A 144,179-nucleotide genomic window follows, 5' to 3' on the forward strand; every position below is an offset into this window, starting at 1 on the left:
TACTGGTAGTGGTACTGAGAAACTTGGTGCAACACTTGTTGCTAAGAGAATTGGAGGTGATGGAACCGTTGCATTTGGGCTTGCATGGCCTGCATGCATTGCACCATGTCCTCGAGCTGGTTCTGGTTGGTCGTCAGAGGGACAACAGAGAGTTCGGCGATGGTTGTTCTGACTGAGAGAGGAAGTGGAGCATTCACGGGTGCCACTTTCAAGGGCACGTTGAGGGTGGGAATTCCGTCCATGGAGAGGGGGACGGTGAATTGTCTAATACATACCACGGGGACCTGGAGTTGCTCCCCAGTGGTGTTCATTTCAGCACTGCGTGCGGCGTTGCTAGAGGAAGCCATGAGAAACTAAGTTTGTAAGTCTGTAAGTTTGGTGTAAGAAGGCTTTTGGAAGTGTTTCCCACAGATGGCACCAAATGATGTAGCGTGATCCGGTCACTCCTAGCTGGCAAAGGCTTCGCTCCTGGCTGGCAACAACGACACCTGAGAAGGAGAAGAAGGCAAAGGATTCCCGGGGAGCTCGCCCGGTGGGAATACTCTGATGCTTAAGTTAGAACTTTGTGAGAGCTATAGAGAATGCAAAGAACTAAGAGTGTAGATGGCGCTTGATCAGAAAGTTACCCCTTAACCCTTAGAGATCGGGGCCTTTAAATACTGGTGTTCTTGCCAAATCGGGCGTAACCACCTCTGACCCTCTATCGTAGCCATTTATTGCCAGGGCTACGCAGGTAACCATTGCAAAGTACTACAATCAGATGGAAGACACGACCCTGAGAAGACAAACACGTCGCCACCTGTCGAGAGACGTGGGTTCAGTCTGCTGGACTGGCAGGGGCTATGCCGTCGGTCAGGAGACGTAGTGCAGTCTGACGGGTATGGTCTTGTTGGATAAGAAGCTTCCTGAAAACACTTTGTCGCTCAATAGCGAGTTGCCTCATAGCAAGCTGCTTTATAGCGAGCTCTTAGAGGTATCCCGAGGTGATTCCGCCTGAGGTTGCCTTTGAGGCGGTCCTCTTGCCTAAGTATTGAAGCGAGCTAATTATCCGAGCTCACGAGCTAGGATAGACTTGGAGTGTTCCCTTTCAGCATACTGGGGTCCTCGAGCCCCCGTTGTAGCGAGCTCGTTCCGTGGCGAGCTGTCATGTAGCGAGCTAACCTGCGAAGGCTTCAACGAGCTCATTACTTAGTTGTATCCAAGTTGTCATGGCTGAGCTGTTACTTATGTTGAATCAAGTCCACGTGTTGTCTTCTTAGGAGGTTGGGTCAAATCGCCTTTCATCAATAATAATAATAATAATAATAATAATAATAATAATAATAATAATAATAATAATGGATTGTTATTTAAAAAATTATGAAACAATTTTTGATAGATTAGTTTCTTAATTTAATTTTCCTAAATTTTTAATAATGATTAAGTTGAATAATAATATTAATAATAATAATAGTTTAATTTCTTAAATTTTTAATTATTTATTTAAAAAATAATAATGTTAAAATTTTGAACATTTATTAACCACTACTTTTTCCTTCAAACCAAACATAGCATTAGGGATGACAATTTCTACCAAAACTGGTTGGTATCCACCCCTTGTTGGGGGTAGGGTTTTCGCTTGGAGGATGGATTTCGGGATTCTACAATCCATACGGGTATAGTATTAGGCTAAGTTTGAACCCCCCCTACCCTCATATTGTTGGAAAGCATATGAACTTTATGCACTAGCTGTTGAATTTAATAATATTTTAAATTTAATGTAAATGATAGTTGATATTTTTTCTGTTTTTTATGTCATTTTACTTATTTATTAGTTATATATAACAAGAAATAATAGGAAATTAGATGTTGATTCTAAGCCCAACTCGCCCTGCCCTTGAATTCAAGAAAAATAGGTTCAGAGATGATTTTATATTTTTATGTGTAGGGAGAGTATAGATTTTCAAAACCAACCCACTATGGGTTTTGAGGTAAATAGTAGTTGGAAGGTTTAGGAAGGTAGAGATTTGGTCTAGGATTCAACTCTCCCTGAAGCTGCCCCGTTTCCATCCCTAATCACCATGGGCCCAACCCAACACAAGTAATGAATGAAAACAATTATCAGCTAGTAAGTTCCACCAAAGAAATCTTCATGAAATAACTACCAGCAAAATGAGATCAGTCAACCACTTCATCTACTTTCACTTTTTTCTATCTACTGATAAGAATTTGGTAAGAGAGATAGTATGTTTGTAGCATTGATTATTATTTGGTGGAATGGCAGAATCTTAGGCTGACGATAAATATTAGAATGATTGAACAAGAGTAGCCACTACTACAAAAAGACAAGTATACGAGTGTCCGCTTGGCGCGCTTGAAAATATTAACCCCTTAAAATCAATACCCAACCCACCTCTCTCAACCTAAATTAGGAGACAAGCATTGGGTAATAGCTTTTTTATAAGGATAAGTTGCAGTAACACCTCCCATAGGCCAATCTGATAAGCATTGGGTATTGGGCATTATCCTTGACTATTTTGGATCCCTAAATCCATTCCAACGAGATTGTCCACATTTTTTAAGATGGGAAAAATCATTTAAAAGGGAAATTTGATCATTTAAAATATCCAATACACCAGATGATGCATAAACGGGCATTTTCTGTCCATATTCCTGATGGAATGCCAGGGAAGGTGTTTAATTGTTTAACTGGTGATAGTTCAATGTAGAATTGGACACAAAATGAAGTTTAACTAGTTAGGTGAAACATCCTCATAATATAGGGGGTATGAGTATGTAATCGAACCAAATTGAATTGAGTTGGGTTGAGTTGAGTATTGGGTAACTCAATCTCAATTGATCAAAATCTCAAAGCTCACACTCTAGTTTCTTACTCAAAGTCAACTTGAGTATTGACTCAACTTGACTTTGGATGATTATAAATAAATTAATATTAAAAATTATAAATAAAAATATATTAAAAACTCGATTACAAATATATTTATTTATGTTATAAATGAATATATTAAAGAATATGGTTAGGTTTACAAACAACTTGGGTAGACACTGTAAAAAGTTTGAATTTAGTTTGACTATTTGACTCAAACTCAATTATCTTTGTATCGAATTTGAGTATTTAGTGAGCTGACCTTGAATAACTCATTAATAGCTCGGCTCGCTTACACCTTGGAGGGGTATATAGAATTTATGGTGTTTAATTTAGATAGCAGGGCTAGCATTAGTAATAATTCCTCAAGTTGGCTTATTTGTAAAAAATGTCTTTTAGTAAAAATACCTGTACATGCCACATGAATTGCAGAATCCACCTAACAAACATATCAAATACTCTTCTTAGAAAAAAAAATACCCTTAATGGATTACTCTATCTGAATTTTCCTTCAAGTTTGAAAATTCAAATATGTACAGTATAAATACAAACCAAATACAAGGTTTTACACTCTACATACTTGTATTTATAATCCTTCCAAACTGAGCTTCAGCTATTATATTTGAGTCTTATACTTTCATGCAAGGATTTCGTACTATATATATATATATATGAAGAGTAAATATGTATCCCAATTATATACATCACAATCTATTCCAAAGTTGAACAAGTTACTTATTTAGTTTTTCTTTCTTTTTTATTAGATTTCATTAATGTATATAAAACATTGGAGATGTGCCCAATTTTTGAATTACTTATTCACCACTATGATGGAAAAACAGTTCCATTTTTGAGTAAATATTAAAAAACATGTATTTTATACCATTAAAATTTAAAAGTATTGGATGCATGTATAGATATAATTGATAGAACTTATTTATTTTTATTTTGCGAAAATAATATCTTAAATACAAGATTCATTAAAAAACAAAAGTTAATACTCTAAAATAAAATTTAATGAAATGGAATTGAATAAGGAGAAATGTAGTAATTTAAATTATATTTTGTATCCCCATAATTAGAGAGGGACCAAATTCAAAAATAAGAGTATTCTAGTCAAGAATAGGATTCAATGATTGTTTGTGAAAGTTAATACTTTAAATATGAGACTTAATGAGAGGGATTTGAATGAGTAGAAAATTACCTTTTCAAATTATATTTCTGTTCTTAAAATTAGACAATGACCAAATTAAAAAAAAAAATTAGGGTAATTTAGACAAATAAAAGTTCTACACCATTATTCAGAATTTTAATAATAATATAAATATAAAAAAGCATTAAATGAATAGTGTAAAATGACATTTTCGCTATATCTTATTTTCCAATTATTGAAGAAAAGTAGTTTTGTGTCCTTTTATCAATTAATTAATAAATGAAGATATAAAATAACAATTTTGCCTTTATTTATTTTTCAATTCAAACTTTAGAGAAGAGGTTTTTGTTGTCCAATGAAAAATTCAGAAGTCATAAATTTACACTTTTATAGGTAGTATAGACAGATACTTTTAAATTTGAATGAAATCTCATTCATGGGGTTCATATTGAATTCAATAAGTAGGCCCCATATTAAATGCCGATAGTTTACAGTGACTCTCATCCTGTCATTCTACAACAAACGAAACCTCAATTATTCAATATCCAATTATACAGTTAGTTTCCTGGAGCCCAATCCCTAATAAAGATAATGGCTTGGCATATGTGCGTATACAACAATTGATTTCTGCTGTACCTATAAATGGAGATAGACTGCTAGCTAGAGGGGTCTTCTCTCACCTGTTCACTGCTCCCTCTTCCTTTTTTCTAGTCTGCAAATCCCAGTATGGACATTAGATATTGGCTTCGCTGCAACAAGGGAACGTTATACGTGGGCCTTGTTATCTACTATTATTATTTGTGTTTGTGCATTTGGGGGTGCCAAGTTCAAGGGTGTATGGAGGAGGAAAGATTAGCTCTCTTACAGTTCAAAGATTCACTCAACCTCAACAATCATGCAAATAATTGGGTTGGAGACAATTGCTGTGAATGGAAAGGGGTGGATTGTGATGACTCATCTTCTTCAACATCCCGAGTGGTTGGAATTGATATTTCTGATGAACGAGGAGATGCAGGAGTAGAAAAATGGTACCCAAATGCTACCATTTTTACTCACTTACAACACTTGCAATCCCTAAATTTAGCTGACAACAACATTGGAGGTTGGATCATGCCACAAGGAAATTACTAATTAATTAGTTACATGCCTCTATCATCTAATACTTGTATAATGTTTTTGAATCGTTGTCGTCTAAATCGTTCAGCCTGTAAACCATTCAAGCAATTGGTTCTGTTTCACCCCTAACCTGTTCTTGGATCAAAAACCATTAATTTTATTAGAAAACCGCTGACTCGGACAGTTGAACCGTCGACTCGTTTGACCTAAACAGCGGTTCATAATATAAAGTTACACAGAGGAGAACTGAGATCTTAGATCCAGCACAAAGAGAGAAGAAGAAGAGGACTACATGTGTTTTAGAGAAATTGATGCCAGATCTGAGATCCGAGAACTCAGAGCTCAGATCTGCATCTGTTGCCACCACCTTCTTGTCACCGTCACTGGTGAGTGTTGAATCATCCTCTCCTCTTCCTTCTTCTTCCCTCCTCTCCTTCCTTTCTCTTCTCTTCTTTTCTTTTTTTCCTTTCTCCTTCCTTTCTTTCTTTCTTCCTTTTTTCTTTCTGAGCGGACAATATCTCTTCTCCAATTCTTTTTCTTTTCTCAGCCCACATCTCTTTTTTTCTTTCTTCTCAAATCTCATATAAATATTTACCCTAATATGTAAACTCTCCAAACCGTTCAACCCGAATGGCTGAATCACTGACCCGAAAACTGATAGCTAGAACGGTTCCATTTCTAGATCAATTTTTAAAACCTTGTATTTACATGCATTAATTATTTCTTTTCTTTTAGTTATTTATTCACATCAAGACCTCTGTGCATGGATTAGATTTAGACAGAAGTTCCAGAATAAATAACACTAGGTGGTTCACAAATCACAATCAAATAGTTGAATTTAATTAATTTTGCCAGCATATGAAATAACGTTTTGGAAGAGAATTCATGATTTATTGACGAAAATATTATTTATTTATCAATTTATTGTATTCCACAGCATTATGTGAATTTCACAATCTCAAGTATCTAGATGTGAGTGGGAACAATCTTAGCAACGATGGACTCCCTGGGTGCCGAGGACGTGCTCTTCCCTACTTGGAAACAGCGTACTTGACTCGGAATCAACGCAATATCTCCTCTTCGCTATTAACAGGTAATCGTTTATTAAACAACAGGAATTATGATATGATGCAGACACGTGGCAAAAAATAAGCTCTAATTAATTACCACTGAATTAATTTATATAAAAGGAGCAAGTAAGTTAATTTGGAATATTAAGTGCATGCATGTGCAAAGAGCCAAAGAGTATAATTTTATACTCTGCAGGGTTCCCCGGGTGTCCTCAACGGTATGTCCATAAACAGGTTATGAGGCTAAAGGGAAGCACCACATGCAGTGAATTAGTGATAATTCATATGATATGTTATTTAATTACTAATAACATATAAAAAAGATCAACGTTTTACTTGTACCAAGTACCAACTAAATAAAAGTTAAAATGATCATCTATTGTTTATCAAACTTTAATAAAATATTTGGTATTAACGCGTGCAGATCTATGCAAAGCCACCAATGTAAAAGAATTGGAACTTGGTAACATTGAAAGTGTACCACCTTTACCAGCAGGATGCCAAATATTTCGTAATCTGGAATCATTTTATTTATCAGGAAACATTTTCAATGCCTCATCGGCTGTTCTTGTCAAGGGTATGGTATAAAAATGTTTATATTTATATAAAGAATATAGGGTTTCTAGCAGATAAAAGTAATTTTTTACCCTTAATATTAATAAAAAATAATGTTTTGGTATAATAACTAAAAGATGATAGTTTTTTTTTGGGGAAAATATTAAAGAAGGGCAGTGGTACTTGATGCGGCATGATTTGGGCATTCTTAGCTGGCTGCTGATTGGTTCATGCAGGGAAAAGAGAAAAGGAGTGTGCGGTAGCTAAGAGTGTAGATCACGCTTTGTCACTATGCTTGAGAGATTAGAAGTCTGAAGGAGTTTCTCTTCTACCCTGAGGGCAATTATAGGGGCGTTCTTGTCAGATCGGGGATAACCGCCACTGGGCCCCTGCCACAACCGTTACCTGCGCAGGTTGCCGTTGTAACGTATTCCTTGCCCGGGTGAGTGACACGTCTCCAAAGGGCAGGCGCGCCTTCGCCTGCTGAGAGACGTGGGTGTAGACTGTCGAAAGGACAGGGACTGCGTTGTCGGTTAAGGGATGTGGCGCAGTCTGATCGTTACAGCCTGTCAGATGAAAGCTTCTTGAGGAACGCTCGTACTGCTCGTTCATGAGCTACTTTGTAGCGAGCTTGGAATGCTCCAAGGTTACCCTTAGTAGAGTTGGTCCCTGGGATGACTTATTTGCCTGGGGGCACGCGCGAGCTGGTTTCCCTAGCTCGCGTGCTAAAGTTGCCTCGAAGTATCTCTTTCGGGGTAGCTCGGGAAACCCAGAGCTCGCATTGTGGTGAGCTCCTTCTTTTGTGAGCTACAATGTAGCGAGCGGCTTTATGGGCTCGTTACTTAGTAGTACTAGGCCACGATGTTGAGCTATTGCTCGTGCTGAGTCAGATCCATGTGTCACCATTTCGTACATCGGGCCAAATCATCCTCATCATTAATGTTGCTTTTCTTCCTCTTCTGCCTCTGTGAGAAAAAACAAGAATCTCGGTTGAATGGAATTCTTCTCTCTTTCAACAGTTATTTTTAGACCCATCTCCAACCAGCCATTGGATTAAAATCAATCATCTATACCATTCTGAATAGCTGATCTCTGTTTGTCATAAACACAAATCTGGGCTTCTACAATTATTCACTGTAAGAGACAAATCTGCCTGGCTGAATGGTCGGTGGTTCAATCAAATGGCTTCTGCAGTGTATCAAGCATTCAAGCCCTCCTCTTTTAATGTGAAACACACAAGTTTCTGTTTCTAGTAGTTTTTAAAAGCTAGGATCGTACCAGAAATCAATATCTCTTTACTCTATCTTGGGGAAAATTTGCTTCATTGCAACCCAGTGTTCTTAATCCTCAGTCTCTGAACTCAAAAACGTAAAAACCAGAGGAAAAAGATTTATGAAAAAAGCTACCGATCAATTCTTCTCATCACAAATTTACATTCCCAGAACAATTCAATAAAAGAAAAATAAAATGAAAATTTACGACTCTGATCTCTCCTCCTCTTCCTCCAAGGAGAGCTCACATCCATTTAAGCACTCCGCTCATACTCAGAAACCAACCCAAAACTTGAAATACGAGCTCTCCACATCAAGCATCGACATTTTTTTTTCTTTGTGATAAAAAAGAAAAATTAGAACAAGGCTCACCGGCTCTGCTCTTGGGTCTCTCTATTTCCTGTCTGGTTCTCGTCATGGTTACTCGCCTTGGCTTTCCCAGTATTCTCTGATTTCTCTTTGGGGCGATTCTGCTGTCATCATTCTTGTTTTGTCTATCATCTATGAATGCAGAAGCCTTGCTCGAGATGGGTGAAACCAAGAAATTGGAATTTTGATGGCTTCACGGGCCTTCTCGTCCCCGTTCTCTGCTTCCCTCTCACCGCCTTCTCCCCCTTCTAACTCCCCAGAGAGCTTCTAGTAGGAACAGGCGAGGATCAGTAGAGCAAAAGCTATAAGACCCAACATGGCCACCAAGCCCCCAAAGAGGTACGGCACCGGAGAGTGCCATGGTGAGTGCTGGCCCGCACCGGCTGCCACCGACTTCGGTGTTGACGCTGTCGTGGCTGTGAATCCAGTGGCCACTCTGGTTGTGGTGTCGAAGGTATCACCTGCCCTCATTTTTTGGAGTGTGTGAAGGAAGGCAAAGAAAGCTGAGGTTTATCGCGTTGGATCGACAGAGATATGTGATTGGTTAATGAGAATTTATAAGGGAAAAAGGTTGGGTGAGGAATGAGGATGTCCTCACTTAGGAGAAGGCTGTTTCTTGAGAGTGGGTTAAGCTAAAAAATACTCCACCACTAGAGTTTTTTTTGGTGAAAGCTCTGTTCTCATGAATACAACAGAGGAGGACGACGAGCAATAGCTCTATTTGATATTTTTTCAAAAAAACTATCTCATTTAAGTTATTATATAAAAAATGCTATTTTTTTAATATTAGGGCAAAAAGTTGCCTTTATCCACTAAAAACCCATAAAAAAATACAAAGGATCGTCCTCCATTTAAATCTATTTTTATAAATTAAATTTATTTATAATGTGGATCCTAGATAGGATGACACACCCGAATGCGGCCCAATTAAATTACCCCATTACTTTAATATTTGTGTTCTTAATGCATGCATGTAGCTCTATGTGAAACCACCAATCTCAAGGTATTGGACCTAAGTTACAACAATTATCTTGATAATATTGAGAGTGTGCTACCAGAAGGATGCCTGCTATTCCGTAATCTAAAAAGGCTTGATTTATCGGGAAACAATCTGAATGCCTCATCGCCTGTTCTAACTAAGGGTATGTTATAAATGATATTTATACATCCCTCATCCAAATTAAATTTTATATATTCCATCTTAATTGTTAATGAAATATATAACACTACTTATTGTCTTTTACTGCAAGTAGCACTATGCCAAGCAACAAATCTTAAAGAGTTAGTCCTATCTGGAAACAATTTGGGTACAAATCTTAAAGAGTTAGTCCTATCTGGAAACAATTTGGGTGATGGTGATATTGGAAGTAGTACAGAAGCATTACTATGCTTTCGTAATTTGATTTCATTGGAAATGTTTGATGTATCATACAACAATAATAAAAATATTGGAGTTATGTGTTAGACATTAATTCTTTATTTTTCTTCTAATTTTTATTTCATTTTTATCAATAATAAAAATAATTCTCATTTATCACATTTTTATATGATGAATATATAATATTATAGAATGTACCCAAATTTATCTATAATTTTCTATAATTTAATGTATTTTATTATTTAATTATAACATCATGTGTTGATCCATTTTATATGAAAAATTGAATCACTAATCAACCACTTGAATAGAAAAACCAGTTTGCTTTTCTGGTTGATTTTAAATCTTGTTTTCCATTTTCATCATTAATAAATGTAATTCTTACTTTGATATTTATTTTAGTTTAATATTATGAATATATAACATTAAAACTGTATCAAAATGTTTCTTTATACAAAACCAAACCGAATCGAACTGAACATATAATTCACTAATGTAGATTGTTTCCATCCTTGGCTATTGGCTTATTGCTTCTTACTTTCTTATTCCTAGTTCTTTCCTATCTTAGTTAGTTTTAAGTTTAAGTAACATTAGCTAAATGGGAAATTGCTTTTATCTTGGGATTGCTATTTTAATTCCTTTTTCTAATATTTCATCCACTTTTTTTATTCACTTTGTTTTTTGGGTTGAAAAGTTTACACCGAAAAGGAAACATGGAAATGAGATATGGGGGAAAGTTTGAGTCAATTTCAAAGTCTTTTTATTTATTACCATCCCTAAGGCTTTAAACATGCCAAATTTGGGGAGAAATTTGGAATTTCTATCACACACACTAAACACTACACAACTTCTTGATTTTTCCCATTGCCATTGCCCAAACCAACCGGCTAAACTGACAAACCGGCCCTTCATGTTTGGGTCAATTTTACTTCAGTGTGGGTTAGATTCAGTTGGTGAATAAGTAACCCGACCTATCTTTGAAACCGACCCAACCCGACTAATGAACACCCCTAGTTTATATGATTAATATATAATATTATAGACGCAAGGATGAACATTCGGTTTATTAGTTAAAAATCAAATTAAAAGAATAAAAACCAAACCAAAACCAAAATTTTCGGTTTGGCTTTTGGTTATTTTGGTTAACACTGAATTTTAATAATGTATATACTATATTATATACATTATAACATATAATATATAATATATCTTATGAAATCAAATTTCATTATATTATATATTAATATAAAAATAATATACTATATTATATATTATATATTGCATTATATACCCAAGTTTAGTTTATTCAGTTAGCCAAATTTCTAATTCTAAAAATCAACACAAAAAACTGAATTAAACAAAGTCTAAAAAAATAAACAGAAATTTTTGGTTTTAACCGAATTATGCTCACCCCTATATAGACGTCTCCAAAATTGTTTCGTATTTTTTGTATTATTTTATTTTAAAAATGTTATTTTTAATTATACATCATTAGTTAACCCATTTGACCTGAAAGGTTGAATCGCTAACCCACCCTCTAAATAGGAAAAATGTTTCATTTCCTATCGGTTTTAAGTTGTATATTCAGTGTCCATCATTGATAAATTTATGTCTATTTTATCATACTTATTTGTTTAATATGATAAATATGTAATAATAGAAATGTGTACTCCAATTTTTTTTCAAAATTTCTTTATGTTCTATATTTTTGAATTTTTTATATTTTAAATTTTTATTATTTATTTATGAGATCATGAAATTTATCCATTTGACCCAATTGGTTGAACTACATACCCACTATTCATCAAAATTTCAAAATAAAATCCAATTGATAAAAAATATACAGAATACCAACTTTTAATCCACTCCGTTTCCGACTCCATCCTAGTGGTTACTTCACTGATTAGAGCTTCCCCTGACAAGGCCATCCACCGTAGACTCTCCCATCCGCTTGGCAACGTAGTTTGCCGCGTTGGCACCCGCACTGTTGCGTCGCTGAATTATGTTGAAAAAACTGAAAAGAAAATATTTAATGAAAAATCTGAAAACAGCATGAAGAGAAACCACCACTACCGCCACTGCCACCATTCCTACCTACACCTCTGGAAAGAAAAGTGTTTAATGCCTTGTCTCTCTCTAAAAACATTTTCAAAATTTCTTTGGGTATTCCATTTTCCCGTTTTCTATTAACATCAGCCAAAACTCAGAAATGATGGCATCTGGATCCTTGAACATTGCGGCATCTGGATCCTTGAGCATTACAAAATTGTATCCCTGCTTTAATTTTCAGATGTTCTTATTGGTGATCACCACAGCTTTTTGGATCTCTCCAAAGTGCTCAAAATAGTATTTCATCGTTTCTCAGTGAGTCTCCCAGGCTAACCCACCCACGAAGATCTTTGCATTTGTTGAATCTCCGAACTGTCCAGCATATGAACGGAATGTGCCCACCACTATTCCATTATTGTTTAACGAGATCAGTCGTCCTTGTTGTTTATTCACATTATGGTACTATCATGATAAGATTCACTAACCAACACTGGCAGAGCGGAAGGTGGTGCTCCCATGCATCAATAACTCTGCCTCTCCCTGTGATAATTGTGTTTATCCTCCGTCTCCCACCAGGCCACCATCACTATATCCGTCTTCTCCTTCGGTACATTCACAACTCTTTATAAACTCCCACCATTATCCATATTATATAGGTATACCTCTTATGGCTCTTCTTCGGTGCCGCTACCACCGCTCCCATCTGCCGGCAATGTCACATCCGGCATCACCATCTATAAACTCCCACTTTTTTTTTTTCCTTGAAAGGGAATGACAAGTGTTGTATTAATTGCAAAAAAGATAGGATTTACATCTGACGAGGAGAGTGCCAAAAACATAATCAGGGCACTCTATTCCTGCTATAGAATTCATTTCAAACTAAATACGCCTGATTTCTCTATATTATCTGCAACTGTGTTTAATTCTCTAGGAAATCCAGCTAAGTATTCAGAAGAGTGGCCAGATCTCTAGCCTCCATGAGATAATATATGATCAAGCCTCCAAGGTACTCCCCTTTCTTGTGCTCAGCCATCTGTGGGTTACTGCTGAATCACCCTCTAATAAAAAAAGTCCCAGTTGTTTGGCTAAACACAAACCTGTAGGTCGAAACCACTTCTCCCATGTTTGAGTGTAGGGGTGTCAATGGATCAGTTTTTGGTTGGAACCAGTCCAAATCAAAATCAATTTAGACGGATTGGAGGACCAACAAAACATTGAGTTGGACCAATTTAGACTTAATGGACCAAAATATTTATTGAATTGGATTGGATATGGTCCATCTATGACCGTCGGAAAATGGTTCATTTGGGTTGTTTTGGAGTTGTCACCCATCGGTTAAGAAATGGAGGTGATTACACCTCTGGATATTGTATCAAAAGCCATTTTGTGTTTATAGTGACTCTAAAGAGTAAGACACTGGCTAAACTAATTTGGGTAAGACTCAGATGGAAGAACCCAACAGGGAAGGGGTTAGGCACTCCAGTCCTGGTCCAATAGGTGGGGGTCCGCAAGGTATTATGAAGGTGCTCAATCTCAAACAAGTAAGCCAATCCAAAGCATAAATGCCAATGATAGAGAAAGTAACAAGCTGAGCACAAACCAACAAAAGAGAATCTACCCTACTTTTATTTATTTATTATTTTATATTTTATATTTTTATTTTCTATTTTTTATGTATGTTTTTATTATTTACATATCATTTTTGTCGTTATTTTTATTTTTTGTTGTTTTTGCTTTTTTTTTAACTTTTATATCTTTTCATCCTTTCATTTTCCTTTTCCTTCTTTTTTTTCTTTGATTTTATCATTTACTTATTATTACCCCTTCTTTTTATATTTCAATTTATTTTATTTTTAAATTTCTATTGCCTTTTATGGATTTTTTATTTCCTTCTAATTTTCTTATGCGATCCTACTTGTTTATTTGTTTTAGGGGGTTTATATTTTTTGATTTTTTTACATTTTACATCGTATACTTTTTCTACTTTTTTTATTTTTGATTTTTATACCTTTTTTATTCTTTATTGGTAACTTATTCTCCCTGCAAAGACATCCTAATCCATAGTCCCAGCTCAACTGATTCAAGCCCATTGTTATAGATTTTAATTTTTTACGTTCTTCATCATCTTCTTCTTCTTTTTTTTTTTTTATTTTGCTTGTTTTTATTGAGGTATTATTTAATTGCATATTTCCTAGCCTAACCGCTACATACATGGAATTTATGGAAGTATTAAGGTCCGTCTGCTTCTCCTACTTTGTTTTCAGCGAAACTAAACGATCAGAAATAGCAAACGACAGTTTCGTTAACATGGAAATTACTAGTAAAAGAAAATAGATTACAGAGAAGAAAAGCAATAATACACAGATCCATTCTATATAAAACTACCAGTCTACCATAAATTTTTCATTCAAATCAATATGCAAAGGTCAGAGTATTTAGGGAAGATTACGACGCTGTGATTGGATCGCCTAGATGGGGATTTCGCTTGAGATTGGGAAAGGAACAAATCCAAGTAATGTCCGATGCATTCTCCGACTACTGCGGAAGAAAGATGATAGAAGCTGAGCGATGTTGCGGAAGTGGACCGCTTCCATGATTGATAATAGGCGATGCAATAGATGCAATAGAGCTGCTGCCGCTGTTAATGGCGCTACCCAACTGGAGACAGGGATCGAACCATAGGGGATGTAGTTGGGTCTGAGAAGGTGACGGAGAGCTTAAAACCGATGAGGTAACAACCAAAACAGAGGGAGAATGAGAGGTGGTAGTTCGGTTACTTGATTGCTTTCAAACGGATCTCCCCGGAAACCAACGATTTCACTGGCCACAATAGATTTCGGCGACAATAGGATGGCTTCCTCTGTTGGTATTTCTCATTTTTTTTTCACATGTAGGCTATGGCACCGATGACCATAATAGATATCGGAAACCAACGATTTCATTTTTTTCATTTTTGGTAGGTCACTGGCGTGTCGACATGTGACCAAGTTAACAAGTGTTCTCTTTCAAGTGCCAATCACCATGCTTACAGCCGCCACTCCAGCGTCCAAGTGTGTGCCATGGGTGGTCTATGAATGTACTTTTGTATGGGGGATTGCCAATGGCACTATTGTAATATTGTAGTATTCTTTTTCACCCTTTTTATGTTTCTTATTGTCACTCTCCCAAAAGCTTAACGTACTCTTTGAGGGGAGGTAGGTAGTTGAGTGAGTTCATAAGCGTGTAAAGGTTAAGCACGAGATCCCCTCGACACTGTAATGTGTGCTTGTGCTTGCCACTGATTAATGCAATACAAATAGCCTTTTGCTAATTCGTGTTCCATCTTGTTGCCTTTTTGTGTGTGTTTGCTTTGTTGCGTAGGCTTACTCACCCCTTTCGAGTGCCGCACGGGACCCCAACAATTATCCCCGTGACAGTTGGTATCAGAGCCGAAGCTCCTCTTAAGCCATTCGGCCCGCGACGTGAGTGATAGCATGAAGCATAACAAGGACATCGTGGTGGAGATCGAGCATGGACTCTCCACAGCACATGAGGCCGATGATGTGCCCACCGATGACATCGGCAAGGACAAGGAACCGAAGCCCAGCAAACGTGAGAAATCTTCCAACAAGCATGCAGCCGTTGAGTTGCGCATGCTACGTTGTGAAGCCACCGTATGTGAGATGCAAGACTCAATAGACGAGCTGCATCAAAACATGGAAGCCATGGACAACACATTGGTCGAGATTGAAGGTCGCTTGAATAGAGTCATGGACGAGGTCCGAGACATAATCAATGGCACACTCAAGCAAATTTGCAGCACTGCACGCCAACAAGAAGCAAGCTCCTCCAACTCGCAGGTCCAAGACAGGCTTGATAGTTTTCAAACCCAGCTCGATGAGATGAAGAACGAGTGGGCAACGTGGAGAAGAAGCACCTCCACATCAATGGCCATCCAAGCCCAGCTAGATGAGATGAAAGCGGAGTGGGCCTCAATGAAGTCCGCCGCATGTTCCTCCTCCGACACCCAAGCTCAATTAGAGGAGCTTAAAGCATAATGTGCAATCCTGAAGTGGGCCATCACTAATCCAACCAGCACTTCCTTTACACATACTCCCTCCCACATCAAGATTAGGGAGCCAACCCCCTATTCGGGAACCCGCAATGCAAGAGAGCTTGACAACTTTCTGTGGAAAATGGAATAGTACCTCGCTGCCGCCAATGTGACTGATGAAATGACTCAGGTACGTACCGCTACTTTGTATTTGACTGATGTCGCTATGTTGTGGTGGTGCAGAAGGTGTGTTGATATAGAACGTGGTACGTGTGTTATCCATACCTGGGCTGACTTTAAAAGAGAGCTGAAGAGACAATTCTACCCAGAGAATGTGGAATACCTCGCTCGTCGCAAGATGAAGACTCTCAAGCACGGTGACTCCCTCCATGACTATGTCAAAGAGTTTTCAGCCCTCACATTAGAAGTCACCGATATGTCAGACAAGGGCTTATTGTTCAACTTCATGGATGGTCTAAAGCCCTGAGCTGAGCTCGAGCTCCAACGACGCAATGTTCAGGACCTTGCCTCCACCATGGCCATGGCCGAACAACTTAGTGAACAAAGATTATCGGATGACGAAGGAAGCAGACCAGCCAGCCCACGTACCATACATTTGAGTGGGGGAGATAGACAACCCAGCCCCCCGAAAGAGAAGCCACCCTTCAACCACAAACCAGTCGAGCACCACAAGGGGAAGCAGCCACAAGGAAGTCAAAGCTACTACAACAACAAATATCAAGGGAGACCAAGCCGTCCTCCCATTTGCTACATTTGTGGGGAGGAGCACTTCACCAGGAATTGCCCAAAGCGAACAAAGCTGAATGCCCTCATTGCCAAGCTAAGTGATGATGAGCAGAGTGATGGGGAACGGAGTACCCAAGCGCCAAGAGTGGGCGCCCTCCAACTTTTCAATGCCATGAAGAAGAAAGGGGCTACCTCTAAACAGCCTTCCTCAGTCAAAAGAGGACTGAGGTATGTTGAAGTAACCATTGGCGGGAGGCCAACCAGGGCTCTAGTTGACACAGGGGCCACTCACAACTTCATATCCATTGCAAAGGCCAAGAGACTAAACTTGGCCATTTCCAAAGAGCCTGGCTGGCTCAAAGCAGTTAACACAGGTGTCAAACCTATTGAAGGCATGGCCCGCCGAATAAGACTACAACTCGGTACCTGGGATGGAGAGATTGACCTCTCTGTCGTCCACATAGATGATTTCAATATTGTCCTTGGAATGGACTTCATGATACAGGCCAAAGCTGCACCGGCGCCTCACCTCGACACCCTAATGATCTTGGACAAGCAGTCACCTTGCATGGTTAACATGATCGGCACTGCCAGCACCAAGAAGAAGCATGTTTATGCCTTACAACTCCAACACCACCCTCCACCATTGTTGGCCGAGAGATCTACAACTACCACCATTGCAACAGGAAGCAATCGCAGCAACTCTGGGAAGAAGTTAGTGTCAGTGCTAGTGCCGCCACAACAACAGCAGTGGAAGCCACCGTTGTAGCCGAAGCCGCACACACCCACAACTGGTGGACCCAACAGAAGACCCAAGGCCGCATCAAACTTTGCCCACGCCTACTACCACAACCATCAGAGAGAACGAGTGCCACCCGAGCCATCTAGGGACCTCATTCACATCATCCCTCAAGATAAATTCTGTAGTAGCCTTGTGAGTCACCCTTGGGGAAAAATGCATGGGAACCAATACCCTAACAATCCAAAATACCATTTTGACCCAGCCTTGGCCACCAACTTTCCTACCACCATCAGGAACAAGTCAAAATCATACCTTGAAGCAGCCAAGCAGGGACATAACTTAAAGACTGGCCATAGGTTTTCCCACCATCAAGAACATACACTAGCAATCTACCCGACCTACTATCAGGGCCTTGGAAGAAACCCAGTTCGTAGAGCAGTCGAAGAACCTTCTTTCACCAACAACAAGTTCAAGCCTCAAACAAAAGATAGTCTTCGAGGATGAAGACTGAATTGAGTGGGGGAGACTGTAACAAGTGTTCTCTTCGCTACGCCTTTAAGTGCCAATCACCATGCCTACAGCCGCCACTCCAGCGTCCAAGTGTGTGCCATGGGTGGTCTATGAATGTACTTTTGTATGGGGGATTGTCAATGGCACTATTGTAATATTGTAGTATTCTTTTTCACCTTTTTTATGTTTCTTATTGTCACTCTCCCAAAAGCTTAACGTACTCTTTGAGGGGAGGTAGGTAGTTGAGTGAGTTCATAAGTGTGTAAAGGTTAAGCACGAGATCCCCTCGACACTGTAATGTGTGATTGTGCTTGCCATTGATTAATGCAATACAAATAGCCTTTTGCTAATTCGTGTTCTATCTTGTTGCCTTTCTGTGTGTGTTTGCTTTGTTGCGTAGGCTTATTCGCCCCTTTCGAGTGCCGCACGGGGCCCCAACAATTATCCCCGTGACACAAGGGCATAGCCAATCAGCACAGGCGGAGATTGGCGCCTAGTGCGGGATTAATGGTGTATCCCACGCGGTGAGCTCAGATGACCGCCCTATCCGGGCCGAGTTGCATCTTGACTTGACCATCTGCATGCATCCACCTATGGGCGACCTCAAGTATAAATAGGGCATGCTTCCCGCAAGGTAAGGGATCTCTCTCTAGCCACCAGACTTTCATCTCTCCAAACTCTCTTGTTCCCTAGCTTTTTGACGACTTTGTCCGAACTCCTCAGACCTTGTCCGCCCTCTTTGCTATGCCCTCACTAACTTGACCGTTAAAGTCCCCACCTTGGGTTATCACTCGGGGCCTCTGGCGTTCCCTTCCTTGCAAGCACTCTTCCTCAACCTCAACCGACCTTAGCTAACCTCAATAGACCTTGGCCAACCTCAGTCAACCTTCGCCAACCTTCAACCACAGTGCACCTCCCCTAGTCCTCGGCCTCGGCCTCGGTAGGCCTTAGCTCTTTCAACTAACCAACTCGTCTAGGAAGTTAAGCAAATTTACTATATTGTCCTCGGCCAATCCGAGCCACCGGGAACCCTCCAACCTCCCGGCCAAAGGGAGAACAAATCCATACGATCTCGCAACCACCGTCGAAGTCAGGGACACCACTGCCAATAAGAAGCACCACCTTCACCTCGTGCCAAAGACCTCCGAAACTACCTCGAAGACCGACAAGACAAGAGGAATCGAGAAGCATTCACATCCACTAACCCGAGAAGCAAGGCCGCCCCGTCTCACTTCTAAGGAGATCTAGACGAGGCCGAGGTGCTTGTTGGCCAGAAGATCACCAACCTGTAGGCATAGTTCGATGCGGAAACAGACAAAATTCGACAAGTCGTCTCCACTACAATGGATGCCTTCACCGCCGCCATCACCTCGAAACATCTTCCACATCATTTCAAGGCTCCCACACTGGAAACCTATGACGGCAGCTTGGACCCAGACAAACACCTAGAAAGTTTCTAGGCACTCATGCTCCTATATGGGTATTCCAACGTATTGATGTGCCAAGCTTTCTAGGTGACCTTCAAGGGGGTAGCTCGTCGTTGGTTTTCTGGGCTCCCGCCTTTCTCCATCAGCTACTGGGACTAGTTCACAACCCTCTTCCTTGCCCACTTCATCAGCAGCCTACAATGCTAGAAGAGTGTTGTCTCGCTTATGACAATCCAATAGTGACACGGAGAGAGCCTATGGTCCTACATCGACCGCTTCAAGAAAGAAGAACTCGATGTCAACAACCTCGACCCCATGGTCTCCATGCACACAACGATCCAAGGCCTCCTCCCTAGGTCGGCCCTCAAGTGCTTTGTCGCCAAGACACAGCCTAGTACCAAGATAAAATTCTTGAAAAGGGCACAAAAGTACATCGCTGCAGAGAAAGCCTCGACCGGAAAGCACCGAGGTAGAGAGGCCGACTACGGCCATGGTGACCACTGACATGAAGACGGCCACAATGACAACAAGAAGTTGTTGACCTCATCTTATGACCAGTACATGCCACTCAACTCCACCTGAGCACAAATCCTCATGCAAGTAAGAGGGGAGTATATGAAATGGTCTGAGAAGAGGAAGAGGAACCCCAAGAAGGGTGACCCAGCAAAATACTGCATGTTTCATCGCGACGTCAGCCACGACACCAAGAACTATTAGGACCTCTAGGACGAGATCGAGTCTCTCATCTGCCACGGATATATGAAGCAGTACTTTGACATTGACTTCATCACCTCGCCCTAGCAGCTGCGGCTGTAGTCATTCATCAGCACCTCGGCCTCGTGCTTGCTCGCAAGATGGTCCATGTAACCACAAGAGCTCGGCCTCGACCAACCATGTAAACACCTTGTAATAAAGCAAGTTTCTCTCACCTTGCCTCAAACCCTCAGCGTATGTGCCAAGTAACCTTCTGCAACATACAACCTTTACCAAGGTTACACTCTCGGACTGGACCTCGGTCAAAGGCACACAACCCTCCGGTTGGCCACGGTTGACTGGCTGGCCACGACATACAACCCTTTAGCAGCCACACGCCTTCGGACAACTGGCTGGCTGCAACATACAACCTTTACCAAGGTTACACGCCTGGACCAAATGTAAGCCCCAAGGCATACAACGTGCTGGAGATCATACGCCTACTCACCCCATTTGACCGGGGACCTATTGGACCTCGGCCAAAGTTGATCTATCGGCCCTTGGTTTTGGCTTTGGCCTCGGAGAGATCCTCCAAGCGAGCAAGTCCACATCCAGGCTCGAGAGCTGGCATCGGCCCTTCGCTCAGCTCATATCATGGCAGAATAGATATGCTGAAGGGAACAACTCCACCTCGTTGAGACCAAGGCGGTTCACGGTGTCGGTCGGGCTCCATGCAGCCTTAGTTGTGCATAGGTTCACGCACCTTGTCCTCCATGGGAAGGGCAGCCAGGAGAGCTATGGCATGTGCCTCCTTTTCCTTCTCGCTAAGGAAGAGGGCTCTATATTTTAGGCGACGAAACTCGGCCCTAGCCTTACCCACATGGGTGTATGAACAAATGGGTTGTTGAGTGATGGAATTTCTACAACTTGTGATCTCTCCAAAGGGGGCACCAACCCCTACACGAAAGAAATGCAACTGCGACAAAGTCACAAGATATGTAAAAACTTCCATGTTGGGCAACTTAGAAAGGGCCTCAGACCTCGACGACCTCTTTGGCAACTTGGCTCGCCGAGGACCATCAAAGCTCACCTCATTCCATCACCATGGATAGCGCCTGCCTCCACCTCGGGCACCGCCTGCACCTCGGTGGCCCCTCCTCGCCTTAAAGCATCATCACCTCGGGCGACGGGTGTCCATTCCTCAACTCGAGGCAACGTCAGCCGGGGTGCCTACAACTTTATGTCTACCGCCCTCCTCGCATAGAAGCTGCAAACCGACGACATGACAAACAACCCACAGTAGCTGAGGTACCCTCCTGGCCGAGGTACGCTCTAGGCTAAGGTACACTCCTAGCCAAGGCATCCTTTTGACCTGTCCACTGAATGGGCTCTCGCCAAACACCTACTTAAGTAGTAAGCCCTTGGTGTTCAATGACATCCTTACAAATGCACGAGTTAGCCAATGCTTATCAATGGGAAAGTGAGCCGACATGTCGACCAATGATAGGAATTCTCCTACCTAGGCGAGCAAAGCTGAGGCCAGCCCGCGTCAAAGCTTCCTCCGCCACTAGGGGCTAAGCTCGACTCCCCACCCAAATTGACTTGAATGACCAGTCCTCTGCACCAAATGCAAAAGAACATCATCGTCGTCTCGTGTACGATTGCGACCTGATGCCCACCTCGGGCATGACCTAGACCTTCAATGCTATGACCTGCCACGCACCTGGACAAAACTCGATGCCGAAATTTGTTTGGTGTGCTGTTATGGCACATTCACTCGTTGTGTACACCTCACACGGTGGTGATCAGCTAGAAGCTGACACCTGGCCCGCGCACGAACTCATCAACTCATTGGAAGTACATGACTAGGGGCAGGCATGTCTCGTACCCATAGGAAACACAGTACCGAGCTCTTTGGATTCTAGGCCAATGCCTCCGCGCTCTTCAGCCCTCTACAACCTCCTCAAGGAGCGGAATCAGCACAACAGCTAATGGAATCCCCTCGAAGCCGAGGATGATGTTTGCACACTCATGGGCCGAACTACCACCGATAAGGCCCCAGCCGCAGCCGACGTCTCCACACTCCCGAACCGAGCTATCCTCGGCAACTACAAAGTTGGCACCAGCACCTCTATGCTTGAAGACCACTCTTTCCAACCTGGCTACAGCAAAGGTCCTCACCGTATAAGGCCACTCAACACCTCCCAACAAGAATGACACTCTCTTTGGCTGAAGCCGAGGTCCTCAGCTAAGACCTCCACCATGGCCTCGAGAGTGGGGGGAAAATGATGTAGGCGCTTTTGGCAGGCCACTGGTGTGTCAACACGTGGCCAAGAGTGTAACCAATCAGCGTGTCCAGCAGGGCGGAGGTTGGCTCCCAACGTAGGACCAATGGCGCGACCCCATGCGACGAGCTTGGATGACCACCTTATCAGGGCCGAATCACATCCTGACCGTCTACATGCGTCTCCCTATGGGTGACCTCAACTAGGGCATGCCTCCCCCAAGGTAATGGGTCTCTATGTTGCCACCAGACTTTCACCTCTCCAAACCTGATTTGAAGACTTCAGTTATTTTATCATCCATATGGGAAGGTGCTTTTGCATGGTCAGCATTTCCAACAGCTAACCTTTCATGTTGCTTCAAATAATAGGCATGCTGCCCCTTTGACAGTCCCTGATTGGTAACTCCTGTAGTCCCAAATGCAGAGGCACTCGCTTTGGTTGAAACAACTATCTAGCATAGAAGATGGTGGATACACGGAATCTCCTCAAGTAACAGGTTGAGGATTCACATTTAATTCTTCTAGAGGTTCTATTCCCAATGTGAGAACTACTATCTCGACAAGAACGAGATTGGTAGGTTGTTGAATTCAGCATAGGCGCAGATACTGAATTAACTAATGTTGTAGTTGAATAGGGATGAGAGTTTTGGCATGAAAGGAGAAATAAGCAGAATTGCTGGAGTCTCGTTTCTTCAATGACCATAGGGTATTGTCATCGGAATCTATTCTCACCGGTGAGATCGCCAGCCACTTGAAAAAACACTACAATCGGTGGAGGGCATTAGGGTTTCATTCTTTCATTCCCAGAGAGAAAAAAGGAGAGGGAAGGGCTTTAAGCGAGAATTGAATAGTAATCTAGAAAATGCCCAATAAGACTTGGGTAGGGGGGTGGGGGTGAGAGGGTGACTAACGGAATAGAGGCCTAACAACTGTTAGGCTCCTCCACTCGTGTATAGAATTCACATGGGTTTGAGGACGTGTGGCATCCTCACATTTTGTGAGGATGTTTTGAGGCGCCAGACTGTGAGAAGTAGATCCGGGCTTGTGCAACATGTGCTTAGGGGTGGCAATGTCGAGGATGGGGCTACCCCTGAAACTCCGATTAGGTTTGGGGACGAGGATGGGGAATGCAATCCCTACCTTGATGAATAAATATATAATTATCTATAATATAATATATAATATTGATATTATTTATATAATACTTATATTATATTATTATATTATTATCCATTTATTTTCAAGATTAAAACTTAAAAAACACAAACACTCAGAGGTTAGAGTCTTCGACAGACACAAACAAAGAACTCTAAACCGTGAACCCTAGTTAGTCTTCTTCTTCCTTCGTCTTTGTCACCGAATTGTCGACCGTTGTCGCTATCACCACTTGCCCGTCGGACATCAGACATTGTCGAACATCTATCGTCGCCAACTACCAATCTACCACTCGAGTCTAGACAAAGGAAAGAGATACTCAAAGAAGAAAGAACCGCAACTCGATCTCAATCTCTCAGACTACCAGTCTATTATCATCGTTGCTCGTCGAACTCTCTCTTGTCGCCGGCCTCAACTCGCAATGGTCCTCTCTTTCTCTCTCTCAGTCTCAGTCTCTCTTTCTCTCAGTCTCTTAGACTCACAATGCCATTTTTGCTTTGTTAATGGCTAAATCCTCGAGGATTCGGATGTCTGACGGGGAATTCATCCCCGCCAGAGTCAAGGATGGAGGGGGGTTTCTTTCTCGTCGGGGATTGGGAACAGGGATGGGGGTGATTTGGGGGCTGGAGTCGGGGATGGGGAATGTAATCCCCGCCCTGAACCCGCCCCATTGCCATTACTACATGTGCTTGGACTTGAAGTATCTTCTTCATTTAAAATAAGATTTTATAGCGATTATTCTACTCTCAGAACTGTTAGATGGTAGATACCTCTGTTACTGCTGCAAAGAAAAGATTTATTAGAAATTAATTAATAATTATATTTAATTAACATAAGGATGATGATATTGTTTATTGATACTATTTTTTAGCAACTTGCCACTTAATTAGTTTTTGTCACTCCAATCTAACAACCATATACTTAAATTTTGTGCAAAAGCTATGCTGTGAGTATGGTAAACAAAAGTCTCTGTTTTTCAAATGAGAATAATTAAAATTTTTCAAATATAAGTATTCCATTACTGGCATCAGAACAAAAATATTTTATAAAATTTTATGATTAAATGTGATGTGATGTCACTATTTTTTGGATAAATGACATGATAGGCAATAACCGTTTCATGGTGGATCCAGATCATTTATATATATTCAACTTATAAAAATTAAAAATCAACGTTGAGGCCACAGTTGTCATCATAGAATGACTAAATACTTACTTCTGAGGGATTTGGGAATTACAGAACTTGACAGAGCTTCTCCGCCTTGCTGCAGGGATTTGGGAACTACGGAACTTGACAGAGCTGCATCTTTATGAAAATCATTTCGATGGAGTTTTGTCCTTCCACAATCTTGCTAATCTTTCTAAACTAAAAACTATTGACCTTGCAAACAATGTCCTACTGGAGATTGAGACTGAGCTACCAAATTGGGTTCCATCCTTCCAATTGAGAAATTTAAATCTAGGAAACTGCAAAACCATCAATAAAGGCAGCCGCTATATCATTCCCAGTTTCCTTTCTACCCAGCACAAACTAGAGACTGTAATACTGGACAATGCCTCTCTTAGAGGAATCATTCCTTTTCAATTGTTGTACAATAACACTCGACTTGATTTATTGTCATTGAGTGATAACTTTCTAAGTGACTTCTTTTGTACTATTATTATTTTGCATCAGTACAAATAAATTTGCACAAAAACCTTAGAAACCGGTACAAAAGAACCTAGTTGTACCATAGTGGATGAATGCAGTTTATTTTAAAGACAATGACCAAGTGGCACGATACAGCATAGTTTTCAGCTTGCAACTTCATTTAACAACTTAGATTTTGCATTTTGCTCATCCTGCAGTCCTCTACAGTGGTTTGATGTGCTTCAAATATTTAAGTTCAATTTCTTCATACATTTTTACAACTGTTACCTACATTTATCTATTGACCGGCCACATCCATTTATATAACTTGCCAAATTGAATCTCATTCATTGAATTATTAATAAAATGAATTAAAATCGACTTACAATCAAATCTGAAAATGAACTTAAACTAATTTGTATGAAACTTGAAAACATAGCCCTTTATTAAAAACATGTCATCCGGACCAATTTTAATGATAGATACAACATATAAACAATCTGATTATATACAATCAAATAAGAGAGTGTCCATATTCACTTTTTTTACCCCAAATTTATTCCCTTTTTTGAATAAATTCCAGATTAATACTTTCTACTTTGGGGGTATTCTCACTTTAGTATTCAAACTTATATCACATTTGATTTAAAGCATTTGAAAATTCCAAAATTATTCTTTGAGAAAAAAACATTGTTTGTTGACTTCTTACGTGAGAATAAACCAGAGCAGCAGTGATCTTTTCCAACTCTTTGACAATTTAGACGGTGAAGAAGGTGGATGATAAAACAGAATGGTGGGCGGTGAATCAGATGGCGAGATGCACTAAATCAGCCAAAGGCGTCCATCACCACCATACTCTGTAAACAAAATAAAAAACCACCAAAAAGGTACTCAACTGCTACCATGCATCTACCACTCTAATAATTTCCTCTACTCTCTCCACATCCCAAAAATATAAGAAAAGTTGACATACATTTAGCCAAGACCGTGTGATTGGCTTGAATTCTGCATTTATACAAAAACGACACAAATCCCAACAACCTTTAGAGAATCAATCAAAACTACAAAGATTTCCAGCAAATGAATTTTTGATAGAGATCTGATTGTCTCCGTTAGATATATGAGAAAATTTAGGTGGGATGGGAAAGGATGAAATGAAAAAGTGTGAAATTTCCACTTCTCATTTTTCGGTTATACAAGGAACAATTGTGAGAAGTTTCCTTTTCCTATGTTTGTTTTGTGCGAAAATAATTGAGAGAAAAATGTTTGATTTTCTTATGTTTCATTGCTATTGAAGTGTAGCAAAGCTTATCTAACCTTGAAATCTGACTCAAGTTCAGTTTTTTTTTTTTTTTTTCTTTTCTTATAATTAAAGAAGAACTTGATTAGCAACATTAAAAGAAAAATAGAGGTAGAGGAGTCAGATTTTAATCAAAATCTTTTAAGATTACAGATTTTAAGATTAATAATTATATTAATTTTTTAAATTAATAAAATCTTAATTTTGATTAATAAAAATTATTATAGATAAATCACCCAATGGTATTTCTTAGATTACAATGGAATCAACTTAACAAACATGATTTTATTTTGCAATCTGTTCCAAACACAAGGGAAAACAGGAATTAGGAAGGGTTAATATAAATCTTTTTATAACAAACGAATTTTAGTAGGAAAATCACTAAAGGAAATGTTTGAACCTTCAACCTTGTTGTTAACAACCACACACTTTAACCAACTAAACTAATCAAGCATAACATTTAATTTAGAAGTTGTAAACTTTCTATAGAGCTTGTTATTCTAGTATGGACGGGTTTAATTTTCATGCAAATAATTTCAATTCTTCTTATTCATAGTATATAATATTAAAGTCATTTTTATTGTATACTATAATATAATATATACAGATAAAATTTGAAAACTATTTACGAAGAATAAAAGCGTTATAACTAATTCATATAAAATAAATAATTAACTAAATGGGATTAAATCAAAGTAATTATAGATTTCATAATTGAAAATTAGTAATTATATAAATTTTAGATTTGAAGTTAATAAAATCTGAAATCTAATTACAAAATTAAAATTTTGAATAATAGAAATTATTATAGATAAATCACCCAAAATATTTCTTAAACATCAGTGGAACCAACTTGACCAAAATATCAAAAGAATCCTTTAAAATTTGAACCTTCCATCTTGTGGTTAACAGCCACACGCTCTAACCAATTGAACTACTCTGGCATGATATATTATTTTTGGTGTTCTAAACTTTGCATATAAATTCTTATTGTATTGTGGACCCCTCATAGATTCAAATTTCATTCAAGTAATTTTCAATTCATCTTGTTCATAAAATATAATATTAAAGTCATTTTTCGTTTATACTATTAATAATGTATACCATTAATTGATAAAATTCGAAAACTAATCACTAAGAATAAAAGCATTAGAAATAATTGATATAAAATAAATAATTCAATAAATATAATTTAATAAAAAACATTTAAGATTAATAATTATATTAATTTTTTTTATTTTAAAATTAATAAAATATTAATTTAATTACGAAATTAAAATTTTGATTAATAAAAATTATTATAGATAAGTCACCCAAAAGTATTGCTTAAATTGGAGTAGGACTATTGACCAATTCGAAATATCAAAAGACTCCTTTGGATTCATTTCTTTTAATTCCTACTGTCATCATATTTGCTATTGGATTTTCTTGTGCATCCCATGAGCATGCTTTGATTTCATGTTGGAATTTGTTCAGCCACAGGCTCTAACCAACTGAGCTACTCCAGCATGATAAATTTTTTTAAGTGTTTTAAGCTCTCCATACAACTTGTTATTCTAGTGTGGACCCTTCATAGGTTCAAGTTTCATGCAAGTAATTTTCAATTTATCTTGTTCATAAAATATAATATTAAAGTCATTCTTAGTTTATACTATTAATAATATATTATATAATGTACACCATTAATCGATAAAATTCTAATCAGTAAGAATAAAACTTTATATATAATTAATATACAATAAAAGAATTAATTAAATAGAATTTAATCAAAATATTTTTATATTTCAGATTTTAAGATTAACAATTATATTAATTTTAGATTTTGAAATTAATAAAATCTGAATTTTAAGTACAAAATTAAAATTTTGAATAATAAAAGTTATTATGATAAATCACCCATAAGTATTGCTTAGATTGGGGGAGGACCCACTTGATCAATTCGAAATATGAAAAGACTCTTTTGGGTTCATTTCTTTTAATCTTTCTATTGTCATATTGGCTATTAGGTTTTCTTGTGCATCCCATGGGCTATGTGGCTGATTTCATTTTGGAATCTGTTCTAAGCACAAACTAAATTTGGGAATTGAGAAAATGGGAAGTGCTTATATAAATCTTTTTATAGCAAAAGATTGAGAAAATGGAATCTGAATTTCATTTTGTAATTATTGCATTTTTATTAGTTATTTTTTGTTATACATTTATTTTCGATAATTATATATTTGCTTATAAATTTTTAATAATTATTGGACATTAAACTATTGTTATTAATTAGAGATTAGACTATTAATTTAACTAAAATTAATTATTAATATTATTAAATTATAAAAAAATATTAAAAATAGTAAATAAAATATATAATTATTAATTATTTTAAAAAAATGATATACCCCTTTGTGTTTTTATTATATCATTTTCAAACCCCGTGCATCGCATTGCTCCCAACTTGTATTTTATATGTAACGATTGAGTCAAATTACCCACTGCACATGCAGTGTACAAGCAGACCTCCGACACAATTGAAATGTTCAATATGGATATAAAGGCATAGAAATATGGAAAAGTGGAATAATTAATTTGAAATATCTGAATACGTAGGTCATGGAAAGACACGATTTTTTTTCAAAGTCTTGTTAGTTTCGGTCAAGTCTTTTGGCATTATTGGTGTTACATTTGTGGTCATCCGTTTGGTATATTATGTCCGGAAGAAATGACTGACTTGTATGCGCGCGTTTACCTGAATTGAATTTGTGGATTGGGCCGATCGGCCCTATTAGACCCTTAATAACACAACATTTGAGTTGGGCTACGAGTACTGAATTAAGGCAACTATAAAGATCCAGGATCCTTTCTCTTCTCTGCACTGCTCCCCTCTGCTTTTAGTAGTAGTTGTTTAATTTTCTGCTATCATATGTAAATCCGAGTATGGATGGTAGATCTTGGTATCGTTATAACAGGGTTTTAAGGTTATATGTAAGCTTTATTGTTTATTACTACTTGTATATTTGTATTGGGGGCTGTCGAGGGTGTGTGGAGGAGGAAAAATTAGCTCTCTCACAACACAAAGACTCACAACCACCTTGTACGATTGGGTCGGAGACAATTGTTGTGAATGGGATGGGGTGGAGTGCGACGAGTTCTACACTTCAATGTCCCGAGTGGTTGGTATAGTTATTAATGGTGAAAGGGAAAAGGCAGGAGTAGGAAAGTGGTACCCAAATGCTACCATTTATACTCACTTCAAGAACCTGCAGCACCTACATTTACCTCACAACAACATTAGAGGATGGATTATGGCACAAGGTAATTAATTAGATTGAATGCATTATCTGGAAGAAAACTCTTGATTAACACTAATGTATATATGTTTGGCTTGCAGCATTATGTCAACTGCGCAATCTCACGACATTTGTTCCTACAAGGCAACAATCTGGGTAACATTGAAAATGTACTACCAACAAGGTGTCTTTTATTCGGTCATCTGGAAAGACTTGAGTTATCATTCAACAATCTCAACGCTTCATCACCTTTTATAAAGGGTATGGTATAAAGAATATTTATTTTTATCTTTAATTAACATATGGTTGCCTTGGCATCATCTTTAATTAACATATTTATTTTCTTGTTTAGAGGGATTTGGTTGTTGTCAGCTTTCTAGCTAACTGGTTTTTTATTTTTTATTTTTTTTTTTTGCGTTATATTTTGAGCATTTCTTGATGAATTTGGCCTTTTCCAAACTTAAAGACTATACAAATAAAAACGGACTATTCACTTTTTAAATCTATGTCCATAATTATAATTTGATCTATACTTTTACCTATTTAGGTATTAATTATTTGTTTAAGCATGGCAGCACCATCGCAGGCAAATAATCTCAAAGAATTGGACCTGAGGGGAAACAATTTGGGTGATGATATTGGAAGTAACGAAGCATTAGTATACCGGCTAAATTATCCTCTGATTTCATTAGAAATGCTTGATATATCATTCAACAATCTCAAAGGCTCGTCAGCATTTCTTCAAGGTAAACATGGAAGAATATATACCATATCTATCCATCTCTTCATAATTAATTTTGTAACCACAAAAGTTCTTGATCTTCAATTGCAAATGAATTCACACAATACTATAAATTCACCATGCATGTCGAATGAGCAATCTTAAGGTATTGTACATTTGTACCTTAACGACAACAGCCTCGGCAATGAAGGATAAATACCGGGGTGCATACTGCATAATCTCCCTTCATTCGAATTACTTTATTTGTATTCAAATAATCTTAAAGTCTTTCTATTGGACGAAGATAAGAAGAGTCTTGGCTTGAAAGTTTTTATGCGAATCTGTACATGTACTAATCTGTATAGAAATCTCTTTCCTGGATTAGGAATTTTGTTTTAAAAAGTATTGGGGAGCACACTGTATGTGTATAAATACCATAAGGATCAATGGAATGAGCAGGGGTTTTGAGGCTTCCGAAATTTTTCATGGTATCAGAGCCAGGTTGCTTCAGGATAAAAAGAGGAGGGTCTGTCGTTGTTACTCTGTTGTGTCGGCAAGCGGAAATAGAGCAGTAGACAACGTAACTTTGTGATAGCCTGCTGCACCCGAAGCTATCATGGCACTGCACCCGTAACTTTGAGAGAGCATCGTCGATCTCTGAAGCGACATCCCAGTACTTGACGAGAGCATCGTCGCCACCTGAGAACAGGTGGAGTTTATCCAGTCCTGGGTACCGAACGAGTCGAACCGAGCGAGAGGTGCCGCGCAGCTGACGCAGGGGAATCCGTTTCTTGAGATCGAAGACTTGGACGAGTCCAGACTCGCCTCCCGCGGCCAGGAGCTTTCCATCGGAACGATAAGTAGCAGAGTAAGCGACATCGGTGAAATCGGAGATTTTCGCTTTTGGTTTGAAGGTTTGGGAATCGTAGATGGTTAAGGAGGAAGAATAGGTAGCGATGAAATCGTGTGGGGGTTCCGGGGAGAAATCAATGAAGGTGATAGCCGAGATGAGGCCGGAAATTTGCTGAGTCTTGAACAATCTCCAGTATTTGGATTCAGGAGATGACGAGGGATTTTTTGGAGTAGATTTTAGCCGTGGTTTTACAGGGGTTGGCACACTTATGGCAGCGGGGCCGGTCATGGTGATTGCGGCAACATTTGCCACCGCAACATTCGAGTGGCTGCCACTTGACAAAGAGGAAGAAGCTGGTAGCGGAGGCCAGGGCAGCTCCCCTGAAATTTTTCGGGTACTTAGCAATCCTAGCGACCAAGTAGTGACTGTAGAGATGATCTCGGGTGCCCTCGTTGAAGGATCGGATGATGACGGCTTTCCTTCCGGCGTAACGCCCCTGCAAGATTATTAGCAGGGACTTTACCCTACTTTTCTCGGTCCTTCCGCTTCGCCTGGTTCTAGATTGACGTTACGGGATCGGAGGAAACCAGGCAGGAGCTCGGGTTTGACTCGGAATCGGCAGGCTCGCTTGTTCTGATTTCTTCGTGAGCCTCGTCTGTCTTCCTCTTAGAATCAAACTCAACGTGTTTTAATCAGCTCAGACGAATCTTGCTGATGGGTCACCATGGCTGCCAATAATGATAGGAACGGTTAGAGCTCGAATAAGTATATTGGACCATCTGACGGACGTGGCCAAGGTACGGCAAAGGCTCATACTGCCCAGTCATCAGCGGGGCGTGAGGTGGCTTCTAATGCAGTTGTAATTGACGAAAACAGGGTTACGGGCTTAATGACGAGCAATGGTAGACTCTTACAAGCATGCTTAGTGCTTACAAAACTAGAACTAATAAAAAACTCTTCTAAGAATTACTCCACTGAATGGATTGTTGACTATGGGGTGTCACATCACATGACAGGGACTTTGAATGTGCTCGTCAACACCTATGATGTTGCACCTTGTCCTATTAGCTTACCCAACCGTGCGCACTCCGAGGCTATGAAAAATGGCACTATTGAACTTGGAAATAATTTTAAATTGTTGCACATATTATATGTCCGAAAACTCAGTTGTAATTTATTGTTAGTAGGCTGGTTATTTCGTGACACTGATTGTATTGTGACGTTTACTAATAAGTTGTGTGTGATACAAGACCACATCTTGAGAACTCTTATTGGTGCAGGTGAACAGCTTGATGGGGTTTACGTCTTCAAGGGTGTGGCACTGGTTCGTGCTTACAAGATAGATGGAATTGGATCATGTGATTTGTGGCATCGGAGATTGGGACACCTTTATTATCAAACGGTTAGTTTGCTTCTTAATATCAGTAATAGTAAGAACAAAACCTATGATGTTTGTTTGAAGGCAAAGCAAACTATAGATGTTTTTATTCAATGTGGCAATAAAGTAATTGATTGTTTTGCATTGATTCATTATGACTTATGGGGTGCTTATAGAGTACCTGCATCTTGCGGTGCTATATATTTTTTTTACAATTGTTGATGATCATTCTCGAGCGGTTTGGATTTATTTGCTAGCTGAAAAAATTGAAGTTGGTAGAACACTCAAAAATTTTTGTGTCATGATTGAATGACAATTTAATAAGAAGGTTAAGGTGGTAAAAAGTGATAATGGAACAGAGTTTAAATCCTTGAAGACATATTTTGACGAGCAAGGAATTTTATTTCAAACTTCCTGCGTTGGGACACCACAACAAAATGGTCATGTGGAGAGAAAGCATCGTCACATTTTGAGTGTAGCCAGAGCACTTAGGTTTCAAGCACATCTTCCGATCGATTTCTGGGGTGAGTGTGTTTTGACTGCAGGATACTTGATTAACCGGACACCTTCGACCCTTCTTGGTGGTAAAACACCTTACAAGATGCTATTTGGACAAAGTCCTTCTTATAAATATCTCAGAGTTTTTGGGTGCTTATGTTTCTCGCATACTAGGGACCGTGACAAGTTTGTCGCTAGGAGTAGGAAATGTGTCTTTGTTGGGTACCATTTTAGGAAAAATGAGTGGAAATTGTACGACCTTGAGTCTGGTGATTACTTCGTCTCACGAGACGTGGTGTTTAGTGAGGCCGAATTTCCCTTTGCCACTCCAGAACATCAACCATCTGTAACCAGTCCTCCCGTAGTCAAAGAAAATATTGGGTTGCCTTGGGCCACTCCTCCTAACATGGTATCTGAGTCACCTCATATAGAAGTCAAGGGGAGCGATATGATCAACGAAGAAGGACATCCGAGCATGGGTAATGATGAGGAGACAAGTCCCCTTGATCAGACAGGGAGCCATACAGATTACAGAGATAATGAAACTCCAGCTGCTTCTCAGCCCACCACGGAGTTATTAGGCCGCTGACATCGAGAAGAGCGGCCCCCCAGCTATTTACAGGACTTTGTCACACACTCTACCCGTCGTTTAGACCCCTCCGATGTTTCTCCCGCATCATCCCAGTCCTTAGATACTCCTTATCCCATAACTAATTACGTGACGTATGATAACTTTTCTATAAAACACAAATATTTCTTGGCAACTGTTACTGTAGGGCGAGAACCTACTCGTTTCTCTGAAGCAATGATTGATGCCCGGTGGCGCGAGGCTATGCACCAAGAGATACAGGCTTTGGAAGACAATGGGACATGGACCTTGGAAGACCTCCCACCTGAAAAAAAGGCAATCGGGTGTAAATGGGTCTACAAAATCAAGTACAACTCTGATGGATCCATCGAAAGATTTAAAGCACGGTTGGTAGCCCTAGGCAACACTCAAGTTGAAGGTCGTGATTACAACGAGACCTTTGCCCCTGTGGCTAAAATGGTCACAGTTTGAACCATCCTAGCAGTTGTTGCGGCCCAACTTTGGGAATTGCATCAAATGGATGTCCACAATGTTTTTCTGCATGGTGATCTCCATGAGGAGGCCTATATGAAACCTCATCCAGGTTTTTCGGCCTTCGGGACAGGAAAGGTATGCAAACTCCGAAAATCTTTGTATGGTTTGCAACAAGCCCCCCGGAACTGGTTCTCTAAGTTAAGTGATGCCTGGAAAACTTTTGGGTTTGAACAGTCCTGTTCCGATTATTCCTTATTTACATATAGCAAGAATGGGCTTGTCTCGCACGTCTTGGTTTATGCTGATGACTTAATCATTGGTGGGAATGACCCGACATTCATCCACAAATTTAAGCAATATATGAACCGGTGCTTTCACATGAAGGACTTGGGTGCTCTTAAATACTTTATAGGCATCGAAGTAACTCGCGGATCCTCGGGGATATTCCTTTGCCAAAGAAAGTATGCCATTGACATTATTGCCGAAGTTGGCTTGTTAGGGTCCAAACCTGCTCACTTTCCTATTACTCAGAATCATAAACTTGCCCATGCTGATGGCAAGCTCCTGGATGACCCGGAATGGTATCGACGTCTTGTGGGCCGTTTGATTTATTTAACCATTACATGGCCGGAGCTCAGTTATTGCATCCATGTCCTAGCTCAATTTATGCAGAGTCCTCAAGTTGATCATTGGGATGCGGCCTTACGTGTGGTTCGTTATCTGAAAGGACGTCCTGGTCAAGGAATATTTTTGCGCTCTGATAGTGATATGCAATTATATGCCTATTGTGATTCCGACTGGGCGATTTTCCCTCTCACTCGTCACTCTCTTACTAGGTATTTTATCATGTTCGGACATTCCCCCATCTCCTAGAAAACCAAGAAACAACATACCGTCTCCCGTTCCTCTGTCGAGGCTAAATACTGGTCAATGGCTACTGCCAGTTGTGAGTTGAAGTGACTAAAAGGTCTGCTATCATCTTTGGGTATCTCTTATCCTCAACCTATACGCCTGTTTTGTGACAATCAGGCTGCTCTGCACATTGTCGCGAATTCTGTTTTCCATGAGCGAACCAAACATATTGAAGTTGATTGTCATTTCATTCGCAATGAGCTCCAAGACCGCACTATTGCACTTGCCTATGTCCGTACCGGTGAACAACTTGCTGACATTTTCACCAAGTTCCTCGGACAATAACAGTTTAATTCCTTCCTTCCCAAGTTGGGCATTCACAATCCTTATGCACCACCTTGAGGAGGAGTATTGGACGAAGATAAGAAGACTCGCGAGAGTCCACTCGTGAGAGTCCCGACTTAAAAGTCTTTATCCGAATCTGTACTTGTACTAATCTGTATAGAAATATCTTTCATTTCTGGATTAGTAACTTTGTTTTAGAAAATATTGGAGAGCAAGAAACTCCTCCACCGTATGTATATAAATACCATAACGATCAATGGAACGAGCAGGGAGAAAATTTTCACTTCCACCAGCTATTCCCAAGGGTAACAGCATGACAAATTCATTTGTGGACTCTCAACTTACTTTGCTTATGTTGTACATTGCAGGATTCGGTGGACAAATGAGAAAACTCTATAAATTGTATCAAAATCAACCTCAAAAGTTTCCCAACAAGTACCAATTTTATCTCTATCCCTTCTTTATAGGTTATCAACAAGAAAAAAGCTTTAGTGGATTGTACACAAAGCCTCTCACTTTATAATATTCAACAAATAAAAGAAAATGTTTGAAAAGGGATAATGTTAGGGCTTGGGTAAAATCGGATTAGAAAATTGTTAAACCTTTAATGTTCTCAAACCCTAACTCAATCGGGCAATCTAACTTATAGATAGCCCAATGAATCCTAACCCTATTTATTCGATCAGACTACGTCTGAACAACATATGTATTAGTTATTCACACTGCCATTATAGCTGATAAAGGCAGCTTTTGGGCCCTAATATCAATAAAAACAAATTTTTTAATATAATTTATAAAATATACCAATTTTAAAAAAAATATATGGGCAAAACACTGTTAATCTTCTTTATCCTCCAAACCACTTCCGCGCAGACCCTTGAAGTGGACGGAGATGGGTGGCATTGGTGTTGATGGGCGGCAGATTGATTTCGTCGGAGGTGGCGGCGGATTGGCATTGCAAGAGGTATTCATCTTCTTCTTTTTCTCTCTCTTCCTCTCACATAGCACTAAAGACTACCAATCATCATGAAACACCCTCTGCGCCCAGCACTCCCAGAAAGCACTTCTCCTCTCAAAACCTCTCCTCCCTTAAATCCACCCTCTTTAAACCCTTTCACACCTCACCTCCACCCCAAAAAAAAACCATGAAAACCAGCTTCCATCCTCTGTTCTTCTTCCTCTTCTTCTCTTTGTTTTTCTTTGAAACGAATCTTGTAGTCTCTACAGCTATCCCTCTCCAATTCTTCTCTCTCCTATCTCTCAAAACCTCCCTCAAAGTCCCTCTCTCCTCTCTGAATCCCACCACCATTTCTAGCTCTCCTTCTTTGACACCGCCCTGGTGTTCTTGGACAAGGGTTACGTGTGGCCGAGATGCCTCCCAATTACTTCACTTGATCTCTCCTACAAGAATCTCTCTGGGTTCATCCCTCCAGAAATGCGGTTCTTAAACCACCTCAACCTCAACGACAATTCCTTTGAAGGGCCTTTTCCCAATTCCATTTTTGAATTGTCACAGGTCAGGACTCTGGACATCAGCCACAACAATGTATCTCCAAGCTCAAGTTATTGACAATTTTTAACGCTTACAACAACTGTTTCATCGGTCTGCTGCCACATGGGATTACTCGACTTCAGTTTCTTGATCTGCTCAACCTCAGCGGGAGCTTCTTCAAAGGTGGTATTACTGGAGGGTTTTGCAGTTTATTGAGATTAAAGTATTTATATAGGTAAATTACAAAGACCCCTGTACTATGGGGTCTGTGACAAAGACCCCCTATATTTTGTTTTGCAATAAAACCTCCCTTATATTATGACTGTGAGACAAAACCTCCTTGCGTTAGCCTTCCGTCTAAAACGCCGTTCTAATATTTTTTAATCCCCATCTACCGTTCTAATTACTATTAGGACGAGAAAAATACTGTTCATCTCCCCAACTTCACTCTCCCTCTCTCTGACATCGGCATTGAACCCATTGAACTCATTTTCACGAGTTTGGTGCAATTGCACTAGACGAGTGAGAGGTGATATAAAGCTAGTGTCGAATCGTGTCTACCCCGCTTGCTCTCGGACCCAAGCAGGTGCAGAAGCGGTGGCAACGGCCCTATCGCCGTTTTGCTTTTTTAATTCCATTCCCTCTATGGGTCTTATTCCTCGGTACCAGCACAACAAGACTCGGAACCAACCTCCCACATTTCTCTCGTTTCTCCCCCCTGTTTTTCTCTTAAGTCATTAAGAGAGTAGGAAACAATTAACTACTTCAAACAACCGAACTAGAGGAAGGAAGACGTGAGAGAGCTCGCTCTACTAAAGTACAGAGAGGAGCAAACACTGGTTCGGCGGTGACAGAGGTCGCGACAAACTGTGGGAAGGAGCTAAGATAGAAAAAGAAAACGAATTTGCCGCCGTGGAAATCGATGACCGGTATGAAGGCGGAGGCGGCGGTGGAAGTGGAGGAGGACATCTTCAAAAGAGGGACGCCGCTGCAATTCATGTTGAACGTTGAGGAAGTCGAAAGCTCACTGCTCACATGCTCTAGCCTCGGAGCTCAGAACTGCATATCTCTCTTTGTCACAGTGTTGTTTTTTCCTTTCTTCTTGTTTGGGAACCCTTCTTTTCCAAATCTTCTATGATCCTGACGTTTTTGGTACACTCGTGGTTCTGAAACCAGCTTTCTTCGAATGGCGGATCGTTCTGTGAGATTCCTCTTCCTGTCTCTATGGAAGAAATGCTAAGAACTATATGTGAGCAACAGTCAGTGCCACCTGTTGAAATGAGCGCAAGGAGAGAGCTGGCTTTACTTGGAGAAGAGGCGTCTCTGCAGCTTCTTTGGCGAATTTCGGGTCAAAGAATCCGATCCTTGACAAGATTTATCATTTATATGGCGATAAGTGTGTGTGCAACCGTGTCTAGTCGGGAAAGCGTGTGCTTCTCCGGGCCACGTAGTTCTGAAAGTTCAGCTTCTGTTTTTATGCGAGGTAACTTCATATGTGCATAATCCTCCATTTTTGGTTCCTCATGAATACTGTCGTCGTCGTCGTTTTCATTTCAACATTTCTTTATGCCCATTTTAGGTAATTATGCACTAACAGATTTCATTTGTTGTGCTATGGTCTTAGTAAAGCTGTAATTGCAACTTATAAATTCTCTCCCTTTAAAATGTCATTGGTTTCGTTCAGCATTTGGCAAACGCCCTCATCCACCTTTCCGATTTAGGTATTCTGTGAATCATGCCTTAGACAGTTTCCGAACTTCTAGGAAAATATAGGAGCCGTATAAGATGTCTTTGCAATCTTCATTGAATTTGTAGTTTCTGATTTGGATTCCCCTTAACTCATCGTTTCTTGTAGGCTATGATGATGCTACCTCTCACTCTCCAAGGTTAGAGCGTCTCTGTAGGCAGAAGAGCGGCTTGGGTTTGGAGGGGATGACCAGAAAATCCCTTTTCATGGCATTGGGTGAGAGTTGGGAGAGAGAAAGAATGAGAGAGGGCGGTGAGGGAGGGGAAAAGAAGAGAAAAGAAGAGAAGAAAGAGAAAATAATAGGTTAAATATGTTTTAAGAAAAAAAAAGGACAAAAACGAAAATAGAAAAAGTTTAATAGGACATTTTGATAATTTAATGCATTTTTTCATTTAATTTAACGGTCAAAGGGGGTTTTTGTCTCAAAGTCATAATACAGTGGGATCCTTGTCATAAAACAAAATATTGGGGGATTTTTATCACAAATCCCATAATATAGGAGGGTCTTTATAATTTACCCTATTTACATTTAGTTGGAAATTTCTTGGATGGACCGATTCCGCTAGGCTTTGTGACTCAACTCGAGCATTTGGAAATTGGATACAATGAGTTCTATGGAGGGATACCAGTGGAGTTCGGGCAGTTATCGAAACTCCGATATTTCCACATTGCCATTGCAAATTTAATTGGTCTTCTACCGCTAGAGATTGGTAATTTAATGATGCTTGAATTACTTCTTCTATTCAAGAACCGATTTTACGGCCCAATTTCAGTTGGTGGATGGTGGTCATTGGGAGTTTCTGGGCTGGGGCGGATATGGTTTGGAGGAGAAGAAGATGAACAGTGTTATGCCATATTTGTTAAAAATTTTACCTATTTTAAAAATTATATTTTTATTGATATTAGGGCCCAAAGGTTGCCCTTATCAGTTATAATTTCTTTCATAATTCTTATTGCAAGGGAAAAGAAAAATAAATCCAATCATCTCATATCTTCTAGATAAATTGTTCAATACTCTTTATTTTGTGAATCAAAATATCATAACCCCTTTCTTCAATTTTATGAAAAGAAAGAAAGAAGAAGTTATAAAAAGGAAATTTCAATATCCCTTGTATATATATTCAATTCTTTGTTTTCTTGAAAGCATACCAACCAAGCAAGGACTCTCCCTCTAATATGACCTAAGCTAACTGTCAGGTTGGTCATTGTTACCATGCAAAATAAATCATTACATAGATATACAAAGACAAAAAACCAATTTCTAAAAAAACAAAAAAAAAATGATTTAAATCTCATCAACAACTAATCATGCTCCATGGGAACCATTTTTTGCTTGTCTATTCATGTCAGCCTCTCTATTTCATTGAAGGGATTTGTGAATTACAGTATCTAAAGCAGTTGAATCTTGGGGAAAACTTGATTGAAGGTCCAATATGGTCATGTCTGAGTGAAATAGACTCCTTAAAGGATTTAGATCTTTCTAAAAACCATTTGGATGGAACTTTCTCCTTCCTCATTTTTGCTAATCACTCTAATCTAAATTCCATTGACCTTTCAAACAATGTCCTGTTAGAGGTTGAGACTGAGCTTACAAATTGGGTCCCATCATTTCAACTCGGGAATTTAAATCTACAGAATTACAAGATCAACAGACAAAGCCGCAATATCATTCTCAGTTTCCTTTCTACCCAACACAAACTAAAGAGTGTAATATTGGACAATGCCTCTCTTCAAGGAACCATTCCTTCCAAGTTGTTGTACAATAACACTCACACTCTATTTGGTTTGTTGTCACCGAGTGGTAACCATTTAAGTGGACATTTTCCAATGCCTCTTGAAAATGAAACATCGTTACTCTCCGTTCTTGACACAACCATATTCAAGGGCAACTTCCTTTAAACATGAGAAATCTCTTTCCATTGTTGCTATGTCTTAATGTGTCCATGAATGAACTTGAAGGAAGAATTCCTCCACAAGTTGGCCTCTTGGCAATATATACGCTAGACCTATTTAACAATGCCTTCACAGGTGAAATTCCAATTGAAATAGGACACCTGAAAGTGCTTCATTCATACCTATCTAATAATTTTCTCACAGGTCACATTCCTACTTCCTTTCAAAGCTTGAACAGTTTGAGAGTTTGGATCTTTCTCATAACAGCTTAATAGGAAATATCCTCCTCAGATGATTCAACTTCATTCCTTATCTACATTCAACGTTGCCTTCAACCATCTATCTGGGAATTAAAGATCCCTTTTGAAGAAAACTTTCACACTTTCACCGGAAGTAGTTATATTGGGAATTGAGAGCTTTGTGGGCCACCATTGCAAGTCAATTGTTCAATGCCACCCAACCCCTCATCACAGGCCAATGAAGAAAGAGGTTCAAGATTGATGGATGGAGACCTATTTTTCTTCTCATGTGTTGCTATTTTTTATGCATTGGGATTTTGGAGTGTCATTATTCCTCTTCTTATCAGTAGAATCTGGCGGAAGATGTACTATGGAATTGTTGATCGATACATCATTCCTCTCAAAAATGTAGTTTGATGCAGCATAATGATAGGTAAGGCTTTTTAGCAGCAAGTGAGAAATTTCAAAAATTTTTACTTTTTGTTTTGATTTTTATCCACTATAACTTAGGTTTGTTTACTATAATGATATGTTTCTTTTCCTTATGTTTCCAACTTGCACACAGAACAGATGTTGTTTATTTATCCCTTTGCTTAGCCAATGCATTTGTCATTGCATTGGCTATTCTTGCTACCCAATTAAAACTAGATGTAAATCCCTTTACAGTCTTTATCTCCCTCATGATGCTTCAGTATAGTCATCTCAGATAATGACTTCTGCTATTCAACAGTTAATTGATTAAATTAACATAATAGCTTAGTTTAATTCTAACCATTAATAGTAATTATTTTCATAAGTTTTAAGTTATCACAAAACAGGACATCGGTTAAGAGTGGCATTTCCAATTCTTCATAAATTTTGTGTTTCATTGGGAAGAACTGTATGTATATATAATGTCATTGAATGTAATTTTATCATTGATTTGGTGTATTAATGTTTCAATCTAATGCATTTGCAACCAACATTTTATAATTATAAAATTCAGATCCTACATTTTGTAAGGATAGTCTTTTTTTATGCATTATCTAACTGTCTTAGGACTTGAAGAGTATGTGAACTTTCATCTATGCCTGAAATGTAAAAGCATAGTGAAACATCACCATTAATATCAAATACCCTGTGTATTGCACAAGCCATTCCACTAGTATTTAAAAAAAGATAAAACACAAAATGAAAAAGTAGAGAACTATGCTGAAAACATTTGGGAACATTTCTAAACTTTATACTCATCATATTAAATAAAAATAATTGTTAAAATAAAAATATTTTTGTTTATGATAGAAATGGAATATAAAGTATAACAATAATAATAGTAATAATTATTATTATTACTATTATTATTATTATTATTATTATAATGTTAAATTTCTACATGCAATGCATACACATATTTACTATAATAATAATAATTTTTATTATAATGTTAAATTTCCACATGCAATGCATACGCATATTTACTACAAGCCTTTAAGTTTACTTTTAATCATATTGTTATTTTTGTTTTCTATATTAACTATTATATATTTAAAATTAATTAATATAAAGAAATTTATCACTTGAAAAGCATGTGTTTAATTACTAGTGTAAAAATAAGTTTTCATCATATATTTCATAAAATTCAAGGCAAATATTAAATTAAACGTATATATTTGACCCAATAAACGGCAGAGATTATTCAGATCACATGTCAGAAAAAAGGTGTTTAATCTGACGCCCACGTCAACCCCGATGCTGGAGTGGATGTCATAAATCTGTTTAATCTGGCGCCCAAAAGTCTTCTTCTTTTTCTTTGTTTTATATTACAACTTACAAGTTCACAACATCCGACATCGTTTTTTTCCAGCTTCTTCTCGTGCCTCGTGGTCGTTCTGGGCCCCAAACATTCATTCTTAGCTCAACCAACTCCTGCGAGATCGAACCAAGTGGGTAGCCAGACCCAACAAATTAGAAATCTGGGATTTTCATGTTTTGAGTTCTGGTGATCTGTCGAGGTGGCTATGGAGTTCCGGAATTCAAAAGAGGTCCCTGTTTCCGCCTTGGAACTTCTGCTGCAAGCGGCGTCGCTGATACCGATTTTGTACTATGTACTGGGATCTCTATTCGTTTTGGTGGTATTTTTGTATAATTTCTTGGAGTTTCATTTTGTTAGAGATCTCCTGCATAGTTTTAGAGGGGATCCTGTGTCCTTGACGTTCAATTCGTTCTCGGAGATCTATGAAGGTGTTGTTTCCAAGTGCCGGATTCTTCACGGAAGGTAATTTTTTGTAATTGGATTGGTTTCTGTATTTGAGTTTTGGTTTTGGGGTTGAAACTCGGATTCGTCGAAATTGGTTGTTAGTTAAGTCTTTAATGTCTCAATTTGTACAGGTATTTGGCTACGCCATGGCTTTCAAGTCCACATTTTCAGACTGCTTTTCTGAACTTCTTTGGAAGGCCTCCCTTTTTCAGCTACAGAAGGTGAATGTCAATCCATCTATTTAACTGTCGTTACTGTTTTCGATATACCAACCATGTAGGAAGAGTTGATTTTATAGGTACATTTTTTTTTTTTTTTTTTTTTGTGTTCTATTCGATTATGGGATTATTGTTCTCAGAAATGTTGTTCCTGGAGATGGATAGGAGATGGTTTTGTACAATGTGTTTGATGGTCGACTTCAAAGTAGCTACTTTTTGTTCCATACCGAGTTATATTAGACTGAAATGGGATGCCTCAGCTATATGAGAGAAGAAGAATAGATGAAAGAAACTTTAGATAATATGGGTATTTTGTTCCATACCGAGTTCAAGCTTTTGAGATTGCAGGGAATCCTATATTCTTGTTGAAATAGCTACTTTTTGCTTTTTCACCTTTGCCTCTGATGAAAATCTCTCATTGGAATCGACAGTTGATGTCTACATAAAACTCTAAGCTTCATTGCACCTTATTCTATGTACGAATTATAGTGCTTCTCTTAAGGCATAAAGTGCAAAGACATTTTGTAGAGCGATGCTTCGAAGTGGTAAACCTTTCCTTCTAAAGGTCTGCCTTGAAGTAGCAGTAAGAATCTTGTTTTCTTATATGTAATAATTCACTTTTGTTGCGTGCTTTTGGTTGAAGCAGTCCACTCCCATTGTCAACATCTCCCACTTGTTTTACACTGGTTTTATATCAAGGCAAAATTGTCCTTGCTACTTTTGTCTCCATCTCTGCTTGTTCACAAGAAAAACAGGGATAACTGCACATGGGGTCATGAGGTGAACATGGTGGAAGAAGAGAGTTGTAATAATGGAGCTATGCCAATAATGTAGGCAAATTAAACAATCAAGAGACATCGACAGAGCAAAGAATTAGATTAATGCAGCTTTTACCATAACGAGGCATTGGAGTACCAGTGTCAACAAAGGTTTTCATGTTTTAGAATGGGACCATGATTCAGAATAAGTTCCCCTTCTCGAAATCAACTATACAGTGCATGATTGGTGGTTCTTATTGGAATTTGCACCCAAAATAATTTTATGGAATGACCAAAATAAGTAAAAGTGTGGAGAGACCAAACAAAAAAGAAATACACACCATGTCCTTGAAAGTCAAGATGGAAAGTTGTACCCTGTTCTGATGGAAAACCTTGCATGCAGGTAGAGTTGAAAATTTTGCTATGAGATAAGATCAAATTGATGGGGAAAAAATTCTGCCTACAAATTATGAGTAGGTCCTCTTCAAGCGTACTCACCATCTTCTGTAAGGGTTGTATTGTGTTTATGAGTAAATATGAGATGCTACTAATAAAGTTGCAGGGTTTGCTTTAAGCAAGTGACTGGTAGTTTATTGCAGCATATCTAAATTCAATACCAAATCTTGTTACAATCGATGTTGACTATTGACAATGTTTACTATTTAGCAATAAAGTTTCTTTCCGTCTTGGTAAATGACTTACTTGGGTAAATGGACTTATTTGGGCAAGTGTTTCTTGGGAAATACTTACCTGGATAAGAAGTGTTTTATTCCCCAGGCAAAGGTGTACAATGAGTCAATGACCAATTTATTCAAAAAAGTGGCATTATTGAAGGGACAATATTGTCCCATCATGTATTAGTGATTTTCGGTGCACATGGGTAAGTAATTTACCCAAGTTCGAGGAGAGTATTACTTCCCTAGGTAAATGAGCCACTTTGTTGTTCTTTTCCGCGGGACCCATTGATACTGAAATATGAATGTGGGTTTATTTCTTTTCCGTGGGACTTACCAACTTACCTGCTCCTACTTCCCGGAAAATGAACAAGGCCTAAAGGTAAAGAAAACATGAAAGAGAACTATCATTTTTAGTGTGTGTGTGTGTGTGCCAGGGGGAGGGTTAGTTTCTATCTTAGTCTTCTACTTCATTTGGACCCTAGATTAGGGAGTTTTCTTGGTAATAAATACAAAAGAAATTTATTAATAGAGGAAAAAAAGGTTCATCAAGTAGTGATGAGGTATCACCATTAGCTACAAAGCCATAGCAGAGAACAAAAACAAAAAAGGACATTGAATGGAAAAAAGAAAAAAGCACAAAATCCAACACCATGAGAAACATTAAGCCAAATCCAGAGTGTTTCAAAAACCAGAACCAAGGTCTTCTTTTTTGACTTCTTCAAACTCTGGGTGAATGAAACACCCAATCCATTATCCTTTTACTGCATAGTAAGGTGATACGTTCCCTTGCTTGATCCTTCTCTTAAAATATTTTCCTATTTCTTTCTTTCCATAATTCCCAACAAACAACAAAAGGAATGTAGCTCCAAACAATCTTTGCGTTGACATTTCCACTTACACTTGGCCACTTGGAAAATATCTCTTCTGTCAAACTGAGAACCCTTCAATTAGTCTTGAGTAGACTAAAGAAGAAACCCCATAAGAACTTTGAGTAGGGGCATTCGACAAACAAATGATAAACATTCTCACAAAGATAGCACTTGATGGCTAAGTGAAAACCTCTGTTTTAAAGATGATTTAATGTCAACCTGCTGTCTAATGCTACTAACCATGCAAAAGCTTCCACCCTTGGAGGAACAGGGTTTCCCTAAATTCCTCTTATCTCTGGGTTTCCTCCATTAGACCTTGACAAAGCCTTGTAAAAAGATTTGATTGAGAATAGACCATTTTGAGACTCTTTCCATCATATTGTGTCCTTCCTTTCCACCTGAGTTTCAGATGATTGAAGTCTTTCAAGTAGATACACACTCTTGAATTTCCCAATCAAAGAGAGATCTCCTGAACTTTGGGCACCACACAGCTCTACCTTGAATAATCTCAAAAGTTTCTGCAACAGAGCTATTTTTCATCCCCAATCTTTACAGTCTAGGACAAAGCTGACGAAGCTTTCCCATACCCAATCATTCATCTTCCCAGAATTTGATTGTTGAGCCATCACCAACCTTGAAGAAAAGCTGACTGGAAGCGCATAATTCCTTTACACACAATTATTCCATAGGATGTTTTCAGCTCTCTAGTTTGGAGTATGGTTTCTTTTTCTATTTTATGGGTAGGAGCCATTGCATTTTCAGATGGTAAAATCTCAAGCTGGCAAGTAGGAGAGTGTCTTTTTCTATTTTTTTTGTTTTTTTGTTTTTTTGTTTTTTTTTTCATATGAAATGGGCTGATTTTGGCAGAATAAGGTTATCTCATTTTGTAAGCCTGTGTCTCTGTTCTCTCCTTTTATGTCTTGTGAAGGGAGAAATTACACACTATTTTATTTGTACAATCTTTATGTGGTAATAATATATTCTGTTGTTTTTGATATAAAGAAAAACAACTTTAACTTCTTGATATGTATACGTCTCTTTACTGAATTGGCATCTCAAGTTGCTTGTTTGTATGCAATAATAGTTATGTGATGTCCTGTCATGTGTGATGTCTTCTTTTGCATATCATTCAAAAGTAGTGGAGGAATGCTAGTGAACTTCATGCAACTCTTTTAAGTCTTCTTTGCCCTACAGACCAAGGACTCCTGAAGGATATGTCCGATTGTTCTTGTAATGCTTTGTGTTTTTTCAATGGGTTCCACCATGTTTGTGGGTTCAAAAACACTAAAGTTGCAGAAGATACTGTTTATTAGCATTACTAAAGGAAGTGTCTTGAAATTCTAATTCATTATTCTTATATAAGTATGATTGTTATATTTTTTTCAGGCAGCTATTCCATACACCTGATGGTGGAACTGTAGCTTTGGATTGGTTGATGCATTCTGATGGTAAGTTAGGTATTTTTTATTTTCATCAAATATTTGCATGTATCTAACTGCCAAATGGATCTCAAGTGGCAGAGGCATTTTTTTTTTTGCATTTAAAAGTATGATTCTATTTGTTGTAATCTACATTTGTAAATTGACTTTTTGTTTTAATAACACGTTCCATGTATTATTTTCCTTCTTAGGTTGTTTTCTCCCCATATTTGGGTTTGAACATTTAATGTTTATGCTCAGAATCTTAGAAATATAAAGGATTTATTATCTGTTTTCAAGAACACATTTTCTTATCAATATACTTTCATTCAATGATCATCTGAGATCAACATATTTTTAGTATATCTGCATTAGATATGGAAAAAATATCAAGATATCAATTGGATTTTAAGCCATGACATTTACAATGTTTAGGGTCAGAAATGAAGTCTTTGAAGGAACCTTAGAGTACCTCCAATAGGTGATAAAATGAGAGAAGTAAACTAAGATGGTTTGGTACTTTGGTCATGTGCATGGAATTCCATCTACAGCAACTATAAGAAGAATTGATCTATTGCAAGTTGAAAGGGCTAGAAGGGATAGGCTGCTAGGGACAGACCAAAATACACATTGCCTGAAGTAGTAAGAAATGATTTAAGCACTCATAATTTAACAATGGATATGGAATTAAAAAGAACAATGTGGTGAAACAGGATTCATGTAACTGATTCCATATAGTTGGGATAAGGCTTAGATGATGATGATGATATCTACAAAGTTTAGTTACAGTTGAACCTCTTCTGCAAGAAAGATAGTCCTATGCATGTCTATGATCGTTAAATTTTATATTACTAAATTTGCTGGATACTTTTTTATTTTCTTTCGAAAACATTTTACTCAATATAAAATTTAATAATCATAGACATACATAGGAGTAACTTTCATGCGGAACAGGTTTATGTTTAACTAAACTTTGTAAATGCCATCAACTCATCATCATCATCATCTAAGCTTTATCCCAACTATATGGGGTCCCAATATTTATAATCTGGTAGAAGAATAATAACTTCACTGAGTCTACAATAACTATGGTAAACTGGTATTTTTTTTTTTTTTTCTAATTCCTGAATATGCTTACTCTACAGTTACGAGAGGGGCTTCCCACATGAATACCACCATTTCTAAAGATGATAAAACCCCTATTCTGGTAGTGATCCCTGGATTGACAAGTGATTCTGCTTCATCTGTAAGTCTCTTCTTTTACATCATATCTTCTTTGCAAGTGTGTTTCTAATTGTTTTTTGAATTAGCTCTATATGGTAACATACACTATATTGTAGCATACCATATTCAGTTTTTCCCTTTTATCTTGTTCTATATGTACGGCTGCCAACAAGGGCACTGTTGTTTCAATTTACGCTAAGTAGAGGGAGAGTCAACATTTTAGCACTGATCAACCCTTTTCTCTTTAATTGGATAGTTTTCTTCCTCATCACATGCTGTTCTATAAGGTGATGTGATATTTGGGGGGTGCCTCCTATACTTGCTAATTGCCAAGCCCTTTTCTAATCACCCATTCTGATGATGTATTTCTTGTTGCCAATCAAAAAGAAGTTAAAATCTTCCTAGGGTATAATGCAAAAATAGTTACTGGTGAAAACTAGTTTGTCCACTGAGTCACTATCTACTAACCATTTTTTTTGAAGGCTATCTACTAACCATTTGACAGAATATAGGTCAAATACTTTTTATTTTAGTCTTGTGCAAAGAAAGGACCTGGACTTTCTTTGCATAATAAATCAATCAGCAGCTGAGAGGAAAGTCAACATATGAAGAGGCGATGGGTTCTCAAGATCGCAGTTGTGTTCATGGACAGGACGACAGGTTGGTATTTCTTCAATTTAGATCCTCTCACCGACTGCAGAACTGCATGAGGAACCTGATTTTGTTGGCGGGGACAGAGTGTTGAGGAATGCAAGGAGGGAAGATAAGGATAAGGAGAAAGATAACACCAACCAGGTGAACTACTCAGTGATGATAAGAAGAAAGGAGATTGTTGAGTTGGGGTCAAGAACTTTAGACATTGCTGACTGTCTGAATAATGAGGAAGTTTGAATCCACTATTTGATTCAAAAACATTGGAAGAGGTTGACAGGATAAGGGAGGAGGTAATCAAAGCTGAAGAGGATGGTGAGAAGGGAAATAAAAGAAAGAGAAAGTTTAACAACCTGGAAGAAAGTGATGAACAGCAGGAAAGGGTCTACATTAGAAAAAGAAGAATAAACATTCAAGATTTTAAAGAAATTGGGGACAGGAGGGGGGTGAGTGAGTTGGAGGTATTAGGAAAAAGGATTCAGGAGGGAAGCGAGGCTGGTGTGGGCCTAGAGGGGAGGAGGTCTCAAAAGAGGGAGGTTTAGGGGAGAAGAACATAAAAATTGAGAAGCTTGTGGAGAGAAAGGTGGAGGGGGGTAAATCTCTTGGTTTATTTATTTATTTTTGTTTTTTGGGAGGGGAGAGTGTGTTTAGAAGGGAAATCGAGCAGTTTGAAAGGAACAGAAGGGAAGAAAAAAATAAAAAAAAAGTTATTAGAGAGGGGGGAGGTAAATGGAAGGAGAAGAAAGTGACAGGGACGAGGTTGGAGAGGAGTGAAGGGGTTTTTGGAAGAAATAGATAGGAAGGTACTGGAGGTTGAGCTGGAACAAGATTGCTATTCTGGAATGTTTTGATCTTTCCAGAGTTTTTTCAGGTCGAGTGAGATAATGTTGGGGAAAGCTTATGGGAGGGGGTGGGATTACAAATTGTAATATGGACATTTGAAGTTACGTAGTTTATTTTCTTGTTGTTGTTTGGTGTTGCCTTATCACCTCCCAGCTTATATTCCTTTTTTCCTTTTAATGATTTTTTTTCTTTTACTTGTCAAAAAAAAAAAGAAAATCTTGTCTCTAAAGATTGTTGGTAAATCTATGATATTACTATTTGGACTTTATGACAGTTTCGTTGCCTGAAGTTCTTAGTAGTGACTCAGCAAACCACTTGAATCATTGAAAGAAAAGATAATTTTAACTTTCAGGGATTTTAACTTGATAATTAAATGATGATATTTCATTTGGCTTTTCTATGCCATATTTCATTTAAAGGGGAAGAGGAAAGTTCCTATTTCTTGTGGTCATTATGCTGACATTCAGATCTTTCATTATGGGATGATTGGCAAATACTTCTGGTAAAAGTGAACCAATACTGAAAATTTCTTTAGGTGCCCCACTGCCCTACAAATTTTGAAGATTATGAATTTAAGTACTAGGGCGGTATTGGGAACTGTGGTGTTATGTTTTTGTTTTGGTTTCACATAAGCACCACATAGGTGATTTTACTTTAATGTTTAAAAAATGAATTTCGTTAGGCAGATTTAACTTGCTTGAAATGGCCATATCACATTTTGCATGGGGGTATTGGAAGATGTTTTTTGTATTAGGGGGTAGGCATTCCCACTTTGATTGTTCTATGTGGCACCTAATTGTTCCTATGTGGCACTTTGATTGTACCAAAACTTCTTGATTATGTCATGATTTATGTTGAGTTGGTCCAATTTCAAGTTATTGGGCCCAATCCTTTATTTTTATTTTTAAGTTGTTAAGTTAGGAAGTTATTGGGCTTTAGGCCCATTAGTTTATGTTTTCTAAGTTATGACTGTTCAGCTACTTAAAGTAGCCGCCCTACTAAGGGCATTCTTGTAATCTTCAATTCTTTTATTTTAAGTATATAAATCAATGAGGGGTTGGTGGCCAGAACTATATTCAATTCTGGCTTCATCCCACTCTGTCTTCTTATTCTCTCTCTCTTTTGCTCTCTTGCTGAAACCTTTCAGTGTCTTTTACTTTTCTTCACAAAGTCTACATTGGAATCAGTTATCAGCAACTTCTACTTGGTATCAGAGCAAGCCGAAGGTTTCTTGAGCTGCTCTATCATGCAGCCCTAGATCGGCCGACTGCATGGTGATATGAGAGGCTGATCGAAGACCTCAGGTAAGCCCAATTTTTGGATTTTTTGATGGATTTGTTTTACCTTGTGGCTGGTCTAGGGTTTCCCATCAAATTCAGGAAGAACTAGAGAAAGGGGGAGAGTCCTGCTTTTATTGGACTCTTCAGTTTTGACCTAGGAAGTGGCGCCCTAATTTTTAGGGTTCCTTGGAGTTTTCTGAAGAGGGCGGTTCAAGTCCTACCTCTTATGGAGGTCTCTGGAGAGAGCGACTACCACTTCTCTTTCTTCTCCCGTTCTGTAGAAAGGGAATCTTTTGTGGGAGTATCATCTGGGGTACCAGAAGGGTGTCTGTGGCACCTGAAGGGATTTATTTCATATTCTTTCATCTTAAAGTGATCTTTGGGAATTATAGAGGGTAACGAAGCTGAAAACAAACCCGGGACTGAAATGGGACTAGTGGGAGGAGGTGTCGGAGACCTTTTCGGGGCTGGGACCATCACTACAGTTAAGTTAGATGGTACAAACTATTTAGAATGGTCACAATCTGCAAAGATGGCCATTGGTGCTTGTGGGAAGTTGGGGTATATCACTGGTGAGGATGTGAAATCTGAGACTAACAGCTCTTGGTGGGTATAGGAGAATTATATGGTAATGACTTGGCTGTGCAATTCAATGCTGCCTCATATGAGTAAAAACTTTTTGTGGGAAAATACAGTTAAGGAAATATGGAATGGGGTTGCAGAAACCTACTCATAGAGTGAAAATGTTGCTAGGACCTATCAATTGAGGAATCGGATTATTGCTACCAAGCAGGGAGATAGACCTATTGCTGTTTATTTTTCAGCCCTTAAAACCCTGTGGCAGGAGATTGACCATCTGGAGACAGTTGTTTGGGAAATCACTAAGGATGCAGTTGCCTACCAGAAGGTCTTGGAAAAGTATAGGGTCTTTGAATTTCTTGCTGGTCTTAATCCCGAATATGATATTGCAAGGCAATATATCCTTTCCAGGGACAGTGTTACTCTCAGGCAATATGCCTTTGTATCAAGGGAAGAGAGTAGGAGGAATGTGATGATGAAGAAGAATTCTGGTTTTGAACAATCAGGTATGGTTAGACTGTGAAACCTAAACAGAGTGGAGACCGGGGTGGTAGTGAAATTAGGAAGGAAGATAAGAAGGATTTGATTTGTGACTATTGTAAGAAGCCTAAACACACAAGAGATACTTGCTGGAAGCTTCATCCTCATCTTGTGCCGAATAGACTTAAAAACAAGGAGGGAAATGCTAACATGGCAGCCACTAGTGACATACCTGGCCCCCCTTCTACAGCTACTTTGGAGTCTGTTGCAGTTGCTGCCCGAACTTGAGAGATACGGGCAGTTCCTAAATCAGCGAGATATAGTCAGCCCCAATCCAGTAATAGGTGGACAACTAGGTACAGGTGGTTCTGGTGGTGGACATTCTACTTCCTTTGCTCATATAGGTAGTTCACATGCCATTGCAAACTATGTTTCTATTACAGGTAAGGGGGGGGGGGGACCTCCTTGGATTATAGATTCTTGAGCCTTAGAGCACATGACCCATAGTTCCACTATTTTTTCTTCTTACCAACTCTGTTCTGGCAGAGACAGAGTCTCCACAGTCGATGGATCTCATGTTCCTATTGCTGGGAAGGGGTCTGTCAAGATTGTTGATTCCATTTCCCTACCCTCTGTCCTTCATGTTCCCAAATTGAGTACTAACTTGTTATCTGTTAGTAGTTTGACTAAGAACTCGAATTGCTCAGTGATTTTTTTTCATGGCTATTGTATTTTGCAAGATCTGGATTCAAAAAGGACGATTGGGAGTGGTTGTGAAGTGAGTGGAATCTTCCTACTGGATGCGCTTCCTCATCATCAGACTCATCATGTTAGCAGGAATATTGAGTCAGATTATGCTTTGGCATAATCGTTTGGGTCATTTGTCTTTTTCTTCTTTGCGTTTCTTATTTCCAAAGCTATTTGAATCTGTTAATTTGTCCAGTTTAGAGTGTGAAGGTTGTCAGCTTGGAAAACATTGTAGACATTCCTTTAAAGCTAGAATAAAAGGTGTTCATCTGTTTTTGATATTATTCATACTGATGTGTGGGGACCATACCATGTTCCTTCTATGGGTGGCTACCGATATTTCCTTTTATTTGTGGATGGTTTTCTCGGTATTCTTGGATTTACTTAATGAGATCCCGTGATGAGGTACCATCCTTAGTTCGGCAATTTCATAAGATGGTGTTAACACAGTGTGGGGTACGAGTGAAGGTGTTCAGATTAAACAATGCTAGGGAATATTTTGAAAATAACCTTGCTTTGTATCTGTTAGAGTATGGAGCTATCCATTAGAGCAGTTGTTCTTGCAGTCCACAGCAGAATGGTGTTGCAAAGAGGAAGAATAGACACATTGTTGAGATTGCAAGAAGCATGATGATCACATCTTCTGTTCCAGTTCGGTTTTGGGGTGATGCAATTTTCCTGATTAATAGGGTTCCCTCTCGTATACTTGGATTCAACACCCCATTCAGCTAATGGTTTAAAAGGTGTGCCTAGGCGCACAGGCGAGGCGCATTTTGGGGTATGTGCCTCGCCCAGGTCTTAGGCGCACCTCTTTCAAAAGGTGCGCGCCTAGTGTGCTTGATACGCCTCGCGCCTCAGCCCAGGCATGCGCCTTTTTAAAATTTTGCTCTTTTTGCTATTTTTTGAGTCTAACGGCTGGGCCGGGGGCTTCGTCCCCGGACCCCCGACCACGCCCTACGAGGCAAGGCCAAACAAGTCTATGTTAGGGTCTGAAATTCTTATTTCTCACATAAAAAATAATGATTTTACAGCTTTCATTGCCTTTTCAGAAGATATTTTATTGCAATGAATGAATGAACAACCGAAGTTGAGAACTCCTAATTTGCTTATGTTGTTCATTCATTCATTGCAATAAAATATCTTCTTTAAAGGCAATGAAAGTTGTACAATCATTATTTTTTATGTGAGAAATAAGAATTTCAGACCCTAACATAGACTTGTTCGTGCTTGCCTCGAGGGGCGTGCTACAAAGGCGACTCAGAGAATCAAGAATGCAATATGTTTTAGATCACATTAACTACTTGAAACAATGCAATTAAGGAAAAAAAGAGATTGCGGGTGTTTCTACTGTTGCTATAGTAGTCTGAACCAGTAAGGAGAAGAAGAAAGAGAAGGAGAAGAAGAAGAAGAGGAGGAGAAGAAGAAGATGAAAGAACTGTCGAACCTGAGAGCTAAACCCTATCAGTCGACCTCTTAATAGTGATTAGGCTCTAATTAAATGTATAAGGACTAAACTGCCCATACTTAAGTATGGGACAGAGAACCTCTAATAAGACTGCCACATAAGCTCATAACTTAACCAAGGTGAGTTGACTAATCTACCCTTACTCGGCTAACTCTAACACTCCCCCTCAAGCTGGAGAATATATGTCATATAATCCCAGCTTGTTACATATATAGTTCACTCTCCCTGAGCTTAAGGCTTTTGTAAACAAATATGCCCACTGATCACCTGAGCCTACATGTTCTGTGCTTATCTCTCCAGTAAGAACCTTCTCCCTCACAAAGTGGCAATCAATCTCTATGTGCTTTGTTCTCTCATGAAAAACAGGGTTGGATGAGATATGGAGCGCAGCTTGATTGTCACAGTACAACTTCATAGGTTTATCCATGTGGAACCCGATTTCTTGTAGGAGATTCCTCAACCACACTAATTCACATGTAGTGTGTGCCATGGCTCTGTACTCGGCTTCAGCACTGCTTCTAGCCACAACCATATGCTTTTTACTCTTCCACGTCACAAGATTTCCTCCAAGAAATGTGCAATAACCTGTAGTAGATATTCTATCAGACACAGAGCCCGCCCAATCTGCATCCGTGTACCCAACTACTTCAAGTTTTCCTCCTGGTTTATACAATAGCCCACTCGGAGCTCTCTTCAGATATCTTACAATTCTAAGAACTACATCCCAGTGAGATATACGAGGGTTCTGCATAAATTGGCTCACCACACTGACTGCAAAGGTGATGTTTGGTCTCGTGATAGTCAAATAGTTCAGCTTCCCTACTAGTTGTCTATACCTTCCAGGATCATCAAATATTTCCCCTGTATCACTGCTCAACTTAACATTTGGTTCCATAGGAGTCTCAGCCGGTTTTGCACCTAACAGTCCTGTTTCGTCCAATAGATCGAGAACATATTTTCTTTGGCACAGGTTTACACCTTGTCTTGATCTAGCAACTTCTATACCAAAGAAATACTTCAATGTCCCAAGGTCTTTTGTTTGAAAATGATTTTGCAGAAAGACCTTTAGTTTGTCGATCCCCAATTTGTCACTACCAGTTATGACAATATCATCCACATAGACTACTAACAAAATCTTTCCAGCTTCTGAGTCATAGCTGAACACTGAGTGATCAACCTGACATTGTTTCATTCCAAAATTCTTCACCACTTCACTAAACTTCCCGAACCAAGCACGAGGCGATTGTTTCAACCCATAAATTGCCTTTTTTAGTCTGCACACCTTACCAGCCTCCCCCCGAGCAACAAACCCAGGTGGTTGCTCCATATATACCTTCTCTATAAGGTCACCATGAAGGAAGACATTTTTTATGTCAAGTTGAAATAGGGGCCAATCATACATAACAGCTAGGGAAATTAACACATGGATAGAGCTAATCTTAGCCACTGGAGAGAAGGTCTCCATATAGTCCACTCCATACAACTGTGAATAACCTTTAGCAACAAGTCTGGCTTTCAGACGCTCCACACTACCATTTGGAAAGTATTTAACAGTATACACCCATTTACAACCCACAACATGCTTACCAGGAGGAAGGGTAGTGAGCTCCCACGTGTGAGTATGCTGAAGAGCAGAGAGTTCCTCCTCCATTGCCTGCCTCCACCCAGGTGAACTAAGAGCCTCTTGGACATTGTTAGGTATGGAAATAGATGACAATAGTGAAACAAATTGGCGATGTGAGGTGGAAAGGCGAGATACTGAAACAAAATTGGAAATGGGATGGAGAGTAGAACTACGTTTACCTTTCCGTAAGGCAATGGGTAGATCAAGTCCTGAGGGTTCAGCAACAGGAGCAACGACAGGATCCGCGAACAAGGTAGAAGCTGGAGGAGGGGCCGGTGTCGATCGACGTGTATACACTTGCCGAATTGGTGGTCGTTTAGTAGGAATCCGCACTGGATGAGGTGACGAATCAACTCCAACAGGAACACCCGGAACGGGATCACTAACCGGAAGAGGAAGAGGAAGTAAAGGTGGAGATGAAGATGCTTCAGTTCCTGAGAAGAAGGGAGCAGACTCAAAAAAGGTGACATCAGGACAGACATAGCACTTCCGAGTAATGGGATTGTAACACTTGTACCCCTTTTTGAGTCCGAGAGTATCCAAGAAAGACACCCTTAATGGAGCGTGAATCCAACTTGTCTATTCTAGGACTCGAATTGTGAACAAAGCACACACAACCAAAGATACGAGGTGTTAATGGAAAGGGAGACAAGGTGGGGAACAAGATAGAGAAGGGAGACCGACCATGAAGAATAAAGGAGGGCATCCGATTAATGAGGAAACACGCAGTAAGTACAACATCACTCCAAAACCGTTTAGGAACACTCATATGATGAAGAATAGACCGAGCCGTTTCAAGGAGATGACGGTTCTTCCATTCAGCCACCCCATTTTTTTGAGGAGTGGATGCACATGAAGTTTGATGAATGATGCCATGCTGTTCTAAATATTGTTGAAAGGAAATTAGAAAATATTCACGACCATTATCTGAATGAAGAACTTTGATTGGAACAGCAAATTGTGTACGTATTTCAGCATGGAATTTTTGAAAAATGGAAAATAACTCACTCCTTTCTTTCATTAAATAAATCCATGTCATTCTTGAACAATCATCAATAAAAGTGACAAAATACTTGTAACCATTATAAGACTCTATTTTGATCGGGCCCCAAACATCTGAATGAACCAAAGCAAAAGGACTCAACATACGACTTTCAACTCTAGGACTGAAGGAAACACGATGATGTTTCCCAAACTGACATGACTCACACTATAACACTGACAAATGACTCAAAGACGGAACTAGTATCTTGAGTGCCTTGAGGGAAGGATGTCCTAGTCGACAATGCCATTGTAGAGGAGTGAGTGAAGTTTGAAGTGCAACTGACGATCCACCACCGTCAAGATAATACAGTCCACCAGCTTCATGCCCCTCACCAATCTTCTTCCCCGTCCTGAGATCCTAAAAAACACAAGAGGAAGGGAAAAAAGTAACAGAGCAGTTAAGAGTCTTGGTTAATTTACTAATAGACATAAGATTGAATGGAAACTTAGGGACATATAGAACAGATGATAAAGAAAGAGAAGCCATGTCAACATTGCCAACACCATAGATGGGAGAGGAGAAACCATTGGCAAGGGTAACAGTTTGAGATGTGGAAGTTTCAGAGAGAGAAGAGAACACACCTGGAGTCCCGGTCATGTGATCAGAGGCTCCAGAGTCAATAATCCAAGGAAAGGTTTTAGATGACAGGCAAGCTATACCTGAGTGGGCAAGAGTAGCAGTAGTGTGCTGTGAAGTGGATTGAAGGAACTGCTCATACTCATCACGCGATACACTCACCATCTCCCTTCCAGAAACAGATGTAGATGTGGAAGGAGTTAGGTCTGCCTGTTGATTATCACTGACATCAACCCCACCAGCAACAACGTGATTGGCCCATTTAGAAGTAGGGCGGCCATGGAGATCATAACAGAAATTTACCAAATGTCCTTCCCTACCACAGTGGGTACACTTCCTTGTAGAGCTGCCTTTTTCTTTGCCACAGCCTCCCCCTGAGTCACGACCACCACCACGGCCAAATATGAAACCACCACGACCTCCTCGGGAGGCATGTCCTCCCCCTTTCGTACAACGTCCACCTCCTCTAGCTGTCACAAAAGCTGATCTATCAGACTGTGTGGGATTCTCTGTCTGTCCCAAAGAAATCCTGCGAAGCCTAGCAAACACTTACTCAAGTGTAGGAAGGGTAGAGCCCTCCAATATTTGGGCCCTAACTAGTTCATACTCTGATTTCAACCCCACTAAGAACCTTGTGACATTTAGTTGTTCCCTCTGTTCTTGCTGAACCTTAACATCTGGAGTGAGAGGATGATAGACATTGAGTTCATTTATGAGGTTTTTCATACTGGAATAGTATTCTTCTAGGGTTTTATTTCCTTGTTGCATACCAAAGTATTCTTGATAGAGCTGATATACCCTTGTAGTATTATCTTGCCCAGAATACAGCTTCTTGGCATGTTCCCATATGTCCTTAGCTGTATCTAAGAACATGAAGTTGGCACTTATTTTGGGTTCCATATTGTTCCATAGCCATGTCATGATTTGAGCATCCTCCTGTTCCCAATTATCAAACCCTGGAGAGTCAGCTGGTGGTTTATCTTCTTTCACATGCTTCACTTTTCTCTTTGCCTTGAGAAAAACTTCCACTGACTTGGCCCATGGAACATAATTCTCACCATTCAGTTTAATTGAGGTCATCTGTACACCTAGATAGTCAGAGGAAACCACCACACTAGGTTTCTGATCACTACAGCCATCTCCCATTGCTGCCATGATACTCTTTCAATGCTGCCTCTAATCTGAATTCCCAATCACCAAGTAAGTGCTGCTGTCAAGAGTTTGATGTTCTAGAACCTACAGCAATCCCTAAACACAATGATAGATACTCACGCCTTTGTTCTTATCTACACCACTACTGATTTCACAAAAAACACAGACTACACCGACATTAATTCAGCACTTACTAACCACATGCAAGCTCTCTTGCAACTACTCAATAGAGTTTGTGCATCACAAGCACCACCACATAGCCATAGCTGTCACACACAATACAGACCTGCTTTAACGCTTTTAAGAGGGCACAACAAGACCAACAAGAACTCAACTAGTACCATTGCATTACACCTTGCACCATTCAGCCATCTACAGTTGCCCCTACACCATTCGGCCACCAGCAACAGCCCTTACACCATTTGGTCACTGTAAACACAACCTGTTCTTGGAATTTTTCCAAGAACCAGGGCAACAACCAACCTAGTTCTCTAGGTTCTGATCAGTCCTCTCAAGTTCTTGAAGATTTTCAACCCAGAAATACCAACAACACAAAGAGAAGAGATAACCAACCTTCGTTTGAGAGCTTCAGCCAACCATTCACTGCTGAAGTTGTTTTCTTAGGAAAGGAGGTTCTGCGCACCAGAAAAAAAGAAGAGCTGAGATGTTTCAGGCCTGGGAAGAACCACTTTTCTCCATTGACAGCCTAGAGAAGAAAAGGAGAGAACTAAAGCACGAACTGAAGTTGTCACGAACCTTGCTTTGAAACCATGATCTTACTGTTGCTACAGTAGTCCGAACCAGTAAGGAGAAGAAGAAAGAGAAGGAGAAGAAGAAGAGGAGAAGAAGAAGAAGATGAAAGAACTGTTGAACCTGATAGCTAAACCCTATCAACCGACCTGTTAATAGTGATTAGGCTCTAATTAAATGTACAAGGACTAAACTGCCCCTACTTAAGTATGGGACATAGAACCTCTAATAAGACTGCCACATAAGCTCATAACTTAACCAAGGTGAGTTGACTAATCTACCCTTATTCGACTAACTCTAACAACGGGTTTTACATGCTTGAAAATGCTTTATATGTTTGCTTTTATTTTTAAATTTTCATTTGAATACACTTTACATGTTATGTTTATGTATTTTAATTTTAGATAATAGGTTTTTTAAATCATTTATTTTAAAATTTAAGTTTATAGTTTTATTAACATTATGTTTAATATTTTAAAATGTTTTTTCATTTTAAAAAATTTTTTGGCATTTTTTTGGAATTTTTTGACTTTTTTTTTTGATTTTTAGCTTTCTTTTTTGTAATTTTGCGCCTTTCTTAAAAAGATGCGTGCCTTGCCTTGTGCTTTGCACCTCAGGCGCAAATTGGCCCTTGCGCTTTTTTTGTGCCTTGCGCTTTTAAAACATTGCCTCCTTTTTCTTGAGGAGGAGATGTTCCACATTCCTCTCAGGGTTTTTGGGTGTGTTTGCTTTGCACATGTTCTTGGTCCTCATCGTTCGAAGTTCGATCCAAAGGCAAAGAAGTGTGTTTTTCTTGGGTATGCAGAAAGTTAGAAAGCGTACTACTGCTATGATCCAGTCTCTAGAAGTAGGTATGTTACTATGGATGTCACCTTTTTTGAGTCCACATCCTTTTTCTTGAAGGGTCCTTCTCAGGGGGAGTGTTTTGGGGAAGTGGGTAAGTAGTCTATTCCTCTTCCAGATCCAGTTCCTATGTCCACTCTTGTGTCTGATCCTCCTATGTCACTTATCTTACCACCTTCTTTGTGTCCTGTTTCTCAGTGTTACTCACGACAGCGACTTCATAGGAAGGTTTATTCCACTGTAGAAGAACTCACATCACTTTCTATTGGTTCCTTGGAGACTCCAGATTTAGCTAACATGGATTCAGGTATTCATCTTGATCCCTCTCATGTTTCAGTTCCTATTGATTCTACCAATCCCATTACAGATGACCTGGACCTTCCTATTGCACTCAAAAAAGGGAAGAGAAAGTGTATTGCTTATTGTATCTCACAATACCTATCCTACAGTGGACTTTCTCCTTCTTATCGTGCTTTCCTTTCTTCTCTTGACTCTATGTCTATACCCAAGGGTGTTAGTGAGGCTCTCTCCAAACCTGAGCGCAAGACAACTATGCAGGAAGAGATGGAAACCTTAATTAAGAATCAGACATGGGAGATTGTGGATCTACCAGAGGGCAAGGAGACTGTTGGATGCAGATGGGTTTATACAGTTAAATACAAGGCAGATGGAAGTATAGAAAGGTATAAATTTATCAAAAAAAAAGTATAGAAAGGTATAAGGCCAGGCTGGTTGCAAAAGGGTACACATAAACCTGTGGCATTGATTACTTAGAGACCTTTGCACTAGTTGCAAAGATGACTTCTGTTCGGGTCTTTCTCTCTCTTGCTACCACATACTCTTGGCCCCTGTTCCAACTTGATGTAAAAAATGCTTTTCTGAATGGGGATTTGCAAGAAGTATACATGGATCTTCCTGCTAGTTTCTACAGTGATGCTGAAAAGGGGAAGGTATGTAGACTGAAGAAGTCACTTTATGGTTTAAAACAGTCTCCTAGAGTATGGTTTGACAGGTTCAAGAAAACCCTGATTGCTTTTGGCTACACTTAGACTCAATTAGACCATACTTTGTTTGTGAAGCAAAGGGGGTCCTTGGTGTCAGTCCTGATTGTTTATGTGGATGATATTGTAGTCACAAGAAATGACCTAAGTGAGATTGACAATTTGAATAAGAACCTACATAGAGAATTTGAAATTAAGGATCTTGGGGAGCTTAGGTATTTCTTGGGCATTGAGATTGCAAGATCAAAACATGGAATTTTTATTTCTTAGAGGAAGTATGTTCTGGACCTTTTACAAGAAACATGGAAACTTGGAACAAAGGCAGTCAGTACTCCTATTGATCAGAATCACAGAATTAATGCATCTGAAGGTGAGCTAGCGAAGGACATTGGGAGATATTAGAGACTTGTGGGGCGGCTGCTATATTTATGTATGACAAGACAAGATATCTCCTATGCAATGAGTGTGGTGAGTTAATACATGCATGCCCCACGAGTCCAGCATTGGGAAGTTGTTGACAGGATTCTTATCTGAAGGGACACCCATGCAGAGGCATACTATTTGCTGACCATGGACAGTTGAAGCTAGAGGCTTATATAGATGCTGAGCAGGATGCCTTGATGACAGGAGATCTACATCAGGAGTTTGCACTCTTGTTGGGGGTAATCTAGTATCGTGGAAAAGTAAGAAACAAATAGTTGTGGCAAGGTCAAGTGCAGGAGCTGAATACAGGGCCATGGCACATGGAGTTTCAGAGCTTCTCTGGATCCGCTCCTTGTTAGGAGAGATTGGTGTTGAGGCAGAAGAACCTATGATGCTGTACTGAGATAATCAGGCAGCAATTAACATTGCCCACAACCCAATTCAGCATGATAGGACAAAGCACATTGAAGTAGATAGACATTTCATAAGAGAAAGGGTGACTTCAGGGGAAGTTTGTCTTCCATGCATTGCTTTTGATTTGCAGCTTGTTGATGTTCTCACAAAAGGTGTTGCAAGGAACAAATTGGAGCATGATCTTACGCAAGTTGGGAATGTGTGACATTTACTCCCAACTTGAGGGGGAGTGTTAAGTTGGGACGATTTCAAGTTATTGGGTCCAATCCTTTATTTTAATTATTAAGTTGTTAAGTTAGGAAGTTATTGGGCTTTAGGCCCATTAGTTTATGTTTTTTTAAGTTGAGTGTTCAGCTACTTACTAATGGCATTCTTGTAATCTTCAATTCTTTTATGTTAAGTATATAAATCAATGAGGGGTTGGCGGCCAGAACTATTCAATTCTGGCTTCATCCCACTCTCTTCTTCTTCTCTCTCTTTTGCTCTCTTGCTGAAACCTTTCAGTGTCTTTTACTTTTCTTCACAAAGTCTACATCAGAATAAGTTATCAGCAACTTTTACTATTTAATTTTAAATATTATGTCATAAAACCCCATGGTACCAAGCATCCACTAGGTGATTAAAGGGTGGTGCAACCATTTAGTATGTGCACCATTATTGCTTTATCTTCCATTGACATATCTAGAAAACGTGGATTTTCTAGGTTATGCTTTGTATTAACTTAACATTTGGTAGCTTCATGGTCTCATGACTAATGGCTGGGATGTAAGTTAGCATACTAGGGCTACTCATGCATCGACCTTGGAGAGATTTCTTCCCTCTCACCTAATCCTTTTGTCAACACATTCAGTATGAAGTTTTTATTGGTGATAGAACCAAATTTTGGTCAAACCTTTGGTAAGGAAACAGTAGAGATGTAGAGCAATAATTAGTGTTGTTATATTGCTGTTATTTTATTTATTGTGGTACCTACTGCTGCTGGGAAGCTACTTTATCTTTGCCTCACCTGAATAGACATTTTTTATGCAGTTAGTGTAGTTAGGTAGTACATGCATTCCCCCAAAACCACTCACCTTCTTGCAGTTGAGAGGATCCTTGTTTCCCTGAAGAGATGTACAGGTAGACGCATACTCTTCAGAAATAATGGTCACATGTAGATAAAAGTCTATATAAATGCTGATTAGGCTGGGTGTGTTGATGATAGGAGGTCTACTTCTGGGTATTGTGCCTTTGCAAGAGGCAACCATGTTTCTTGGAGGAGTAAGAAACAAAATGTTGTAGCACGTTCCAGTGCTGAAGTAGAATACAGATTTATGGCACATGGTGTGGCTGAAGCATTATGGTTGAGGTCCTTGTTTGAGGAATTGGGAATTGCTTATGAGAAGCCCCTGATGCTGTATTGTGATAATGAGGCTGCTATTAACATTGTCTATAATCTGGTACAGCATGACAAAACTAAACATATTGAGGTGGATTGACACTTTATTAGAGAGAGAGTTGCCTCTCAAGAAGTGTGTCTTCCATATATTGCATCCGATATGCAACTTATTGATCTCTTCACCAAGGCAGTTACAAGGACTAAGTTGGAAACAGATTTACACAAGTTGGGAATGATAAATATCTATTCCCAACTTGAGGGGGAGTGTAGAGATGTAGAGCAATAATTAGTGCTGTTATATTGCTGTTATTTTATTTATTGTGGTCCCTACTACTGTTGTTAGTTATTTGCTGCTTTATATTTGCTGTTAGCAATGTTAGTTTTGTTAATTATTTGCTTATGTAAGTAGTAGGGGCATTTGTGTAATTGCCATCTTATATTTTGATGTTATTATAATTAGTTGAGTAGGGTGGAAACTCAATATGCCAACACTCTTTCTCTCATCTCTCTCTTCTCTCTTCTTTCTTTTCTGGTATTTTTTCTCATTGAATTTACATCAAGAATTGGACTGATTACAGTCCTCATTTGCCAACTGAAACCAACCTTTGAAGGATATCTTTCATAGAATATATTCTTTGGTAAACCACAAAGAATATGGTTTCCCAATGCATTTATGTTTGAGAACATGGTCTTGATTGGAACCTGGATTTCAGAAGACGGTTAAGGGAGAATGAAATTGTTCATGGCTCTAAACTTATCTTTAAATTGTCTTTCCTTGGATGTCTCTCAAAGTGAAAAAGGAATTTGGACCCCATGCAAATCTGGTTTGTTCTCTCGTGCTTCCTTTTTAGTCTTCACCTCTAATTACAATTTCCTTTCAACAAAACCTTATCAAGATGAATTTTGATAGTTGCAGCTTTTTGTAATCATGGAAATCAGGGATTGGAGGCTCTTTAGGAGCAGTAATGGATATATAGTGCTATATTTTGAAGACCTATAATTTGGGATAAGTCCTGGATGATGATGATGATTTCAAGACCTATTGAATATGGGAATTCCACAACAGCTGAACCATTAGCAGTCCTGTATGTGGGAAGATACTTGGTGGAGGCAGAATCCTTTGAAAGACTGCTAACCAACCTTCTATTCCATTTCCATTTTTTTTGAGAATGTAACGTACAACATTTTATTAATGAATAAAGGCCAAGCTTATTTCAGTTTTGGCTTCTGGGGAGGAGTCTATTTCTTGGGATTTAGGACTTAGAAGAGATATTAGGGAGGATGGCATTAATCAAGTTATGGATCTCTTAACTTAAACTCCTTTTCTTTCAATACATCTTGTTCTGATTCTTGAATTTCTGCTGTTTCTCCATTGGGTGTATTTTCTTGTGCTTCCTTCTCTCTTGTTTCCTCCCTCTTCTCAGCCTTACAATCCCTTTCCTTTAAAATCTCTTTGGTTGGGGCCTACCCCTTTAAAATTAGGACATTTTGTTGGGAAGTTTACCATGTGAAAGTTAACTATTGTGAAATGTTATAGAAAGGGAGACCAAATTGTTCCTCCAACCTCTTGCCTTCTTTGAAAAGCAATTTGGGAGATTACGCCTCACCTACTAATCTTCTGCATTTTTGCTTCTGGTGTTTGGGAATATGCTTCTCCTTATTGGGTTGTACGGTCGCCACTTGTTGATTTAAAATCCTGTTGTCAGTTGTTTATGTTTATGTATTGTTTATGTTTATGTATTCAGGTTTAGTACCATAAGGGTACTGTTGTAATTTCCTCTTTGATTACATTGTTCGGATATACTAGTATAAATAATAATAGATCATTCTTTCGCCCCCTAAGTTCTATAGGGGCTTTCAGTCCTCTCGGCACTCCTCTCCTCTCTCCCTCTCTCCCTCTCTTCTCTCCTCTTGTCTCTCACTTGCTCTCGCTCTTGCTCAACATGGTATCAGAGCAAGTCGTCCAGGCCTGAAGGGTGGTGTGAAGCAAACAGTAGCAGATAGTCTTTTCATCTCCCAAGGCTGTATCCATCGAACTGCTAATCAGTTGTATTCAGTTCGACCCAGAAGTTGTAGAGACTTTTCATCTTCCAGCCCAGAAGTGGTATTCATTGTCGATTCGACTGTAGAGAGGCTATCATCTGTGGTTCGTAGAGGGAGTTTTTTGGCTTACAGAGAGGCTATCATCTGAAGTTAAAAGCGGTACTGTTCATTTACTGTTCGGCTGCCCTATGGAATGGCTGTTTATTGATTGACTGTTCAGCCAATTGATGGACTATTGAGGGACTGTGTTTTTTTTTAACAAAGTAGTTGTATTCAACTTTGTTTTGTAGTCCTTTACCCCTTTGATGGACTGTTGATGTCCTAAAACAGATTTTTTGTATTGATCTCAGTCATTGACTGTTCGGCTACCAGACCTGCCGATTAGGGGTGTGGTGATCTTCACCTGTTTTTTCTATTCTATTGGAGGGTCATATGACATCTATACAACTGTAGGTCATACAAACCTGATTGTGTACTGCAACTGCAGTGTTCTCTTCTTGGATTCCTACAAGACCGTAGGTTATACAACTGTAGGTCATACAGACCTGATTGTGTACTGCAACTGCAGTGTTCTCTTCTTGGATTCCTACAAGACCGTAGGTTATACAGACCTGTTCCATAGGTCAGAAGGACCTGTTTCTATAATAGCCGTGTATGGAAGTACTCCTTTGGTTGCTTTTTTTTTTTAAAACCAGGAATCATGAGTAGTGAAGATTCAGCCTCATCTGGAGTTTCCTCAATGCCGAATGGAATGGGTGGGGGTGACCTATCCTTTCCTATGACTGTTGTTCCTCTTGATGGTTTAAATTACCTAGAGTGGTCAAGAGGGATCAAGTTATACATCACTACAAGAGGGAAGATAGGCTACGAATGAATCTGGGAACAAGCAAAGTCTACATATTCAGAATTGAGACACTATGCCAAAATTTATCAACTGCAGGCAGCATCTTCTACTTGTAGACAGGGGGAGAGGTGTTTATCAGTCTATTACTCTGACTTAACATCTGCCTGGAAGGAGTTGGATCACTACCAGAGTGTGGATTGGAAGTGTGATGAGGATGCTAAGAAGTACAAACAGATTGTCTCCCAGCAAAGGGTGTTTGCATTCTTACATGGTCTGAATCCTATGTATGAATCTATCAGAGTTCAGATTCTCAGCTCTAAGGATCTCCCTTCTGTTCAGGAAGTCTATGCTCTTGTACAATCGGAAGAAAGCAAGAGAAATTTGATGAACCACCCTGGTGGGGATGCTGTTGTGTTAGTTGCAAAAGGGGGTGTATCTACCGGTGGGGGATCTTCTTCCCGGAAAGGAGATCTCCAGAAAAAAACAGAAGATAAGGAAAAATTGTGGTGCACTCATTGCCAGAAACCCCGACACACCAAAGATACCTATTGGTATCTTCATGGGAAACCAAAATGGGCTCAAGATCTGACTAAGAAGCATAGTTCAGAGGTGAATAAGAAGTATGGGCAGCAAAATACAAAGAAACATCACATGGCCAACATGGCTACCCAGGAGCATCAGCCTACCATTTCTACTGTGATTCAGACACATCTCACTGGACCTGATCCGAGGGAGGACATTATGAATTCCTTTCGTGACCATTTAGAGCTCTATGGTAGAGCAATTTGTCAGATGGATACTCCTCCCTCAACCTCATTTGCATCTACGTCAGGTAACCCTACCACTGCTTTCCATGTTGCTTCTCACACCCATGACTCTCCATGGATCATTGATTTTGAAGCATCAAAACATATGACTGGTACGTCCTCTTACTTTCAAACCTATCACCCTCTTTCTAGAAGAGACAAGGTGAGATTAGCCGATGGATCATACTCTTCCATAGCTGGTCAATGAACTATCTCTCTTCCTCTTGGCCTTACCCTCTCTGATGTTCTTCATGTTCCAAACTTTCCCATTAATTTGTTCTCTGTTAGTAGTGTTACTAATTCCTTGAATTGCTCAGTGACTTTTTTCCCTTCTCATTGTGTGATTCAGGATCTGGCCTCGGGGAGGACGATTGGTAGGGGTCGTATGGCTGATGGACTTTACATGCTGGAGAATAAGGCTGGTCTTCATGTTACAGAGTCTATGAGTCAGTCCTGTAAGAAAAAAGTCTATTTATGGCATTGTCGTCTTGGTCATTTGTCTTTTGAGTCTTTGAAAGTTGTATTCCCAGAACTGTTTAAGTCAATGTCTGTCTCTGACTTTTCTTGTCAAACGTGTTAGTTGAGTAAACATTGTAGAACTCATTTTCTTCAAAGACATAGTAAATCTGAATCTCCATTTCACATTGTTCATTCTGATGTGTGGGGCCCTGTTACTTTACCATCTGAGAGTGGCTACAAGTATTTCATTACCCTCATTGATGATTATTCTAGATTTACGTGGGTATACCCGATGCGAACCAGGGAAGAAGTACCAAAAATCATTCAAGATTTCCAGCGGATGGTCTTCACTCAATTTCAAACTGAAATCCAAATTTTCCAATCAGATAATGCAAAAGAATTTTTTCATAGTGACCTTACGGAATTTTTTGCTTCGCATGGTTCCCTTCACCGTAGCTCTTGTGCCCGCACACCACAACAAAATGGTGTGGCTGAACAGAAGAACCGACATCTCCTTGAAGTGGCTCGAGGTTTACTACTTCATATGAATGTTCCCAAACGGTTTTGGCTTGAAGCTGTTCTTTGTTCCACTTACCTTATCAACTGTATGCCCTCTCGTCGGTTAGAGTACAAAGCCCCACATCAACTTCTCTTTCCTAAGGCTCCCCTTCTTTCTATTCCTCCTCGTGTCTTTGGTTGTCGGTGTTTTGTCCAAAATCTGTCTCCCACCCGTCGGAAATTAGACTCTCGTGCTATACCTTGCATATTTCTTGGTTATTCTTTCAATCAAAAGGGCTACTGCGTTTTTGATCCTGTTTCTCGTAAATTCTATGTCTCCATGGATGTTTCTTTCTTTGAAGATGAACCTTTCTATCCCGTTTCTCCTCAGGGGGAGTGTAGACATGAGGAGAAACTAGTTCAGTTTCCCTCTCTCCCTGACCCTCCACCTTTTCGTGTTTTTTCTCGTCGTCGCAAAGGCCAGCCAAATCCAAGAGCTGTAGAGAATCCGGAAGCTGTAACTCCAGTGCCACCAGACTCCTCGAGGGAGGATCATTCTCACTTAGGTATTTTAGCTCCCAATGATGTCCTTGAATCTATTGAAAATGATTCCTCTACTGCTAATGATCTTGATCGTCCTATTGCTCACAGGAAGGGTGTTAGATTGTGCACCACAAAACATCCCATTTCCAACTTTGTCTCTTATGAGAATATTCCACCCTCATTCCGGGCCTTCCTTACCTCTATTGACAGTGTCCCTATCCCTAAAAATGTGGTAGAAGCTCTTTCAATTCCTGAATGGACAAATGCCATGAGGGAAGAAGTTAATGCCCTTCACAAAAATGGCACATGGGAACTTGTTGATCTTCCCAAGGGAAAGGTTCCAGTTGGATGTAAATGGGTGTTCACAGTCAAGCATAAGGCTGATGGAACAGTAGAAAGGTATAAAGCTCGATTAGTGGCAAAGGGATTCACTCAAGTGTATGGAGTTGATTATGCTGAAACCTTTGCCCCCCGTCGCCAAGATGAATTCCATTAGAGTCCTTTTCTCTCTTGCAGCCAATCTGAATTGGGTTTTACACCAACTGGACATCAAGAATGCATTCTTGAATGGTGACCTTGAAGAGGAAGTGTACATGATTCAACCTCCTGGGTTTCTAGCCCAAGGCAATGAAAAGAAAGTGTGTAAGCTGAAGAAGTCCTTATACGGGCTGAAACAATCACCAAGAGCTTGGTTCAGTAGATTCCATGTGGCAGTTCAGCAGAAAGGATACAGGCAATGTCAATCAGATCACACACTGTTCGTGAAAAAAGGAGAGGGTAAAATTGCTGCTCTAATTGCTTATGTGGATGACATAATTGTTACTGGTGATTGGGAGGATGAAATTCAGAAATTGAAACTTTTCCTTGCAACTCAGTTTGAAGTGAAGGATCTAGGACCCGCCAGATACTTCCTTGGAATTGAAGTTGCTCGATCAAAGAAGGGTATCTTCATTTCTCAAAGGAAATACGTCCTAGATTTACTTCAGGACACTGGAAAGGTGGGGGTGAAGCCAGTTGACTCTCCCATTGACCCCAACCATAAATTAGGTGACAACAGTGGTGAATCACTTAAGGATTTGAAACAGTTTCAGAGGCTTGTAGGGAGATTGTTATACCTTTCTATGACTCGCCCAGACATTGCATATGCTGTTGGTGTTCTCAGTCAATTCATGCATGCTCCTAGGTCTTCTCATCTTGAAGCAGCAGAGAGAATCCTTTGATATTTGAAGAAGTATCCGGGTATTGGTTTGTTGTTTCAAAAGTACGGACATTTGAAAGTTGAAGTTTATACAGATGCAGATTGGGCTGGATCCCAAAGTGACAGAAAGTCTACTAGTGGCTACTGCACATTTATAAGAGGGAACCTTGTTACATGGAGAAGTAAAAAGCAAAATGTGGTAGCTAGATCCAGTGCTGAAGCTGAATATCGTGCTATGGTCCACGGGGTTGCTGAAGGCATGTGGATAAAGAATTTGTTGGGGGAGTTGGGTTTCCCAGTGACCAAACCTATAACTCTATTTTGTGATAACAAAGCAGCTATAAGCATTGCTGCCAATCCGATGCTACATGATAGAACAAAACACATTGAAGTTGACAATCATTTTATCAGAGAGAATGTTATCACAGGCGAAGTGTGTACCCCCTATGTCACTTCTGAGAACCAGCTTGTAGACATCTTTACAAAGGGTTTAAACCTTTCCAGACATCATGATCTTTGTGACAAGTTGGGCATGATTGATATCTATGCTCCAACTTGAGGGGGAGTGTTGTCAGTTGTTTATGTTTATGTATTGTTTATGTTTATGTATTCAGGTTTAGTACCATAAGGGTACTGTTGTAATTTCCTCTTTGATTACATTGTTCAGCTGTACTAGTATAAATAATAATAGATCATTCTTTCGCCCCCTAAGTTCTATAGGGGCTTTCAGTCCTCTCGGCACTCCTCTCCTCTCTCCCTCTCTTCTCTCCTCTTGTCTCTCACTTGCTCTCGCTCTTGCTCAACAAATCCTTTTTCTCTACAGATAAATCCTATGAGGTGTTCAAGGGCAGCTGCTGTGTTTGGTTTGAGAAGAGTGACGCAACAGATTTTTCAATGAAAGAAGAATAAATGAGGAAGTCATTGTGAATGTATTATTTATGGTGGTGAGATGGGTGAGGACATTGGAGATTTTTAACCCTTTTCAAAAGAAAATATTATAAGGGTTGGCAGGTAATAGCTGACTCTAGCCTTAAAAGTCAGAGTTGTATGGGAGTGGAGACCTACTTCTAGGTCTTTTAACTTAATTTTGATGGCTGTATAAGAAATATGTCACTGATTTTGTTGTTATTTATTCCGGCCTATAGGAGAAGAAGAGCTGAAATCAGTCCTTTAAGGGCTTAAAATCTGCAAGAGAGTAAACCTGTATAATTCAGGGGTTGAAGGAGATTTGAAGGTAGTAATCAGCTGGTTGAGTAACAGCTCAAAAGGAACATGGCAGCACAAGTGCACTCTAAGACAGGCTTTAATTATAGCAAGAGATCAGTGAGCAGTTTGGTCATGGACACAGGACAACAAACAGTGTGGCTGACTCTTTGGCTAGAAAAGGGGTAAACTGGGAATATCTATATTGAGAGGCTACTTTGTAATAAGATGAAAGTTCCTGAAGGGCAAGAGGTGCTACGTAGGGCTGTCAATGGGTCAGATATTGGTCCACTTTGATCCGGTCCAATAGGAGTCCATTGCAGATGGACCCAGGTCCAATCCACTCAATAAAAACCTTGGACCATTTTGGACTGGTCCAATTCAATGTCTGGATCGTCCAATCTATTTGTTAGCGTAGGGGTATTTCTGTCTTTATACCTTGATTGATGTTGCTGATCTGTAATGTTGTGTTGAAACATGTGCTCTTAACTTAAGTAAGGGCACATAGGTCTTTTTAGTTATGTTTTAATAATAATATAAATACTTACTGGCCGACTGGGAGAAGTGAAGTTGACTCTTTCAGTTCGAACCAGAATTCTCTTTCTCTCTTTCTCTATCACTATTTCTTCTTCTACATAGCTGAACTCAGTCAGGCCGAACTCTAAGGCAGACCTGAATTCTAGCATGGTATCAGAGTAGGTTAAATCTGCCTAGATTTCTGCTTGCCTAGGGTTCATTCTCTGCGCACCCTATCTAGGGTTTTCCTCTTTTTTTCCTGTGTTCGATTGGAGATAAGGGAAAGGGCTGAAAAGGAGTGATCGCCCTCTTCCCTTGGGGGTCTCTATGCCTCCAATCAGGTCGTATGTGGTCGGTTGCTGTGATTTCTGAGATCGCCCTCTCCTAGTAGAGGAAGAATAGAGGGCCGAACTGTGTGTGGCTGTTGTGTGTGAAGCGGCTGTTGTGTGTGGACTGCTCTCCTGCTCGCATGGGTGTTACTTCAGCGATAAGGAAGAGATATGATCATATAGTGGTGAGATTTCAGGTAGTTGTAGGAGCAGGGTTTGTGGTGTAAAGAGCACACATTCCAGCAACAATTAGTGCTGCAATCAGTGTGACAGGTGTGACCTAGTGGTGTGTAGTGTGCAGATCTCAGTGATAATAGAATTCAGCAAGTGTGCAGAATTGGTGATAACATAATGGGAGACAATAATGATTATAAACCTAGTGTGATGGTGCCTACAGACTATTTGAATGTTCAGATGACCTCCATTAAGTTAAATGGAGAGAATTATGTGCCTTGGGCTAAATCCGTTGAAGTCTTTCTAAAGGCAAAGAAGAAGGTAAAACATATCAGAGAGGAGAAACCCTCCTCTGACTCTCACGAGTATGAAGATTGGGAGCAAGAGGACGCTCAGATCATCACATGGTTGTGGAACAGTATGGAACCCAGGATTAGTGTGAACTTAATGTTCCTTGATACTGCCAAAGACGTGTGGGACCATGCGAAAAAATTGTATTCGGGGCAGGACAATACAACCAGAGTTTATCAGCTTTATCAAGAGTACTTTAATCTGCAACAGGTAGTCTTGAGGAGTACTATGCGAACATGATGAACATACGTAATGAGTTGAATGTCTATCATCCTCTCACTTTTGATGTCAAGATTCAGCAACAACAGAGAGAGCAGCTTGATGTGACTAGATTTTTGGTGGGACTAAAGTCTGAATATGAACCAATACGGGCTCGGATATTAGGGGGATCAGCTCTTCCGTCCCTAGAAGAGGTATTTGCTCGACTTTGGAGGATTTCTATCGGATCTACTGAGAACTCTAATATCTTAGATAGATCTGCCTTTGCTGCATCGAGAGGCCGTGGTGGTAGAGGTGGAGCTCGGGGAGCTCAGTCTGGCCGTGGTGTTGGTAGTGGTTTTGCATATGGTCGAAGTGGCAATGGTGGGTCTACTTATAATCGTGGTGGTGGTCGTACTGGGAGCAGAGATTCAGGGGGAGCTCGTGGTAGAGGACGTAGCTCAGGCCCGAGGAAGTGCACTCATTGTGGTATAGATGGACATACCATCAACTATTGTTATGATTTACATGGTCCTCCCTCAACCTGGGCCAATCATGCCGCGACCGGTGACTCATGTTCTAGCTTTAAACAGGAGAATCATTCATCTAACCAGTTCCCTCCTACATCCACAGATGGTCCCATGAAGGAGATGGTGAGTATTCCCCGTGATGAATATGAGAGGTTTATCCAATCACAATAGAACACGACAACTTTTGCTCACTCAGGTATGGCTTGTCTGGCATCTACACCCAATCCCTGGATCATTGACTCTGGAGCCTCCGGTCACATGATTGGAACTCCAGGTGTGTTTTCCTCATCTCATTGCTCAACATCACAATCTGTCATCCTTGCTAATGGTTCCACATCCTCAATTTGTGGTGTTGGTAATGTTGACCTAGATCTTGTATCCCTCTCATCAGTTCTGTATGTTCCTAAATTGCCTTTTAACCTTATGTCTGTTATTAAGCTGACCAAATCACTTAACTGCTCCATTACCTTTTATCCTTCTATGTGTGTCTTTCAGGATCTCAAGATGGGGATGAAGATTGGTGGAGGGCATGAAGCAGGTGGACTGTATTATCTTGACGGTGGTTGTGGTAGAACTTCAACAGCTCTCCAGTCATCTCTTTCTCCTCTCCAGTGGCACTGTCGATTTGGTCATCCGTCGCTCAAAGTCTTGAAGTCCTTGATTCCGTCCTTGAGTCAGCTTTCTGTTTTGGATTGTGAGTCGTGTCAGTTTGGGAAACACCATCGTGTTCCCTTTAGTTCTAGGGTTGATAACCGTGTGTCGAGTCCTTTTTCTTTAGTTCATTCAGATGTTTGGGGTCCTTATAAAGTAATGTCATATAATGGATACAGATATTTTGTCATTTTTGTGGAAGATTTTTTAAGGATGACGTGGCTCTATTTAATGAAAGAAAGAAGTGAATTGTTTACCATTTTCCAAAAATTTTATGCTGAAATTCGTAACCAATTTGATACCCACATCAAAGTTTTTCGTTCTGATAATGGCCGCGACTATTTATCCTCATCATTTCAGGAATACATGGACCAACACGGCATTATACATCAGACCTCGTGTACCTACACCCCACAACAAAATGGGGTGGCTGAGAGAAAGAATCGCCATCTCCTTGAAACAGCAAGATCCCTAATGCATCACATGCATGTTCCAAAACCTTTTTGGAGTGATGCAGTGCTTATCTCTTGTTTTCTGATTAATCGGATGCCCACGTTCATCTTTGATGGTCAGTCTTCGTTTCAGGTCTTGTTTCCCTCTTTGTCTCCGTTCCCTCTTACGCCGAGAGTTTTTGGGTGTCTGTTTTGTCCATAATTTGGGTCTTGGTAACGGCAAGTTTGATGCCCGTTCTCTTTAGTGCATCTTCCTTGGCTATTCTCGGACCCAGAAAGGGTATAGGTGTTACCATCCTGGTTCTCGACGGTCCTTTGTGTGTGCTGATGTCAGTTTCTTTGAGTCTACTCCGTTCTTTTTGGGGTTTGGTGATGCTTCTTCTTCCTCATCACCTCCTCCCCTTCCACTTCCCGTTGTCGATCCTTAGTTTGTTCCAGTTGTGACCAAATCCTTGCCTCCGGTGCCACCACCTGTTGAACGCCCACCTATCTGTCATGTGTATACACATCGCCCACGTGCACTGGCTACTACTCCTCCGGCTACATCTCCGTCGACGGATCCGGCACCAGAACCCCACTTGGCATCTGAGATTGATCTACCCATTGCTTTGCGGAAAGGTAAACGTACTTGCACCCTTCATCCCATTTCTAATTATGTTTCTCTTACTCACCTTTCCGCTTCCCATCGCCAGTTTGTTACCTTGTTATCATCAGTTATTGCTCCTAAAGATGTCCAGGAAGCCCTTGCCTCTCCAGGGTGGTGCCGTGCCATGGAAGAAGAACTCTCAGCCCTTCATCATAATCATACTTGGGACCTCGCTGCTCTTTCTCCTGGGAAGCAAGCTGTTGGTTGAAAGTGGGTTTATACGGTTAAGTATCTGCTTGATGGTAGTGTTGAATGCCTGAAAGCGCGATTAGTTGCAAAAGGGTACTCCCAAACCTATGGCATTGACTACATAGAGACCTTCTCACCGGTTGCTAAGATAGGGTCAGTTCGTGTTGTGATCTCTCTTGCAGCCATGTATGAGTGGCCACTATATCAGTTTGATATCAAGAATGCCTTTTTGCATGGTGACTTACTCGAGGAGGTCTACATGGAGCAACCTCCAGGGTTTGTTGCTCAGGGGGAGGATGGTAAGGTGTGCAGACTAAGGAAGGCTATATATGGGCTTAAACAGTCTCCTCGAGCATGGTTTGGTATGTTCAGTGAGGTGGTAAAGAAGTTTGGCATGAAACAGTGCAAGGTTGACCATTCTGCATTTACTCATGACTCTCTGGGAGGAAAAATACTGTTGGTGGTGTATGTAGATGATATTGTTATTATTGGGAATGATAACATTGGTATTGATAGGCTGAAGACTTATCTACAGGATCACTTTCAGACAAAGGATCTGGGTAAACTAAAATACTTATTGGGGATAGAGGTAGCGAGATCCAAGTATGGGATTAACTTGTGCTAGAGGAAGTATGTGCTTGATTTGCTGGAAGAAACAGGCTTGTTGGGTGCCAAACCAATTGAAACACCCATGGACACAAATACCAAGCTAAGCAGTGATATGGGTGAAGTGTTTGAAGACCCTGGCAGATACCGACGACTTGTGGGCAAACTAAACTACCTAACCATTACCAGACCAGACATCTCATTTGCAGTTAGTGTGGTAAGCCAGTTCATGCAAAAACCTCTGACTCCTCATTGGAATGCGGTTCTGAGAATTGTGAAGTATCTAAAAGGGGCCCCGGGTCATGGTCTGATATACAAGAGTGGGGGAAAACTTGAAATAGAAGGGTATTCTGATGCTGATTGGGCCGGTTCTATGTCTGATAGGCGGTCTACTACAGGCTATTGCACGTTTCTGGGAGGTAACCTGGTGACATGAAAAAGTAAGAAGCAGACGGTTGTGGCAAGAAGCAGTGCAGAGGCAGAATATAGGGCTATGGCGCATACCGCTTGTGAATTAGTGTGGCTAAGGAACCTTCTACAATAAGTAGGGTACAACATTAACACTCCAATGAAGCTCTATTGTGATAATCAGGCTGCAATTCATATCTCCTCTAATCCAGTGTTTCATGAAAGAACCAAGCACATTGAGGTTGACTGTCACTTTGTGAGGGAGAAGGTGCTGAATGGAGAGCTAGACACTACACATGTTAATACAGGAAATCAGTGGGCTGACTTATTTACAAAAGGCTTGAGTCGGGGAAGAGTGGACTACATATGTAACAAGTTGGGAGTATATGATACTTGAGGGGGAGTGTTAGTGTAGGGGTATTTCTGTCTTTATACCTTGATTGATGTTGCTGATTTGTAATGTTGTGTTGAAACATGTGCTCTTAACTTAAGGGCACATAGGTCTTTTCAGTTATGTTTTAATAATAATATAAATACTTATTGGCCGACTGGGAGAAGTGAAGTTGACTCTTTCAGTTCGAACCAGAATTCTCTCTTCTCTCTCTCTCTTTCTCTCTTTCTCTATCACTCTTTCTTCTTCTACATAACTGAACTCAGTCAGGCCGAACTCTAAGGCAGACCTGAATTCTAGCACTATTCAAATTCGTTTTAATTTAGATTAGTTCCAACCCAAACTTGCTCCATTGACACTTCTATTCTTATATTCTATCAATGGACTGGATATTGGTTCAATCCGACCGAATCCAATATTTTTTTTTTGAAAAGGTAAGGTAGTTTTATTGAAAATTGAAAGAAGATACTGAAGGGATAGGATATCCATCACATGAACGCCCAAAGATACTGAAGGGATAGGATATCCATCACTTCAACTGGGAATCGAATTCCCTATTTAGAAAATCATATTTTTAAGGATCATTCTTGAACCATAAACTGAACCAGATCTGAACCAAAAGAAGTAGGGAGGGATTATACCTGATACGTAGAAGTAGTATCTCCCAATGGTGGTGTTCACGCCCAAGGAAGGATCCAAAATCTTCTCCCACTGAAGATGGCGCAGTGCAGGGTGAAGCAGAATCAACAATGTTCTTCCAAAAGAACTTGACACTTCGTAAGAATCAACTGGATGGCTTGTGAATACAACACCAACCAATCTTTTCTCTAAAAGATTAAAAGATTGGTATCAAGATCAAATCTTGATTTCACCCAAGAACTGGAGATCGAACTGCTGGAGGCGGTGGCTGCAGGAAGGAGGCGGCAAGAGAGTGTCTGTAGGGTACAGAATTCTCTCTTCTTGTGATTTCAGCTCTGAAGACAGGAGTGTGTAGCTTGCATGTCTAAAGGCTGCCGCCCCCTCCTCCTTTTATAATCTCAAAGGGATCAGCTCCTAATCCCATTAGGAGTTGCTAACCCAAATCATATTTGGATTAGAAGTCCCTTTAAGTGATAAGGGATAACCCTTATCTTATATGCAGATTAGATCAGCCATCTCCTAACCTAATTAGGAGGCTTCCAGATCTAAATCTTATTTAGATCTTGGACTCTCTAAGTAGATAGGGTCTGGGCCCAATCCTATTAGTTGATCCATCTCAGAATTCGCCCCTTTAAGTGACTAATCAAATTACCCCAGTTCGAAATGGGCTTAAGGCTCATTTAAGGTTATGTATTCATTTAGCCTTCCAAACTGCTACCCAGTTGGGCTTTCTTGTATGGCGTGGGACCCAAACATTGATCTACACATCAGGCACATGGGTTTAGCCCAGCCTTTGTTACAAGGCCTGACCGAATACACTGTTATGGACAGTGCACCTCCTGAAAACCATCTCATGGTCTCTATGGGCCCAGCACTTACCCTAAGTGGTCCCTGTGCCAAGCCACCTTGTAACACCCAGGGACTGTGGGTAGATGCAAGATTAGCCCATCAGGTATTATCCTCAATGGTCTTACACTTAACCTCTCAGCCCATAATGATCATACATTGCCCGACAAGAGAGGACCTCTCCCTCGGCTGCAAGGAACAGTGTTGCACTCTCTCTTATATGAATCCCGGGAATTAAAACCTTTTGCAAATCATTTAGAAACCATAATATATACTTTTATGTCTCATATAAAATATATTTTGCAAAAACAAATCTCAATGATTGAAATCGACTGCCGGCAGTCTTGGTTTCCATCAGTGAGAGTGCATCCCTGATCATTACCTTTGTCCGACAAAGGGGCTGATCCTGTCACTATGATCACTCACTCAGATGAATTCTCAGACTGTCCCAACATACCCAAGTTTTGACCCCCGCTAAGGATCTCACTTAGTGGTATATCAAAGACAGCCCAATCCGACACCTAGTGCAGTATCATAATCGAGTCTAGGGGTTGAGTGTAACTTTCCAGTTTTGCCCATCAATCTCCAAGGTCCAGGGCAATACTAGAAATCTGGTCCAGTTCAAAGATTCAATTAATCCTACACTGTATGTGCCTAGGGTCTCACCCTGGCAGCTGAGACAGACCACCCCAACCGACTTGGTGGCACCACAGTGTCAGCTTTGTCAAGATAGGTCTCCCCAGACCAACCCACTGGCTGTGAACATTCTAAACTAACACAAGTCTCATTAAGTGTTCAGTTTAAGGGTATTACACAGAAACATACCAAGGGAGCATGAATCAAATATGCACTTTTATTCATTTACAATAAATTCATAAAGTACATCATCTTAATTGAAGCTAAGGGCATACAAAACTGTCTAACAGATAAAACAGAAGTCTGCTCAAATATGGACAGATCAGATCTCAACAACGGTAACAGACACCAAAATGACTGATTCCTAAGAATCTGGAATACATTCATATGATTGAAAACTGGATTGACAGCTACTCAGGAGACCAGTTTACTGACTGCACTCTGCACAATCTCATATGGATTTTTTTTTATTACAGAAAATTCTGTTATTTCTCTCAGTCCAAATGGACCAGAGAACAGCTGCAGGGATGGTCTTTTTTTATTTGAAGAATCAATAAAAATTCATTAAAAGAAAAAGGTTACATCCTAACACCCTTGGTTGTGTAGATGACACACCAAATACATCAAGTACATACTTCTAGTACATGCTCAAAATATTAAACTGAAAAGGCTTCTACATTACAAGACTTGATCAAAATCTGGAAGACCAAGAATCCACTCTGATATCAGATTGGACACTGTAGCTACCATGTATTCTATATTGTTTGACCTGTTCTGGAAAACTCTTCTGTTTCTCTCCCTCTAAATAGACCAACATACTGCAAAAGGAACACAACTGCAAATAATCCTGGCTTTCTTACTTCCTCTAAACTTTGGCCACAATGAGAATATTTCTGCTAGAGCTGATGGTTGGAAACCACACATCCCAAATAGAAAAGACAAGAAACTCCAAATGAAGCTTGCCTTTTTTCCTTCAAACCCCTAATTTTCCAGCAACATAAAAGGTCTTTGACAGATTTGGGCATGACAGTAAATCCCCACAGATGATCTGTAGATTCAGGCTGCAGTCCGCACAAACCACAAGAGACATTTGACAGCTGTATTCCTCTTCTTTCAAGATTAACTCTGGACAGACATTTGTTAAGAGCCATAGTCCAGACTAGGAAATTGACTTTGGAAGGGCTGATTGAATTCCAAATCTGCTTACTTGGATTCACTGTATCTGACTGTTAGTTTGAGAGCCATTGATTTGACCGAAAAGCACCCATCCCTACTCCACTTCCATTTACCATTCATCTTCCAAAGTGATGTCAATGTTTTGATCTTGGAGAGTTACCAGCAGCCCCAAGGCATCTTCCAATTCCCAATCAAACAAATTTCTTTTGAACTGGAGAACCCAGGTCACAACATTACCGGAGATGGAATAAGATTCAGCAATCAAGGTAGAGGTGTAAATGGGGCCGTGCTGCCTGCGGTCTGGCACTATTTTGAGCCGCCTGGCTCAATGGTTCACGGGCTGTGCCATGGCATGACATGATCATATGGGCCGTGCCGGGTTTGGGGTTTCAGGTCCGCAGGCTGGGAAGGCATGGCACGACAGTGCGGGCCGTGCCACCCATGGTCCATGGGTTAGCATGGCCCAGCACGTGGCCCGGCATGCAGGCCTGTAGAGTAGCCGTTGGAGACTGCCCCCATCCCCAACAACTATATAACAGTTAGTTTCGGGGGGTATTTAGGTAAAGTGATAAATGACTTTATAATGACCAAAATAACCCTCCCAACAACTAAAAAATGGCTAGTTTTTAGGGTAAATATGATAATATAGTGCTAATTTTGCCTATATGTGTTACATATGTTGTAGATTGAAGAGTTCTTAATGTGATAATGTCTTATCACATCAAGGCTATTGCCACTTTTGATACAGAAATAGGTTCTAGGGCTAATAATGTAATGCGGATTTATTGTTGCTCCATCTTTGTGATGATCCTATGTAACTTTGTACATGCAGAACAAAGCACAAGGGAATGTTCATGTGGAATGTAAATTTTGAATGAAGACATGACTATAAGAATCTAGGAACTGCAATTCCTTATTTTTTTTCTTCATGTTAATTCAATTTTGTCATTTTGAATCTGTCGCATATACTATAGGATTAAATGTTTTAAACTTTTCTCTTTTAATATCATAATAATGTGTTACAGTATATAAAGCATCTTGTCTTCGTGATGGCAAGTCATGGATGGAATGTTGTAGTTAGCAACCATCGGGGATTAGGTGGCATTTCAATAACTGTAAGTTCCATCTAATTTCAAAGATCTCTGTAGCTATTAGTTATAAGTTTTTTATAAGTTTGAGATTTGATCCCTTAGAAGCACTATATAAACATGATCTCAATTGCTTATTTTTGTACTTGTCAAAATTCAACTAGCATATGATGAACCGATTTCATGGTTGTTGACTATAGAGACCTGGCACTGTTCTTGTATTTGTACTCATATTCTAGAATGTGGTCAGACACATTAAATTTAAGGATATTTAGGATGCACCATAAGATTATATTCACGGAGATTTAGATTCTGATGTATCTCTATGGTGTCTTCACTATTTTGTATATTCCTAGTGCATTCCTCCCATGTATATTGATTGATGTTTCTATCACACAAATTTGAAGCTAATACAATTCTATACTATATCGCTTCCCCACCCTTCTCTATTTTGTATATATTTTTTAACTTTTAATTTTTAAAATTGAACAAAATAACACAAGTAGCCAATCAACTTTAACACTTTCATTTTTCCTCGTTAACTATCATTAATTCTCTCTTCTCTTTCTTATTAACACCTTTGATTATCTTTCCTCATTAATCATGCCATTAATTCTATCATCTTCTAACTCACTCCACTAATTCTCTCTCTTAATTACTCCATTAAATTCCTTAAAATTCATTGTCTCTTTTTCTCTATTTTTTTCTTTGAGAAAATGAATAATAAACCAAATGCAATTTGCTTAGGAGTGGTCATTTCATCCTGGCCTGGGCTTGGGCCTGCATTAGGCCCACAAATTTTAGGGCCAAGCCTGGGCCTAAATAGGGTTGCTCATGGCTTGATTGACCAGACCATGGGCATATTTTTGAAATCAAATTGATCACTTTTGTTTTTTGCATTGTTTTGAATTGAAACTGAATCGAATCAATTGCACTGTTTTGCTCGATTCTTTGGTTTTTTTTTGTTTTAATAATATATATATTGTAAATAAATAATATATATACATATATAATATAAATTGATATAATACATTATAGTATATAAATTTATTACAAATAGATTATATATATATATATATTCAAAACTTGGCATAAGCCCAGTTAGGCTTGCAAACAAATAAAAGTTTAAAAATTAGTTGATAAAAACATCATAAATACTTAAATAACCCAAGAATAATGCTCGAGTTGGACATGAAGGGATATTTTGGTATATATATATAGCCTTTTTTGAGTTATTTTATTTTTTTATTCCACATCATATTACAAAAAATAACTAATCATGAGTGAGTCCCACTAATTGTTGTCATTTCAACAATTTTGAATGCCAAGAGTTATTATCCTCTTGGGCATTTGTTAGGAGAGAGAGAGAACAAAAAATAACTAACCATGAGTGAGTCCCACTAATTGTGGTCATTCCAACAATTTTGAATGCCATGAGTTATTATCCTCTTGGGCATTTGTTAGGGGAGAGAGAGAGAGAGAGAGAGAGAGAGAGAGAGAGAGAGAGAGAGAGAGAGAGAATTCTTAGACTTAGGTTCCACCTCTTCCATCATTAACCTATTTTAGCATATTTCTACAGGCTTCTTCCATTATTAGCTTATTGTATTCAACATTTTACTCTCATTCAAATTCCATTTATTTGTTTTATATTCAATTCTGTTTAATTGGTTGATTATTGGAAAATTATAATTTTGAAATCTAATAACTAAAGTTAATAAAAAATATGAAACTTAAGAAATTTTTATCTTGCAATTATTAAAACTAAGAAATTAATAAAAGTTATTAGTTCACAAATTAAAAGTAAAGTACATTTGAGTTCCATTTAAAATGACTAATATTATTAGAAAATTAAAATTAATAATAAAAAGAAAAAATATTAAAAGTAATAAAACAAACCATTTGCATTTTATACTAAAGTAATAAAAATCAATTAAAATAATAAAAATACTAATTTCTCAATTGAAAATGTCATAAGGCTCCTTTTACTTATGGATGATCATTTGTAACCTAGCCCAGCTCGATTAGACCTACAAATTTCCTAGCTCAAGCAACTATTTTCTTTTGGGCTAGGCCTAGCTTAGACCCGCACCAAGCCCACACATAATGTGTGCTTTGTCTAGGCTAAGCAACTCCTAAGCTTGACTAGGAAGTTATATACATATGCCAGATAACGAATTTTATATAGATATATAGTATAACATATTAATATATAGCTAATTTTTTTATATATTTTTCTATAATTGACTAAAATTAAATAAAAATTTTGTTGTAAAAAGGCATTGTTTTATAATTAACATGGATAGGATTGTAGACATACTATCAAATATTAGCTTGTAGTGTGTGCTGGGCCAGGCAAGGGCAGCCTTAAAAACTTTTAGTATACTATCAAATCCAGCCCAGGAACTTTTTTTTTTTCTATGGTTAATTGGACTACACAATGGTGGCCACAACCAGTTGGCATGCTAACTGAGCCATCCATAAGTTGGGTGGCTCAGGATGAACTTGACCCATGTTCATCTACAATTCTACTTAAATTTCATGGGCACCTTTGGCTTCAATTTTGCTTAACAAACCCATGCATGGCACGCGTCCCGACTATGACCCATGTGTAATTCTTTTCATATGTTGATTTCTGTAGCTATTTTTTTAGTTTAATGCATAATATTTCTGTTTTAGTGTAGATTTGGGAAATGTTTAGGTCCTTCCTTTTATAATATTCCCAAGTACTTCATTGAATTCTGTTCGTGTATTTCTGTTCAATCAATCCCTGAAATTCTACGTGGATTCTTTTTTTCTGCCTCAACTTTTGGTTTTAGTTTGTCAGCAAGGTATCTCAGTTACGAATGCAAAATTCTATGTGGATTCTTTTCATTTCATCTCATTTCACTTACGAATGCAAAATTTCTTAATGCTAATTTACTAATTGGTCAGTCTGATTGGTTCTATAATGCGGGATGGACGGAAGATATTCGAAAAGTTATCGAGTATCTTCATCATGAATATCCAGATGCCCCTCTATTTGCTGTTGGAACTAGCATTGGTGCCAATATTCTGGTATGTACTACCAATGTTTTTTGGTTCATTTTCCTTTTTGGCACTTTAATTATGTGAATTATTTCCCTGATAGTGATAAAAAAGATACTTTTCTATGCTAGAATTTGTTCCTAAACTTTCTAGAGATTACTATTTGTCTTATCTCTGTGTCCCTAAAATGGTTTCATGTAAGAGTTTTGGAAATAGCTCCTCCAACTTTTACTTTATGTATCATCCTGTAACCAGATTGGTGCAGACAGGCATGGAAGAAGAAATTCAAGGGACAGTATTTGCAATGACAACTTCTTAATTTTTGGTTTGTACTTTTGGTCAATTATACTTTTTTTTTTGTGTAGATCTCTAGATCTCTAATTAAAAATTGGCATCACAGCACCCTTAACTAGTGGTAGAGTCAAAATAGCTTAACAAGTATTATATTGAATTTTTAGATTATAGAAAATGGTTCAGATGGAATCTTGTAACTTCTCTTTTATCCTGTTACCCATTATTATGCAGTTTCTAATCTATCTGTCATCTAGAGTAAAAGTGCCATCTGAATCATTGATTGAAATTTAAAAATAAAAGAACTTGATGTTTCTCAGTTCACAATGCTTGAATTTATTTTGTCAGCAGCCCCTATTGATTTAGTGAAACAGTTCCTATTGATTATTTGGTTGTTGATAATTCCTGCTTGGAATATGTATATTACTTTTATTTTCTAAACAGGTCATCTACCTGTAGCAATAATGGGACGAATGGGTTTTAGTTTCTTTGCTTTTCTTTAAGTTATGCTTATGACTTTTGTTAGTAGGTAGTGGGCCTTACTTATGAGCCTGTTTTCTCTTTTTTATTGTTTTCTATTGTTGTCTTTAATGATGGACACCCTACTAAAGGCACTCATGTAGTTGTCCTTATTTTTTACAACAAAGGAATAAAAGAGATCTTTGGGGGGTGAAGAGAGGTTTTGAACTATTCTCTCTTCTTCTTCATTTTCTTCCATCTTCTTCCTCCATCACTCCTCTCTCTTTAATCACTTTCTTTTCTCCTGTTTCTTTTCTTTTGATTCAGATTATTGCAGGTGTGATTTACAACTTGGTATTAGAGTAGGTTCTCACCTTTGTTTCTTTCTTCTCTCTTTGCCCATACACAGTGTGTATGGAGAATTGATGGGCTGATTAGGGAGCAACTTATGTAGCCCAGTTGGGATGGTTTTTGGAGAGGTTTTGTGAAGCTTTTCATCCCTAATTGAAGCCCAAGGCAGGTTCTTGGAGTTTTTTCCCAAAAACCCTAGACAATTGAAAACAACTAGTTAAAAGTCCTACATACACTTTGAAGCTAGTACTAGGGGATCAAAGGGTAGCCTTTTGATTTTCCTTACGGGTGATTTGAGTTGGATAAGGTTCTAAAACCTCTGGTAGGAGTGGTTGAACTTTCTCATTTTCTCCCATTTGGGTGGGTCCTGTGAAACTTTAGATTTGGTTGTTTGAAGAGTAGTTTTTTGCTTGGGATAGCAATTCTAGCTTAGTTGAGACTTATTTTGATCTCTGTTTTACTCAATAGAGCAAACTAGAGGAGAATCCAAATATCCCATTGATTCTGGGTTTGGACATGGGTGATCAATTGAGAATCTTTTTGGGCTAGTCACCATTGTGGAGTTGGATGGGGACCAATTATTTAGCCTGGTCTCTCTCTATTAAGATACATGTGTGTAGTAGAGGGAAATGGGGTTACATCACTACGAGCAAGAAGAAATCGGGGGAGGACGGCCTACCTATAAGAGGTGGATGTAGGAGAATTACACAGTAGTGGGTTGGTTAGCAAATTCTATATGTCCATATATTAGCCAACATTACTTGTGGATAGAGTGTTGTTTGGGCTTACAAATTAAAGAATGATGTCAATAATTTAAGGTAGGGGACAAACCCTTAGCCGTATACTTATCCATGCTAAAATTGCTTTGGCAAGAAATTGATTTAATGGAGACTCTGGTTTGGGGGTGTACAAAGGATGCTGAAGCTCATAGGAAGCTGGTGGACGTTGGGTTTTTGAATTCCTTACCAGACTCAACCTGGAGTATGATGTTGTGAGATAGAATGTTTTGGCGAAGGTGACTTTATCTCAGGCTTATGCTATGGTAGTGGTGAGGAGAGCACAAGGGAGGTTTGGTTTGTAGAGCCACGGATGGATCACTATGCTAATGTTGGGATGAAGCCGAAGGTCAGCATTGGGAATAAAGATGTTTGTGAATATTGTAAGAAGCCTAAACATATTAAAGACACATGTTGGAAGCTACATCCAGAGCTTATACCTGCTAGACTCAAGAATGCAAACAGTGGAAAAAGGAATGAGAACGGGAAAGGTGGAAGTGAAAATGTAGCCACCTCCTTACAAAGTGAATGGAGGTATAGTGGTGAAAGTCACTGGGAGAGCAACTAGCAACCGCCAGGTATGAGTATGAGAAGTATGGCCAAATAATTAGTCACCTGGAGTCTACTGCTACAACACCTACCTCATTAGAGATATTTCTCCCTTCATTTGCATATGCCTATTCAGGTATTCATGCTATTGCGAATCATGCTTTTATTTTAGGTAATTGATTTTGGTACCTCTAACTATATGACTAGTGTGTTCCATTTATTTTCTACATACCAACTTTTATCTGGCCGAGATAAGATCACCCTTGTTGATGGCTCTCTTGCTCTTGTCTCTGGCAAGGGAAACATCAAAGCTTCAGACACCCTCACCTTATTTTGAGTCCTTCATGTTCTTAAATTAAACACTAATTTCCTTTCAGCTAGTAATTTGATAATTTTTGAATTGTATTATGACCTTTTTCCCTTCAAATTGTGTTTTTTAGGACATGGACTCTTAGAGGGTGATTGGGAGTTGCCATGAAGTGAATGGGATATACTTGTTAGACATGCCTAGACAAAGTTAAGTATCACCTCCGAGAGCAGCTTTTGGATCAAATGTGTCAAAGTCAGTCAGTTGTATTATGTTATGTCATTATTGTTTGGGTCATATTTCTTTTTCTTCATTGAATCTTTTGTTTCCAACATTGTTTAAAGAACTAAGTTGTCAAGTCTACATTGTAAGTCATGTGAGTTGTCAAAGCGTTGTAGAAACCCTTATTTTGCAAGTAATAAAAGATTTACAGTTCCTTTTCATATTGTTCAGTTTGATGCAGTGTTTTAAAAGCGTAGGGGTCAATTTGCGCTTGGCGTGCAAGGCGCAAGGTGAGGCACGCGCCTTTTTAAGTAAGGCGCAAAAGTAAAAAAATGCCAAAAAATTTAAAAATGCAAAAAAAATAAAAAAATTTATTAAACATAATATTAATAAAATATAAACTTAAAATTTAAAATAAATGTTTTAAAAAACCTATAATCTAAAATTAAAATACATAAACATAACATGTAAAGCATGTTCAGATGAGAATTTAAAAATGAAACCAAACATATAAAACATTTTCAAGCATATAAAACCCACAATCTCTTTTTTTCTCAATTACATTATTTCAAGTAGCTAATGTGAGTATGTGACAGCTCTGGTACCTTTTCTTGTGCTTCATTCTTTGAAACCTTAACTCAGCCTCCTATCCCCTTTGGGTTGTCCTTTCCGATTAAGGAAATTTGGAACAGGCGTATTCTTCCTCGGGTTGGTTTTTTTTGTTGGGAAATTTTCCTGGAAAGAATCAACACTTTAGACTTACTTTAGAGAAAGAGACCCAACTATTGTCTACTTCCTAATAGATGTACTCTTTGTAAAGCTGATGGGGAATTTGGCTACCACCTCATGATCTCTTGTAAGGCTGTTAAAACTGTTGGGGAGTGGGTTTTCTCCTACTTTGGGTGTTCTTGGTATCCTCCGGAGACTATCCAAGGTTTGTTTTCTCCTTCTTTTTTCAGTTGGCCTAGGAAGCGAGGGAAGACTACGTGGAGGTGTATTAGGGCAGCGATATGCTGGTCATTGTGGGAAGAAAGAAATTCATGCATTTTTTCCGACAAGGAAAGAACATTGGAAGAAATGTTAGATCGAATCCTTTTAAGGGCTGTCCACTGGCTAAAGTCTTTGGAGTTGTTTTCAGATTTTCCTGTGGATGACTCGCTAAGAAACTGGAAAGAGATTGCTTCCAATGTTAGATGCAAGAGAACTCTTTGTCCGTTTTGGTCCCCTCCCCCCTCGGACTTTATAAAGCTGAATTTTGATGGTAGCAGTGTAAGGAGTCCAGGGCCCTCTGGGATTGGAGGAGTCTTCAGGAATGAGGAAGGGATTGTTATTGCTTTATTCTCCGGCTCTATTGGAGAAGGTGACTCTCTTAGGGCTAAGATCCTTGCAGCGCTTGAAGGAATTCGAAGAGCAAAGGAATTAAATATCAGCCGTTTGATCCTGGAAGGTGATTCGAAGGTGGTAGTTAGTTGGTTGAAGACAGAGGATAGTGGTTTGTGTAACTTTAACAATGAAAAAAAAAACAGTTCTTATGGCTGGGTAGGGACATTGAGATTCAGTATAGCTGGGTGAAGAGGAGTGCCAACTCATTTGCAGATGGCTTGGCCAAGCAAGGAGTGAATAGGGAGTCTATTTTTTGGGCTAGTTTTTAATATTTTCTCTTTGCACTCCCTTTGTTTTCTGTTTTTGGGGAGCTAAGATATTTTATCTCCCCTCTTTTATCCATATTCCCTCTTTTCTTTTAATTTAATGAAGCTGGTGTTATTGATAAAAAAAAATGTGAGTATGTGACAAATTACATTCCTACTTCTACGTGCCGCCTTTGTGCCACACCCCTCAAGGCGAGTCCAAACAAGTCCATGTTGGGGTCTTAAATTCTTAGTTCTCACACAAAAAATAATGATTTTATAGTTTTAATTGCTTTTTAAAAAGATATATTATTAGGATGAATGAATGAGCAACATTACCGAAAAGGGGATTCTTGAAGCTTTTTAAGAAGATATTTTATTAGGATAAATGAATGAACAAAATTGCTTTTTAAGAAGATAGTTTTAATTACTTTTTTCCCCCCATGTTCTAGTGAGATTTTGGGGTGATGCGATGACAACTACTTTATTAACCGCATGCCTTCTCGAGTCTTGGGGTTTAAATCTCTCTTTGCTGCCATGTTTCCTAAGATTGAATTGTTTCTTATTCCCTTGTATGTCTTTGGGTGCACGTGTTATGTTCATGTCCTTAGCTCTTAGAGACATAAGTTTGAACCCAAGGCCCGAAAGTGCATTTTCTTAGGGTATGCCTCCACACAAAAGAGCTATTGTTGTTTTGATCCCACTAGTGGAACTCCTTTTGTCTCTATGGATGTTATCTTTGCCTAGTCACTTTCATTTTATGGTCATTTTTCCGAGGGGGAGCATTCTGTTTAATTGTTTTCTTCACCACTTCCTTTGCCTTCTCATGTTGATCCTGAGGTTGAGTCTCCTATGGTTCCTTTTGTTCTAGTGGCAAAGCCTTCGTCTCCCAGTTCTACTATTTTTGCTCCTCTTCCTCCTACTAGTCCTCTAGTTTTCATTACTCATCCTATCGTTTAGAGGTGGTACCAGAGACAAAGGCTACGACATGAGGTGGTTCCCTCATCTACAGTTGAGCCTTAGACACTCTCAATCCCTAAAGAGAGGATAAGTCCTTCATCGTCTACTCCAGAACCTCCCTTCCTAGACATGAACCTACCTATTGCTGTGAGAAAAGGTAAGAGGAAATGTACAACACATTGTATTTCCAAACACTTGTCTTATAGCTTATTATCCCCATCTTATTATTCTTTCTTATCCTCCACCTCTTCTCAACCTATACCCAAGTCCGTTACAAAGGCCTTGTCTAAGCCAGAATAGGGGGAGGCTATGAGAATTGAAATATGCGCACTTTGTAAAAATCTTACCTAGAATATTGTGGATTTGCTTTTTGGGAAGGAATTAGTGGGATGTACATAGGTGTTAACTATCAAGAATCATGTTGATGGTACCATTGAGAGGTATAAGGCTTGGCTAGTAGCCAAGGGTTATATTAGGTATATGGAGTTGATTATATGGAGACTTTCTCATCAGTTGCAAAAATGACCACAATGAGAGTTCTTTTATCCTTGGTAGTGAGTTATGATTTGCCCTTATATCAATTTGATGTGAAGAATGCTTTCTTAAATGGAGACTTGACTAGAGAAGTTTATATGTCACTTCCACCGTGTATTTACGGTAAGGAAATGTAGGGCAAGTTATGCAAGTTGAAAAAATTGCTTTATGGCCTCAACCAATCCCCATGAGCTTGGTTTGATAGCTTTAGAGCTGCACTTGTTGAGTTTGGTTATATATAGGCACAATCTAACCATACATTGTTTGTGAAGAGGAGAGGCACTTAGGTTACCTTCCTCATTGTTTATGTTGATGATATTGTCATTACAGGGAGTGATATAGAGGAATTAGGGGAATTGAGATACTTCCTGGGAACCAAAGTTGCTAGGTTTAAAGGTGGCATCTTCATTTTCCAACAGAAGTATGTGTTAAATCTTCTCACGGAGACTGGGAAACTTGGTGCCAAACCTGTTTCTACACCTATTGATGCTAACCATAAACTCTCAGCTGATGATGATGAGCTTTCGGCAGACAGGGAAGTGTTCTAGAGACTTTTGGGTAAGTTGTTATTACCTTTGCATGGCACGATTGTATATCTCATATGCTGTTAGTGTGATCAGTCAGTTTATGCATGCCCCTAGAGACGCACATATGGCTGCTGCAGAGCAAGTTCTGTGTTACTTGAAGAGAACTCCCAGAATGGGTGTCCTCTTCTCTAGGCATGGACACACCGGTTTTTTGTGCCTTGGTTGTAGGGAGGGAACATTGTCTCCTGGAGGAGTATCAAATAGTTAGTAGTAGCTAGGTCTTCGGATGAGGCAGAGTATAGGGCAATGGCACATGGAGCTTAAGAGTTGTCATGACTCAGGTCACTTCTAGAGGAGATGGGTATTACACATGATAAGCCTTTAGTGCTTTACTATGATAATCAGGCTGCGATAAACATAGCTTACAACCCAGTTCAGCATGATAAGACAAAACATATTGAAGTTGACCAGCATTTTATAAGAGAAAGGGTAGCTTCCAGAGAAGTTTTCCTTCCTTTTATTGCTTCGGAGCAACAGTTAGTAGATATTCTGACCAAGGGTGTCCCCAAGGAAAAGTTACAACATTGTGTAAGCAAGCTGTGCATGATTCATATCTATGCTCAGCTTGAGGGGGAGTGTAGAGATAATGGGATGAATGGGCCTTAATTTCTTTGTTTCTTTTAAATTATGTTTATGACTTATGTTAGTAGGTAGTGGGCCTTAGTTATAGGCCTGTTTTCTCTTTTTTTATTGTTTTCTATTGCTGTCTTTAGTGATGGATGCCCTACTAAGGGCATTCATGTAATTGTTGCTATTTTTTACAACAAAAGAATAAAAGAGATCATTGGGGGCTGAAGAGAGGTTTTAAACTACTCTCTCTTCTTCCTTTTCTTCCATCTTCTTCCCCCATCACTTCTCTCTCTTCAATCTCCCTTTCTCCTGTTTCTTTTCTTTTAATTGAGATTATTGCAGGTGTGATTTACAATTCTACCCATGTCTGATATGTAATTTTAGTAAAAGTTCCTTACTGTTCTGCTGTTTCCTTTCTGTATTTGGATAACATATTAAAATAGACAAATTAATAGCAATTTCTCCTAATTTTTCATAGTTAATATTTCATAAACAATGTAGCATTGAGCAATTATATAGCACACCCTTCTGTTAGTTTGGCATTTGTTACTATACCTGGGTCTGCTGACAGTCTGATTTGTATGGTTCACTTTTGAATTGGACAATTGTTTTCAGGTGAAATATCTTGGAGAAGATGGGGAGAATACTCCTATTGCTGGGGCTGCAGCTATTTGCTCTCCTTGGGACCTTTTGGTTAGTTCTATAACTTTATAGGGAATAATGGAACTTTTACTTTTGTGTTTAGTCCGAAAGCCATGATGTCTTATCAGATGGATGAGAAGAGCTTATTTCAGAATGTTGACAGTCTTAGTTATCTTTTAGTTTTACTATTATTTTCTGTCTTATACATTTAATATGGCAGCAAGGGTATTTCTTTCATTTTCAGTTTATATGTAACTGGCTAATTATGAATGAAAAGGTGCACACCCAGATCAGTTCAGTTTTCTCTACTCAATCTTTTTTTGAATGATTACTGTGAATTTTATTAGATTATTATAAAATAATAATAAGCTATTTACAACATGCGAAGCATTCCAAAATTAATTAAGGCCTAACCTTTTCAATCCCTTTTGTTGTTTAGATTACATTTGCTCTAAACTGATTCCTGTGTGCCTCTTGCTTGTATAGAGCATCAGCACAGCTATGAGCTGGCCTTGATGCTTATGAAAAATTAGCCTCCAATTTCATTGTTAAATTTCTTATCTCCCTCGTAACATATCAGTACTGGTGTAACCCTTGATCGTTGCTCTCCAGCTAATCCAACACTATTTTTTAATCCCCTTCCACTATTACATTCTTATAGCCCAAGAATTCCCCAATCATAAACTTTGCAGTATCACTTGCAAGTCAGCTCTAATGGAATCCCTTGAGTTGATTGGTCTGGCAAAGATTGCAAAGACTTTACCTTTCCCATTACTTTATGCATCATCTATACTTGATGGTCTCGGGTTTCCAATGCTACATCCATCAAAGTTCAACTTGAGTTATTTCTTTATGCTCCACCTATGTGTCAAGTGCCCTTTCCTTTTCTTTCAATATAATCTTTTCTAACTGAATAAAAGAAACTTCTGTTACTGTCAATATTAAACCCAGTTTAACAACTGGCCATATTTTATTCCTACAACCTTAAATTATTTTAACAGTTCTGTCTAGATGCTCAGTTGACAATAAAGGGTCAAACCCCTGTAATATACAGAGGATATCACCAGTTTTCTCTATATGATTATAACATTCTATTTTTGGGTATTATTATAACATCCTCAGACATTAAAATTTTTCCTATTTTGCAGATCTGTGACAGGTTTATTTCTCGCAGGCTTGTCCAGAAATTCTATGACAGAGCTCTTACAATCGGCCTTCAAGGTTATGCTGAACTGTATGTCTACAATACTCTTTTAACCATTTGAAGGGTGTGAGTTTCAATAAATTCATAATAAACTGAGAATTCTATTACGCAATTCCACTCTGTATTCAGAACAAGTTTAAAATTAGCTATGCAATTTAACACAGTTTCCATCCTAGCATTTGGTGCTTGTCTACCTATAACATTAGTCTTTTCCTGCAGACACCAGAATGTATATTCTAGGCTTGGAAACTGGGAAGGCATAAAAAAGGTTTGTATATTCTTCCTAGTCTTTTAGAGCAGTTGATGCCTTGATGAATACTGGCTACCTAATAAAAAAACATCTAGAGAAACTAAAGTGAGTGATTATGTTACAACCTCACCAAGATAGTGAATGTATCAAGCTTTCAGCTATCATTGCCAGCTTATGCTGAAAACAAGTTATTCTTGATTGGGAGATCTTTCTCTGAATTTTTTAATGTTTGTATCTTCTTTGTTTAGTTTTCTATGAAACTATTTTCTGGTCTCTGCTGACTAACAATAGTTTATTTATCGTACAACTAAACTAGGGGATGTTTCATGTTTCACTCTCCACTATGTTGGGAGTCATATAACGATGTTGGTTCTGTGATGTACCTACACCAATGTTATTCATGTCATTTCTCTTAATTTCCATATTTGTGTATCACATCTCTACCTTTTTCTTTTTCTTCCCATTATATGTTTTAGTTCTTCACTATATAATAACAAAGGTTTATTTGGAAAAGTTGGTAAGAAATAAATTTCTGTAGAACAAATATAGGAGATACACTTCAAGTTAAATTTGATGGTTGAAACTAGAAAATAATATGAACTTTGTTTGATATAATTGCTTCTTTTCAACTAACTTAATTTGCATGGTCATCTCCCTTGTATTTCACCAGTCACGTTCTGTTCGCGACTTTGACAACTATGCCACTTGTCTTATTGGCAAATTTGAGGTATCAATGCTTAACTAAAAGCTGTTGCATGGTATTATTTGTGATTATCTAAAAGGAGTATCCTGTTTTGCAGACTGTGGATACATATTACAGGCGTTGTAGCAGTGCTAGCTTGGTAGGATATGTATCAGTTCCACTGCTATGCATCAGTTCTTTGGATGATCCTGTATGTACTAGGGAAGCTATTCCTTGGGATGAATGCAGGTAGAATGCTCTCTTAGTTATATGTTTGAACATGTTTTCTTGCTTGTAAGAATTTTCTTCTTTGTCCCTCATTTTACATCCTATATAGGGCAAATAAAAACATCGTACTAGCCACCACAAGGCATGGAGGGCATCTGGCATTTTTTGAAGGGGTAACTGCAAAGCGCCTATGGTACATTTTGATCCCCTTATATGTGCCTTCCTTTTGAGTAATAGTTTATTGTTCATACAGGTTCTGTTGCATATAGGGCTGCAAGTTGGACCTGATTTTAAGAATTTCAACTACACTAGTCTGCAGTGCATTGACAATTTAGTAAACTCCCAATCCAACTTGGTCCAAGTTGCAGCCCTAGATTGTTGAATAAGATGATCAATTTTTCCAGAATCTGTCTCTTTTGCCAAAAAATTTCCCAGAACCTTTTAATGTTGAAAGTTCAAATATGGGAGCCCCCAATATTTCAAGTAACTAATGATATTTTCTTGCCTCATATCAATTATATATTGCAACTAAAGCTCCTGATTGAATAGTTGGTTTCTGCTATGCTTTCTGAAAGACAGCATAGTAAATCTATTGTGAGGGATGTTTTTAAAATGTGTCAATAATGGAGGGGTATCTTGTAATTTCTTTCACTTCAGGAACTACTCTGTAAATATTTTTATTTTATAATATAATAGGGTTACAGTGGGCGCCACCACTTACCCATGAGATTTCTTTCTCTTTGTTTGACTTCTCTCTTCTCTCTTCTCTTCTCTTCTCCTCCCTTCACTAAGGCTTTCATAACAGATTACGTGGTATAAGAGCATTAATCTGTTATAGAAAGCCCTAGTTTTTTTCCTCCTCCTTCTTTTTCCCTCAGCTAAGCATTCCTTCTTTATCTGGGAGCTGCCAAACCCTATAGAAGACTAATCTGATCACTCTTTTTTTTCTTTTTCATTTCCTCATTTCTTGGTCATAAGACCAGTTCTTTATGGTTGGACTGTTGCTCAAATGATGGCAACATGTAGGAGTCTTCTTTGGATCATTGAAAGGAAAATTTTCTGCTGTGGTTGATCTGAACTGTGTATGATAGGCTGATGCAAGTCTGTTATGGTTTGAGAAGGTGTTGGAAATAACCTGTTTTTTGTCTCAGGTTACAAGGATTCCTGCCAACTGTTTGCTGTTGTTTTCTGGTTTCTAAACTCAGGTTAAAGGGATATTTTGTAGAGTTGGCCAGGTTCTGTATGTTGGAATGGACTGCAGTGATGGTGTAGATATGATATAAGCGTTGCAGTTTACTGGTAAGTGCTTTGTTTTTCATATTTCTCCTCTTGGATCAACTGTTGGGAGTGTTTGGTTTGTATTTCCCCTTGGGCTGTTACAGTTGTGTGGTTGTGTGTGGCCTGGAAAGGCTTGTTTATTGTTTCTTCAAGCTGCTGTTCACATAGTAGTGGTGTGTTCCAGCAATGTCTTCAGAGAGTACTGTTACTTCTAACTGTTCTTAGGGCTTGTTAGGTCTGGAGCTAGAACTGGACAGCGTAGGATTTCCATTTTCATGTGTCTCTTGATCTTCTTGATGGATTGAACTACTTGGAGTGGTGCAAGGGTGTGAAGATGTTTGTTGGAGCTAGGGAAAAGCTAGGGTACGTAACTGGGAAGACCTAGAAACCTATCAATGAAGGAGCTGAATATGATATGTGGGAGAAAGAGAATTACTTGATTATGTCTTGGCTAACATCTTTAATTCAGATTGCTCTCAAAAAATTTATGTGGTTTCAACTCTTACTTATATGTGGAAGGATCTGGATCATTACAAGACTGTTGATTGGAAGAGCGATGGGGATGCATTGGCCTATAAGAAGTTACTCTCAAGAAAGTGTGTTTGCTTTCTTGGTAGGTCTGAATCTAGTGTACGATCCAATTAGGGTTCAAATTTTAGGTGGTAAGGAGCTTCCAGGTCTTGAAGAAGTTTTTTGTTTTAGTTCAATTTGAAGAAAGTAGGAGGGAAGCTATGAATCCCATTTAGGGGGAGCATATCGCTTTATTGTGCATGGGTGAAAACAAAAAAAGTGAGGTACAAAAGAAGGGAGGAGGTGACAAGGATAAATTATGGTGCAATTATTGCAAGCAAGAAATTTGGTAACACAAAAGAGTTTTGTTGGGACTTACATGGTTAAGCCTAAGAAGCTTCAAGGGAAGTAGAATAAGGGATCTAATCAGCTAGTATTGCTTCATCCACACCCAACCAGGATGGCCAACAACTATTGACTTAGGGTAACACTTTTCCAGTTTAGTCATTGGCTTTTGTACCTAAGGAAGGTCTTTTGAGTACTATGTGTGATCAGATTGAGTAGTTTGGGCATGTCAGAGGAAACCTTTATTACTCCCTCCACTTCTTATGCAGTGAATTTAGATAACTGAGCCCATGCCCTCCATGTTTCATCCTTCCCTTCTCAATCACCTTGGATCATCGATTCAGGGTGACAAACCATATGACTGCTAAGGTTAAACTTGTTAATGGATCCTTGTCTTCTATTGGGGGTCAAGATGTTGTTTTCCTTCCCATTGGCCTCTGTTTGTCTAATGTTTACCATGCTCCCAAAATTCCATTAAATCTTCTTTCTATTAGTTGTATAAAAAGTCTTTGAATTGTTTAATAATTTTTTTCCTAATTTCTTGTGTTTTCTAGGATTTGACTTCAGTGAGAATGATTGGTAAAGGATGTATGACAGATGGTCTCTATATTTTGGATTCTGTGGCTTTAGATTCTTTGAAAGGAACCAGTTTATACAATTTCCACCACATGGCGTTTATACAATTTGGTGTTGATACTCAAATAGTTCAAAGGAGTATTTCACTAATGATGTCAATTTTTATTTTCAAACTAATGGGGTGTTACATTAGAGTTCTTGTCCTTGAACACCTCAACAAAATGGTGTTGCAGAGCGAAAGGATAGGCACTTACTGGAGGTGGTTCATAATTTACTTTTGCAAATGAATGTTTTTAAGTATTTTAGGGCTTATGTTGTTCTTACTGTGGAATACCTGATTAACCACATGCTTACAACTATTATAATTTAAGGCCCCACATCAGTTGCTTTTCCCTTCATCCCCTTTGTTCTTTATCTCCATTCATGTTTTTGGATGTCAATGTTATGTGCAAAATTTGTCTTCTACTTCTGGTAAGCTTGAAGCTCATGCTATCGCTTGTGTCTCATTGGCTACCCTTCCACTCAAAAGGGGTATAAATGTTATGACCCTTCGTCTAAGAGGGTTTACATTTCTATGGATGTTTGCTTTTTTGAGTTTTGTCCTTTTTCCTCTACCTCACCTTAGGGGGAGAGTAGTATTGAAGTGAGACATGTTCTTTTTCCAACTCATCTTCAGCCTCTTCCATCTTAGCCTTCCTCGTCTCAATTGCCTCCCTTGTCTCAGCGGCCTCTTTTGGGTTTATTTGCACTATAATCGTCACAAAGGTCAGTTGTTAGATCAGTCTCTGGATATAGGTGTCGAACTAGATGTACTTCCGATGCCATCAAACTCTCGCGAGGCATATCCTCACCCTACTCATCCTTCAGGTACTTTTGAACCCTCTCCTAATGATATTGACCTTCTTATTTCCCTTCATAAGGGTGTAAGGTTATGTACCAAGCACCCAATTACACACTTTACTTCCACTGCTTCGTTGTCTCCTGGTTATTGTGCGGTTTGCCTTGTTTCTACTATTTTTAGTGTCTGTATTCCTAAAAGTGTTGTTGAGGCTTTGGAATTACCTAAATTGAAGAGTGCTATGTTTGAGGAGATTCATGTCCTTCATAAAAATCACAAATGGGATCTTGTTAACCTTCCAAAGGGAAAGAATTCAATTGGTTGTAAATGGATGTTCAACATGAAGCATCAAACAGATGGTTCTATAGAAAAGTATAAGGCAAGGTTGGTAGCTAAGGGGTTTCTCAAACGTATTATGTGGATTATAACGAAACCTTCGCACCAATGGTCAAGATGAACTCAATTTGAGTTCTTTTTTCTTTAGTTGTAAACTTCTCATGGAACCTTCATGAGCTAGATGTGAAGAATGCTTTTTTGAATGGTGATCTTGATAAGGGGGGCATGGTGCCTTAAGGTCTTGGATTAGTCAATAATTATTAGAAGGATAACAGTGGGTTAAACTAGTGTTTTAAAAGGTGTGGGAGGCGTACGCCTTAAACTAGTGTTTTAAAAGGCATGGGAGGCATACGCTTGGAGGCGTGCCTCCAGGCGAGGCACTCCCAAAACACCCTGAGGCATATGCCAGAGACGAGGACACCTCTGTGGCGTACACCCAAGGTGCAAGAGGCGTATGCCTCTTGCGCTTTTCTCATGAGGCGTGCTAGAGGCATACGCCTCTAGCGCCTCATGCATATCTGATATAAAAATGCAGAAAAAAAAAAGAAAAAGAAAAAAAAAGGAAAGGAAAGGAAAGGAAAAGAAAAGAAAGGGAAAGAAAAGGAAAGGAAGGAGAAGAAAAAAAGAGAAAAGGAAAGAAAAGAAAATGAAAGGGAAGGGAGGAAAAGATAAGGGGAAAGAAAATGGTTTGCCCCCTGCCCCTTTGAACTACTGTTATGCATCTTTATTCTTGTTGAAGATTAATTAGTTTTATGATGTTTTTTTGAGTAGATGTTTTATGTTAGTTTTTAGATAGGAGGTGGGGACCACAGTATTTATGTGAGTCCAAATTTTATTATGTTTTTGTGTGTTATATATGCTGTTTTATGTTTTGCCACCCTATAAGGGCATAGTTGTCTTTGTACTGTTCTATTATTTTAGTATAAATAATAAGTGAAGGGGCCGGCCGGATGTCTTTGTACTGGTAGAGAGGAATAGGGTTTTTGAGTTCTTGGCAGGGCTGAACCCTGAATTTGACATTGCTAGGCAACATATTCTTTCTAGGGAGGGTGTGACATTCTCTCAGGCCTATGCTTTTGTCTCTAGAGAGAAGAGTAGAAGGAATGTAATGCTGAGACAGCCTGGGATTGACCAATCGGCTATGGTTGGTACAACAAAACCTAAGCCGAATGGAGAAAGGGGGAGTAGTGAGTCTAGAAGGGAGGATAAGGACTTGGTGTGTGATTATTGCAAGAAGCCTAAGCATACTAGGGACACTTGTTGGAAGCTTCATCCAAATCTTATGCCTTATCGGATAAGAAACAAGAAGGGAAATGCAAATGTAGCCACTACAGGAGACTCTTCAGCCCCTCTCTCCCAAACTGATTGGGAATCCATTGCAGTAGCAACAGTAATAACAGAATTGGAGAGGTTTGGACAGCTTATGAGTAAGAAAGATTCACCCAGCTCTAGCCATCTAGATGGACAACAGAATGCAGGAGCCAACTACAACACTTCCTTTGCACATACAGGTAGTTCATATGCAACTACAAATCTTGCATCTACTTCAGGTATGAAGGGAACTCCCTAGATTATAGACTCAGGAGCATCTGAGCATATGACTAATGCCCCTACCTTTTTCATTTCCTATCAGTTGTGCTCTGGTAGAGATAGAGTCTCTACAACAGATGGTTCACATATGCCCATTGCTGGGAAGGGGACAGTTAGAGTGACCAATAATATAACTCTATCTTTTGTTTTACATGTCCCTAGACTTCATACGAACCTACTGTCTGTTAGTTCTTTGACAAAAAATTTGAATTGTTCTATGACTTTTCTTCTTGGTAATTGTGTTTTGCAGGATCTAGATTCCAAGAAGATGATTGGGAGTGGTCGTGAGGTGAATGGAGTCTACCTTTTGAATGAGATTCCGAAACATCAGGGCCATCATGTTAGCAGCAACAGTAGTAGTGGGTCAGAGTTAGTGAACCAGATCATGCTTTGGTACAATCGCTTGAGACATCTTTCTTTTAGTTCTTTGAAATGGCTTTTCCCAAAGTTGTTTGAGTCTATTCAATTATCTACTTTGGAGTGTGAGAGTTGTCAGTTAGGAAAGCATTGTAGACAGTCTTTTAAACCAAGCAATAAAAGAAGTACTTCTGCTTTTAATATTGTTCACACTGATGTATGGGGGCCATATCAAATCCCTTCCATGGGAGGATTTCGTTACTTTCTCTTGTTTGTGGATGATTATACACGATATTCTTGGATATATTTGATGAGATCACGTGATGAGGTTTCTAACTTAGTACGACAATTCCACCAGATGGTTCTCACACAATTTGGAGTGAGAACTAAGGCTTTTAGATCAGATAATGCTAGAGAGTACTTTGAGAAGGACCTAATCACGTATCTCTTAGAACATGGTGTAGTTCATCAGAGCAGTTGTGCATATACAACACAGTAGAATGGATTTGCTGAGAGGAAAAACGAACACATTGTGGAGGTGGCAAGGAGTCTTATGGTGTGTGCTTCAGTTCCTATGCAGTTCTAGGGAGATGTAGTTCTTACAGCCATACATGTGATTAACCGTGTTCCTTCATAGACTTTGGGGTTTAAGGTGCCATTTAGCCTTCTTTTTCCAGATGGAGAGATATTTCATATACATCTGTGGGTTTTTGGTTGTGTTTCTTTTGTTCACATTCTTGGCCCTCATCGCAAGAAATTAGATCCTAAGGCCAATGTGTTTTTCTTGGGTATGCTCAGAACCAAAAGGGGTATTGCTGTTATGACCCAGTGTCGAGGAGCAGATTTGTCACTATGGATGTTACATTTTTTGAATCCGCATTCTTCTTCTCGAGTGGTTCTCTTCAGGGGGAGAGTTTTGGGGAGAACTCACAATCTGTTCCTCTTCTTGTTTTTGTGGTGTCGCCATCAGTTTAGCCACCACCTGCACCATTAGTTCAGTCAACACTTGCACCTCCAATTTCATTACCTGAGCCACTACGGGCAGCCTCACAGCAATATTAGCGCCGGCAGATGATGGTTGACCCCACACAACCTTGACCCACACTACTCTCTGTCAGTCCTTCTGAAACTCCAGATTCGGCAGATACAGTTCCAGGTATTCCTCTTGAGCCTAAGCCTGTTATGTTTTCTGATGATAATGTTTATGTCCCTAACACCATTGTTGTAGCTAATCCCACTGACCTTGATCTTCCCATTGCACTTCGTAAGGGGAAGAGAAAGTGTACAACCCATTGCATTTCACACCATCTTTCCTATAGTGCCTTATCACCCTCCTACCGTGCTTTTCTTTTTTCCCTGGATTCTGTATCTATACCCAGGAATGTTACTGAGTCTCTTTCCAAACTTGAGTGGAAAATAGCCATGCAAGATGAGATGGATGCTTTGGTCAAAAACCAAACTTGGGAAATAGTTGATCTCCCCCCAGACAAGGAGACAGTCGGATGTTGAAGTATAAGGCTGATGATAAGATAGAGAGGTACAAGGCAAGGTTGGTAGCAAAAGGGTATACTCAGACCTATGGTGTTGATTATCTGGAAACCTTTGCACCAGTAGCTAAGATGTGTTCAGTTCGTATCCTTTTATCTCTAGCAGCCACCTATTCATTGCCCTTGTTCCAGCTTGATGTCAAAAATGCTTTCCTCAATGGTGACTTATAGGAGGAGGTATATATGGACATTCTAGCAGGCTTTTATGAAAATGTTGATAAAGGAAAGGAGTGCAGACTCAGAAAATCTCTATATGGACCGAAACAATCACCTAGGGCTTGGTTTAACCAGTTAAGAGGGCATTCGTCTGTTTTGGATACACACAGACAGTTTGATCACACCCTCTCTGTGAAGAGGAGAGAATGTAGATGGTATAGTGGTGACAGGAAATGATTTGGAGAGATTGATGATCTCAAAAAATCATTGCAGCAAGAATTTGAGATCAAAGATCTTGGTGAGCTCAAATACTTCTTAAGGATTGAAGTTGCAAGATCCAAGCATGGGATCTTCATTTCACAGAGAAAGTATGTACTTAACCTACTATGAGAGACTGGGAAGCTGGGGACCAAACCAGCAAACACTCCTATTGATCCAAATCACAGAATTAATGGTGTGGATGGTGAATTGGTAAAGGATGTGGGGAGATATCAAAGAATGGTGGGCCGACTGTTGTATTTGTCTATGACACGACCAGATATTTCTTATGATATCAGTGTTGTGAGTCGGTACATGCATGCACTTCGGGTTCAACACTGGGAAGCTATTGAGAGAATACTTGCATATCTGAAAAAGCACCCTGGTAGAGGCATTCTTTTCTCAAATCATAAGAATCTAAAGCTAGAATCCTATACAGATGCAGACTAGGCAGGATGCTTAGATGACAGGAGGTCTACATTAGGAGTGTGTACCTTTGTGGGTGGAAACTTGATCTCCTGGAAGAGTAAGAAGCAATCGGTTCAAGTGTAGAGGCTGAGTATAGATCCATGGCTCATGGTGTCTCAGAACTTCTTTGGGTTAGATCTCTTTTGAGTGAGATTGGGGTGAAAGCAAGGGAACCTATGATGTTATACTGTGACAATCAGATTGCAATCAATATTGCCCACAATCCAATTCAGCATGATAGGACAAAGCACATTGAAGTTGATAGACACTTTATAAGAGAAAGGGCAACAACCGAAGAAGTTTGTTTGCCTTATGTCTCTTCAGAGTTGCAGCTGGCTGATGTTCTCACTAAAGGGGTGGCAAGGAACAAGCTTGGACATGATCTACGCAAGTTGGGAATGTGTGACATTTACTCCCAACTTGAGGGGGAGTGTTGAAGATTAATTAGTTTTATGATGTTTTTTTGAGTAGATGTTTTATGTTAGTTGTTAGATAGGAGGTGGGGACCACAGTAGTTATGTGAGTCCAAATTTTATTATGTTTTTGAGTGTTATATATGTTGTTTTATGTTTTAACGCCCTATAAGGGCATAGTTGTTTTTCTACTGTTCTATTATTTTAGTATAAATAATAAGTGAAGGGGGCGGCCAGATTATTGCTCTCTTTTCTTTTCAACTTCTCTTCTCCTTCTCTCCTCCTCTCCTCAAGAAACTACTTTCTTTCATATTTTTTAATTCAGCAGATTCCTACTCTTCTTAATATAAAAGATTTTTATTAAAATAAAGAAAAATGGGATCCCCCTTCCTCTTCATCCTCCTCTTAACCCCCTCCTCTTAAGGAGGCTTATGCCTCCTTGTGTTCGGGAGGCTTATGCCTCTTGCGTTCTGAATTATGCCTCACGCCTCTAGGTAGTGGAACGCCTTGCGTCACGCCTCCGCGTTTTAAAGCATTGGGTTAAACATTCCCTGGTTGTTCATGACTGAATGGGAGCCAAGTTGATACTTCCATTAACCTCTGAAGATGTTGAAAGAAGTGGCATCAAGCTCTAATGAAGGAACTTTCAAGTGGCTAAAGCTCTTAAACAAATGCTTGGTTGGTCGTTTCGTCAACTCTGAACCATATGTTGAAGTAGTTTGGAACTAGGCGTTGACTTAATGGAAGCCAAGTAGACACTTCCAGGTGAGAAGACTAGGCGCAGGGTTCTTTCTTTTCTCCTTCAGTAGTGAAAATGACGCTTTAGATATTCTTGAGTGCGAACATGATCAAGTTTGTAGTCCAAAGTTAAGACTAGGGAAGTGGAATCCTCTCGTCGGTGTGATGAGAAACGTGGGGCCTTAAAGCTTCATTTTGATTAATGTCTTTGGCATTCCTCTTCATTCTTGGAGTTTCCATATCATCAGGGAGATTGGGGATGCTTATGGGATTTATAGGTTCGTTGACTCAAGAACTCTGGACTGGAAGAACTTGGTGCGCGTATCTTAATTGAGGTGGAGGAAATTCATCTAGTCCAACAACATCCCTTTTGTTTCACTTTGGTGGAGAACTTTTCGATTTAAGAGTGGTAATAGAAGGAACTTACCCAGGCGGTTGACTTAATCTCCCAGTCTCGAGTAAGGAGGAAGGAGGTGCTTCTCAAGATCTCTCTAGTTCAAGAAGGCGGAAGTCGAAAAGACTTTTCATGGAGATAGTTTCAAAGGTTGAAGATGAGGGTAGTTTAGGTACAAAAAAGGGTTTCGTTTCTAGTGGAGTTATCATGTTGGCTCTGGTGGACTTTCGAGACTTTGGAAAAGGAAGGAGTAATGATTTGGGGGTAAGATCGAACACGGAAGAGGGGAGCGAGGCCCATTTAGTGGTAGCTATTAGGGAAGATGGAAAGTTCCCATCTCCGCATCTTCAAGGGGTGTCTAACATTGGGCATGGAGATTCCACTGGGGCCCACTCTCCAAAGGTGGGATTATTAAGAGGAGTGAAATTCTCTTTAAACATGCTATGAAAGGTAGGCGACTAAATAGTCTCATTTTGAACTTGGCTCATAAGAAAAGAAATGTTAGACTGCACAAGGGGTCGAAGCTGAAGGTTGTTGAGAGACCTGCTATCGAGAGAACTTCTTCTAACGCGACATGGAGTCCTGGCTACAGCAAAGGTGCTTCTGGTAGCAACAATCAAAATTGGGGAAATTTAGTGGCGTAAGATGTTGTAAGTCCAATGGGGGACTACGGTGCGTGTCGATGTTTTGGGATCAGCTATGATCAAAGTAGCAAAGAGTTGGTAGAAGTTCTCGAAGATGCTCTTCCAAAGCAAAACTTCGATGCAATTGCCAAGGTCCCTTCCTCAACTAGATTAGATGTTTCTAGAGCAGATAGGGAGATCCACAGAGAAGCGGAGATTGGCTTGATGGAGGAGGAATTTTCTACTTGCAGGTCTATTGTTGCCACCCTCGCAGGAAACATTGTTATTGGAGGTGGAGGAAGTGAATTTGTTGGTGAAGAATTTTGTTCACCATCCCAAATCAAAGACAATGTTGTTGATTGATCTTCGTGTCTTCGAGGAGGTGGTGATCGGGTAATTAGGCGTTGATTTGGGTAGGAGGGGGGAGGATAAGAAAGATTTGATTGGGACTGAATCTGTGACACCCAAAAAGTGTCAAGGAGCCTCTGGGGTGAGACTCTCACATATTATGCATGTAACCAAGATCTTTTCCCGTCTGAAGCTTGATTTGGTTGGGTCTGGCCCTACAAAGAACTATAAAAGGGTGTACATAAGGAATAGTAAGACCTCTAAAATTTCAAAGCAAAGCCTAGATATTGAGAACTCTGGCATTGCCTCTAACTCGGGTAAGCAGTTGGGGAATGGTCATCTTGTTGGCGCCCCTGAAAAGAATTCCAATTCTGTCGTTAGAGAACTTCATAAAAGTCTTGAAAAGGTGGAGAAAACTGGTTTTGTCTCGTTCAAGGCAGCGGCTATAAAGGATGTAAAAATTGGTAAAAGCTTGGGTTTGTTTTTCCCGGGAGGTGAGGATTTCGCCTTAAAAGCTTTTGAAGAGTTTGAGAGGAAGAAGGAAGAAAGCTCGAGAAAAGGGTTAATTGGAAGAGGGAGATGGGATTAAAGATGGCGACAACCAAGAGGAGACCTTGATGGAGAAGTTTAGCTTATCTCTTCAGTTTGTACCTTTTTCACTGTTTTCTGTTGTCCTTTTGTTCTTGGCCTAGGTTTTGGTGTTGGAGGGTTTTGTTTTGCTGTGCTGTTTGGAGTCTTTGTCTGTTGTTTTCTAGTGTGAGAAGTGTCTAAGTCAGTTTTTCTTCTCTCAGGTTATTTCTTATCACCTTCCTATGTATTTATTTTTATTTTAATGAATTTTCTCTTTACCTTTCCAAAAAAAATATTGATAAGGAGGTATATATGGTTCAGCCCCCCAGGTTTCAGCTTCAAGGAAGTGAGGAGAAAGTTTATTGCTTGAAGAAATCATTATATGGGATGAAACAATCCCCCAGAGTCTGGTTTGAAAAGTTTAACAAGGTAGTTCAACAAGTTGGATTTTTGCAGTGTCAAGCTGACTACACATTTTTTGTAAAGGGGAGATCTTGTTGCCATTCTGATTGTGTATGTGGATGAGATTGTGTTATGGGCCCGGGAATAGGATCTCGTCACAGGTCGGTCAACGGGGAAAAGCTCCTGTTTTCCCTTGTTCCTCCCCTTCCTAGCTGAACCTATCTTGGCGTCCTAGAGGGTGATTTGTCCAAGAGATCACCGAACTCTCCTTTTACTCTCTTTCTTGACTGGAAATTTGATATCCTCATTCAATAATGGGATCTCCTTAAATAGGAGATTACAAGAGTCCTAATCAAAGGGAGTCTCCTTGCTGAATAGGGAGACTTCCAGTTCTATCTTGCTAAGGATAAGATTAGCTAATCCTAATCTGATAAGCTACTAACAAGATAAGATAAGAGCAATAGAATAAGATAAGAACAAGCAAGATGATTTAATCTAATCTCGATAAGGCTTCTGTTGCCGAACTGGGTAGGATGAGAATCATTGAATCACTGCTGCTGCTGGCGGTGGGTCATGTGCCTGTTGCTGCCGGTGGCGACGATACGTCTTCCCGAGGAATGCGTCCATAACAGATTGTGATTACTAGAAATTGGTAAGAAGAGGTTCAGAAGCTGAAAGAATTTCTAGCTTCACAATTCGAGGTAAAGGATCTTGGCCCGTTCAAGTATTTCTTTGATTTAAGTTGCTTGGTCTAATAAGGGAATCTATATTTCCTAAAGGAAGTTTATTTTTGGCTTGTCTGAAAAATCACTTTGGTAGAGGCATTTTCTTTACCAAGCAAGGCCATACTAGAGTGGAGGGTTATATTGATGCTAATTGGGTTGCTTTTGTGGATAATAGAAGGTTCACCACTAGTTATTGTACATTTGTAGGAGCAATCTGGCTACTTGGAAGAGTAAGAAAGGGCCATGTCTCAAGGAGTGGCTGAACTTTTGTGGTTAAAGAATCTTATTATAGAGTTGGGCATGTGGAACTTTTGTGGTTAAAGAATCTTAGTATTGCTCATAATCCAGTTCTCCATTAAGTAGACTAAGCACATTGAAGTTGACAAGCACTTTATTCATGGGAAGTAGACCTGTTCATGGGTCGGGCCGGGCTCGGCTCGGGCCAGGCTTTTGCTCTTCATTAACAGAAATGTTTCAGGCCCGAGCCTAAGCCTGGCCTGACCAATGGGCCTACAACTTGGGCCCAAGCCCGAAGCCCACCTGGGAGTCAGAACGTTGGTGCCTGAGTTCGCCTCTGAGAGTGAGAGAATGGTGCCTGAGTTCACCGTCGGAGAGAGAGATGACCTAGTTCTGGTGGTGCCAGCCGCCAGTGCTTGAGTTTGTAGAGTGAGAACGGTGCGCCTCGGTTCGCCGGTTTTGAGAGTCTGAGAGTGAGAAACTGAGAATGAGAAGAAAAGTGAGAAGATAGAAGATGAAAACGGTGCCGTCTGGAGAGAGAGAGCTCATTGCCGGAGAGAGAGACGACGTGTCGGCCGCCGATGCTTGAGTTCGCAAAGTAAAAATGGTACGCCTGGGTTTGCCGGTTCTGAGAGTTTGAGAGTGAGAAACTGAGAATGAGAAGAAAAGTGAGAAGAATTTAGGGTTAGGGTGAGGAGGTTTAGGAATTTAGGATTTAAACTATATAAAAGTTGGGTTGGGCTTTTTTTTACAAATCCCGAGCCTGGCCCAAAAAATATCGAGTCGGGCTTTTAGGCCCGAGGTCAAGCCCGCAAGCTAAAACTCATGTTCAAGCCTCTCTGGGGGCCGGGACGGGCTGGCCGTCGGGCTACCTAGCCCATGAACAGGTCTAGTGGGAAGGTTGGAAGGGGTGAAACACGTATGCCATTTGTTCAATCAAAAGAGCAATTGGCTGATGTTTTTACAAAAGGTGTGTCTACCTTACGTCATTTGAAGCTATGTAACAAGTTGGGTATGCATGATATTTACAACCCAACTTGAGGGGGAGTCTTGTGAGGGGTGTTTCTGAAATGTGTCAATGTAGGGAGTATCTTGTAATTTCTTTCACTTCAGGGATTACTTTGTCAATATTTTTATTTTATAATATAACAGGGCACAATGGGTGCCATCACTTATCCATGAGATTTCTTTCTCTACATTTGACTTCTCTCTTCCTTCTCATCTCCTCCCTTCACGAAGGCTTTCTTAACGTATTACAGTATCCAACTTTTCTAGGATTAGTAGATTTATAAGCACGCTTAACTCAATGTAGCTAGCAGAATACTTTTTTAAGACTGCCTTTTACGGAAGCCACAATTTTTTTAATGAATCCTGCCTGATATCTTATTGATGATAGACATACACAAAAAATTAAATCTGAATTTCATTTGCAGAAAACAGAAAACTATAAAGGAATTTATCATGCCCTGCTATGTGCTTGCATACATAATATACTTTCATTGCTCTGTTTCTATTATTTACTTTTGACTGATTGTGTTGATGAAGCCATTCATCAAGCGTACTTGTAAATTCATGTATATAGCTGTTTCAAATTCAAAGAACACTTGTCTTCCTTTATTCTTTTCTTTTCTTTGCTGCCACCTCTTAGCAGCAGACTTGTCATTGTACTCAAAATTTTATTAAATTAGATTATATCATTCGAGGACTGCAAGGCATCTCACATTTTGTTCCCAATATCATTCTTCTCTCTTTTTCTTCCCTACTGTTTTGAAATGTTTCTACCTGTCTTCTTTGTTCTTTCCTTAAACATCAAATTATTTACAAGTTCATTTTCTGAAGTGATTCATCTCTTTCTAGTCAAACAACAACAAGCCAATTATGCAAAGAGGATAAATGATCTAAAAGCCAAAAGTAAAAAGGTATAAAGTTAATATCCAACACTTTTGAATCTTGCCAAGATAAATAAATTTATACAATATCCATAACTGTTGATTAATTGCATTGCTCTTTATCTTGAATTCCATTCTATTACATCCTTTATGAGTTATGATTGGAAATCCTTTTTTTGTCTTTGGAACTATTTATCTTCTATTTCCCCATTACCCCTCATCTTCATTGACAGAAATGGTTAAGCTTTTCCTTCGTTGCAGGTGGGTAAGGGCTGTTGACGAATTCCTCAGCGTCCTATATGACAGCCCATTCATGCATAAACAAAAGAAGGTGGCACAAAACAATGTTCATTATTCTCTAGTTGGTTTGTTGAATTAACTGTTAGAATGGTAGTACATTTTACAAAAGCTGATGCCATTGGACTCTTGACACAATATCCTTGAGGATTAATCTCAGTGTGTACTATCTTGTTTACTCACCAATTTATGCAATCTAAAGTTGATTTTTCAAAAATTTAATATTGTTCATTGTTTTGAATTGCAGGCACAATGTTTGGGCATGCACATTCCACAAGAATCTTCAATTGATCAGGGACCTTATGTAAATGTATTGCAAGATGGGATGGTAACCGCAGCAGGGAATGAGCAGACAGTCAACATGGTGGAGGAGTCATTTGCTGATCCAGTGGTTCATGTCAAGCAAGAAGAAATGGTCTTAGGTACAGAGCAGCAGCTTGAGAGAGAAAGCAAGACCGATTCCATACATGACAATGCTCAATCTAGTGAACAAGATAAAATGAGTGACTCGGATGTCAAATGCAATGATGACAAAACTGTTCCTGTGGAAAGATCCATAGATAAACTTTCAAGACAGAATAGGAAATCCATGTGGTTGCTCGCATACGTTGCCATCATGACAACATGGCCACTGGTGGGTGCAACTCTCCTCATTGTCTTCAGGAAGAAGATCAGAAATATCCTACCAGCAACATGGCTTAGAAAATAGGTACAAACTCCATTCTAGTTGTTATTAGTGGACATTATATGTCATGCATTCCAAATTGGGAAAAATTATATGGTGCAGCAGGGGCCAACATGTGTGGCAGGATTAATCATTCCTCATCAGATGAAAATGAAACCATTCTTGAGTAATAAGAAAAGCCCGCTCATTGAACTTGATTCCTATGAATCAGGGAGAACATTTTTTATCGTTCATATCATTAGTATTGTAAGCAACATTTTCAGTAACAATACTGTAAACCTTTCTAGTGTATTCCTGTTCTGAAACCACCAAAGTTCATTAACATCTAAGTGTTTTATATAATTTTATAGTGTTTTGCATAATTTTCCCAAGAAATCAACATACAACTTAACTAAGCCTTTGATTCCCACAACCATGGACTTTGGTGGGAGGTTATTAGTGTGGTGCTGCGCTGTTTAAACAACCCCTATGTGGGATTCAGGCATATCAACAAACAGTACAGGTTGAATAGTAGTCTCTCATTTTATGCATTATGTCAGGCCCCTGTTCTTGAGATACACAAGGTTCAGATCTTTATGAATGCCCAAACTATATTGATAAATTGCTTGTTGAAAGGTTTAACTAAATTCTCCCATCATCTTTTAGGTTCTCCTAGTGGTTTTAATTGCCAATATATAGCTATGTTGCCAGTCAATGCCTGTCGGCATAAGTTTTCATAATAACAGTAGCCGCAAGACCATTAACCACCAGCCATCTACCGGTAAAAATTTGTTCCGGTGGATTTTAGATCTTCGCCGGTGGTCATGTATAATTATGTCGGTGGTCAATGTATGTTGGCATAAATTTTCACTACAAAGCTGGCCTTCCACTATCAAAAAGCTATACTGAGTTTTTTTTTTGTTGTTGATCTAGGTCGTGGTTTTTGACTGTTGCCATAGAGCTTCTTTGAGTAATGAGAATGAAAAACGTGTTCACAATTATTTTTCATGTTGCAAGCCACCTTAATTTTTGAATCATGTGCTCATTGTTTATTCTAAAAGGGTTCAACTATGATATGGAAATGATATGATATCTGAAAATCTTCTGATCAATTAACTCCAATGATAAACTCATTAGCCAACTAGGTGTTATTTATCAAAATTTATGGGTGGGTTTTGATTTGTCAAAACTCTTCCTATACCATGTCTTTCCTGCATCATAGATTTTCCATATATATATATATATATATTATGCAAGTCATCTTTTTTTTTTTGTTCCTAAATCAATTCCCATAATATCATAATAAGATTAAAGTAAAATATCTATACCATCTTTTTTTACTCCTAATATCTAATAAAATTGTAGCTAAACAATATAAACAAGAAATATTTTTGTAATATTTTTTAAAATTAATTTCCAATACTTTAACAATATTTTTGAATTTTAAATCATTTCTATATTTTACAAAACATTTACTAATTATATGTAATTGGTTAATTAAAACACAAGAAGTTGGATAACAATCACCCGAAAATAAATTAGTTGCATTATAAAAATATTTTAAAAAATCTTGTATACGATTTGCAATTTCCCAATCTTCTTATTCACTAATAAAACCATGGAGACTTTTTTATTATAAAAATTAGTAATAATTTCTTTATAGGGAATACAACTACATGACATGGTATATTTTGAATTCCACATATGATAAACATCTAATACAAATTCTTTATATTTTATCCCCTATTGTTCACATAAACATTTAAGTTCTTGTTTTCTTTTTCCAGAAGTTATAATATACATAAGACAATTTTTAATTTTATAAATATGAGGTGAAATAATATTTAAAGCTTCTTGTACATGTAAATTTAAAATGTGACGTGAAATTGTTGGGCCAGTATATGCCCCAACATATTTTTAATTTTAAAACATTTATAGTAGAATCATTATTACAATCATTATCAAAACTAATAGAACAAAAACTTTATTTTCGAATCTATAAATATGTAAAATATTTAAAATACTTGTAACAATTGTTAGTCCAGTATGTGGCCATTCAAGTCTTGTAAGATTTTAAAATTCTCTTTTGTAAAAGCCAACAATCATCAATAAAGTGACTTGTTAGACAAATATAAGTATATAACTAATATTATATTTGGAAGTCTAAAATTAAGATTTAAATAGAAATTAAATGTTGTTTGGATGAAGAAAACAATAATCTTAGAGCATCTGCTCGAATAGTATTTTTAAACTTTTTTTAAATTGGAAATTTATAAATTCTTATAAAACTTTTTCAAGCCTAGGGTCTTCAGCAAATTAAAGTGGTTGTTTAGCATGTGCAATATATATTGCTAATTCTTATATCAAATTTTCTTGTAAATATTCAAAATTACCAGAAGTCCCATGCCCAATTTGTGTTTGAGTTCCATCATTATTGTTTTATAAATAATTGGCCATGTGTCTAGCCAAATGGCCAACGCCCCTTTTCTACTATTACTAAAATCACTTTTGTATCTCATGCAAACCGCTCTGCTTTCCCTTTCTTGAACATTTTATATTTGAAACTATTTTTCAGACATCACTAATTTTTCTCCTGCCACCCTTAGAAGCATCACCAATGGAGGTGGTTCCTTCAATAATAGTATCACTAACACCCTGGTAAGTCCTTTCTTAATACGAGTAGACATCACCAAAGTTGTAGGGAAAGGGATTGGGAGAGGAGCCTACCATTTTAATAAAATTTAAATAATAAAACCCTAAAAATGAAAATTAATTATTGCTTACCAAATCTGCCGTATCCCAACTTGATTTAAACGAATGCATTGGAGAGCATGCATTGGAGAGCATTGAGTGCCCATACTCAGATGGATTGATGAGAAGGGGATCACAACCCTCATTAAAGAGATTAATGCCTACAAATGGTGGAGTGGGCGCAAGCTTTGAATCATCAATGTGTATACTGAGAACAAAATCAAGAATGTACTTTCTTTGAGAGAGGAAAAGCTCAAAAGAAGAGGGGAGAATTTCACTGTCAAGAAATAAATGTAATGGGCAAAGATCTTTAACACAAAGGCAAAACCCAACATAGAGACAATGGAGCAAACATAAAGAACATGAGACCCGGTGACTATTATCCCATCCACATAGATCAAAATAAATAGAGAGTACCCAACAATATGGTAGTAAAATAGCAAAGTATCAAATTGAAATGTCGAGAAACCACAAGAGAGGAGGAAAGTGGTGAGCTTGTGATTGGGCGCTTGTTTAAGTCCATAAAGTGACTTTTGAAAGACACACAAAGTCCAGGTGGGTATGATCTTTGAAGCCCAGAGATTGACTCATATAGAATATTTCACTGAGATCTCTGTGAAGAGACACATTTTGCATGTCCAATTGTCATAGGTTCCAGCCTAAAGACATGATGACAAGACTGAGCACAACCTGTATAGTCCTTGGCTTGACGATAGGGTTAAATGACTTAGTGTAACCCATCCCCTCTCTTTGGCTATAGCCCTTTGCTAAAAGTCTAGCCTTATAGCATTCAATAATGCCATCAACTTTAAATTTGATGACCCACTTACACCCTATGGGTTCCTCATGAGAAGCCTTGGACATAAGAGCCCATGCTCCATTATGCACCAAGGCATTGAAATCCTTGGACATGGCAACATGCCATTGATGATCAGAATTGGCTTCTAAAATGGTATGAGGCTCAATTTGGTCAGCTGGTAACAGGTACTTGGATGCCGTGTATAGTTTAATTAGGCTTTCGGATGCCACACACTTTTGGAGCAAGTAATCGTAGGATAAAGAGACTTAGTAATAAGAGCTGGAGACTAGGCTGGTTCGACTGTAATAGGCCAATAGGGTAAGGGAAAAGTGCCCGAACTGAATGTAGGTAATAGCAGCCTAGTATTAGAGGCAGGCCCATGAGTAGAAGATAGAATGGAACCCATATGTAAAACAATAAGTTCAGTAGATTCAACCACCTTTAATGAGCTGGATAGGTAATTGGTGGAAGACCCAAAGGATTGATAGTAGCCGTAGTTAAAGATGGCCCATGATAAAGATTAGGTTGTAGCATGAAGGGGGGTAGACTTCTTTGCAAACAAGTCGCATGTAATGTATACACGACTAATTTGAGGATCCAAGGCACTTGAAGCCTTTGTAAATAGCCCAACAACATACAGCTCTTGGAATAGAAGTTTTAATTGTTTGATTTTGTTTTATGATCATAACAGAGGAAAACACTAAGTGCTTGTTCGTTTCTTCTTAATTCTTATCTCTTAAGAGGAAACTTATAACTTTAAGAGGAAAATGGGTGTTTGTTTCCTCTTATCTCTTATTTCTTAAAGTGAAATCTTACAACTTTTTGTTTTCTAATGATATCCCAAAAAGCAAATAAAAGTTCTCAAATATTGGGTTAAAATGGATATTTGACAATTTTTAAAATTCAGAACAACATTCTCTACATTTAGAGTTTAGAGGAAAGAAAAATACACTAATACCAATATACCTCAATGTAATTATTGCACTTTCAGATGTCATAGGTCAGAACAAATGAATATGCCCTAACAACCAAATGTGCACATTATTCTATAATAGGGCATTTCCTAAATAAACAGTCAAATGGGCTAATAAAATCAAGAACTTTGGTGGGTAGCCAATTAATGAGATAAACCACAGTATATGAAAGGCAACATATCAATATGATTTGGGGCACTAGACCAAGCCAAAAGAGTGAGGCCTGTCTCAACAATATGGTGATGTCTCTTAACCATATTGTTTTGTTGTCAAAGTGTGTGGGCAATAGAGATAATGTAGTTTGTGTAAGTTTAGAAAACTCCAGGCCACCATCTTTTTTTAAAGTATCCTAAGCTTGTGATTGAGAAGGTTTTCAAGCATGGTTTTAAATGTAAAAATGTAGGATATGTATCAGACTTGTGCACAAGAGGGTATAGGTAATCAACTAAATTTATTCATAAAGATTAAAGAGTACTAATATCCATCAACAGAGATCACCGGGGAGGGTCCCAACAATTCAGCATAAACAATTTCTTTAGGAACTGAAGCAATACTTTCACTAGGCAGAAATGGAAGTCTATAGCATTTGCGCGCCTTTCTGACAGAAAAAGGATGACTTATTAGAAGAACTAATTGGCAACTGAAATGAAGAAAGAACACGCTACAACACCTTGGTGGATGGATGCCCTAAACGATCATGCCAACAATTAATCAACTGAAGTGCAATCACCAAATGCAGTCTTCATAGTCGGGGCTGAGAGAGGAAGTTGACAGAGGCCATCATAACTTATCCCTGTAGGAGTATCTTCCTCGAGGTTGGTCTTTTACAAAACAATCATCGGGGTGAAATTCGAAGAAGACATCATTACCAGATCTGAATTGCTAAACAAAAGGTTTAAAATTTTGACATCATACGATCCATACAAGGTGTACCGTATTGTATCTTTGAATAATTGATACAGAGAATGGTAAGAAATGGTGTGTTTCTTAATTTTTTCCCACTATATCACCTTGTATTGGTAGCGTATCAGTTAGTATTAGAAGTGTATCAGCTCCCTAAAGAAGCCTTCTTTCATCCTAAAAGCCCCTAAAACAACAAGCTCCATTACCAAATTGTGAGATTTGAAAAACAAAGCACAAAAAATAAGTGTCAATCATCAAAGTCTTGTGAAACTTTTTCAAAATAAGGAAAATATTGTGAAAATATGTACACTTTTTAATTCTTCTCATAATATATTGTGTGATTTTCTATGCTTTTTTTATTTGAATGCTTGACAATGGTTAAATATATGTAGATCTACAATTCTTGTGTTGAAAATCATGGATTTGTTTTTGTGTTATGAATGGATTTATGGATTTTTTTGAAGAAATTTGGGAAAATATAAAATAACTAAAAAATAAAAATATTTTTGTTTTAGTTTTCCGTAAAGATTGAGTATGTTATAGATCTATGGATGCTCTATCATATCCATCAAACAATTGGTTTCTTCTTCAATATATTTTTTTTTTGTATTTTTTGGAATTACAAACAAATAATAATTATTTATATTTGCTTGTGATTTGTCAATAAAACTTACGTATGTTATATATCATTGGATGTTCTTTCATATCAATAGAATAATTGAAATTTATTTTCAACATTCATTTTTATTTTTGTAATTATTAGAATTAATATATAAATAATAATTATTTAGATTTTGTTGTGATTTTCCCATAAAGATTGAATATCTTGTAGATCTGTGCATTATTTATAATAGCCATATAACAATTGAAATTTCTTCTTCAATATTTACTTAATTTTATTTGTTTTTAATTATTGGAATTAAATGACAAAAATCAATTATTTATATTTCTTATAATATAACCATAAGGATTGAATATGTTATAGATATATGGATTATTTGTAATATCCATAAAGTAATTGTAATTTCTTCTTCAATATTTTTTTTATTTTTGTAATTTTTAGAATTAAGAAATAGATAATAGTTATTTCAAAAACTAATTATTACTTATATTTTCACTTAAAAGTTGTGCCAATGTATGCTTTATGGTTGCATAGATAAGTTTTTTAATGAAATTCAAAAACTAGATAAAATTACATAAAAAAGAAATTGATATATTCTATATGATATGATGGTACAATTTTATGTTTTCTTTTTAATTAAGAAGAAGAAATTTCTATATCCATAAACTCATACAATTTTATGTCAAGAACTTAATTTTTGAATTTTTATTTATTTTTAAAATAAAAGTAAATGAAAAGTAGGTACTCGAATACCAAAAGAGTTATCACTTTCATTCTAGTGAATGATTTCTAATTTAGGGAGCTAGATAATTAAATTCTTTCATTGTAGCCTCTTAAAAATAAGAAATATGAATTCAAATGTGAAATTCCAAGTGTAAACATGATTATTAGATACTTGGATAAATTTAAATGTACCATTTAAATGTGTTTTCTTATGTTGATTATGATATTTTTCTTCATAAAACTGAGAAGTATATGTGAATTTTATGTATGTATATATTTATAATGTTTCCATGTATATATTTATTTCTCTCAACACACACCTGCATGTCTAGGATGTATCCCAATATAATAAGTTCTTGGTGGTAGCAGTAACCCATCTGAAATTTTCCCTTTGAGGTTGCATGCTCAAGCATCAGCCTTAGGGGCAGTAGGTAATCAGGTGTGTAGTGGCCTGGTTGCCATGTCCTTCCTCTCTTTTTCTAGTGCCATTATAGTCATGGGAACCTTCTTTATCTTTTCCATGGTTTCAGCTGTCTCTGTTGTCTTTGCTTACAAATTTGTTCTAGAAACAAAGGGAAAGTCTCTAGAGGAGATAGTGTTGCTATTTCAGAATGAGGGAGAAAGCAAAGTAGGTGAAGTGGAACTAAGAGATGCAGAGCATCTAGTGTAAAAAAGATTGAGCACTCAAGTTTAGTTTGATGATGATAATGCCCAAGCAATTATGAGCGCATACAACTATCTCAGAAAAAGATGTTGGTTCCATCTATGCTTAAGAGTTTTTGCATCTCCAATGAAACTCCTACCACAGTTTCATTGTGCAGGACTTATCCAAATTACATTGTTATAATTTAGTCATAAGCATACATGAATTTATTAGATTGTGGTGTACAATAATGCATTATTCTTTTTCATTGGTGCATAGGAATTTATGCTATTGCGCCTTTTAATGCTTCACAATGTTTCCTTTTTATATAAAATCTAATGCCTCTTATAGTGTGAAGTCAATGTTGAAATAGATCTGTACAACATGAAATTATCGAACATCATGTTTTCATGTTTAAGCTCCCCTCTGTTTACCTAACAGAAACATGGTAACTACATTCCAATTTGTTACTTGAATCTTGCGAAATTGGACTATTCTGGAGGAAGAAAAATGCTTGCTTGGATCTAGAATAATGTACAAGAGTAATAAAGCAACAGATTATTTGCTCTAGCATTAACAGCTAAAAGTTTAAAACTTAGATAAGGGAATTTCTAAATTTACTCAGTATCTACAAGGTCTTTTGAAAAAAATCATAACATGAGAAAATGACCATAACATTCAAAAATATAGACCTAAACTCTAAGGCTCAATTTGGAAGAACAAATATGTAGAGTGCAAAACCTTGTATTTTGTATTATTTTGCATGTATTTGTATTGTACATATTTGTATTTTGGAAGTACAAATACAAATATGTACGGTGCAAATACATACAAAATAATACAAAATACAAGGTTTTTCACTCTACATATTTGTATTTGTACTCCTTCCAAACTGAGCCTAAGCAAACAAAAACATGAGAATGACAATATTCCCTCTTTGCTAATTGGAAAAGGCACATGATCTATTAATCCCTCCAATGTTCAATGTTCCATTGAAGTCTTGTTTTAGTGCAGGTATTAGGGTATGTATTGGACAAGAAGAGAACCTGCATGAATGGAAAAAACCAGGAGATGTGCATATGTTTCAAGGATTGGTTGGACGTAGATAATAGACGACAAGATCAAGAAGGGCATGATACTTTAAGTGATGATGGTTCACCAGATGTAGATGATGCAAATCAAGGAGACGGAGGAGGTGGAACTTAAAGTTGAAGAAAATTGTTGCAAATTGTATGATATTTTTAAAATTATTGCAATTTTTTTTTTAATTTTATTTAGAAGTTATATGTGATATTTTCAATGCCATTTAAAATTTTTGTTTTCAATTTTATTATATTATTTTATTCTGATTCCAATATATTTTTCAATTTAATCTTTTTACTTCACATATGATCAGTTATATGGATTAAATTTGAATGAAATAAAATTTATATATATATATATATATATATATATATATATATATATATTTTTCAATCTGGTGTCTATTTTCTATTTTGTTATGTGTTTATTGTTATTTTTTATTTTTCTAAAATATCTATCCTTTTTTCTTTAGCAAATGAAAAGAAAGTGGAAAATACATAGAAAAAGTAAAAAAAAAACTTTAAAAAGGTTTAGGTTTGCAACCTAAGCCCATGGAACAACCCAACCTAACACGACGCAAGTCGATCTAGGCTTGTCTTGCGGGCTATGTAAGCCTGACTAGCCTAGGCCCTCATGTTGACACTGGATGACCTACTACAATGTAGGCACCCCTCAAAAGTTGGTTGTGTTAGCCTAACATGACCCACATTGCACCTTTAATAAAAACCTATTGACCCTATTTGTTTGGATAATAGCAAACACATTGGGAGTACTAATAGTGTATCTAAGTGTGTAGCATCTTTTGTAAGTTTCTTTATGCTTAATGGGAATAAAAAGCTAGAATACTACAAGTGATGAAGTGGAAGCTCTATTAAGTGGCTGCTTGTGCTTAAACGAGAATATACACTATCATTATCTTCTCTCTAAATGAAGAAGCTTCAAGAAAATCAAGGATCAAGGTTGATCAAGAACTTAAAATCATTAGAGAGAGTGAAGATTGATTTGCTACAATAGCTCATAAAGGAACAAAAAAACTATATCAAGTTGTGCTTATTTATTTTTATCATTTTAGAATCTAGATCAAGTTTATGATGCACTCTTTAGATGATTTACAAGATTAATCTCAACCAATTACCTTTAGAAACCATACTCCTTATTGGTCTTGGTTTCTTGGCTTTTTTGAGCTTTATCATGGTGTAAAACTCGGTAAGATATTTTTGAAAGTCAATGAAGGTATTCCCAAACATTTGGGTAAAATGTGTCAATGTTTCTAAGCTTTTAAGCTATCTATTAGGCAAATTGGACGGGATTATAAGAAGTAGTTGACTAGCTAGATAGATGTATTGACTAACTATGATAGTTGAGGCATACAAGTTGAGCTTTCTAAGATGTGTTGAATGCCTAATTAAGATGTGTTGCTACTTAGACTAACTCAGTTCATCAATTTACCGATCAATTTGTAAGGAGGAATCAATCAACTAAGAGATAAAAAAAAAAAGTTCTCCATATGTATTATAATTGACTATTAGAATTGCATGGCCATCTACTACAAAGAAATTTGGTTGTTTGAAGGCCTCAATGACTACTGCTAATTTTGGAAAGCTTTCTAAAATGTTGGATGAAATTTGATACACTTGTGAAGAAAGTAAAGCCCTAATGGCTAGGAAACAATCATTACTTGCTCTTAAATCCTCCGTGAATAGAGTTTTGCTTGATTCAAAAACAAAAAGGAAGCAAGAGCTAAGTTTGAACTAAGGCTTGTGAAAGACAACCTATGCATACTTTGTACATATTGTAAATAGTTCTTTTTCAAAGAGAGCAAGTTAGAGATAGAGTCTTTTAGGAGAAAGAGATCCCTGACCTTAATCATTGTTAAAGGTGAGCTTTATTTTAAAAAGCCTTTGAGCTTATTTCTCATCCATTTGTTGGGATCTTTCTCTCTAAGCTAAGCATCTGTGTGAAACTCTAGCAACTATTTAGTATGTGTTGTAATTGTTTTATTTGCATACTGAGAGGCTACTCTTGTTGTAAACCTACTCATGTGCTTAATAGGTGAAGATCTTTGAGCAAGTAGGTGTTCAGGTTGTTGAACACCATTTAAGGTCTTGTTGGCACCTTTTTTAAGCCTAACTATAATGTATTATAGGCACCTAAGAAGTCCTCTTGGTTGTAGAGGCTTAAGTAGCACCTAGACTAGGTAGTGTTGGAAAAGCCTCTATAAAAATTTTTGTGTGCCTCTTGTGTTTTTTTCTTTTCTTTTGAAGTTTCTAGTTTATTTTCTTTGTGCTAACTCTCTCATAAATGCAATACTTGAAACCTTAAGATCTTGTAGATCTGCACTTTTTTTTCTCTTTACTTTTATATCTACAAGATATACAAACAACTAGTGCAATTTGAGCTCAAACTTGGCCAGCTCTTTACTAACTACACTGGCAATCTTGACCCCAACCCATTTGATCCACCCACCTTGGAACCCACCCAATCTATTGGTGAGCCAATATGGGTCGAGTAACCCATTAGGGTCAGTGGAAAAGGGTCAAGATGGGTTGGGTCGATGGTACCCATTAGGGTCAAGATGGATTGGGTCAAAGTCAACTCTATCGATACTCACCAAATGCCAAAAAAAGGAAGTTGTAATGATTCAAACTCATGCCTCTTAGTGTGCCCACATCACATTACGCTTCCAAACCACCATGCCACATTTCATTTTAAGATTAAAAGTGAAATAAAATAGATTTTATTAACTTTTGTGTTTACATGCAGTTTTATACAAAAGCACGTTTACAAAAGCAATTTTATAAAGTAATTTTATGAAAAGGACTTCTAAGAAAGCACTTTTAGAAATGTACTTTTACACGAAAGCACTTTTATAAAATTATTTTTACATGAAATCATTTTTATAAAAGTACTTTTACAAAATTACTTTTACTCAAAAGCACTCTAAGAAAGTACTTTTACAAAAACACTTACGAAAGCATAAAAGCATTTTTATTCAAGTACTTTTATGAAAGCACTTTTACAAAACTACTTTTACAAGAAAGCACTTTTATTAAAATACTTTTGCGAAAACACTTTTATAAAAGCATAAAATCACTTTTATAAAAGTACTTTTACAAAAGCACTTTTATAAAAGTACTTTTACACAAAAGCACTTTTATAAAAGTAATTTTATTAAAGAACTTTTATAAAAGTGTTTTTATGAAAATACTTTTATGAAAGCACTTTTACAGAAGTACTTTCATAAAAGTACTTTTGCAAAAGCACTTTTACGAAAGAACTTTTATAAAAGTTATGCATTTTTTCATTTTCTGCAATTTTCTGTAATTTTTTGGTATTTTATGCATTTTGTGCAATTTTTTGGTATTTTTCTATATTTTCTAAAATTTACTTGTATTTTTTCTGCATTTTCTTCAATTTTTTTGTGTTTTTTGCATAATTTTTATTTTTTTTGTCTTTTTCAAGCATTTCCTACAATTTTCTAGTACTTTTTTGCATATTCTGTTTTTTTTTTTATAAAAGTTCAAAATTTTCTATAACTTTTTAGTTTTTTTTTGTATTTTTCATAATTTTTTGTACTTTTCTTTTTTTTTTTTTGCATTTTTTTATCTTTTTTGCATTTATCTACAATTTTTAAATTTTTGGGTATATGGGTTGACTTTACTCATTTTTGTCATGTGGTAGTATTGAGAGAGATTATTCTCACAAAATTTATTATTTTGGGTATACGGGTCATCTCGACCCATTTTTGTATTTATAAGTGAGGGTAGGTGGGTTAATATGGGTGAGAGTGGTTAAGGGTCAATATGGATGGGTTAATAAGGATTGATGATGAGTCATGGTGGGTTGGTGGGTCAATATGGGTGAGTTGATATTCAATCCTCACCCAACCCACCCATTTGTCACCCTAGGCACATAGGTGTAAGTGCCATTAATGTTTGTGCTTATTTAGTTTCAGCTGCACTCTACTTCGAATAGTTATTTGTTAGACAATTTTGTATGCCCTTAGCTTCAATTTGATTTGATGTACTTTTGACATTTAGTGTAAATAAATAAAATGCATGTTTGGTTCATGTTGTTTGGTATGATTTTGTGTAAGACCCTAAAACTGGACACTTATTGAGACTCATATTAGTTTTAAATGTTCACAGCCATTGGATAAGTCTGGGGAGATTTATCCTACCAAGGTTGATACTGGTGTGCCGCCAAGTGTTGGGATGACTTGTCTCGGTCACCAGGGTAAGACCCAAGGCACATGTAATATGGGATTACTCGAATCCTTGAACCGGACCAGATTTCCATTATCACCCTGAACCTTAGAGACAAATGGGCAAAACTGGAAAGTTACACCTGACCCCTAGACTCGATTATAATACTTCACTAGGTGTCAGATTGGGCTGTCTTTGATATGTCAATCAGTGAGATCCTTAGTGGGGGTCAAAACCTAGGTATGTTGGGACAGTCTGAGAATTCATCTAAGTGGGTGATCATAGTGACAGGATCAGCCCCTTTGTCAAACAAAGGTAATGATCAAGAATGCACTCTCTTTGATGGAAATCAAACTACTGGCAATTGATTTCAATTGTTGGAATTTTGTTTTTTGCAAAATTTATATATACGATATAGAAGTATTTTCGCTTTCAAGATGTTTGCAAATGGTTTTAATTCCCAGGATCCATGTGAGTGGAGAGTGCAGTACTGTTCCTTGCAGCCGACGGAGAGGTCCTCTCTTGTCGGGCAGTGCTTAATCATCATGGGCTGAGAGGTTAAGTGTAAGGCCATTTAGGATAATACCTGATGGGCTAATCTTGCACCTGCCCACAATCCCTGGGCTTTTATAAGATGGCTTGGCACAGGGACCACTTAGTGTAAGTGTTGGGCCCATAGGATCTATGTGATGGGCTCAGGGGTTCACTGGGCTTTTCAGTGAATTCGGCTAGGCCATGTAATAAAGGCTGGGCCAAACCCATGTGGCTGGTGTGTAGATCAATGCTTGGGTCCCACGCCAAACAAAGAAGCCCAACTGGGCAGCAGATTGGAAACCTTTTGAGCACTGATTACTTAATGGGCCAAAAGCCCATTTATGAGGTGGATCTGAGATTAAGGTTAGCAAAAGGATTGGGCCTTTAACTTAATCCACTCTAGGAGACCAAATTCGAATCAGATTTGAATCTAGTAATCTCTTGATGAGATCAGGAGTAAGCTAACCTAATCTGCATATAGGATTAAGATCATCCCCTATCTAGATGCTGATTTGGATTGGGATAACTCCTAATTAGGAGATTTTCTTAATCTAGAAGAAAAAAGAGGAGAAACCCTAAGAGAGATACAACAGAATTCGAACCTAGGGTTTTTGAACAAGAAATCTTCCTGTGAATTGAGACAGGATCTCATATACGCTCTAGAGAGAAGAGAAGCAATATTCGCCATCTTCGTCTCAGGAGTTTTCCTCCAGCTGCCGTCATTCTCTGAAAAGATTTGATCTTTGAAGAAAAGAAATCAAGAAATCAGTTCTTGATATCAGTTTTGCAGAAGGAACTGAAAGGATTCGGTGTTCAGCATTTCCAGAGGATTCTTGTGAAGGATTCAGTGTGTTGGATGCACTCTACTGGTTCCGTTCCACAGATTGCTGTGTCATCTTCAGCAGGAGCGGATCTTGGTGTCCTCTTTAGGCGTGAACACCAACTTTAGGAGATACTGCTTCTCTAGATCAGATATAATTCCTCCATTGTCTTTTGGTTCAGATCTGACTCGATTATGGTTCAAGTAGGATCATTGAATATTGTATTCTAAATTTAGGGAATATGATTCCCAGTTGGAAGAAGGTAGGAAATTTTTGGAATTCGCCCACCCATTCCGTAACCTTTTTGGCGTCCATACAATGGATCCTGCCATTCTTTCATTATTTACTTTCATTGTTATTATTCCTTGATTAATTGTAGAACTAGTAACCTAGATAGCAGGTTGTAGTTCTTAACCATTTTAGTTGCCATCTTCTTGTTAGCAGTCCTCATTATTATTATTGTGCTTAATTGTTGACTGCTAAGTCCTGTAGCTCTTGCTACCATACTTGTTTGTCTCTTTTGTGGCTACAGGTTTCATTGTTTAACAGTTTGGTTAATTCAAGTTTGATATCTTGATAATTAACTACTAAACTTAATTGACAAAGCCTTAAACTTCCTAGATAGTCAAGTCATCATTAATCTAAGCATAAGTAGTGTTTTCAATCCGCCATTAACTCGAACAGTTAAGTCACCCAACCTTGATGCTAGGTCTGATTTTCCATAAATCTAGATCTTGACCAAAATCTATTTACTTAGTAAAAAATTAATTGTTTGACCTCAGCTGTTGAACCATTGACCCAAATGAGATGATCTTTATATGGATTTGGGGTTTAGATCCAAACGGCCAAACCACTTAGAAGTAACACAAAGTTAATGATCGTAATAAACTCCATATAGGTTGGGTTTCAACAATTACTAGGCCTGACATTTGGTTGGCCACAAGGTATATACCTCTATCTAGGAATGGCAACGGGGTGGGACACCCCTTTCCCGTTCCTGCCCTGTAGTCAAGATATTTTGTCCCGTCCCTGCCTTGTCCTTGGTGGCGGGGTGGGGCATCCACTCCCTGTCGGGGACTGGGAATCTCGGAAAATTTTCCACTCCAAGGCAATTAATAAAAAATTATCTATTTTATTGATAATTTACACATAGGATATATGAATTTGGGGGTATTTTAGGAATTAAATTATAATACTTCAGTGGTAATTCAAAAATAGAATTATTGGATCCTAAGATTTTAATAATTTAAGGAAAACTTAGAGATATTTTAAATATCAATATTAAACCTAAAAATATTTTACTAATTTACCTTCGGATTTGAAACAGGTTCGGGAAATTATATACAAAACCTGTCCCCAGTTCAGAAAAAAAAAAAAAAAACATTTTCCCCATCCCCGCTCCATCCCTGATTAAGGTTGGAGAAAACCTGCCTCATTCAGGGCGAGGCCCCGGTTTTATGGGGAATTTGCCATCCCTACCTCTATGTTGCAGAAATAGGTGGGCGCAATTGGATCCGTCGGGGTCCATTTGGACTAACTACTAACTCGTTCAATCCTTCCATCGACACCCTGTGTCTTACATTTCTATCTTTTTGTGCGTGTGTTTTTGAGTTGTAAAATTGAATATTGAAAGTCTTTAATATTTTAATATACATTTTATCCAAACAAAAAAAATAGTGTTTAATCAGGTTACATGGAAAGATTTTTTTTTTTTTTCTGAAATTGAACCCAGGATAATGAGAACCTATAAGCCATTTTGAGCCCCAAACCAATTAACAGCATGGAAAATTCCTTGGTTGGTTGTTCAGCCCAATCTGCTAAACAACTCAGCTGGTATAATTAGGGGGCGCTCTTCAACAATTTCGATTTTGTGTTCATTTGCTTTTGAAATTGCTGCATCATCAAAATATTAAAAAAAAAATGAAACATGTTAAGCAAAAACAATTTGGTTTTGGTTAAAAAATAATTCATGATGGTTTTTAACAAAAATAAATTTTGTAGTAGAAATGTTATATGATTTATGGAGTATGAGATTAAATAACAAAGAAGACACAAGTTTTCTAAACTAGAAATTCAAAAATATAATTTGGCCTCAGTTTTGAAAACAAAACAAATATATAGATTATACCAAAAATAAATAAATAAATGTGAGCACAAACAAACATATACAACACGAACATGTTTTCTATGTTTTTGTGTTAAGAGACAATCTCTATATTCAAACCAAATAATTTTAATTTATTTTGGGAACTCGCAACAAGAAATTGCTCCCTTAGATCACGTTTTGACAACTTTTGATTTGCTCAACATAAATTCCTATTTCTACCTAAAACATCAAATTTGATGGTTATTACACATGCATTTTTCTAAATGAAATGACACTCATCTATAATGTGGCAATACATTTTTCTCACAAATTAGCATTCATCAACTCAAAATGCAATGGCAACATAGCGCCACCACCACCATACCAAACACCCCCTTGAATATTGTGCTTTTACAAAAGTGTCATTATTAATTATTAGTTAAAGTTACCTATAGGTAACTTTTAATATATTTTATTCATTATTTACAATGTCAAAACTCTTTTAATTCATCATCATCAAAGCCCTACCTGGGTCGTGTAAGAAAAGCACACCGATGGAATTAAAGATATATTGTTAATTCATTTTATTAATAACATATAATGCTTTCATCATATTTAGTTATTAATTTTGTTCAATATCCCATTATAAAGGGAAGGGAGATTCATCATATGGATGATTGAGCCATGTACGGTGGCTGGGCAAAATTTCAAATATCTTTCTCCTTTTTAGGAATCCTATTCCCTATTTTAGAAAAATTATTTTTTTCAAAATTCGTTCTTGAAACAAATCGAACCAAATCTAAAACTAAGATTAATACTTGATACGGAATCAAAAATAGTTCTCAACGTAGGTGTTTATGCCCAAAGGGTTCACCAAATCCTTTACCACTGAAGATGACATAGCTTAGGGTGAGGCAGGATCAGCAAAGAGATTCTTCAGCAAGAACCCCAATTATTCAGCAAGAATCACATAGATATGTAAGTACAACTTTAAGATTGTTTCTTCTAGCAAGAAATAATATAAAGATCCAATCTTGATCACCATTAATTGAAGATCAAGTAGGTTAGGGTGGCAAGAACAGAGAAAAGATCTGAGATTTGCAAAAAGTGTTTAACAGAAGGATTTCTCCCACTATTTATAATCCTTCTTGGAATATCAAGAGAGGGTTCTTTGATCCAAATCTTTATTTGGATCTGAACTCCTAAGTGGATAAGATATATTTTATCCTCTTGTTGATCTAGAAGCAGATCTAATATCAAATTTGCCCATTTTAATTTATCTCATTAAACTCTAGTTCGAATTGGGCTTTACACCCATTAAGCTTCCAAGCTCACTTCCTTTTAAATGTTAGCTAGCTTGGATCTCTTTGTATGGTGTGAGACCCCATCATTGATCTTTACATAAGCTATATGGGTTTAGCCTAGTCTCTATTGCGAGGCCTGACTAAATTCACTACTGAAGACAATAAACCGCTGAGCCCATTAGCATGGGTTGTTAGTAGGCCCAACATTTACACTAAATGGTCATTGGGTCTAGCTACCTTATGAAGGCCCAAGGACTATGGACTTATTTGATATTAGCCCATCAGGTAAAAGCCCTAAATGGTCTTACACTTAACCTCTCACCCTATAATGATCAAACACTACCTAACAAGAGAGGACTTCTCCCTTGTCTACAAGGTATAGTGCTGCACTCTCTACTCACATGGATCTTGTGAATTAAAACATTTTTGCAAACATTTTATGAAACCATAATATATATGTATATCTCTATATAAATATATTTTGCAAAATAAATCTCAACAAGTTTGAAATCAACTATTGATAGTTTAGGTTTCCATCAAAGAGAATGCATTCCCCGATCATTCACTTTGTCTGATAAAGGGGTTGATCTTGTCACTATGATCACCCACTCAAGTGAATTCTCAGAGTATCCCAACATACCCAAGTTTTGACCCCCACTAAGGATCTCACTGATTGGCATATAAAAAACAACCCAATCCAACACCTAGTGCAGTACCATAATCGAATCTAGAGGTTAAGTGTAACTTTCTAGTTTTGCCCATCCGTTTCCAAGATCTAGGGTATAATTAGAAAATTGTCCGGTTTAGGGTTTCAAATAAACCCACATTACATGTGCTTTAGGTCTCACCCTAGCAAATGAGACAAGCCACCCCAATCGACTTGGCAACACATTAGTGTCAGCCTTGGTAGGATAAACTTCCCACTTCTATCCAACGGCTATGGAGATTCTAAACTAACACGAGTCTCTTAAGTGTCTAGTTTAAGGGTATTACACAGAAACACACCATAATAACATGAATCAACTATGTACTTTATTCATTTACAACAAATATCGATAGTGTAGATCAATCTGATTAGATCTAAGGCCATACACTACCTAACACATTACAATTAAAATTCGGTTTAAATTTGATATAAATCTCATGGATAATATTTGATTTGAATATGAATATATATGAACAAACAAAACAAGTTTGAACCCACTTCTATACCTTGTTCGTCCCTAACTTCTATTAATATAGCTGAAAATGTATTATTCCATTAATCAAACGACTACAAGCCAGGATTTAAATATCAATATGATACGTCATATACGGGTTGTACCGTATTGGTATCGGCTAAGGGGATACGAGATATGCTACAATTAAACCCATATACTTTGAATCATGCATATTAGAGCAATACGTATTCGTATCGGCATGTATCATTTTGTATCGCTCGATACACACTGATATGAGATGATACAAGTTGATGCGTTTCTACTCATACGTTTAAATTAAGGATTAAAGTATTAGTATCGTATATCGTATTAGACAATTTGGGTATGAATATGCTTGAGAAACACATAGATATAGATGAAAAATATGGAAATGCTTGGATACACTAAGGAAATGCATACAAATTCAATAATAATATTAATAACTTCAAGTTTAATGTCAAAATAACTAAAAATAATGTATAAATACATAGGAATTATATATTTTTATGATATATTTGAAGAAATATATTACTATTGATATAATAGGATACATTGATATTATACAATTTTATAGATAGTGCATCAATTCTTATTTTTATTAAAATCCAAGGCACAAAACATATGCAACCATTATATTTGAATTATTATATCAATTATTTTTATTTTATTATTTTCAATTTTTAACATCAACAAAAAAATAAATAAAAATTAGTTTGCAAATACTTAGTAAATAATACTCTTATTTTTGTAAACAATAAATATGTTTATATAAAAAGTAAATGAAAATATCAACTAATAATACTAAAGTAATTATTTGATTATTAATATTTTTATTTTTATGAATTTTTTAAAATAAAAAAATAAATTTTATTTGTACGTAGATTAGTGGATTTGATAGATTCAATTTATATTATATTCTTAAATATTTTATAAACAATATTTTATCCTTGTAAATAATAAATACATTGTTATTTAATGCAAATTAAAATATTAATTAATAATTTATAAAATAATTATTATAATTTATCAGGTCTACATAAATAATTCTAAGTATTAAAATAATTATTCTCTAAATAATATTTTTATTTGTATACATTTATTGAAATTAAAAGTCATTTATATATATGTATTTGATAAATTATTTATTTATTTTTTCTAAAGTAATAATTTTGAATATTATTCTTTTTAGTTTGTACTTGGAGTTATTGAAGATATGTTTTGAAGATAATGTATTTCACTTATTATTAAAAAATAGAAGGTATATATATATATATATATATATATATATATAGGTTCTTGCATTCTTGATTGATACATTATTAATAAAATTTTATGATTTCTATGCATCCTGTTATATTAATTGTATATTTCTTCACATATACCTTTTGAATATATATTTTCTATGTATTTATACATTAAATCTTGCTATTTTGCCTTAAATATAATGTTATTAATATATTTATAGAATTTATATGCATTTTTCAGCATATTCATATTTTTCGTTCATATCCATAAATTTTCAAAATGTATCTATATACAAGTGATTTGATACAACACCTGATACCAATACTTTAATAATCCTTAATTGGAATTACTAAACACAAATATATGTTATTTGTTTGCATTTCAAATGGATGTAGATGCTAGAATTGACAAAATGCTATTATATTTCATCTATTGTAAAGGTAGCTTATTAGTGGATCATGGGCGCAATTGAGGCCTTAGCACTGGATGATTTGGGTTAGAATCGCCTCAGTTGCATTTTTTACCGGTACTACAAGGTATTTCTTTTTCTTTCTTTTTTTTTTTTGTTTCTTATAATTGCATGAGAAAATTGTAAATGCTGGTTCCATGTATTTGATTGGCCTGGGGGAATTATGAATCATCATTGATTCGACAGCCAATTGTACAGCCATAATGTTAAGTCAATGTAAATTACCTAAATAAGCAACTGCGGATGATAATGGGGCGTCATTGTCAACCTAACCTCAGCGGATGATTATGCAAGTCCTAATAGTCTACGGTTCGACTTTAGTACTGGACCAATCATACACTACGTTAATTCTGTATCATGTGGGTTCTATTTTGGGTTAAGGTTGGTTCTCATCCTCGTCATGGATTTGTTATTATTTGGTGGGTACTGATTTCGGCAATCAAAACTACAACGTTCTGTGACTGGTGGAATATGCTTAGAGATTAGAAATGCCACGAGATGCATAACACAGAAGGCGTCCTACAAATACCCCACATGCATATCTCAATTTGTATTGGAAATATCTTTCGAAATTATCATTAGAGATGTTTTTAATAGGAATTTACATCTGCGTTCCACACGGTGGCGCCCCACAATGTTGTACAGCACATTCCCTCCATATATTGAGAATATCTCCGGATGATAATACTAGAATCAATGGTGTAGTTATTCAGAAATGTTTCTAATACAGGACGAAGATGTGCTATAGGATATTATGGGGTGCTCCATGTGAGGCGCAGATGGCAATTGACATTAATCATCTTATGGGGTCATTTGGATGAATATGAAAGGAAGGACAAATATTCATATTGGAGGAGCCAAATTGAAATAGTGTGAGTTTGAGATCTTGTCGGCAAATGGCTTTTGGCTTGATCGATTGCAGACTGCAGGGAACTAATAAGCCAATAAGCTGCTATCAAGGTTATCAAACAACAGCATCAGTTTGAGGAAAGCCTTGGCAGCTAGAGAAGCTGGCGGACAGAATTTTGCATCTCAAGAATAGTTTGAAGGAAATTCCAAATTGGTCGTTAGATTTTAGTAGCGGGTGGAAAATTCGGGCTTCCATATGCTACGCATAAGCTGTTCCCACATCCCTATTCACTAAAATTACAGATGCACAATGAAAGCATCTTATCATTCATAAGAAGATGTGACGCTGTTCTATGACTCGAGAGATGTGGGAAGTAGCAGATCCAGTTGGACTGGAAAAATATTGGATATATGAAAGTCCGCGGCGAAAAGTAGTGCAGTGGGGAGCGTGTAGAGTGTATGCTCTACACGGTACGGTTGGTTCAATTTCTAAGTCTCAGTTTACATCTCTTGTGAACCAATTTTGTTCTTTCCATCTCTAAATCTCAGCTTGTTCGATATAGAAGAGTTAATTAGAAACTTCTGCTGAATCAAAAATTTCAGCTACATTTCTGCACGAGTAAACAACGTTTTTTCGATCCATTTCATACGTATATAGAAGTACATTCACTTTTTATTTATATTTGTATTAATATATGATATATCAAGTTATGCCAGACGGCCAGCATAGATATTAGGATACATGCATGGATTGTAAATCATCAACATACAGCTTCTCTACTATATCGTATACATTTTAGAACCCTACTCGGAAGATATACTATTGATCCACGATAGTGAATTCGAAGTAATAATTCATTAGGCTGAGTTTGGAAGGAGTACAAATACAAATATATAGAGTGCAAAACCCTATATTTTGTATTATTTTATATGTATTTACAGTGTACATATTTTTGCATTTATACTGCCTCCAAATTGAGCCTTAACAACATCTTCTATATGATTTGCAAGAAACTAGTAATCGGCTATGTTGCTTTTCCATTATTTGATTCACATAAGAAGGGTATCCCTAGCTTCAATGGCCTGTAGTATTTTGGGAAGACAATTGTCATATGGACTAACATGTCTGCAAATAGCAAGCTTTGTACTGATGATCCAATAAGGAGTAACGTTTATGCTGTTGCTTTGCTCTCCACTCTTGTCTTCTGCAGCAGATAATTGAAATGGATTAAAAACATTGTAGCATTTGTAGTAGTAAATATATTAATCAAAGCGCTTGTGTAGAGGATGATATTACAATATTATATGAAATGTTATTTGTATTAAGTAAACTCTACTCCAAATAGCCTTCAACTGAATTGCATGTATGATATATGATCATGATATAATAAATTGGACCATAAATCTCAAGCCCCTGTTTGATAACTTGAAAAGATGATGATGATGATGTTAAGTTCTGGTGTTAAATTCAAAGTGCAAATTTAACAAAACCTTTAATTGAGACTTCAAGAGAGAAGGTTAATTAAGCAAGGTACATATGATGCTGACCTACTGCTAGTTCAGGCTTCTCATAAAGCACCCGAGCTCCAACATCTTTAGGGACGAGGAGAATCGAAACCAGAAGAACACCAACTACAAGAAAATCCTTCATTTTGCTGTTTGACAGATGTGTTTAGCTCGCTTAACCTCTAGCCCAATTTATAGAAAACGTGTGCATTCTAGAATTCATACATGAAAAGACAAAGAGATAGGGTTTTCAACTTTCTCCAATAATACCATGCTATCTATCTTCTTTATTGTTATCAAACCAAATCATAATTATCACAAGACACCAACTTCAGTAAAGTTTGAAAGCAAAATGATATCTTGTCCAGCATATGTTTCTCATCCAATTGGTCCTTCATGTACTAAAACCCTTCTCTGTCCGCAAAAATTAGTAATATATGTATATATATATATCCATCAGTCATCACTATGAAAAAAAAAACCAATAAATACTTTATGATAATGACAGAGTTGCTAAAAAAGTTAATTAGGGTAGACAACAGGCCGGGTGCATGTTTACCCAGACCCAGATCCGGGTACATATGTTAAATTAAGGTTGTTGATATTGGATATTGATTGGAAAAATTCTATTTAGAATCATGTAAGTATAAATTTCTTACTTGCAAACAGTTGGAATTGAGAGAGAAAAGATGTTCATTTTCTTTCTTCCAAGTTGGATCTGTTATCTAATAAACTAGTCTTAAATATTTGGATATTAATTTGATCCCTTTATTTTAGGGAACTTATTAAAATTATGGCCTGAAAGAAGCCAAGAGTCCCCCGTTCCATATTATAACAGGAAGCTAGAAAACAAGCTTTCTTCCTGTAAAACTTATCCAGACTTTCATAAAAACCAGGTGCTGATGGAAATCCAAAAACATTTACTAGTATATTGCCTTCTTTTATGTCTCTTTTCCTTTAGTATATGCTTTTAAAACCTCAACTGATCCCTTGATAGCGATACAGTCAGTGTCACCTAATCTCTAAATACCCAATTAAACTCACAATCTCAGCCAGTTCTTATCTACAACCCAGAAACACATTAACAGCAGTAAGAGATCTCCATTATAGGATGATGGTGCTTTCAATGAGTTGGAGGTGCTTTTCCTTTCCCCTTTAAATTTTTTTTGGCACATGTTATATACAAGATACAAGCTTCTTGAGGTATATATATAGTGGTTATTGCTTTTGTTGTTGCAGAGAATTGACGTGGGTGGTTGTGGATAATGTGATAAAACTGGCTGGAAAAGGGACGGGGATGTGGATCGACTGGTATGATCTGTATCCTCTGGAATGGATCAGGTTTGTCCCATTTATATGTTGAGGCCGCTGGATCATGGATCATAGAGAAATGCATATATTATGGATATGGTCTAGTGTGTTGTTAGTATTATTTTTCTAATCGTTGTTATATTTACTATTATTTTATGATTCACATTATAAGATGTGTGATGTATCCTACTGAATTACTTTGGCTGCGTTTAGTTGCAATGGAAAGGTAAATATGTACATTACATATTTATTTATTTTTTGGTTTATGAATGCAATCACCGTTTGCATTTTAAACCGTTTTTGCATTCATCTTGTTTGTTTGAAATCAGTGCAAAAGTGTAGACCCATCATTAAATGCTCCAAATATCATATATTTTAATGCCTTAACTTTTGTCATAAAAAAGTTAATTATCAAAGAGAATATAAAATTGTATCCAAAAAATAGGTACAGTAATGCTTTCTTTTCAGAGTATAAAGTGTCAAGTAATACATTTTTGCTTTGATAATTATTACTTTTTTATACGTTAAATAAATGCTCGCAAACAAATGGAATTGATTGCAACAGAGACTGGTACGAAGTTAAGGCTGTGTTTAGTTTGCAAGAAAGGGTAGGAAAATTTTGCACCCGTTTCTTTACCTTTTTCTTTTTCTACATTTTCTTTCAAACCAAACACAGCATGAAGTTGATTGAGTATGGAGCAAGATTGGATCGTGGGTTTGGAAGAAATTGGGTATATAGAAAGAAGACCGAACTCACAGCTTCAAGCCAGCCAAAATGTTTCTATTTGGGAGAGCTTTCACGAATCGGCCGGCTTCTGATTTTGGATGGGTCTCACCACAGAAAGCCTATGTTTGGTGGAAAATTCAGAAAGCCTAATTATAATTCAGAAAGCCTATCTCTTCAGTTCCATGTCTTTTTTGGTTGATTGAACCCTAATTTAATTCAGCCTACAAGTAATTTACCAGTGAATTTTTTATGAACTTTTTTTATGCGGATAATTCAAAGCTAGGCACCGGCGGCCCCATCCCCATCCTCATCCCCGCAAAAATCCCCATCCCCATCCCTATTCCCGTCTCCATTAATGAGTATAAGGTTATTCCCATCCCGGTTCCCATGGGGATTTCTATTTCCTGTGATTTTTTATAATGTTAATTATTTTGTTTTTATTTTTAATTTATTTAAAAAATAAAAATAAAATAATTAAAATTTTCAATCCTATTATAAAAGATTCAAACATATTCAATTATGTTCACAAAAATATTAATATATATACATACATATATACATATATATTAGTGGGGATCCTATGGGGCGAGGATCGGAGTCCCCACAGAGTGGAGAGTACTCTCACCGTCCCCACCCCATTCAGGGTGGATCCCTATGCCCATAGGGATCGGGGAAATGGTGAAAATTGTCATCCCTCAAAGCAGCTCAAACAAAACTGAAGCCCTCCCAAATGACATCATAACTCATTAAAGGCATTATTTTCACGTAAATCCACATCATATGTGGCTCTCATGTATGTGGAATACTTGTCCACTTGTAATTGGTTACAAAGCCCATTGTACATGTGTTCGCAGGAGATCTTGAGCCTCTCACTCTTAAGCCACGTGTGCAATTTCTGTTTCTAGAGGGAGACATCAGCTCACTGCAATCAACGGAGGGCCCTACAACTGCTACAAACAAAACGTTTGCAATGAAACATTGAAACCCGATAGAATATAGGGTAAATTACAAGGACACCTGTACAATGGGATTAGTGAAAAAGACTCCTGCACTTCTTTTGTGACAAAGCCTCCTGAATTTTGTCCTTTAGACAAAGACCCCTTCCTTGGTGTTCCATCAATTAATTTTGTAAGAAAAAAAACTCGTTTGACTGTTTTAATTTTCCTAAATGCCCAAACTATCTTTTTCTAATTTATTTTAACTTTTTTTTTATTTTATAAAGTCATTTTATTTTTAGTAGTTAATAATGGAATACTTATTTTTAGTAGTTAAAAATTATGAATTTGCATATGATGTGTATCTTAGAAAATTTAATATATTTTAAGTTAATATTATATATTTTTATAAATTTTTAATTGATATTTTTTAATTACAAGTTTTAATAACATGTTTATTGTTTACAAAAAAAAATATTGTTAACTAAACATTTGAGAATTAATTTTTAATTTACTTTGTAGTTAATTTGAAAAATAAAAAATAGTAAAATAGAAGATAATAAATATAATAATTCACATATAATAGTTGCACATGTTTTGTGGCTTGAAATTTAGTAGAAAATAACATAATAGTAACTTTATGCATGTATTAATTTGTAAAAAATATATATATATAATAGGTTATAGGATTCTTGATTGATACATTATCAACAAAATTTTATGATTTCTATGCATCCTTCTATATTAATTATAGTATATTTCTTCATATATACCTTTAGAATATATTATTTTTATCTATTTATACATAAATTTTGACTATACTGATATAAAATATAATGTTATTAATATATTTATGGAATTTATATGCATTTTTAGTGTATCCATATTTTTCGTTTGTATCCATATATTTATATATCTGTATTTATATCCACACGGTTTGATAGGATACCTGATACCATTCCTTTTATAATCCTTGGTTGGAATTACTGAATACAAATGTATGTTAGTTGTTTGTATTTCCAGTGGATGTAGATGCTTGAATTGACAAAATGTTAGTATATATCATATATTGTAAAGGTAACTTTAGTGCTGTATGATTTGGGTTAGAATCACTTCAGTTGCATTTTTTTTTGGGGTACTACAAGATATTTCTTTTTTCTTTCTTTTTTTTTTTCCTTGTTTCCTATAAGTGCATGAGGAAATTGTAATGAAGAATCTTTACCCTTAAAGATAATGTGGATTGTAACATGTGGGAAGGGACCCAACCTTGAAAACAATGGGATTAGTTGAAGGCGATAGCTATTAATTAATGCCCCACGTTAGTCATCAAATGCTTGGAATGATTGTGGCTCCATGTATCTGACTGGTGTGGGGCATTATCACTAATTACAAAGCATGTTGTACAGCCATAATGTTAAGCCAATCTAAATTAATTAAGGTCCTGTTTGATGATTAAGTGGTTGTTAAAAGAAGTAATTATTACACAAGTATTTTTTAAAAGTAGTTATTTTAAAAACCACTTAAGACTGTTTAGTGACCCACTTGTCAAATCATTTATTATGTTTTTAAGCACATATTAGGGTGAGGATGTTTGGTAAGTTACTTTTTCCATAAGTAGTTATGTTGACACATACGAAAATTTTAGCCATCACTTCATTCATACATATATACAAGTCCAAAGGAAGGTGTTGATCGCCGGTCGCTAGTCGCTAGTTGCTCCTAAGGAAAGTGCTACTACTGGTATGTACGACCCAGTTTGAAAGAGAGAGAGAGAAAAGTACATTCACTTTTGATTTATATTTGTATTAATATATGATCAAGTTATGCTAGACGGCCAGCATAGATATTAGGATACATGCATGGACTGTAAATCATCAACATACAGCTTCTCTACTATATCATATACAAATTAGAACCCCAGTCGGAAGATATACTATGGATCCACGATAGTGAATCAAGAGTAATAATTCATTACAAGAAAGATTAATAACATTTGCTATATGATTTACAGGAAACTAGTAATAGGCTAAGTTGCTTTTCCATTATTTGATTCACGCAAGAAGGGTATCCCTAGCTTCAATGGCCTGTAGTATTGTGGGGAGACAATTGTCATATGGACTAACATGTCTGCTACTAGCATGTCTGCAAATAGCAAGCTTTGGACTGGTGATCCAAGGAGTAACGTTTATGCTGTTGCTTTGCTCTCCACTCCTCTCTTCTGCAGCAGATAATTGAAATGGATTAAAAACATCTGATGTTGTCATATATTGTTGTATTATTATTATTATTATTATTTTGCAACCATCCAATACAACATAAATATTCCCCCATTTTCTTTAAATGGGGAAAACAAAACCCTAATCCAAACCATTTTCTGTAAGTGCTGCACAACCAGTTCAATTTGTAACAATATTATATGAAATGTTATTTGTTTATGAAAACTCTAATCCAAATAGCCTAGAACTGAACTGCATATATATGATATATGATCATGATATAATGCATTGGATCATAAATCTCAAGACCCTGTTTGAGACTTCAAAAGGGAAAGTTAATTAAGCAAGGTTCATATAATACTGACCTACTACTAGTTCAGGCTTCTCATAAAGCACCCGAGCTCCAACATCTTTAGGGACGAGGAGAATCGAAACCAGAAGAACAACAACTACAAGTAAGGCCTTCATTTTGCTGCTGTTGGACAGATGTGTTTAGCTTTCTTAACCTCTAGCCCAATTTATAGAAAACGTGTGCATTCTAGAATTCATACATGAAAAGACAAAGAGATAGGGTTTTCAACTTTCTCCAATAATACCATGCCATCTATCTTCTTTATTGTTATCAATCCAAATAACAATTATCACAAGACACCAACTTCAGAAAAGTTTGAAAGCAAAATGGCATCTTGTCCAGCATATGCTCTTCATCGAATTGGTCCTTCATGTACTAAAACCCTTCTCTGTCCGCAAAAATTAGTACAGAAAAAAAAAGTATGAAAATTCACCTATGTTAGAGCCAACTGTGCCCATAAACCCTAAATCACAAAAGGACAATACAATAAAACAAAAACCAATAAGTCGTTCATGATCATGACAGAGTTGCTAAAAAAATTAATTAGGTAAATTAAGGTTGTTGATGTTGGAAATTGATTGGCAAAATTCTATTTAGAATCATTTAAGTATAAATTTCTTACTTGCAAACAGTTGAAATTGAGAGAGAAAAGATGTTCATTTTTTATGAACGGTGATTTGGCCCGAACTCCTAACAAGGTGACACATGTACATGATTCAGCATATATGACAGCTCGGCATAGGCGGACCGGTATGTAGACATGACTCGACATAGGTGACAGCTCAGCAAGTATCAGCTCGCCACAGAGCGAGCTCGAGTACACCGATGTCTCGATCTACACTCCAAGTTAAGTTTATCCCAGTTCGCGAACTAGAACAACAAGTTCGCTCCAGGCCCAAGCGAGTGGGCCACCTCAAAGACAACTCGCCTCAGGCAGAATCACCTCGGCACGCCACCAGTAGCTCGTCACAGGGTTGCTCGCTACGGGGTGGCTCGGCGTTCTACGAGAAGTTTCTCATTTGACAAAGCCGTACCTGCTAGACTGCTCCCGCGTCCCTCGTCTAACGGCGCAGCACCTGCCAATTCAGAAGGTTGTGCCCCTATCTCCCACCTGGCAGCGTCGTGCTTACAGGTTGTCTCCCGGCTAGCGGAACTGTACCATGCAATGGCCACTGTAGCCCACCTGCTCTCGGCCCTGACAGTAACGGCCAACCACTCCGAGGTACGACCAGATAGCGGATCGCCACAACAGGGATTTGGGATCAACCCAATCGAACCTGTCAGACACCAGTATATAAGCACTCCGACCTCTCAGAGGCAAAGGTATCGCATATTTACCGCTCTCTAGCTCTCATCTTCTTGTGTACTCATTCTCTTTCTCAGCTCGCTACCGAGTTCTAACTTAAGCATTGGAGAGTCCCCATCGGGTGTTCAACCCTGGGTTCCTTCGCCCTTCTTGCAAATGTCTCTTGCCTGCCGCTAGCTAGAAACCTCGTCACTTCCAGCTAGGAGTGATCGGATTACGCATCATCAATTTTCTTTCTTCCAAGTTGGATAATAAGCTAGTCTTAAATATTTGGATATTAATTTGACCCGTTTATTTTAGGGAACTTATTAAAATTATGGCCCGAAAGAAGCCAAGAGTCCCCCGTTCCATATTATAACAGGAAGCTAGAAAACAAGCTTTCTTCCTGTAAAACTTATCCAGACTTTCATAAAAACCAGGTGCTGATGGAAATCCGAAAACACTTGTAGTATATTGCCTTCTTTTGTCTTTTTCCTTTAGTATATGCTTTTAAAACCTCAACTGATCCCTTGAGAGCAATAGAGTCAGTGTCACCTAATCTCTAAATACCCAATTAAACTCACAATCTCAGCCAGTTCTTATCTACAACCCAGAAGCACATGAACAGCAGTAAGAGAAAAGATGTCTCTCCATTATAGGATGATGGTGCTTTCAATGAGTTGGAGCTGCTTCTTAAGGTATGGTGGTTATTGCTTTTGTTGTTGCAGAGAATTGGCGTGGGTGGTTGTGGATATGTGATAAAACTGGCTGGAAAAGGGACGGGGATGTGGATCTGCCATAAGTGGTAGCCTGGTAGGGCAGGAAGTTGTCCCATTTATATGCCATAAGTGGTAGCCATATGTGGATCTACCAGTCCAGTGGATCTGGAATGATCTGGATCCACTGGAATGGATCAGGTTTGTCCCATTTATATGTCGAGGTCGCTGGATCTTGGATCCTAGAGAAGTGCATATATTATGGATGTGGTCTAGTTATTATTTTGTGATTCACATTATAAGATGTATGATGTATCCTACTGATTACTTTGCAACAGAGACTGATACGAAGTGGTCAGTAAGGCTGTGTTTGGTTTGCAAGAAAGGGTAGGGAAATTTTGTACACGTTTCTTTACCTGTTCCTTTTTTTTACCTTCTCTTTCAAACCAAACACAGCATGAAGTTGATTGAGTATGAAGCAAGGTTGGATCGTGGATTTGAAAGAAATTGGATATATAGAAAGAAGACCCAACTCACAGCTTCAAGCCATGCGTGGAGCCAAAATGTTTCTATTTGGGAGAGATTTCATGAATCGGCCGGCTTCTGATTTTAGATGGATCTCACCTTGAAGCTATGTTTGGTGGAAAATTCAGAAAGCCTAATTATAATTTAAGCGGAAAACCCATGATACCAAAAAGACATGGAACTGAAGAGATTTGATCAATCAAAGCATTCTCCTGAATTTGATGAATACTACTTGATTGGTCACCTCAATCGGTTGATTGGCTGAAACTTCTTTCAGTATCATGTGTTTCTGACATTATAGTCGAACCCTAATTTAATTCATCCAATAAGTAATTTACCAGTGATTTTTTATTAGCTTCTTCAATGCGGCTCATTCAAAGCTAGGAATGGAAAGGGGGTGGAGCGGGGGGACGGGGAGTCCCATGGGGATAGAAATTTTCCCGTTCTATGCATTTGTAGAAGCCCCTTTGTCAATGTATGGATCCTTCAGGCTCTGTTTGTTTAAATTACAAATGAACTTTGGAGTGTCAAAGTATGGGAGTGTAAATGGGCTAATTGTAGATTCTGGTCTTCTTTTTTCTCTTTGGTTTAGTTTGATCCACATCGTTTCAGTAAAATGAAAGTAGTGATGTGGCACGATCTGATAAAAATGAGTTAGAGTAGTTCAGTTAAGATAAGATTGGGTAGAATGCTCATATTTTGATGAATGCAATTATTTTAGATTTCTCTTTAATCTTTTAGTTCATTGCATCAGACCCCACTTTATATGATATAAAATAAGGGCAAGAGGAGGGGTTTTGCTTGAAAACAATAAATATATATGAAATAAAATGATGTAATTCCCTTTTCTTACGAAAGAGATTTAGGCTACAAGAAAGGTACTGAAAAGTTTGAAGCCTTTAGATGTAATGTGGTTGCATTGCTAAGGCTCAGGTTTGAAAGAGTATAAATGCAAATATGTACAGTGTAAATACATATAAAATAATACAAAATGTAAGGTTTTGTACTCTACATATTGGTATTTATATACCTTCTAAACTGAGCCTAAAAGAGTGAAAAGGAGACGGGAAATGAATCTAAGTCCAGTACTATACAGAATAAAGATTGGAAGCCAATCAAATGGAAAGGTACAAAAGGGAGTTCTATCAAAATTAATTTTGACGCATCCGGAAATGATAAAGGTGATTGCGCAATAGGTTGCATTGCAAGAAATCAATGGGAGATTGTTCTTGAGACCAAAGATAGGAAACCAAATAAAGCATAAAGACTGGCCTACGTGCACGACCATCTCCGAGGACTTCGGACCAGTTAGTTACATCACCCGGAGATCTCGAATGCCAAACAATGCCTATATAAAGGTAAAGGCCTTACCTCCAGCTTTGTCATATTTAGTTCTCTTAAAAAAATCTCTGATTCGATGAATTAAGAATCGGAGTGCCCACCCCAGGTAAAACAACCCGGGCACTCTGATACTATTTCCTTGTAGGTCTCACCAGCAAACTATGCAGTTCACCACTTTCAAGTAGGGTCAATTCAACTAGGCATCAGAGTTACCTCTCTAGCTCATCACCATTCAATTAGGCATCAAAGTCACCTCTCCAACTCGTCATCATTCAGTTAGGCATCAGAGACACCTCCCATCTTGTCACCATTCAGCTAGGCTTCCAAACCACCTTTCAGGTAGGAACCATTCAGATAGGTATTCAAACCACATTCCAAGTAGGGATTATTCAACTAGACATCTTAATCACCAGCCAGCCGGGAACTGCCAAAATGCGCATCATCACATACTCTCTTTCTCTCAACCGCTGAGACCCTCTATAAAGACAAACATTCACTAGTTTTGGAGACCACCGGAACAAGGCCAGCGATTTGCCTCCAATCCAAACTGGGCTCCTTTCCGCCACCCGCAGTGCCTCTACCTTCAAATCTAGCACAAACAAAAATCGGCCACCCGACATCCACTTTATCTTTGGCTCCGACTTACAGCTCCAAAACCGGGCCACTTGGGTCTGTAGCAATGTGATGACAATATTCTCTCCCTCGAATTTTCCTATCGCACACCTTCGTACTCACCCCACCTTTGGCATCTACGGCCGGCCGGCAGTCCTGGCCTGTCACTTGGACCACCGCTTCTCAAGCCGTGCGTACCCATCTCTCTCTCTCTCTCTGGCTTGTATCATGGACAATATTGAAAATCTTTTTTGCTTCATAGACTATTGAAATAGTTGTTTCCTCACACTGAAATGATATATCCACAAGGGAAACAATATCTTTCTTGTCAAGAGATTCTAATACCAAAATAAACATACGAGCTTCATAGCTACATTGTTTTCAACCATGTAAAAATTTTATTTTTCCATTTTGATCATAAAAATTTCAATATGGAATGAGAAGCTTATTCCATTTTGTGTAAAAACTATCAAAAAAAAAGATGTAAATATCCACACCACAAAGAAACAAGAAAAAGCATTCGGTAACGACTTGCATGACTGCAAATAAAGAGGGACCTGAATGCTTAGTTTGGATTAGAGACTAGTTTAGGTTTGCTTGATAGCCTTGATTCAGTTAACCTTGTCAAACCTTGATTCTCGGCCCAATTTTAACTGTATCTATAGGCACTATGCAATTCTGTGCCAATTTATTTTATAGATATGGTAAAATTAACAAAACCCTACAGATCTTTTCTTTTTTCTTTTTTTTTTTTTTGCAATCATTCAAGTTTTATCAATTTTGTGGACTTCATCTAACGTTTATGGTAAAATTAACAAAACCCTACAGATCTTTTCTTTTTTCTTTTTTCTTTTTTGCAATCATTCAAGTTTTATCAATTTTGTGGACTTCATCTAACGTTTAGTTTAGTTTTGTTGATATTGACAACTGAACCTGAAAGCTTTTCTAGAAAGAAGATTTTACATTTGTTATGGTGATTTTATTTCTTAGATGTACTGGCATTACAAGAAAATTGACCTTTAGCGGTCGACCGATCTATAATTTATTTTTTTTCATATAACCATTTTTTTTTTCTAATCTGCTTCAAATAAGCTGCTTTCTTTACATTCATCTAAATTGAATTGAAATACAAAAATAAAAAAAAAAAATCAATTACAAATAAAATTTAAAAAACCCATTCTCCATTCAAAACATTTGAATCACAAATACATCTTAATTTTTATTTTATAGATTCTTGGTTTGTACAAGAGATGTTCCCTTCATAATGCCATTTTGGTTGCTTTTTGAATCAAGGAAGTCTTGAATTTGATTTCCTCCAAATTTGTTACCACTTAGATCCAACTAACTCAGGTATTTCAGCTCTAGCAAATGATGGTTTATCTCACCACTCAGTGAGCTTATTAGGAATGAGCCTCACAGCTTGAGCTGAACAACATGCCCAGTTCTGTTGCCGCAGTCTACTCCTTTCCGTCTACAACAATCTTCTCTTCTCTGTTGTTTGAATCCCAAGAGGAGAGCCAATTTGAAGGATCTTTGAGACCCTTTTTCCGGACAAGAAGAGCCTTTCTCTCTATGGTGCTGCAAACTAAGTCGGCAGTGATATATGATCCATCTCTATTTCTCTGGGTTTCTGGAAAGCGCCTGGCAGCATATGAAGCTATTCTAATGCACTGTCACTCATTACAAACTCATCTTTAAGGAATTCATCCACTTGAGCCCATTCCTGATTCCCCAAGGGCGTTGCAAAATGATAAAGAGTAAACAAGCGTCGGCTTTTTTTTTTTTTAATTAATATGAAACCAATTAAAAAAGTGATCACTGGCTATGTGGTTTGCTTACCCCACA

At 38.0% G+C, this 144,179-nt stretch overlaps 1 protein-coding gene, 2 long non-coding RNA genes and 1 pseudogene across 3 annotated transcripts; 1 reads left to right on the forward strand and 3 right to left on the reverse strand.

Annotated features, from left to right (window-relative positions):
* Window positions 1-8,280: 8,280 nt before the first annotated feature.
* Window positions 8,281-8,993, reverse strand: LOC148852426 (uncharacterized; annotated as a pseudogene).
* A 27,194-nt stretch (window positions 8,994-36,187) lies between these two features.
* LOC148852427 (alpha/beta-Hydrolases superfamily protein) lies at window positions 36,188-109,981 on the forward strand. The gene is made up of 16 exons (XM_088945106.1): window positions 36,188-36,297; window positions 36,850-37,008; window positions 42,548-42,958; window positions 43,072-43,161; window positions 46,849-46,910; window positions 48,026-48,126; window positions 80,713-80,802; window positions 83,707-83,829; window positions 91,649-91,726; window positions 92,824-92,909; window positions 93,099-93,147; window positions 93,800-93,856; window positions 93,930-94,060; window positions 94,149-94,232; window positions 108,899-108,968; window positions 109,182-109,981. The coding sequence occupies exons 3-16, from the start codon at window positions 42,702-42,704 to the stop codon at window positions 109,641-109,643; spliced, it is 1,740 nt and encodes a 579-aa protein (XP_088801232.1). The 5' UTR covers window positions 36,188-36,297; window positions 36,850-37,008; window positions 42,548-42,701; the 3' UTR covers window positions 109,644-109,981.
* A 21,445-nt stretch (window positions 109,982-131,426) lies between these two features.
* LOC148852428 (uncharacterized) lies at window positions 131,427-132,465 on the reverse strand. The gene is made up of 2 exons (XR_016098916.1): window positions 132,357-132,465; window positions 131,427-132,013 (listed from the first exon to the last, which is right to left on the reverse strand). It is a non-coding gene; the product is annotated as an uncharacterized LOC148852428 (long non-coding RNA).
* Window positions 132,466-137,065: 4,600 nt separating this feature from the next.
* On the reverse strand, window positions 137,066-138,018 carry LOC148852429 (uncharacterized). Its single transcript, XR_016099873.1, has 2 exons — window positions 137,869-138,018; window positions 137,066-137,505 (listed from the first exon to the last, which is right to left on the reverse strand). It is a non-coding gene; the product is annotated as an uncharacterized LOC148852429 (long non-coding RNA).
* Window positions 138,019-144,179: the final 6,161 nt, after the last annotated feature.

The sequence above is a fragment of the Nelumbo lutea genome, chromosome 5 (assembly GCF_056320005.1).
Source record: "Nelumbo lutea isolate HS-2025 chromosome 5, American lotus-T2T, whole genome shotgun sequence".
Lineage (NCBI taxonomy): Eukaryota > Viridiplantae > Streptophyta > Magnoliopsida > Proteales > Nelumbonaceae > Nelumbo > Nelumbo lutea.

Excerpts from the sequence above, each read along its gene's own strand:
- LOC148852427 (XM_088945106.1), top strand. The coding sequence starts at position 42,702 with ATGGAGTTCCGGAATTCAAAAGAGGTCCCTGTTTCCGCCTTGGAACTT. Across the intron at positions 92,910-93,098 it reads CTTCAAGGTTATGCTGAACT|ACACCAGAATGTATATTCTA; the intron begins GTATGTCTACAA and ends CTTTTCCTGCAG. Across the intron at positions 94,233-108,898 it reads GTAACTGCAAAGCGCCTATG|GTGGGTAAGGGCTGTTGACG; the intron begins GTACATTTTGAT and ends CCTTCGTTGCAG.